This window comes from Juglans regia, chromosome 6 (genome assembly GCF_001411555.2).
Source record: "Juglans regia cultivar Chandler chromosome 6, Walnut 2.0, whole genome shotgun sequence".
NCBI lineage: Eukaryota > Viridiplantae > Streptophyta > Magnoliopsida > Fagales > Juglandaceae > Juglans > Juglans regia.
This window is the reverse complement of record NC_049906.1, coordinates 17,779,830-17,924,008: the sequence shown is the minus strand read 5'-3', so window position 1 is coordinate 17,924,008 and position 144,179 is coordinate 17,779,830. Positions and strand designations below refer to the sequence as shown.

At 36.2% G+C, this 144,179-nt stretch overlaps 2 protein-coding genes, 1 long non-coding RNA gene, 1 other non-coding gene and 1 pseudogene across 4 annotated transcripts; 3 read left to right on the top strand and 2 right to left on the bottom strand.

Moving 5' to 3' along the window:
* The first annotated feature begins 16,994 nt into the window (after positions 1-16,994).
* On the top strand, positions 16,995-17,101 carry LOC118348817. Its single transcript, XR_004801824.1, has one exon. It is a non-coding gene; the product is annotated as a small nucleolar RNA R71 (small nucleolar RNA).
* A 37,678-nt stretch (positions 17,102-54,779) lies between these two features.
* Positions 54,780-92,140, top strand: LOC109010545 (myosin-15). The gene is made up of 39 exons (XM_018991414.2): positions 54,780-54,849; positions 55,034-55,162; positions 55,257-55,403; positions 57,607-57,752; positions 57,875-58,031; positions 58,345-58,403; positions 62,261-62,417; positions 62,612-62,761; positions 63,575-63,711; positions 64,235-64,381; positions 64,482-64,583; positions 67,452-67,509; positions 67,626-67,727; positions 67,988-68,025; positions 68,118-68,244; positions 68,336-68,509; positions 68,909-69,040; positions 76,604-76,713; positions 76,908-76,968; positions 77,069-77,246; positions 78,167-78,372; positions 78,855-78,974; positions 79,060-79,158; positions 83,590-83,811; positions 84,822-84,961; positions 85,222-85,333; positions 85,458-85,508; positions 85,608-85,697; positions 85,836-86,006; positions 86,227-86,379; positions 87,439-87,618; positions 88,372-88,506; positions 90,534-90,604; positions 90,703-90,802; positions 90,889-90,945; positions 91,024-91,080; positions 91,190-91,270; positions 91,351-91,433; positions 91,650-92,140. The coding sequence occupies exons 1-39, from the start codon at positions 54,844-54,846 to the stop codon at positions 91,771-91,773; spliced, it is 4,569 nt and encodes a 1,522-aa protein (XP_018846959.1). The 5' UTR covers positions 54,780-54,843; the 3' UTR covers positions 91,774-92,140.
* Positions 92,141-120,765: 28,625 nt separating this feature from the next.
* LOC109009275 (endoglucanase 16) lies at positions 120,766-124,334 on the bottom strand. The gene is made up of 8 exons (XM_035690562.1): positions 123,953-124,334; positions 123,631-123,843; positions 123,242-123,442; positions 122,888-122,965; positions 121,956-122,105; positions 121,748-121,856; positions 121,491-121,657; positions 120,766-121,364 (listed from the first exon to the last, which is right to left on the bottom strand). The coding sequence occupies exons 1-8, from the start codon at positions 124,166-124,168 to the stop codon at positions 121,032-121,034; spliced, it is 1,467 nt and encodes a 488-aa protein (XP_035546455.1). The 5' UTR covers positions 124,169-124,334; the 3' UTR covers positions 120,766-121,031.
* A 4,588-nt stretch (positions 124,335-128,922) lies between these two features.
* On the bottom strand, positions 128,923-131,773 carry LOC109009276. Its single transcript, XR_001999021.2, has 3 exons — positions 131,310-131,773; positions 130,270-130,307; positions 128,923-129,212 (listed from the first exon to the last, which is right to left on the bottom strand). It is a non-coding gene; the product is annotated as an uncharacterized LOC109009276 (long non-coding RNA).
* Positions 131,774-138,300: 6,527 nt separating this feature from the next.
* Positions 138,301-144,179, top strand: part of LOC118348623 — a 6,180-nt pseudogene continuing 301 nt past the window's right edge.

Below are 144,179 nucleotides of genomic sequence, written 5' to 3'. Positions count from 1 at the left end.
CAGTGTCGCCATCTATGGGATACGTCTTATGGAAGCATGTCCTTCGCATGCCAACAATGATACTTTCCCAGACTTCGTGAAGAGAAGAAGGCCAGTTCAAAACAATGGAGGCAAGGCTCACCGAGATGGGAGACACGATAAAGAGGCTGATGGAGGAAGTAAGAGGCCTTTGATAAGAAAACACCGCGTTACAAAGAACCAACGAAGAACTAGTAGAAGGAGCAAAACCTAGCCACTATGAGCATGCAGAATTGTGACGTGCACCAGAGGTCATTATGGCTTAAGAAGAGAGACTCGGGATGCACCTTGTGCTCCTGGAGTTCGGAGAAAAGTATGCGTAAATGGCCAAGCAATTGGGCGCATCGTCCTCCGTGAACCAGTTGCTCACTAGCACGGGCCTCATGGACCTACCGTACAATGCGGAAGTAAAGGCAATCCCTCTCCCAACCAAGTACAAGATCCCACAGATGGAAGGGTACGACAGGTCTAGGGACCCACTAGAACACTTGGAGAGGTCGCATGACCCTTCACGAGTCTAGGAGAGGTCGCGTCCCAAGCCTTTCCACTAATGTTGTGGGGTGCGGCAAGAGCCAGGTTCGAATCCCTATCACCAGGGTCTGTTGATAGCTTCGGCGAGCTGACCCGTCTCTTCCTAATGCAGTTCATGGCCAGCAGGAAGAGGAGACGCTCGGCCGCCTACCTCTTAACTTTAAAGCTATGTGATAATGAGAGCTTGAAGTCGTACCTCTCCTAATTCAATCGAGAGCGTATGACCACGAACGACCAGGATGAGAAGATCACCCTGGCAACCCTGTTAGGGGGGGATCTAGCTACGAAACCCGTTCATGACAGAGATAGCATGAAAAACCCCCCCACGACTCTGAAAGAGTTCATGGACCGAGCTGACGATTTTATAAACGTCGAAGACACCCTCCGAGCTTTAATGGCCCCTCGGAGAACAGAACTGGAACAGGTGGACAAGAAAGCCGCGGGGCAGAACAGTGGGGCGAACCATGAAGGAAACAAGAAAGGTGCACAGGAAGTCAAACGACGGAACGAGGCACTGGCCCGGGCACCTGGCAGACCATGCATGCACATGAGTATGGTTGTGGAAGGCAACCGTCGCCTGAGTTCACGGGAGGAACCTCAACGAGGTCAAGAGAGTGGTAGATACTGCACCTACTACCGGTCGAACCGGCATCGAACCGAGAAATGCTATATGTTGAAACGAAGAATGGAAGAATTGGGGAATTTGTTGGAACAATGACATGAAGGGGAAGAAATACCGACAAGTCAAGCAAATGGCGGAGTGAGAGCCCAAGGAGACAGAGGGTCCGAAGGGGGGCCTAGAGGAGCCAGGGGCATCGAAGCTCAGTATGAGGAAGCATTCACGATCGCAGGGGGATATGTTGGAGGAGAACTCACCTCATCGGCAAAAAAGGCCCTCGCCCACAGGGCCCTGTATGAGGAAGTATTCACAATAGGAAGGGTTGCCGCCAATCCCAAGAGGCAAGCAGGGGGAGCCGCCATAACGTTCAACGAGAAGGACGAAGAAGGTATCCTCCACCCCCATGACAATGCCCTGGTGGTCACCGTGCAGGCCGCGGACTTCATCACGTGGAGAGTCTTGGTTGACAATGGTAGCTCGGCATATATCCTATTCTGGGAGGCCTTCTTCAGAATGGGAATCAGTCCGGACTGATTACGCCTTGTGCCGATGCCACTCAAAGGTTTCATAGGAGACATCATCAAGCCAATGGGAGCCATAACCCTATCTATCCTAGCCGGGAAGGCCGCCAGGACTTTAGCTAAGATGGCCGATTTCCTAGTGGTGAAGGCTCCATCCTCACACAATGCGATATTAGGTCGCCCGACCTTGAACAATCTAAAGGCGATAACATCCACGTACCATCTCAAGATGAAGTTCCCTATTAATGTAGGAGTGGGAGAGATTCGAGGCGAACAGGTCTTGGCCTAAGAATGTTACGTTTTGGAGTTGAGGCACGAGGGGAAGGAAGTCAAAACTCTTGAAGAAGCACAAGAGGTTGCCAAACCGCTCTCACCTCCCACCTTGGCCAATGGGAAGATGAAGTCCGAGACGAGTAGGCACTACGGTAGGCGGAGCCTAATGAGCCCTTGGAACTAATTTTCGTGGACCAACTGAGGCCCAAACGCACTGTACGAGTGGGGACCAAAATGGCTCTCGAGTTGAGACAGGACATGAATCACCTCCTCATAGAGCATCACCTCGGCATAGACCCTGTGAGGAGGAAGATCAAGCAAAAACGATGAAGCTTCAGCATGGAAAAGTATGCAGCCATGGCCGAAGAAGTAGACCACCTCCTCATGGCTGGTTTTATCAGGGAAGTCCACTATCCCGATTGGCAATCAAATGTTGTGCTGGTTAAAAAGGCGAGTGGGAAGTGGAGAATGTGTGTAGGCTTCATTGACCTGAACAAGGTTTGCTAGAATGACAACTTCCCCTTGACCCGCATCGACTTGATAGTCGAGTCAATGGCGGGCCACTAACTGCTCAGCTTCATGGATGCATACTCAGGCTACAACCAAATCTGAATGAGCCTAGATGACAAGGAGAAGACAACCTTTATCATTGACCGGGGACTGTACTGCTACAAGGCCATGTCATTCGGCTTGAAAAATGTTGGTGCAACATACCTGCAGCTAGTCAACCGAATGTTAAGAAAACAAATTGGCCGGAATATGGAGTTGTATGTAAATGACCTGTTGGTCAAGAGCAAAAAGCCTGAACAACATTTATCAGACCTCCAGGTAGCTTTCGCGATACTGCGGCGCTACTGAATGAAGCTCAACTCGCTGAAGCATGCCTTCGGTGTACAGTTGGGAAAGTTCTTGGGCTTCATGGTCTCCGAACATGGAATCAAGGCCAACCCAGAGAAGGTTCAGGCTAATGGGAATTGCCCCCTCTCCCAGCAACCTTCACGAAGTGCAGAAGTTCGAAGGACGAGTTGTAGCCTTGAATTGCTTCATCGCCCGCTCGATCGACCGATGCCTTCCCTTCTTCAAGGTCCCTAAGGAAGGCACGAGAATGGGACGCCGAATGCAACCAAGTGTTCGGGGACCTAAAGGAGTACCTGACTCACCCGCCGCTTTTCAGTCAGACCAAGTTGGGCGAGAACTTGACCGAGTACCTGGCTTTATTGATGCAAGCCATGTCTACCGTGATAATCCACAACACAGAAGAGGGGCAGGGCCCGTCTATTACACAAGTCGAGCGTTTCGTGGAGCCTAGGCCAGATACCCTCGGGCGAAGATGCTGGCATTTGCATTGGTGATCGTCGCAAGAAGACTAAGGCCGTATTTTCAAGCCCATCTAGTGAATGTGCTCACCGACATCCCCCTCAGAAACATTTTGCAGAAGCCTGACACATTTGGTCTGCTGACAAACTGGGCAATTGAACTAAGCGAGTTCGATATAGAATACCTTCCACGCACAACGATCAAAGGCTAGGTATTGGCAGATATTTTGTAGCCGAGTTCACCGATTTCTCGAAAGAAATACAAGTTGCACCTTAGGGAATGCCCTGGCAGGTCTTTGTCGACGGCTAGTCCTGCTGACTGGAGGGGGTGTAGGGGTGCACATTGTCACAAAGCTAGGCAAGGAGCACAACTATGCGATAAAACCCTTCAAAACAACCAACAATGAGGCCGAGGACGACACACTGCTAGCAGGAATATTGATGGCAAGGTTGTTGGGAGCCACCGAAGTCGAAGTGAGGGCTAATTCCCAAGTAGTAGTCAGCCAGGTACTGGGAGAATTTGCCACAAAAGGTGAAAAGTTGAAGAAGTACCTTCAGTAGGTGTGTGAGGAGCGTGATCTCTTTCGCTACTTCTGCATCCAGCAAATCCCAAGGGGAGAAAAGCATAAGGCAAATCGGCTGGCAAGGGCTGTCTCGAGACAAGAAGAACTTCCCCTTCCTGAACATACTGTGATTTGGACGGTCGAGGTCTCGACCATCGGGATGGAGGTCCAGTTGGCTCCCTAGCCCCACCCGAGTAGGCCGCAGACATCATAAAGTTCCTTAATGAAGGCGAAGTCCTTGACGACGAAGATGAGGTGCAAAAGGTCAGGAATCAAGCTACACGATTCACTCTATTGGGAGGAATTCTATACAAAAGGGGTTTCTCTGAACCTCTCCTAAGGTGCATCTCACCAAAAGAAGCCCAGTACATATTGACCAAAATCCATGAGGGAATCTATGGGAGCCATTTGGTTAGAAGGGCATTGGCCGCAAGAGTAACATAGGCAGGGTACTACTGGCCCCACTCTCTTCGAGATGCAGAAAGTTTTACAAAGAAATGCCCAAAGTGCCAGGAACATGCGCCCGTGTCCTGCTGCCCACCAAAGAAGCTAACATCGATCACATCCCCATGGCCTTTTGCGCATTGGGGGTTGGATTTGATCAGCCCATTTTCCCCGGCCAAAGGTTAGGTAAAGTTCGTGATCATAGCGGTCGATTACTTCACAAAATGGGCTAAAGCAGAAGCATTGGCGACCATCACGGCTCAAGTCATTACCAAGTTCCTTTGGAAGTCAGTAGTTTGTTAGTTCGGCATCCCCCAAAAGTTCATATCAGACAATGGCTGACAGTTCGACTGCTCGCACTACAGAACATGGTGTGTGAAACTAGGGATCAAGGTCAAGTACTCTTCTCCGAGGCACCCGTAGGCCAACAGGCAGGTTGAGCCGGCCAACAAAACCTTGTTGGGCATATTGAAGAAGAGATTGGGGGATTAGAAAGGAAAATGGACCGAACAAATCCCAAGGGTGAAATGGGCCTATCGAACAAGTGTCAAGACCCCCACGGGAGAGACACCTTTCGCCCTCACCTACAGAAGCGAAGCGGTGATCTCAATAGAAATCGGGATGCCCACTCACCGGGTCCAAAACTTTGACCCATGCCACGGCGAGGAGGGATTAAAGGAAAACCTAGACCTCTTGGAAGAAAAATGGCAAGAAGCTACGATGCGAATGACAAACTACAAAAGGAAGTCAAGGCAATACTTAAACAAACGAGTCCATCCACGCTCCTTCAAAGTAGGGGACCTAGTGCTGAAACAGACCAAGGTTACCACCCAGAAGGAGGGAAAGTTAGGATCACGATGGGAAGGATCTTATGTGGTAACGGCCAGCGGGAGGCCTAATTCTTACCACCTCAAGGACGATAGAGGCCGCAAACCTTCCCACCCATGGAACGTTGAACACCGGAAGAAGTCATTGGCCTAGAAATCATAAGCTTACTTACGGATGTATCAAACGAGTTTTATGAATGGAAAGTATGAACGTCCACTCCAACTAACCTTTGTCAAAATAGGAAGCTGAGTCCCAAGACTCGTCAAGAAGAACTGGTTGGGCTAGAGCATCCCGAGCTCTGCCCACATGACCACTCGGACACAAGTCCTTTGACTTTTTGAAATTCATGACCCATAAGCCGAGTTACAGACTCCTTGCGAAGGAATGGCTAGGCCAGAGCATCCTGAGCTCTACCCACAAGTCCCTTGACTTGCCGAACTTCGTGACCATAAGTCGAGTCACTCGACTCGCCGCAAAGGAATGACTGGGCGATAGCATCCCGAGCTCTGCCCACATAGCCACTTGGACACAAGTTCCTTGACTTGCCGAACTTCATGACTCATAAGCCGAGTCACAGGACTCGCCGTGAAGAACTGGTCTGGCCAGATCATCCTGAGCTCTGCCCATATGGCCACTCGGACACAAGTCCTTTGACTTGCCAAACTTTGTGACCCATAAGTCAAGTCACTTGACTCGCTGCGAAGAAATGACCGGGCCAGAGCATCCTAAGCTCTGCCCACATGGCCACTCGGACATAAGTCCCTTGACTTGCCGAACTTCGTGACCCATAAGTCGAGTCCTATGACTCGCCACGAAGGAATAGTCAGGCCAGAGCATCCCAAGCTCTACCCACATGGCCACTGGGACACAAGTCCCTTGACTTGCTGAACTTTGTGACCCATAAGCCGAGTCCTAGGAATTGCCGCGAAGCAATGGTCAGACCAGAGCATCCTGAGCTCTGCCTACATGGCGCCATTAGGACACAAGTCCCTTGACTTGCTGAACTTCTTGACCCATAAGCTGAGTCCCAGGACTCGCCACGAATGTTTGGGTAAGAGCATCTTGAGCTTTGCCCACATGGCCACTCGGAAACAAGTCCCTTGACTTGCCGAACTTCGTGACCCACAAGTCGAGTCTCATGACTCATCGTGAAGAACTGGTCTGGCCATAGCATCCCGATCTCTGCCCACATGGCCACTCAGATGCAAGTCCCTTGACTTGCCAAAATTCGTAACACACAAGACGAGTCCTAGGACTCGTTGTGAAGAACTGGCCGACCAGAGCATCCTGAGCTCTGCCTGCATGGCCACTTGGACACAAGTCCCTTGACTTCCCGAGCTTTGTGACCTATAAGCCGAGTCCCAATACTGGCCGTAAAGAACTGGTCTAGCCTAAGCATCCCAAACTCTGCCCACATGGCCACTCGGACACAAAAAGAGAAAAGATGGAAAAGAAAAGATAGGAGAAAAACATCCACACCCATGCGATGACACAAAGGAAAGTACATAGTCCAAGAGGCACAAAGTTCATATAATATATATGCATCAAGGGGAGGGGCCTTGCCGGGCTAAAAAGAAAAAGGGAGGGGTGAACAACAAACAAAAGGGGAGGAGGAAGGGCCTGGAAATGTGCGGCAATCAGGGAGGCGGTAGAGTGTCTGGGAACACGAGTGGCATTACATTTCTCCCAAGGGTCATGACAAAGGGAAAGGCTCAAGGATCAGGTTTCAGGGAAGCCAAGTTCAAAGTATTGGGATCGGCCGATGAGTTATCCCGCATGTAGTCCCTTAGCCGCTCGAGACCCTCTTTGTAGCCATACCCCCAAGCATCGTCTCGAACGGCCCTGGCGCCTTTAAGTTTGGACATTGCTGCTCCCTAATAGGCGCGAATGGTGGCTCGCCTAGACTCCATGGCCGAGATGCTGACATCTTAGGCCTGGATGGTATTGGTTGCAGCAACGAGTTTCGTCTTAAAATGGTGGACCTGGGCTTCGCATTGCTGCACAAGGGCCTTCTGACAGCGAACTGACCGAGTCAACTTGAAATGCAGGGACATCAACTATGGCGCCCCCAACCCCTACTTGGGATTGGATGGTGACTGAGACCCTGGGATATGTTACACAGGATTACACACCCCTCGTACATGACAAATAAAACCTATGCACCTAAGTACACTAGTAGTATGCAATAGGGTAGCAACAAAAAGTTGATAAAAGTAAGATTCTAAGCAATGTGATAAGCAATTGCAAAGCACATGGCACCATAGAGGCGTAATATCCCAAAAACATAAAGCATAGTTTAAAATTTCCAAAACACGGGATTTCCTAAAAAACAACATAAATCCACAAAAGTTGGCTATAAGTACTATTGCCTTCTTTTTTTTCTTTTTTTCTTTTTCCTTTCTTTTCAAAACACTTAAATTCTCGTACTTTTCATAACCATTGTCCCATCGGGAGATAGACTCCAAAAGACCACATGGGATTGCTGAGGCTCAGGCAGTATCAGACCTAATTCCTTTGCTACTGCCTTTGCGTCAGCCGAGGCCTTAGAAGCTCGCTCTAGGTACGTAGACAATTGGTCCATATTCCACCAAAATTTCAAATTCTTAGAGGGTTGATAGATCGTAGCATCGATCTCGGTCTCACTAATACTATGTAAGATTTCCCTGAGAAGCTTAGCCGTATTGATTAATGCATCAGTAGCGTAGTCTTGACGAGCCTGAACAATGTACTCTTCCTCTAACAGGGAACCATCCGGGTTCATGTTTCCTGGGTATCTAAGGTACCTATTACAAGTTCTATCATTCCGGTTGGGAAATGGTAGTGGAAACTACCACAACGAGATTTGAAGAAATCTCAGCAAGTAATCACACAACATACCACAGTTAACATAAACATATAAAAGGTATATTATGAAATGCGTGCATGGACATGTACTTGACTTATGCCTTTGACCAGAATTTGACTTATGCACTTGACTATTATCAAAAGACTTATAACAGAGATTTGAACTTTTCATAACCACTTCATAACTTTTTATTGTTCACTTGAGCTTATTCAGAACTTGACTTATTAGAACATATCAAAAGATTTGCATCGAGTGATCCTTAGCACTTATGCTCATATTTTTATTCAAAGCGCGGATACAACACGGTTCCCCTTAGCACTGCGTGTTCCTACTAGTTACCATACCATAAGCAGTCTTGCATCATGATGAATACGTCATAAACAGAGATTTATATTAACTCAACCTTACTTCGTCGAATTACATCCTTATGCACCCACTAGCGTTAGGCATTTCCTCTCCATTCGAGAATCCATTCGAGGCTCATCGACGGTACTTTGTCGACCCAGGGGTTACCACTCCATTCTTAAACACTCCAGAGTGGACATAGGAGTTCCACTAGGATATTACCTCATCCTAACACTTAGGGTCGTAATAAAATTTTTTTCTTTGAAAACATTTTTTTTCCTTGAAAACACTTTTTGAAAATGCTTCTATAAAAATACTTCTTCCCCAAATGCATGTGACATAAAACATAAACATGCTTACTCATACTTGATATATGACTTATGAAATGCCGTGCATGAATAACCAAGCATAACATATTCATTTCATAACATGGTAACATAAACTAGAAAAGATATCAAAACATATACATGGAACCATGAAAACTTGTTTAAGCCGAAACTCATGGATACAAAAACATGAAGATTCATCTCAAAAACATGTTCCAATCCTCAAGCATATATCACAAAAATCAAAACATAGTAAACTAAGACATGAAATCATAGATTTTTTACTAAAGTCCGAAACTTCCAAAGCATGTTCAAACATAAACATCATGTTGCATAAACCATCAACCTTAATCAAGTGAAAACCAAAACTCATAGACATATTTCATGGCAATTTCATCACAAATCTGAAACATATGTTTCCTTCCTTAGAGTTACTCAAGATCATATTAATATATTCAAACAAACAACCAAGAGATAACAAACAAAGCAATCAAAACCATTGAAGGATATATACAATCATATACGAATATTAACCAAGAGTAAGTTGAGTGTATACTTACAAAATCCACATAAGGAATACTAGCAAGTTTTAAATCCGAACATACTATATTAGAAAGAGCATCTAAAACCTTACCTCATGTTCTTGAGTGTGTGTGTGGATCTCTAGGTCATCACTTAGTCTTAAATCATTCGGCTTCTAGGCTTTTTAGGTTAAAATCTCTTCATTTCACTCATAAAATAAAACAAAACTTAAAGTAAGTAAGATACATGTGGTGGTTGAAACATGAAGAATGAACTGTCCCTTCACTAATCGGCCTCAAGGGTTTTTCCTTGAAAACTCAAAGTTATTTCCAAGAAAATGGTAGAAAGTGTGTGTGTTCTATCTTTCTCAAAAGTCTAATAAGATTTGAATCTCATTTTCAGATTGTGAATGACTTGTGTGTGTGCAAGACTTAAAGGAAGCCGATTCTTACCTTGCTACAAGGATCCTCCTTGTTTGGTTGGAAAGAAAATACAAGAAAATGAGGAAACTTTCAAATGAACAAGGGAGAATTGTGTGGAGAGAGTGAGAGCTCATGCAAATTCAAAAAAATGGCAAGGGAAAAGCCCCCTTGGCGTGAACCCTTCTCTTTTTATATGAAACCCTTCACTTCCCTCCTTGGTTGTATCCAAAGTTTTTGCATAGATGACAAGTGGCAAGGTTTATTCTTTCCCTTTTCCCTAATGCCGAAATGCCTCTTGGAGTTCCCCACTTGGATTACATTGGGAAGAGACACTTTGGGCGGTGGCGTGTAGGACTCCTCCTCCTTGGCCGAAATTTCTTCTCTCCCCCTTATGCCCTTCCTTTCCTTAAACAAGTAAATATCTCTTCAAGGGTAGCTTGGTAAAACCGTACATACCTTTTCCTATTCCCAACAAGTAACTCTTGGCATGGAAGACAAGTGGCATTGGGTGTGTACCATAGCCCTAGCCGTCCTCTCCATTTTCCTTTCCCAAGATGTTGCATCATCTTCCAAATACTCCTTCCGTAGGTAACCTTTCATATACCATTGGTCTAAAATTCACTAAGTGACAAGTGGCAAGTGAATGGAATGCTTGGGAGTGTGTTAGCCGAAACCCTACGCGCAAACTTTTCCTTGATACAAAAGTCTCTTCACAAAATCTTCTAGAAAATTGGTGCATGCTGGACACAAGGCAAAAAGTTAGCTAAATTCGAAATCCCATATGTCTCCATTCAGTTTCCTATGCAAAACTTCTAGAAAACTCCATTTCACTTCCCTAGGCTTTTCTTTTCCAAGAAACCTACATTGGAACTCGAATTGTGGACAAAAACAATGGGCTAGGCATGTAAGCTCATCTTGGTGCCTTCCTACACCTCTCTTTCCCCCTTAACCCACTATCAAGACTAGGTTCAAGGTGTAACATTCTTATGACACATGGCACTAGTAACTTAGAATTGGATCATGGACCTAAACCATTAGATCTAAGTTTCTAAATAGGGCCGAAGTTCCAAAGTAAAATAGGGTCACTCTCATCTTGGGCTCAAGTTACTACATCAAAGGATTTAAGGCCTTCCAAAATAACTAAGGCTCCTAAAATGCCATGACAACCTAGAACGAATTCTAAAGGCCAAGCCTAGACAAAACTTGGCTCATCACAGTAGCCACGAATGCTGCCCAGCATCCTTTGCGTGCTGCCCAAGCAGCCGGTCTTTCTCTCCCTAGAGCTTCAGGATGGCCCCTTGCGCTGACTCCAGCTTCTCATTCTGGCCTCACAACTTCTAATAGACCTTGGCGTGCTTATCCCTAAGGCGCCTGCACTCCGAATGGGCCTGAGAGAGCTGCTATGTGGTCCTGCCCAATTCCTCCTCCACAAGCTTCTTCTCAATGCGGAGCTTCCTACCCTTCTCACTCTCGAGGGACAACTCTTCCTCCTCCAGGTTCCCCTTGCGAACCTCCATACAGGCAAGGACAACTAGGGACCGAAGCGCCCTGTTTTCCTCCTCGAGCTCCCTGCGCTCCTCCACGATCATGCACACTAACTAGTACGCAGCCTACCACAAGCAACGCTAAAAAAGTAGAAAGAGTCTCAAAAGATTGAAAGAAGTGCAGAAGAAGGGTACCTGGGCGAAGAGGGGCCTTAACTATTGGCCTCCCACTCGATCGCGATAGCCCGGGCCCGTTGCCTGGGTCCTTCCAGCACCGGTGTAAGAGGACGAACCAACTACCCCCAATTGTCACGAAGTGTTGGGCGCATCCAAGATAGGTTCGAAGGAGAGGCCTACACTGGCACCATCTCCTGCCTCATTGGTGGCATTAAACTCCGTCTGCTAGGGCGCCAACTCCACCAACATCGTCTCCTCTAACACGAAAGGTCCCGAGGAGGGACCCTCGGTTGTCACAGGCACCTCTTTCAATCATGGGACCAACCTCCACTTCAAGGGAACCCTACTCGCCTATGGGAGGAGATTGTAGTCCGGTGCCAGATAGGAGTCGACATTTGGTTTCGAGGAGTAGCCTAGAGAAGGGGACGAGATCGACACCCGGTAGTCGCTCAGCTCCACGACGGAGGGAGGGAGAGCTTGGTTTGGCCTCCTCCTTGTCGACCGACCTAGGGCCAACAAGGGAAGAGAGGGCTGCATCGCGGTCACCAGGAGAATAGGAGGAACGACCTCCTCTGGAGAGGGCGATGCTTTGAAAGGGAGGGGGCGACTCAACCTCCAGCGTGGGCCCGAGGGGTGCGGGCCTGATGAAGGTATTGAAGAAGTCAGCCCGAAGGTCGTCGTCACCTTCCTCCTCGGCAGCAGCATAGCCTGAGGTCGATGGGAGCACGGGTGGCATGATGACAAGAACCCTAGAAGCGAAGGTGCTGGGAGAGAAAATATGAGCGATTGGGCAGCCGCATTTGAAGACTTGGTGGGTATGTGCCAGGTCTTAGAAGGACTTTATGGCTCAGCCAAGACTGAGATTTGCCTCAACCATGACCGAGCCATGGGCAGGCCATGGCACCTTGAACCCATGACAGGTCGTGGCCCAGCCTTGCCTGCACCATGACCAATGCCACAAGTAGGCCATGGCCCAGCCTTGGTTGCACCATGGTCCATGCCACACGCAGGCCATTACCCAACCTTGGTCGTGCCATGGCCCTTGCCCCACGACCCGCAGGACATGCCCATGGCCATGCCACAACAGGCCATGGGCGAGCCACAAATAGGCCATGGCTCACCTCCAGCCGTGCCATGGCCCATACCTCAGCAGGACAAAGGACCAGTCAAGGATATGCCACGGCCACACATGGCCTGCCCATCTACAGCCCAAGAGGGCTAACTAGAGGCTAGCCACAGGCCAACCCATTACATGCCATGGCAAGCCACGCCAAGGCCATGGCCAGCCCATGGCCAAGCAAGCCCAACCCATGGCCACCAAGGAGACATGAAGGAGGGGGGACTCAAGGCTTCTATAAGATAAGGTTGTTAGGGAGGATAGAGACAAGATCAAGCAGGACTCTCAAGTGATTACCCAAGATAAGGTAGCGTCCAAGATTGACTCTAAGAGAGAGGAAGAGAGAGGAAGAGCCCAAGATGAAGCCAAGAAGAACCAAGACACCATGAGGGCACTATGTGGCCAGCCACCAAGAGGGGATAAGCCTATCCCTACATTTTAGGCTTTATCCCCTAGCTTTTAGACTTTATCTCCTATGTTTTAGACTCTATTTTCCTAGTTTTTAGCACTTCAATTATGTTGGGACTTTGCTAGAAAGCCCTATAAGTAAAGGCCTTATAGCCTAGTTTTCATTCATTCTTTGGCTTTTAGAAGTTTCGGCTAGGCTTGTTTAGTTCTTTAGATTTTTGGTGCTAGGATGATTTGCTCTACACTTGGGCTAGTCGGGTGCAAATTATAAATCCCTTGTAGAGAGTGGCCTTTTGCAATCTGTAAATAAAAGTGACTCAATTATATGTTATTTTATTGCGTGCATTCCAAACACATACCCAAACGTTCATTCAACTCAAACACAACTTTTAACCTCATATTGTCGGATCTAGGCTTGTGGGAGGATATCTTGTGTCTCCAACGAGTGGGCAGCGGGGCCCCACACCCCACTGCCTCACCCCCGTCCGCCCCGCCTCTGCATGGCTAGGTGGGCAAGTCAGCTCCACCCTTGCTGGGGCGGGGCCCCAGCCCCGCATCCAGCTTCCCTAGCGGGGCCGTGGGGCTGGGAGGGCCCAACCCCAACCTGCATTTCCCCCGCCCTACCCCTGCTTCATGTTTATATATATATTATATATATTATATATATACACATAAATATATATTTGTATTTTACAAATTGTGTATATATAAAAATATATATTACAATTTGTTAGATTTGTTCAGAAAATATGCACTAGCAAATTTAAAAACTACATAGTTTTTAAATTATAGTCATATTTACAAAATTTAAATTTACAATTTTGGTATAAAATGTATTTTTAATTACTTTTGGACCTAGGAATAATTTTTAAACCTAGTGGAATGTAATCCATTTTTTAAGTAGATATGAGGCGGGGCGGATTGGGAATCTGCCCTGCCCCCCACCCCATGCGAGGTGGGGGCTACCCCGCATCGTATGGTGCAGGTAACACCCCTAGTGTCTCCCCTAATCGGTGTAGGAGGCTTCATTGTTCGAATCTATGGAGAGGAAGGCTTATGTTTAAGGGCTAGACTGAGACTCTTAACATAATTGGTGCTTTCATTGAGAGGTGATTCACAAGCTGTCTGACATCATGTATACACCAGGGAATAGTGGATCCAATCGGGATAGACTCCAATCCCTTAAGGAGAACACCAACAAGAAGACGTCCATACTTGATGGTATGACAACCACCATGGCCGAGCTTCAAATGGCCTTGAACCATCATTCAAGAGCTACGGTGGAGAATAGGAAGGCTATGGGGGACATGCGAAGGGAGACCAACCATAACATGGAGTAGCTAGAGAGGCGATGAAAGAAGGCCAACATGCCATATAATGGGATCCATGGAGCTCAACCACCCCAAGGAAATCGAGATGTGCCACCAACCGTAGCACCACATGAAGACAAACCTCAAAATCAACAACAATACGAGGAAGGGCTTGAGACTTGTGTGATCGAATCCATACAAGGATCAAGACCTCAAGACAATTTGTGGCTGGGAGGCCGAGTGGAGACTCAAAGTGCGGTTGTGGAGAGATGGATCCGAGATGGTGGGAGATCTAGGAGTTCGAGTCCTAGAAGGGAGCCTCAAGATACGAGGGTTAATTATGGTGGTGACATGGGAACCAAAGTTGAGCAACCTAGAGGTCAAGAGAGACCTTATGGCCGAGCCGAGTACAACGAGAGAAGAAGGAGGTTCCACGACCATCGTAAAGGTCATGAGAGGTACGATGATTATGATTACGATTGAAGAGGGAATCGGCCTTATGACTGAGGACCTAGGAAGCCAAATGTGGAGTTTCCGAGGTATGATGGAGGAGATCCGCACAAGTGGCTTGACTAGGTAGCCCATTACTTTCATGTTTATGATGTGAAAAGAGACGAGAGAGTCTTTATTGCTTGTTTCTTTCTAGATGGCAAGGCGAGCAAATGGTGAGGATGGATCAAGGCTCAATATGATAAGGAAATAAGACAACTAGGATGGACGGCTTTCGAGAGGGAGTTCTTGATGCAATTCGGCCCTTCACTCGTGATCAACCACCACGGTCAATTGGCCAAATTGAAACAAGAAGGCAAGGTGCACAACTGCATTGAAGAATGCCACCAATTGCAAACCCTTGTGAGAGGATGGTCCGAAGAAGCACTTGTTGGTACATTCATTGACGGCTTGAGGCCTTGGTTGGCCAAGGAGCTAAAGTTGAAGCAACCTACATGCTTACAAGAGGCCATGAGTATGGCGGAGATTTTGAAGAGAGCTACTACATGGAGAAACTCCAAACTAAGGAGATCATGAGGAGCAAGGCCAAGCCTTTGCAAACCAAGACTCCTTGGAAAGGCAAGAAGGTAGTGAAGAGTCCAACCATTGACAAGAACAAAGAGGTAAGAAAGCTTTCTCATGAGGAGGTCCAAGACCAAATCAAGAAAGGGCTTTTTTTCAAGTGTGGGGAAAAGTGGAGCCATGAGCACAAAAGTTCAAGAAGGGGCAAATTTTCGTGCTTGGAGAAGAGTGATGATGAAGAGGACTCACATGACGAGTCCAAATTTTTGTTCTTAGCCATAGTTCTTTCTGTTGGTCATTGATAGTTATTTGAGGTCATTTCTTTTAAAAGAGAGGTAGCACATTCAGCTGTCTTTGCATGAAAGTTCCACCAATAGAAGCATCAACTATGGTCCGAGTTTATTGATAGCTTGCATAATTTCTTATATTTTATCACCCCTTAACTTTAAATTTTAGTCTAATTTTATTTATTTTTGTTGATTTTAGGCTTCATTGTCATCATTTGAAATTATTTCAAATTTGAAGAAAAAGGAAGATCCAAATTCTACAAGTCCATCGTCTAGTGACTCATTCTCATTTAAATGAAGAGTTTGATATTTTGATAAATAAAACCCAAAGAGAGTTTTATGTAGAGGAACGGCACGCACCAGCAAGTTGAGAAAAATAAAGCTACGTAAAATAGAATGAGCATTAGACGTTGGAGCAATACGGGGACTTTTCTTTTAATTTTAGGAGCTGGCATGTGTGGGATTTTTGAAAGGATATACAACAAGTGTTTGACTTGGCTTTTGGCATTTGCATACGTGGGAGACGGGCTTCTCTTGGACAAACTGCACGCACGAAACGACATTTTGTTGCTGACGAAACGGAGCACTTTTGGAGTCTTTGGTTTCCAGCTTCTGCACGCACGAAAAAAAAAAGATTTGATTTTTGAATTCTCGTTTCCGAAGAGAGAGGAAGGTAACACAGAATGCACAAAAGAAAAAAAGAAAAAAAAAAAAAAGAAAAGAAAAACTACGTAACGGAGCGGAAGAAAGAAAGAAAGGAGAGAAGGACGCTGCGGCTTGCGAAGGCTTGGACGACAACAGTATATTTTAATGTTTCTTTTCCTTCATTCTTTTTTTAAAAAAATTATGGTAAATTTATTTATGTTGAATTTAATTTTTAATATCAATTAATTTTTTTTTTATTTTAGAAAAATAATGTAATCTAGTTTCGAACTATGCTTGTTTTTCTATATTAATTTGAAGTAATTATCTTCTATATTTGTCTGATTTATTTTGAACTTATTGCTTCTAATTAACTGACAATTAATTAGATGATTTTGATCCTGTGATTTGCTGACGAAAGAGGGAATTATAGGATAGATCTTGGATATTTCGACATAGGTAAATATAGAGATCGAAAGACTTGTATGAACCTGTGTAGTATTAAAATTATTGGTCTTATTGCTTTCTTGCTTTATTAATTTGCATAAAATGATAAACAATAATATTTTCAATTGACTATCGAAAGAGGCTTTTGGATGATTTGGAGATTTGCTAATAAACAGAGAGAATTAAATTCATTTAGTTAGATGAGTAAAGCATAGTGAGGGATTAGGCGAAATCAATTTCCTAGAAGTTTTCTTTTCCATTAATTTGATCTTTGAACAATATCTTTCTTTTTCTTTAAGTATTTTTTTTGAATTAATTTTATTTTAATTTGCAATTACAAAAATCTTAGTGACTTTTTTAAATTAAGTCAAGATTAATATAATTTATGTATTTGTCAAAAGTAAGTTATCAATTCCTGAGTACGATACTCTTCTCATCACTTTACTATAAAACTACGATATTGTGCACTTGCAGTTTTGCACCTATCATTTATCCATTCAATCCATTGTAGAATATCTGAACCTGCAACCAGTTCGACAATCCATGTTGAGGGCAATGGTGAATGAAATCTTTATACTTTTCGTATGCCTCATAGAGTGACTTGAAATCATTTTGCTTGAATTGACCAATATCACTCCTGAGTTTGGCTGTTTTTGCTGGTGGAAAGAATTTAGTAAGAAACTTTTCAGTCATGTCCTTCCAACTAGTGATACTTCCCGACTGTACAGATTGTAGCCAACCTCTTGCCTTGTCCCTCAAAGAAAAAGGAAATAATCTCATGCTAATAGTATCTTTAGCAATACCATTAATCTTTACAGTGTCTCAAATCTCTAAAAATATCGTTAAATGAATATTGGGATCATCTAGGGGCAATCCGTTGAATTAGACTTGTTGCACCATGTTGATTAAGGCTAGTTTGAGCTCAAATTTGTTGGCATTAATGGTTTAGCGTCTTATACTCGAGTAGTTGTCATTCACAACTAGCCGTACATAATCTTTCAAGATGCGTGGTTGTGCATCTTATTGTTCGTCAGTCATGGCTAGTACTTTCTTTTTTCTTCTTGATCCAAGAGTTCTTTCAATTTCTGGATCGAAAGGAAAAATGTCAAGATGTCTAGCACGGTGCATCCAACGTAAAAAACACACCTATAAAATAAAAAATATAAAAAATAAAATAAAATTCTAAATTAAAATAAAGATTATTTTGTATCGATATTGGCAAAAACAAGAAAAAATCAATCTCTGGCAAAGATGCCAAAAACTTGATCAGTACAAAACTGGAAGTGCAAGTATTATAGTTTTATAGTAAAGTGATAAGAAGAGTGTCGTCCTTAGGGATTGGTACTTCACTTTGACAAGTATCGAAATTATACTAACTTCAACTTTATTTAGAAAAGTCACTAAGATTTTTGTAATTGCAATTTGAAATACTATCAATTCAAAGAAAATATTCAAAGGAAAGCAAAAATGTTGTTTAATGATTGAATCAATGAGAAAAAAATTTCTAGATAATCGATTTCACATAATCTCTCACTATGCTTTTCTCATTTAACTAATTAAAATTAATTTTCTCTGTTTGTTAGCAAATTCTCTAAAGTCATCCAAAAGCCTCTTTCGATAGTCAATTTGATTTATTTTTGATCATCATTTTACACAAAAGTATGTAAATTAATGGATATGAATGCATTAAGATCAATGATTTTAATACTACATAGATTCATATAGGTCTTTCGATTTCTATATTTACCAATACTAAAATATCCAAGGTTTATCCTATAATTTCCTCTTTTGAAAGAGAATCACAATATCAAAATTATCTAATTAATTAATGACCAATCAATTAGAAGCAATAAACTTAGAATAAATCAGACAAATATAAAAGAGAATTAATTCAAATTAGTATAGAAAATCAAGTATAGTTTGAAATTAGATTATATCATTTTCTTAGAATAAGGAAAATTTAGTTCATGTTAAAAATTAAATTCAACATCAATGAAATTACTATAATTTTTCTGAGAGAAATAGAAGAAAATCAAAAGTGAAAAAAATACTCGTTTCAGTCTGCAGCTTCCTCCACTTTTCTTCAGTTTTTCTTCTTCCGACGTTCACGGACACACCCCGGGGACGTGGTCGATAGATCACATAGCCTTTTCTTTTTCTTCAAACTTTTGAACTACTGCATGGTGGTAGGTAGAATAGATAGACCTCATCCAAAAGCACTTCAAGTTATTTATTCTTTGAATTTCGAATTTACCAAGTAACGTCTCTTTCTTTTCTTTTCTTTTTGAACTTCACCTTTAGTCCGTCACTTCATTTGCTTTTTCTTACGCGTCTCTTGATATTCTTCTTCTGTTTAGTCTTTCATCTACTTCCAACGGAAATATGGTCTCTCTCAAATTCAAAATTGTACCATTATCCAATTCAAAAATATGCCATTTGATTGGTTCCAGTTTCTTCTGCTATTCAAAAATTCAACTTGATCTTTATCCCCTAAATAACACCAATGACCAGCTCTTATATTCGGATAAATCTCCATTTAAATGAAATAAAGTCGCTAGACGATAGGTTGCTAAAATTTGGATCTTCATTTTCTTCAAATCTAAAATAAAATTTAATGATAACAATGCCCACATGCTTGGGAATGTGACGAAGCCTGGAGCTCCCAACTCCACTCTCGAATGCCCACCAACGTTGTCGCGGCTCGCCCAACGCCGCTTTGTTAAGGAGATATACTCGACTACGTATGATGCGAGCACGGAGCTTGAATGTGATGGTAGATGTACTCGACCGTGTATGATGTGAACGCAGAGCTCGAATATGTTGGGAGAGGTACTCGATCATGTGGAGTGCGAGCAAGGTGCTTGCGAGAGTCTAGGGACTCGGTTTTGTTATGGAGATTCTGCTGATGGATGTTTCACTGATGGAGATTTTGTTGATAGAGAGTCCATTGGTGGAGATTTCGCTAATAGATATTTTGTTGATGGAGATTTCGTTGGTGGAGATTCCACTGAAGGAGATTCCGTTGATGAAGATTTTGCTGATGGAGATTTTGCTGATGGAGATTTCGTTGATAGATATTTCGCTGGTAGAGATTCCATTGATGGAGATTCCACTGATGGAGATTCCATTGATGGAGATTCTGCTGATAGAGATTCCATTGATGGAGATTCTGCTGATAGAGATTTCATTGATGGAGATTTTGTTTGATGGAGATTCCGTTTGATGGAGATTCTGCTGATGGAGATTCTGCTGATGGAGATTTTGTTGATTTCCACACCACATAAAATAATTACATTAGTGAAACAAAATTCACATAAATTTTGGGAAAGATAAACCACTGGGAGTGCCCTCTAAGGAGAGCCCTCTGGGAGAGCCCGCTGGTGGAGCAAAGCAAAGTAGAACAGCGGAGTAGCACAAAGTAGAGCAGCAGAGCAGGGCAGCACAGCAAAGCAGTGCAATAGTAGAGTAGCGCAATGCTGAACAGAGCATTGTCCGAGCACAACTAACTGCGTCTGAGTCTCATGCAATTGGAGAGCTCGATGCGACTGTGTCAAGTGTGTCCGACTCTCGTGCGACTGGTCTGGTTTGAGCCCATGCATGATCGCTCGTCGAATCACGTGTGCCGACCATGGTGAGTGGTCTAGTCCGTGAGAGCCTTGTTGGGTTGGTGATCCAAGGGAAGTTCTCGTATGAGTGATGTCTGGGTTGAGGAACTCCATTCAGATACTTACTGAGCAGAGGGACTTCGTGCATGTAGTTACAGAGTATGCACTTCCTGTACATGGCGGACATCGTGCATGTGACTTCATGTGTAGGTGAGGTGTGTTCGAGTACATGGTGGACGTAGTCGTGCAATGGTTTTCGAGTAGGTGCTTCACTTGCAAATTCTTCCGAGCTGGTGCTTCATCTGCAAGTGCTTCCCGTACAATGGTTTCCGAGCAGGTGTTTCCCATGCAGTGGTTTCCAAGTAGGTGCTTCACTTGCAAGGGCTTCCCGTACAATGATTTTCGAGCAGGTGCTTCCCGTGCAATGGTTTTCAAGCTGATGGATTCCTTGTATGCATGTGGTTACCGAGCTAAGTAGTTCGTGCATGTGTTCTGAGCAAATGGGTCTTCATGCTAGTGAGTGACTGCCAAGGAGGTGACTGCCATGTTGTGGCAGATTATGCCGGTGGTCATTGTGGCGATTGGCCATCCACCGTCCACCGTGGGTCCAAGATCATCTTGGGTGCACAAAACCGTGCACCCGCAGGCAGGCAGCCACCGCAGGAGGTGGCCACTCAGGCCGTCACAGAGGTGGTCAACGGACCACCTGGTTGCTGCCATGGTTCCCATCGTGCCATGACAATTTTGGGCTGCGAGACCTTTGTGCCGCGCAAGCTGACCACAGTTTTGTAATCTTTTCGTCAAAGTTGCCTCCCTCTGGGGGAGGAGGATGGTTGCCATCAGAAATTGTTGGTGAGCCACTTAGTGGCAGCCAGAGGCGTGTCGGGCTTGCGATTGGCTGCGGCCTATCGGATGGAAAAGATTCAGTATGGAGCCCCCCGCTCGGCCCCTGGCCAAGGGGGCAAGCCGGTCGGAGACAGAAACCTCCGGCAGGCATGTCGTGCCCGCCGTGCACGATGTGCATGGCCTTTTCTTCTGGTGACCGCCATAGTCACTGCAGAAAATGCCGGCGGCCGGTGCTATGGCCCGGGGTTCTCACCTGCGGCTCTTGGCCGCTCACGACAGAGTAGAATGCCTCTCTGGTGCACAGGAAGTGCACCCGCCATGTGTGATATGCACACCACAGGGCTCTAGTGGGCACTGCTCGTCTAGGCATTTAGTTATTGTCCGCATGTGCATGTGCCTATGCACAAACCATATCCTCAAGCATGGAAATAAAGTGGCCCGGTCACTTGGGCTACAATTGCTATGTTATCTTGGCGACGTAGAGTTTACTCGCCCGATCTTTAAACTAGTGTCGTCAATAAAAAAATAAAGGCAATGAAGCATGGAGTGCTTATCTGGAGGATGCTTCCTTCACCGATCGGATTTTATTCAGTGCCTCAAAAAATCGTCATTCTTCCCGCTTTCGTTGTATTCTTCTTCTGTATTGTCGTAACCTGTTCGTCATCTCCTCCTTTCATCGCTTCATGTTGTTCTTCTTCATATCACGAGCTCTGAGAGCGTGTTCTTGCCGACATACAAAGGACACACTAATTATGGGACAGCAGAGATCCCACAAACGACGCTACTGTGGATGCCTTGTTTCACGGCCTGGGCAACTCTACGCTGACAATGCTACGATAGGCGTTATTTGGAGCCCCGACAGTGTTCCGGTGCGGCTGTACGATGACGATTCATACGTCTTTGGCAGTGAATGGAAAATAAGTGCAAGGAAAGTAAAGAGACTCCCATTCCCAAACCTATCATTTCTTCTATATATAAAGCATATAGAAGGTTGAAGCTCTTCCTATTGAAGGTGATGTCTTCCTTGAGAGGCTGCTTGAAGAAGAAGATTTGATCGAGGGAGATTTCAGTCGGTGTGAGAAGTAAAATCCTCTTTCATCTGGTTGTATGCTCTATAAATATATATATATATATATATATATCCCTTTGTTGCGTGTGTTAGTTTCCCTCCTCGGCCTACTTTCTCTCTAGCATGCTCTGAAGCTTCCTACCATGATATGACTTATCCCTTGGCGTGTTTGACTTACTCTCTTTGGTCTCTTATTGTCTCCCTCTTGTCTGTAGTGGTGGCTTGGTGGGCTGGGTCCAATTATGGGCTATGTACATTTTATCCCTCCACAGAACCCCGCGGCCGCCCAATCTATAAAATCCTCTTTCATCTGGCTGTATACTTTATATATATATATATATATATATATCCCTTTGTAGCGTGTGTATGCTTCCCTCCTCGGCCTACTTTCTCTCTAACATGCTCTGAAGCTTCCTAGCATGATATGACTTGTCCCTTGGCATGTTTGACTTGCTCTCCTTGATCTCTTATTGTCTCTCTCTTGTCTCTAGTGACGACTTGGTGGGCTGGGCCCAATTATGGGTTATGTACATTTTATCTCTCCACAAATATAAAATTAACGTAATTTTCAATCAAATATTGAAGGGACGAAGTCAAGACCTTGAGGGTAGGCTCGTATATTGAGAAACTGAGCAAAGAACTTCTTTTTGCATCCAAGTTTTTTAAGGATCAAAAGAATTTTCTCATTTCCTAAAAAAGTATTTCATTTCTTTATTAGGCTCGCTTTTTGTCAAAAATTAAAACTATTTTATATAATACAAAATCTCTTAAACAAGTTTCTTTGAGCCCATTTAAAAAATGGATTCTATTCCCGTGACTAGGTTCGTTTATTCAAAATTACATTTATATCTTCTATAAAACCAAAATACTCTAACCCTAACAATCTCTCAAACCTCACTCTCTCTGACGACAACTTGGCCTCGTTTGCTTTAAGAGATGAAACACAAAATTTTGAAAACTTTTCTAAGTTTTATACAGCCAGACACTCTCTAAAAACAAATACCCATTTTTTATCTCATCTTATCTTATCTCATTTCATCTCTCATTATTTTATCACTATTCATCAACTGTACTATACACAGAAAATGCTGCCAGTGGGGCCTATCCTTTCTTTCTCTTGTGTTCATCTTTCGGCAGCAAATAGCTTTTATGAGTGGGTCCTAGTTGTAAACATTAGTGGGTCACAGTGGCAAGAAAACACCCAAAAAACAAAAAAAACAAAACGCAACACATCCTAGGAAAAAGCAAAAAAAAAAAAAAAAGCAAAACGGTTGTGGGTCCCACAACCATAAATACTTCTTAAAAAAGTCAAACTAATCTCATCTCATCTCTATAAACAAACACATATTTTATTTTATCTAATCTTATCTCATCTATATTCAACATATCTCAATATTATTCACACATATCTCAAAAAATCTCATCTCTGAAAACAAACGAGGTCTTAGTGCCTCACCTCACACTCCCACAACTCCAAGTTATTGGCCTACCCTACTCTCTCATGCCACCACCTCTCAGAGCCTCACGCCGCTCCAACCACTTGGGCCACTCCCACCTCTCAGTGCCTCACGATGCCCCCTCTCTCACCTCTTAGAGCCTTATGTCGCCCCCTTTCCCATCTCTCAAAGCCTCACATCACCCCTACTCCCACCTCTCAAAGCCTCACACTGCCCCCACTCCCATCTCTCTCGATCTCCTTCTCTCTCAAATGGCACCCTCAGTGCCTCACCTCACGCTGCCCCCACTTGGGCTACTCCCACCACTCTCGGTCTCCTTCTCTCTCAAGTGCCAAAGGTAACTCTCTATCTTTTTATGGGTTCTAATCCTAGATTAGAGTCGTTGCTTGAAATTTTTTGGTTTATTGGTTTCATTATAATTGTAGTTTGGCTAATTTTGCTAGAATTAGTAATTTCTACAAGATGTGCAGCCACAATCTCGTGTATTTTTTTATTTGTGCCTATAGTCCGACTTTTTTTAACTTTTATAACTATATCTTCTTGCTTGGATTATATTAGTATTGCACAAATTGTAGTTTCATTTTTCACTAATATATCGATCATGTAGTTTCATTTTTTACTGTCATCCATAGGTTTGATGGAATGGAAGAGCTTTTCTTATCTGTAAAAATCATTAGCATTATTTGTTCCACTTACAATTTTCCTTATATAATTATGAGCTTAATGAACTAAGGACATGATCTGAGGATATGATGTGATGCCCTTAGATTTCGTTTGGAATTTAGCAGATTCTAAAACATCGAGATATGTAACACAAGGTTACTTGTCCCCTTTCATAACAGATAAACATACAATGCACCTAGCATGCCTCTAACAATGTGCAATATTCGCAATGAATATTTTTTTTTTCTTTGAGCAATACTATGTACCAGATAAGATATACCCCAAACATCTAAAGATATTTCATAATCTTAAGTTAACATACATTCAAAGTTATATTGTATGTCCAAAAGATCTGTAACATCATAAGTATTGGGGACAACGCTTCTTAAGTACAGGCAAAAACTAATATAACTATTAGGCTAGTCCATCGAGTAGCTCGCGCAACTCAGCCGAGGAAGCCATGAGCTCCGCATCGTTGCGTTGCCACTTAATCAACCTCCTCCAGTCGACCCTCTATCACATCTCCTGATCCTCCTAGCACATGATCTACCGTTCCGGAGAGAATTGTAGTTAAAACTACTAAGTCAGATTTGATAACAAATTTCAGCAAGTTAACAAATAACTTTATCTAATAGTATACAGATTCATGCATGACAATAAAAACATGAATGCAAACATGAACATGTGTGAATGTGACATGACTTGTCAGTTAACAAGACATGAGCTGACATGACCTAAACTAACATGAACTAAACATGACATGAATTAAACTAGACATGAAATAAACATGACGCGAACTGAAAGTGAACTGAACTTGAAACTAAAAGTGAACTTGGAATAAACATGATGTGAACTAAAACAGAATATGAACTTGGAATAAACATGATGTGAATTGAAACTAAGCATAAATTTGGAATCTTGTTCCCATAATAAATGCTTGATTAAACATGAACTGTATATGCTTCACAATTCCCTTTAAGTCATGTGCCCCTGCAAGTATTGAATCACATCATTGGTATTTACACCAGTTATGAGTACATTAACATACACATCACACCACAGATATGTACACCCATTGCGAGTACATAATGTACACATCCCATGAGCACAAATGCGTATAACATGAAATGGAGATGTAGTTTGGCACCATCGGCGTTGGTGCCTGACTTCGCTCCAATGACTAGTTATTTAGTCCACATTCGAAGCATGTTGACTGTACTTTGTCAATCTAGAGAATTTCATACCAGTTTAATCACTCTAGCATGAACAATGGAGTTCCATTAGAATATTACCCTCATCCTAGCACTTGAGATCTTGATAAACATAAAAGACTCGACTGACTTGAAAATATTATTTTTTCATGGCGAACTCCATACTCGTGACATGACGTGGATAAAATAAAAAAGAAAATAGATGACTTAGCTTGACTTAATATGATGTGTACATGAGACTAGTGATATGACATAACATGATGTGGAACAGGTAAACATGGCATAATCGGAATGTGCAGCAGTTAAGCATGGCATAACGTGGTATAATGTGGAATAGATAAATATGTATTGGAAGGAAATCATTGCATAGCATAACGTAACATATTTATATGTATAATTAATATAAATGATGGTTTCTCTTACCACCTTACACACAATACCCTAAAAGTAAATTAAATGCTAACTTCCAGTGATCGAAGCGTAACGAAATAAAGTGCGAAATAACAAGAAATGTAAGGAGGTATTTCTAAAGGTTAAAAACTCCTCAATAATATACTTAGAAATATAAAATAACAGACTCATGAAAAATTTACCATTTTGCCCACTCTATATGTGGGAAATGATCATTTTGTCCCTAATTTAAGGATTTTGCATCCCAACTCTAAATCTCACCAAAATTTATATTTCTCATGTAAATTTTATCCTAAATCTGAATATCTAATTAGAAAAATTTAAACACAAAATAGCTATAAGAACCAAGCATAGGCCAAAACACAAATGCTAAAAGCCTTGATTTTTGTTGCAATTCTTTTAAACTCTAACTTTCATGCTAAAACAGAATCATACAGCATACAAAAATCATTTCCTATGCTTTAATATTATGCTAGGATATTGAAAAAACACATATCATAAAAATCATAATTTCTTTCATGCCAGAACATCTAGTCTTTTGACCACACCAAAAAAAAACCCTTTTCTTGGTCTATCATTCTTCAAATCAAATCCAAGACTTTAAAATTTCAAAAACATACTATTAGCATGTTCATAAATCAATCGTAAGGATCATCATACTTGAACAAATAATTCAAAAACCACAAAAGTCACAAAGTACCATCCAACACAACCGGGTTGCACAATTACTCCAAAATCGAGTACTACATGTTTTGATTTTTTATTAAGCCACTATATCCGAATTTTACATGAAGTAAACCATCAAGAAAAAACATCATATGATTCATATTGAAGTCCTAAAATTGTTTAAAGTATTAAACTCAAGATCACATGACCAATATTGCATAGAAACACGACACAATCTGTGAGCCTCAAGTTTGTGTTCCAACCAGACCTTAGCATGCATAAAAATTCATTCCCTTAAGATCACAACCATAAATCTTCAAAATAAGTTTCTAACACATAGATCAAAAGAATAACATATGTGAATATCAAGACTATACGAGCATGCTTTCGTAACAAAAGATCCAAACTTACTTAAAACAGAAACTGTTTTTACACCTCCAATTTCCAATTTTCTTGTATCATGCAAAACTGTTAGTAAAAACTCTAAGGCCTCGTTTGTTTTCACAATCATTCTTATCTCATCTCATCTCATCTAATCATTACAACTTTCTCAAATTCCTACACAAAATAAAATAAACAATTCAAATTTTTCAAATTTCAAAACAAAAGTAATATTAAAAAATATATTATAACAATATTTTTTCAACTTTCAATTTTTATTTCAATTCATCTCATATTATCTGCCAAAACAGAAGAGGCCTTGCCACAAATCTAAATCCACCTTCATGTTAATATGTTAACTCTAAACTATAAAAAGAACGTACCAAGATTTTGCCAAGAACTACTTAAAAAAAATAAAAAATCACACACTGCCTAGATTATCACCTTGAATGATATTTGCTTGCTTAAATAGACTTTTCACTAATCAAAATCTCATGCAAAATCATACAAAATATACCAATGGAAACTAGCCTTAAACAATTCAAGTAAGAAAAGCCAACAAAGTTGTTTGAAATCTCTCCTTGAGTTCTCTCCTAGCAAGTGTTTCAAAAGTGACAAAAGCCTAAAGGACAAGTCATGGACGACTCATATTGTTGGAGGGGTTGAGAGAGGATGTGAGGTTGACTATTTGGTGATGTGTTGTCAGCCAAAACCATGCCCAAAATCATGGACTACAACACATGGTTTTCTGCCTTGAAACTGCCATGTGATGGGGTGGTGGTGAGGTGGCTGATTGTCCTCCCTTAGGGATTGACATGGGCAATGAAAGTATACTCATGGTAGTGTGGAAACTTCCTCAAGAAGCCTTACACAGGTGGAGCTTTTTGGTGGGCCTAAACCAATTGAGTCTCATTTGGGGTTTCAATAGGGTTTGGTTTCTATCGAGTCCAAATCTAATTTTTCTTAACCCAATGAAAATAATCTGGTATAAATGAATGGATAAAGGTGTAATGACATGAATTTGAATAGTTAACAACATGTAGAAATGATTTAATTAAGTAATTAAACACTAAGTTAAAACCAGCTTCATTTACGGTTTGAGAAACCATTTAGGGTTTTAGTTTCTACAAAATATTTGGGGTTTCAATTGGATCTCAAATATGTGGGATTTAACTAGGATTGAAACGCTCTTTGATTTGGCACAAAAATGACTAGTTGGATAGAATAGTGTTCAGCTTAGGTAGCTTGATCATAATGCTTAATTTTCCTTCATTTCCTTCACATTTCTATCTCATGGTTCCTCTTGGTGCCAAATATCCTAAACTATTCACCAGATGTCGCTAATATCTTATGAAGTGTCCAAATAATACTTCTCTAAACTGATTTGAACATTCCAAACTATGATCTGAAAACAATTAGACTACATGCCACATGGCGTTAACACAAGAGTTATCATTCACTTCCAAAATGGTGAAAATAATTTTGCACCATAAAATCCTAAATAATCCTACAAAAGTAGGAATGCACTTTGTTTCACAGATTTTGACTCCTAAGTGCCTCGAATAAATCAAAACGCATTTTTGAATAACTGTTGTTTGAAAAATGAAGATCGTTTTATTGCACCGTGAAATCATAAATATTCATCTAAGACTAATGACACAAGCAGTTTCTCGTTCTCACGCTCCTAAGTATCTCAAATAAATAAAATCAATTTTCTGACACCTAAGTGGGTAAAAAACTAACTATGCTAACATATTAAAACCTACGCAATTGCTCGACTCGTGAAATCTTTTCGGAATTTTCACGTCATTCCTAAAGGCTAAAGAAATTCATCTATTAAATTTCTTGTGGATCGTTACACATGCTAGCACTATTGTTTATTATGTTGCAATTTGAAGGAGTTAGACGGCCAACAAGAGCTTATTTATGGAATAGTGTGTGTATATGTGTGTATGTGCGCGCGCGCACACACACACGCTCAGCTAATTATATATATATGTATATGTATGTATGTATGTTTATATACACGTGTGTGTGTATAGTCATTAACTAGACAAAGATGTGATCAGTCAAGATGACATCAATCAATTGTTTTTTTCATGCTTTGCTTTCTTAGAGTCATTACGGTTTAAATTAGCTAGGGATCTATACATTTATTATGTATACAAGACAAAGAAATCCATGGCTTATATACGTAGCAATTAAATTTCAGGCCTCAAAATGAGTTAAATAGACATGACATACTCCAGCTGTTGTGTTTTGGTTGTTTATCTACTATAATTGCACAATAGTTGTTGTGCATATGCCATAGTTGATGTGTTTTGGCTATTTATCTACTATAGTTGTTGTGTGGACATTATATTATTGTGTTATAGTTGTTGGTTTTCATGTTGGATTTTTTTAAAATATCAAATGAGTGATGCAATAGGTAATGACCGTGCATTGAAGGTGAAAATAATGATTTGATTGACTTGGATGCACTGGAAAATGTCTCAGCAAGTTTTCAAAATTAAGAAACTAAAGCAAAATAAAGGAAACAGTCAAACGTGTGGAGTTTTTTTTAGATGGTTCCTAATTCTAACAAACGTGATGGTAAGTCATGAGCCCAATGTAAGATGTGTGGAGCTATATACTTGACAGTGAGCAAATATGGAGCCAAAAATTTGAAGTGTTATATTGGCACATGCCCTAAAAGAAGTTCACGAGATATTAGTCAGTTAATGTTAGCACAAAATAGTGAATCTATGCTGATAAGCACTTCTAAATTTGACATTGAAAATTTAGAAACATCTTGGTGGGTATAATTGTGAAACATGGGCTGCCTTTTCTATTTGTCTAATATTCTTGTGTGAGATATTCATTACAATATTTGCGTCCAAATGTTCCAATTATATCTAGAAATACTGCTAAGGTTGATTTGGTTAAAATGTATCATTGAAAAATACAAATGGTTAAATGCATGTTGAATAATGCTCCCGGTAGAATTAGTTTGACATCCGACTTGTGAACTTCTATAACTACTAATGGTTATGTGTACATTACAACACATTTTCTTGATAAGAGTTGGGTTTTATAGAAAATGGTGTTGAACTTTTCTTTTATGCTACCACTACATAATAGCGTATCTTTATCTGAAAAAATTTATAATTTGTTATATGAGTAGGGTTTTTAGAACAAGATTTTTACTTTGACTTTTGAGAATGCTTCTTCTAATGATGTTTCAGTGGAGAATGTTAAGATTTTTACTTTGACTTTAGAGAATGTTTCTTCTAACGATTTTATGATTTACTTGACACTAAAGGAATAGTGTGAGAGTGAAGATGGCTACATGAGAAAAATAGTTTATCAAATGCTTGCTAAGTTTGAGATATATTGGTTAAAGCTCAATGTGATGTTGGTTACGGCAATTATATTGAATCATCGATAGAAGCTTCCATTTATTGAATTTTCTTAAAGAAGTTTTATGGAAATGGTTCCCTAGAGTATTTGAATATTCGTAAAAAATTGGTATCTCTTTTTAATGAAATATAGTTCTGATTCTCTCACAAGTCTACCACAACTTCTAAAAGAAATGTCATTAAAGTGAAAAATCAATTCAAATCTTTTAGTAGAGAAACTAGACAAGTAATGAAGGTAAATTCAAATAATATTTTTTGTTTAACGATATATATTATATTGTTATTTTATATAACATTAGCTTGAAACATTTTTTATAGGAATTCGATTCATTTCAAATTGATGATCTTACTACCCACATACAAAAAAAAAGATCAATTAGAGCTTTATTTGGATTACCTAGGGCAAATAGAAATGCAGACCTTGATTTTTTTTTTTTTTTTTTCTTTTAGAAATGAAAAGAATTTTGTTATCCTGATCTTGTTTATATAGCTCCTGACATTTTGAGTGTTCCTATTACTAGAGTTGCATCTGAGTATACTTTTAATGTGGGTGGGCATATTATTGATCAGTTTAGGAGTATACTAAAAGCAAATATGGTTGAAACATTAGTTTGCATAAGAGATTGGTTATATGGTGACGAGCAATGTAACGTTATTTTTATTTTATTAAATAATTGATTGTAATGCTTTCAATACAATAATCTTATTTAACATCAAATTTTACTGATGCCGTTTTTTATTAGAAATACAAGAAATGACGAGCTAACTAAAGATGGTGGAACAGGATATCAATAAGGGCAAAGAGGACGCTTCACTTCTTTCTTCAAGTTCTAAAAATGTTTAGATTTGTATTTATTATTATTAGAATTGTGACATTAATATTATTACAATATGTTTATGTTTTTATTATTTAGATTGTAATTTTGAATTTATGAAGTTATACTCATATTTGGTATTGTTGAGATTTTCATTTTGGCATTTTTATTGTTTGGACTGTAATATTGAATTTTAATTTTAATATGTGTTTCTTTTTATATGAATTGTAATATTGGTTTTATTATATTTTAAAATCTGAAAAATATTGATATTGTTCATTAGTAGTTAGTTTTATATTTTTAGAAGATATTATGATTTTAAATTTTATGTGAAATTATGTTAATCAGATCAAATGAATTATTCGGGTCAGTTCAACCCATTTACATACAATGAGTTTATATAGGTCGTGTCGTTTCGACCCAGTTTTAATTAATTAATAATGAGTCATGTTGTGTCAACTCGTTATTTTAATGGGTAGTGTTATGATTTAAATTTGACCTGTTAGGCTTAACGAGTCGTGATCGGGTTTATCCAGATAATATAATATACATAACTTGATACCAATGTTTTGAATACCGTACCGAAAGCCGTACCGGTCAAGGCACTGGAATAAAATATTTCAGTATCGGTATCGTTTTGTGTACCATTTCAAGATAGTCGATATATGAATAAATTATATATATAAGTTATATTCTAAAATAATAGTCTATATATGAATAAATTATATAGAAATATATATAAAAATTATAAATAATCTAGTCTGAATTGAGGGTCAAAAATAAGCTTGTTGTTTGAAAAAATGGAAGGCCGAAATATCGGCCAGTACCGACCGAAATATAGGCCGGTACAAGCTGAAATTGAGGTCGGTATCGGCCGGTATTTGAGCCGGTACGAAACGTATGGGATACCTGTACCGGCCCAACGGTCGGTATGGAAAATTTCGACCGTACCGATAGGTACGGTATGAAATTTAAAACAATACTTGATACGATATCAACACGACCAACTAACATGATTTGCTATCCTTATTTTAGCAATAATGAAAAAATTAATATATGATTAATTCTATAATTGTTCTTACAAGTAATAAAAATAACTTAGTTATTAAATACAAGTTAAAAAATAAATACATTTTTTAATCGGTTTGAATCAGTTCAAATCCACTAGAATAGGTTTAAATCATTTGATTGAAACAGTTCATAAACGATTAAAAAAAATGATAAAATCGATTCAGGTTGAATGGAATAATTTTTTGGTATCTTGCTAATGACATATTTTAAAAAAAGACAAGTTAAAATGATTTTCTCTTTTGAAACATTTTACTGTGCATCATTTAAAAAAATAAATAAATAAACCCACTGTCAGAAAAAGTTACGGAATACGGACAAGATGAACCCAAATTTGAAATTGTCAAGTCCCAATGAATCTCACGCCACTGGCGGTACAGCGACATCATTACCCAGCCAAGACAAGATTGGAATCTCTTGTGGGCCCGATAATTCCGTAACCACACTTCTTCACTGGACGAGAATGTCCTTCTCCTTTTTTTCATAAAAAAATTTCTGGGAAGCAAAATCAGTCCAAATCCCGGGTTTCACGCCGCCTCTTTTTATATTTTATTTTTTGTACTTTTAGTTCTTGTTTATATTCAACATGGGAAATGCTATATCTCCCGTTAGAGGTTAGTGTATTTTTTATGTATTTTTTTTAAAATTATTTTTTATATAGATTTTCTTAATAATTTTAAATATTTTTAAAAAATAAAAAAATTTAAAATATTATTAAAAAATACTTTCTTAATCGCGAAGTAAAATAAAAAATCATAAAAAAATATTTTTTTATTTTACTTTGTGATTAAGAAAGTATATTTTAATGAATTGTTTTTACTTTCTAATTAAGGAAGTATTTTTAATGATGTTCTAAATTTATTTTATTTTTTTAAAAATATTTTTTATAATTTTTTATTTTACTTCATGATTAAGAAAGTATTTTTTAATATATATTTTTTTACTTTCTAATTAAAAAAATATTTTTTAAATGATGTTTTAAATTTATTTTATTTTTTTAAAATATTTTAAAATAATAAAAGATTTATATAAAAAATTACTTAAATAAAACACATATAAAATAACACTACACCCCCAGCGGGAGCCCCCAGCGGAGCTGTAGCATCACCCATTCAACATTCATTTTAATTTATCTAATTTTATTATTATTATTTTTTTAAATTTCTATATAAAATATAATAAATAATTTAACTTTTTTAAATTTTAAAATAACTTTCTCAAATTTCACACAAAATTTATAATAAATAATTTAATTTTTATTCTACAATTCACAAACTATTTCAACTCATTTCTGAATGCAAACCAGTCCTTAATTTTTAATTTATGAGTAATTCTACATATAGTGCATAAATTTTGTATAATCATTTTAAAAAAGAGTGGAGTCCACTATTAACAAATTAATTTTTTACATATGAATCCCATTTTTTATTCATTTTTTTCAAAGTAATTAAGCAGCGGTTGTACAATTCATAGTTGTAAATATATTTTCTCTTAATTTATTAATCATATTCATATATTATCTTATTTTCTTAAAATATGAAACATGAATTAATATAATTTTAAATTTTAAATATGAATTGTTAATGGTACGTTTGGGTAGTGAGAATACTTGAGAAGTGTTGAGAATGTTTGTGAATAGTTATGAGTAAAGATTGGAGTGAGTTTGTGGGTCCCATTGAAAGTATTTTGAGTTGTTTGGATGTGTGAAGTATGTTGAGTTGTTGACTTTTAGGTAAGTAGTTGAAAAATATGTGGGTCTCATAAATATTATAGTGATTTTATTTTTAATAATAAATATTATAATGATTTTATTATAATGATTTTTTAATATTAATAAATATTGTAGTGATTTTATTTTATTTTTATATATAATAATGGTAAATATTATAATGATTTTATTTATATATATATAATAGTGATAAATATTATAGTAATATTATTTTCTATTTATATATGATAGTATTTTATTTTTTATTTATATATTATAGTGATTTTATTTTTTATTTATATATAGTGTGATTTTATTTTTTATTTATATATAATAGTGATTTTATTTTTTATTTATATATTATAATGATTTTATTTTTTTATTTATATATTATAGTGATAAATATTATAATGATTTTATTTTTTATTTATATATTATAGCGATTTTATTTTTTATTTATATATTATAGTGATTTTATTTTTTATTTATATATTATAGCGATTTTATTTGTTATTTATATATTATAGTGATTTTATTTTTTATTTATATATTATAGCGATTTTATTTTTTATTTATATATTATAGTGATTTTATTTTTTATTTATATATTATAGCGATTTTATTTTTTATTTATATATAATAGTGATAAATATTTTTTATTTATATATAATAGTGATAAATATATTTTATTTATATATTATAGTGCTTTATTTATTTATTTATTATAATGATTTTTTTATATTTAATAGTGATAAATATTATAGTGATTTTATTTTTTTATTTATATTTAATAGTGATAAATATTATAGTGATTTTATTTTTTATTTATATATTATAGTGATTTTATTTTTTATTTATATATAATAGCGATTTTATTTTTTATTTATATATTATAATGATTTTATTTTTTATTTATATTTAATATTGATAAATATTATAAGGATTTTATTTTTTATTTATATATTATAGTGATTTTATTTTTTATTTATATATTATAGCGATTTTATTATTTATTTATATATAATAGTGATAAATATTTTTTATTTATATATAATAGTGATAAATATATTTTATTTATATATTATAGTGCTTTATTTATTTATTTATTTATTATAATGATTTTTTTATATTTAATATTGATAAATATTATAGTGATTTTATTTTTTATTTATATATAATAGTGATAAGTATTATAGAATGTTTGTGAACATTTATGAGTAGAGATTGAAGTAGGTTTGTGGGTCCCATTGAAAATATTTTAAGTTGTTTGGTATGTAAAGTATTTTCAAAAGTACGAGAATACTTGGAAAGTGTTGAGGATACTCTTGTACCCAAACATAGCCTAATTCATAAATTTGCAGAATAGACCGAAAATGAGAAAAGAATCAGCACCGGCCCACGAGATGATTCGGATTTCGATACAGTTTTCTTCGCGTTCATCCATATGACAAGTAATAAATAAACATAAATAAAAGTAAAGAAAGATAGATACAAGAATTTACGTGGTTCGGTAGAAAGCTTATATCCACGAGTTGTTTAGGGGACGAAATTCATCATGATGGGTGATTTTTCAATCTTTCATGGCCTCACATATCTCACAATAGAATAAAAAAAATTTAGGAAAGATCCTCTAGAGTCGTTGTGTGTGGTGGAGTTTGGGCATAGAGAGCTTCTATGTAAAGGGCTTCTGTGTAGAGAGTTTGTGGAGAGTCCGTGGAGATTTTCTCTCATATATATAGAGGTTTAACTTGCCTTGTGAAGCCTTTTCCTGTTAGAAATTTGAATCATTTTCCTTTTAGATGTCTAAATTCCTTTCCTCTTAGGAGTCTGAATCTATTTCCTTTTTAGGAATCTTAGTCAACTTGTCCAATCTCTTCATGGATTTATCTCTTAATTTGATCTTCGACCTTATCTCGAGACTAAATTAGAGGCAGCTAATTTGACCCCTATAAATGCCCGCGATTCTTAAAAACAATTTGTTGTACAAGAAGACCTTGAGAATATTCAAATCAATAATCTAAAGAATAAATTTAGAAAATTTGTTCACTAGTTTTCTGTTTGGTCCTTGGTTTGTTGTTCAATTTTTGGTTTTCTGTTTGTTTTGTGCTAAGCGGTGAGGAGCTCAACTTGGAGAAATAGGCTTGAGGTGTACCCGACCGCATTAGGTGTGAGCATGGAGCTCTACTTTGACGGGAGATGTACTCAATTGCATTAGGTATGAGTGTAAAGCTCGATTTTGAGTTTGTTTATTTGTGTAGATGTTTGCAGTGAGAGATTGTTTATTGTCGACGAAGTACACATTTCCATGATTGGTTTTTTTGTGTATTTTTGTGATCATTTTTGCTTTTATTAGTAGTAATGGATTTTTTGCCCCCTTGGTATAAATTTCTATTGGTATTCTCATTTTGTTGTTAGTGTGTGTTGGTAATAACACGCTTAAGTGGTTGATGAGCCCACCGACTCGTTCCTGAAGGACACCCACGCAAGGCGGTTGTAGAGCTTGGTAGCTCATTCCCGAAGGTAACCCTCTCGAGGCGGTTGTGGCGTGAGCATAAACACTCGGTGTTTGCTAGAGAAGAAGTTATGCTTGTACTATTGTCCATGTGAGAGATGTTAGACGGTTCTGAGAGTTGCTTGCCTGTTAGGCGCTTGGGAGGTTAGGCAGTCCTTGACCTTTCCCGACTATTGGATGTACCCTGAGTATTTACTCGACACTAGTGGCTAACTGTTGGGATCGTGGGCTCTTGTGACCTCCACGCACTTTGATTTGCGCCACAAGTTAGACTTGACACTGGTGGCTAACTATTGGGATTGTGGGGTATTGTGACCTCCACTCCTGTTGATTTGCACCTCGAGTTAGACTCGATACTGGTGGTTAACTATTGAGGTCGTGGGGTCTTGTGACCCCCACATCGTTGATTTGCACCGCGAGTTAAACTCGACACTGGTGGCTAACTGTTGGGGTCGTGGGGTCTTGTGACCTCCATGCCCATTGATTTGCACTGCGAGTTAGACTCAATACTGGTGGCTAACTAATGGGGGTCGTGGAGTCTTTTGACCTTCACTCGTTTGCTTGTACCGCGAATTAGACTCGACATTGGTGGCTAGCTATTGGTGGGTCATGGTGATGGGAAGCAAAGTGGGTCTAGTCTTAAAGATCTTTTGTAAGTTTCAGATGGGTCAATCACAAGATCAAAAGCCAAGAATATCAATAAGGCGATGCAATCCACTTGGGACGAGTCTAGCAAGAGCCCAACATTCAAGATAGGCTTGAAGGATGAAGATCCAGATTTGATTCATTTGATACAAATCATGGAAGATGGCAACAACATGACTTAAAGGCTTTCGACACTTGAAGGCTCTCAACTTGTTTAACTCATTTAAATGACTTATTTTATTAGTTTAGAATAATTAGATTTATTATGAGAATGACTTAATGGGGGCACCTATTCAAGGGCATGTTGGAAAATTTATTATTTTATTGAATTAGGGTTTCAACAAGTACTGTAGTGAACTAGGGTTTCAAAAGTACTGTAGTCGAGTTACTATAACGTCGTACTATAGCCGCGGCACTATTCACTCAGGGGTATTTTTGGAAATTGTAAGAAATTTATGAAATTTGATGAATTTATTCATTGTGAGTTGAGTTTTACTCCTCTTGTTCTTGATTGAACTTTGAACTTATCAAAGGTAAATCACAACTTTTGTGGCGTTCCTCCTTGTAATCTGGGTTCTTGACACAGGTTCTTCAATGTGTCTAAATTTTAATATAATCTAGGTTCTTGAAACTAGTTCTCATCAGGTCTAAATTCTTCATCCTTTGACTTGATTTTGGCTTTCTTGGGGAGTTTTCAAATTGATTGTGAGTTCAAGGGATTCTATTCCCGCGGGTTCATATCATTTGGTATTCAGAGCAAGGTTTCCAATCAGGTCTGATTATATCTTTTAATTCTTGCATCTTTAGATTTAATTATAGGGCTTCATTGTTCTTGGATTACAAAAAAAAAAAAAGGAAGAGGTGGCTGTCGAATTTCTTCACTATTCTTAGGGCTGCCAAATTTCATTATTCTAGGGTTTGTGTTGGTTGAAATCTCTTGTTCTAGGGGCTGCCGTATATCACATTTATCCTAGGGTTTTCTCAATTGTTTATTATAGATTGTGATCAAATCAGTTGGTGAAAAAACAAGAAAAAAATAAAATAAAAGAAAAAAAATCGTTCAAAAGAAATCCGAAATTTTTTCTTGAGCCTTATCATCAAAGAGACTGCATACATTATTATTCTAGTTGGTATCTGTTCTTATAGTTACTATTTCATTCGTATAATTTCCATGATTTACATGTCGTTTTTATTTCTTCCGTGTTTCTCTTGTTCTTGTTTTTTGGACCTAATTACTAGTTGGGATAAAACAAGGTTGCATTGTCTTGATTGAGTTCAATTAGTTCTTAAAGAACTTGAGTGGGAGAACTCTTGAGGTAAAAGGCAAGAGAGTGTGAGACTATTTTCGGATAAAAAATCAACTAAGAGTGAAACACGAATGGAGTGCCATTATTTGAGTGTAAACACATAAGGTAGTGTGTGAGGTTTTTCACTAACATTCTTTTTGTGCAGCACATTATAATGTCTCATAGGAGTGACTCATCACCAAATGGGATGGTAGGTAACTCATCTTTTGGGTTACAAGCCATGCAACAATAGTTTGAGCGGTTGAACTTGGTGTTGGGTGAAGTGAATGATAGAATGGATCATCAAGAAGAGGTAATTAGAAATCTGCAAGGTGAGAGAAGTAATAGGCGACGTGAGCCTAGTTTTGAGAATATGTTTGAGAATGAAGAGTATGGTGAGTCTCTTGTTGCCAGGCGTGCACTCAATACAAAAATTAAGATTGATGATACGGAGTAGCAGAGTGAGAACATTTTTTATACTATATGCCACATCAATAACAAGGTATATTGTATGATCATTGATTTGAGGAGTTGTATTAATTTGGCTAGCACTACTTTAGTTGAGAAATTGAATTTACCTACCTTGAAGCACCGTAGACCATACAAGTTGCAGTGGTTGAATGATTGTTAGGAGGTTTGGGTAAATAAGCAAGTGTTAGTTTCTTTTTTAATTGGAAAATATCAAGATATGGTGCTTTGTGATGTAGTGTCTATGCATGCTAGCCATATTTTATTGAGGAACCTGTGGAAGTATGATAGGAATGTGATCCATGATCGGTTAAAGAACATGTACAGTTTTGAAAATGATAGAAAAACAATCAAACTTGTTCCTTTAACTCCAACACAAGTCCATGGGGAACAACTGAAACTGAAAAGTGAGGTTGCTCAAAAAAAGTGTGAAAATGGGAGTGATCAAAAAAGAAAGAGTGAGAGTGAGAGTGATCAAAAAATAAAAAGTGAAAAAGTGATTGAACTAAAAAGTAAGAGTAAGAGTGAGATTGAGCTAAAAAGTAAGAGTGAATGTGAGATTAAGAAGAAAAAAAAATAGTTAGGTTGAGACCTCAAGAAAAAGAGAGAATGAGTTGGAAAATAATTGTGATGCCGAGAGTTCAAAAAAAGATGAAGAAAAAGAAAGTGACAGAAAAATAGAGAGTGAAAAGAAAAAAGAGAGTGAAAGAAAAAAAGAGACGAAAAAAGAAAAAGAGAGTGGAAAGAAATGAGAGAGTGAAGAAAGTGGGAGAAAAAAAAAAAGAGAAAATTGAGTTTTTGTGCTAAGGTGAGTCTTAATACTAACGAACATGATGTATCTTTGCCTAGTATTGTTATCTCTTTGTTGTAAGGATATGAGGTCGTGTTTCCTAGCGGTGTGTATAGTGGATTGCCACCTATTAGGGAGATAGAGCACTACATTGATTTTGTGTTAGGTGCGACAATTCCTAACCGATCTTTTTTTGAAGAATATGAGTCATTGACGCACTTAAAGGGATAAGGTAAGTTGAATAGAATGCATGCCAAGTGGCTGCAATTCATTGAGACATTTCCTAATGTAATCAAGTACACACAAGGTAAGGAAATTTTGTAGTTGATGCCCTAGCAAGAAAGTATGTCATTGTCATAATTTTAGATTCAAAGTTATTGAGAATTGAATATGATAAGAAATTGTATGTTAATGATGATAGCTTGGCTAGTATGTATGGAGTACGTGAAAAAGCATCGTTTGGTCAGTTCTATAGACTAGATTGGTATTTGTTTAAAAAGAATAGACTTTATGAGCCTACTAGTCTTATGCGTGAGTTGCTTGTGCATAGATTTGGTTTGAGGGATCATTTTGGTGTAAATAAGATTTTAGTCGTGTTGCATGAACTTTTGTGGGAGTATCATTTGCCATTCATTGACTTGTTGTATGAACGTTTGCGGGAGTATCATTTTCTTTTCATTCAGTTTGCATATAATTAGAGTGGTCATTTTGGGGTGAGGAAGACTTTAGATGTGTTTCATGAATACTTGTGGGAGTATTATTTGTCATTCATTGAATTTACATATAATTGGAGTGTTCATGCTATTACTAAATTTTCACCTTATGAAATTATTTATAGACTTGATTCATTTACTCCTTTAGATTTAATGTCTTTACCTGTTGACGACGGGAGTAGCTTGGATGAATTTTTTCAAATTCTTGAACAAATTAATGATAATGTATATAAAATAGATCTTCCAGGTATGTATCATGTTTCTATTATTTTCAATGTTACTAATATTTTTCCTTTTGATCCAGGTGGAGATTCGAGGTCGAATCTTTTTTAGGAGAGGGGGAATGATGGGAACTAAAGTGTGCCTAGTCTTAAAGATCTTTTACAAGTTCCAGATGGGTCAATCACAAGATCAAGAGCTAAGAAGATCAATGAGGCGATGCAATCCATTTGGGACGAGTCTAGCAAAAGCCTAACATTCAAGATAGGCTTGAAGGATGAAGATTCAAATTTAATTCATTTGATACAAGCTATGGAAGAGGGCAATAACATAACTTAAAGGCTTTCAACTTGTTTAAATTATTTAAATGATTTATTTTATTAGTTTAGAATAATTAGATTTATTATGAGAATGACTTAATGGGTGCACTTATTCAAGGGCATGTTGGGAAATTTATTATTTTGTTGAATTAGGGTTTCTAGAAGTACTATAGCGAACTAGGGTTTCAAAAGTACTATAGCCGAGTACTATAGCTGTGACACTATTCACTCAAGGGTGTTTTTGAAAGATGGAGCTTTATTTAGGCTAGGGTTTTAATTAGATTTTAAATACTCTTTGTTGCCTCATTTTAAGAAGTTTATGAAATTTAATAAATTTATTCATTGTGAATTGAGTTTTACTCCTATTGTTCTTAATTGAACTTTTGAACTTATCAAAGGTAAATCACAACCTTTGTAGCGTTCCTCCTTGTAATATGGGATCTTAAGACAAATTCTTAAACGGGTCTAGATTTAATATAATCTAGGTTCTTGAAACTAGTTCTCATCGGGTCTAGATTCTCCATCATTTGACTTGATTTAGTTTTCTTGGGGAGTTTTCAAATTGATTGTGGGTTCAAGGGATTCCATTCCCGCGGGTTGATATCACATGGGTTCTTTTGACCTTCATGCCCATTTGCTTGCAAATCGAGTTTGAGATCTGACACTGGTGGCTAACTATAATTTTGAGATTTGTAAACCTGAGTCATTCCCCTAGAGTGTGGTGAAGGCTGGTGACACTTTGTTGATGCTCGCAGGTGGCCATGCTTTAGTATTGATGGAGGTCCGAGATGCCCGCAATACTAAACTGTCTATTCTTATGACGACAACATAAGATGACTGAGTAAGGCTTTATAAGCGATGTTCCGCGTTGTGTGGGTGATTTCTAGCAAAGTATATTCTTAGGTCGTGTAGCCATAGAGCAATTAAGCCTCTGCTTTACATTTTTCCCAACTGGATCGTTGCTTGCTCGCCCATGGCAAAATGGTTGCCTGCCACAGAATATGTTGCCTGCCCAGCTTTATCTCTTCGTTGCCCCCGGTGAGTTGTGCCTTGCTTGCATGTCGACCGCCAAGGGTCGTGTGAGCTACTCGAGTGAGGCTGGCGAGAGGTGACCCACCACAGAAGGTGGTGAGGTCCACTACAGTTGCGTTGGCTACGGTGTTGCAATAGCCATCCAACCATTGGGATTCCCGTGGAATGTCCTCAAGGAGTTTTGGTGGGAGAGGCCTTCACAAATCAAAACTATTAGCAAAATAAATTTAGACAGTAAGTGATGAAGCTACCTCGAGCAATTTGGTGCTTCATTATGTATCTAGTAAGGAGCAGTTGCCGATGAGAGCGTTGGGCGACAGTTGTTTCCATATGGCAATGCGATTGCCGACGAAACTCTCAAACACAATTGAGAGAATCGCAAATCTTCAAAATGTCGATGCAGTTTGCTTCATTTATCTTCTTGACGAGAAAGGATCTATAGTAGTGGAGAATGCCACGCCAAGGGACGTCCCCTGCCATGCAACGTTACTCGCCTTGTGCCATTTTCGGCCATATGCAGTGAGTTCATTGGCAAGATCACAGCTCGCCACAGGGGTGGCAAGGAACGATGGTTGTGGGCAGTGAACTCACCCACACTGCTCATCGTCTCTGCAGTTGGCCGCACCCTGGTCCACGAAAGACGATGGTGGCAAAGAACTTCCATGGGCTACCACTGCCGAGTATAGCGATGAGCTGGAACTTTGGTGGCGAGCATTGGTGGTGAGAAACTATCTGCGGCATTTGGGATTGGAGAGGACTCCTACAACAGTGAGGACCCAGCGGGAGGGCTCTTACCGGTGAGATAGGTGGTGGTCAAACTGGTTTTCGCGGTGAGCAACAGCTGGTGTCAGGCAACTCCAGTAGTGTGCATTGGTGAGGATGGCAGGGAACAGTGGTGAGGAACAGCATTGTGGTTGGGAACCACCACTCCTGGCAACAGAAGATCACGATGAGTCAGGCAGTGGTCGGCGATGGGCTCGCCGGCACATGGACGCCTGGTTTTATTGGTCCTTCGGCAGCGTGCATCCTCTATCCTTGCCATGCACAACGTGAACAGCTTCTGTGATGGAGGAACTACCTCACCAACGATAGAAAGCGTCGATGGTTCTGGCGGTGTTGCACCATGCAACTCATAGGTTCCTATGTTAGGCCTCCGGCAACTGGTTTCTTCTCTGCCCACACTGTGAACAGTGCTCCGATTCAGCGAGTTACCAATGAAAATCTCCGTCATCACTGTATCACCAGTGGGTCACCAGTGGCTACAGCTTCCTCAGCATTGTGAAGGAAGTGGGTGCACGTCTTGCACCCCTTCCTACGTACGTTGTGCATGGCACATGCGCAATGCATGGTGCACATACGTAGTGCATTCGTTTCTTGTGTTCTTCCTCCACGTATATAATATATATATATTTTATTCACTACATCTTTAATTTGTAAATAAAAAGAAAAATAACAAAGTTAAGGAGATCTTATCTGGTTTTTTGAAGACGTTCTCGTGAGTGGTAGAATATCATTCTCTCAATTTCAATTTAGAAGATATCGTCGATCCCACAGATGGTGCCAACTGTTAATGCCAAAAATTACACAACAAACCAGAAATGAAGAAAGAGTCATCCCCGACCCACATTGGATTTAATGCCAAAAACTTCACAACAAACCGAGAAGGAAGAAAAAGTCATCCCAGACCCACGTTGGTGATTCGGATTTCGATACAGTGCTCTTCGCGTTCATCCATGAAATAAATAATAAATAAGCAAATAAAAATAAATAAAAAGAGGACACAAGAATTTACGTGATTCGATATAAAAGTCTACGTCAATGGGTTGTTGGAGGAAAAATCCACTATAACAGGTGATGATTTTACAATGTCTCATGGTCTTACATATCACTTAATAAAATGAAATAATTTATTCTCAGGAGAGTCACTCTAGAGAATTTGTGGAGAGTGTATGGAGAGAGTCCCAGATTTGTGGGGGAGCTGCTCCTTATATAGAGGTTATTTCCTTTGAGTGATAGAGTCCAACTTGACTTGTGATTCATTTTCCTTTTAGGAGTCTGAGTCAACTTCTTTGCTTTATCTCTTTTATGCCTTATCTGTTTGCTTTATCTCTTCCCTTAGTGATAGGTTTCCAGAGAGTTTGACCCAGTCAATTTAGTCCCTAACATATGCCCTCGATTCTTAAGGTCAACTTGTTTATTAAGAAGACTTTGAGAATCTTCAAGTCAATCGTGGTGGAGGTAACCTGTAGAAAAAGAAATGCTGGTAGCTGGTTCGCGATTTTTTACTATTATGCAATGAAGATCACCATGAGTGATCCTCAAGAAGAAATTGTAAAATCTGTAGTAAGAGCCTTCGAGGATAGGCCTTTGTGAAGTTTATTTGTAAGAACATTTGCGTAGTGATTGTATGTAAATGCTTATCGTTAATAAAGTGTGTATATTTCTGTGCTCAGTGATCATTTTTGGATTTTCAGTTTGTCCCGTGCTGTGATTTTTTTTAGTGTTTTTCCGTTTTGATGTGGATGTAAGAGTTTGTTTGTAATAACCTGCGCTAAAGTGGCCAGGGTGCCCGTCAACCCCTAGATCCATCTTAGGCGGTTGCTGAGCCCATCGACTTTTTTCCGATTGTAACCCACTGGCAACGATTGTAGCGAGTGGAGACACTCAGATGTGAGTGTAGCAGGAGTGTGCCTCGACCACGTAACTCTTGCAATTGGCATAATGGGAGGGTTACTTGACCGTATAACCTTAGCGAGAAGGTGTGGCAGGAGAGTTGTTCGACCGCGTAACCTTAGAGAGTGGAGTGTAGCGGGAGATGCCCACGACCATGTAACTCTTGGCAATGGGCATAACGAGGGATACTCCACCCGTATAGTCTTGGCGAATAGGTATAGCGGGAGGCTAGACCGTGTAACCTTGGAAAGTGGAGTGTAGCGGGAGATACTCTCGACTATGTAACTCTTGGCAATGGGCGTAACAAGAGAGATGCTCGACCGTGTAGCCTTAGTGAGTAGGTGTAGCGGGAGATGCACTTGACCGTGTAACCTTGGAGAATGGAGTGTAACAAAGATGCCCTCGACCGTGTAACTCTTGTCGATGGGCATAATAGGGGATACTCTCCCCATGTAGCCTTGGCGAATAGGTGTAGCGGGAGATGCCCTCGACCGCATAACTCTTGGCGATGGGCGTAACGAAAGAGATGCTCGATCGTGTAGCCTTGGCAAATAGGTGTAGCGGAAGATGCCCTCGACCGCATAAACTTGGAGAGTGGAGTGTAGTGAGAGATGTCATCGACCGCGTAACTCTTGGCAATGGGCGTAACGGGAGAGATGCTTGACCGTGTAGCCTTGGCGAGGAAAGCGTGGTGGGAGAATGACTCTACCGCGTTGATGTTAAAGTTGAGCTCAACTGCTTCGTTGTAGTAGGAGACAAAATGCGACTGCACACTGTGGTGGGAGCTAGAGCTCTCCTTGTACGAAAAATATAAACCAAACACGTTAGATTAAATAATCCAAATCACAAATTTAAGGTTTGCAAACCTTGGTTATCTTGCTTGAGCGTAGCGAAGACTGGGGACACACGAGCGATGCCCACGGGCAGCCATGCTCTAGCATTGCATTGATGAAGGCATGGCATGCCAAAAATTGCACAACAGACCGGAAAGTAAGAAAGAGTCATCCCCGACCCACGTTGGTGATTCGGGCTTTGATACGATACTCTTCGCGTTCATCCATGAAATAAATAATAAATAAGCAAATAAAAATAAATAAATATATAAAAGAGAGACACATAAATTTACATGATTCAACATAAAAGCCTACATCCACAGATTGTTGAGGCAAAATCTACTATAACATGTGATATTTTACAATGTCGCATGGTCTCACATATTGCTCAATACAATGGAAGAATTTAGTCTCAAGAGAGTCCCTCTAGAGAATTGGTGGAGGATTTAGAGAGAGTCCCAGATTTGTGGGGGAGCTGCTCCTTATATAGAGGTTATTTATTTGGAGTGATAGAGTCCAACTTGACTTGTGATACATTTTCCTTTTACAAGTCTGAATCAACTTCTTTAACTTATCTCTTTTATGTTTTAGTCCCTAACTTGAATGATAATTTTATGTTTGATTATTGTGAAGAGAGAAGAAACCTATGCAGAATTTGTTACCAAAATGAATGCTAATAAATATTTATCAATTTTGTTACTTTAGTGTAAAAGTATTTTGAATTAAAAAATTAAATTTTGCCTTTCATGAAAAAAGTCCTCTCATTATTAATGATCTTGTCACTTTCAAAAACTCAAAATATCACTTATCACTTTCACAAAAATAAGAAAAAACATTATTACAAAATTTTTATACTTTGGTCATACATGTCTCAAAACCTTGACAAAATCATCGAAAATTTTCTTATACAAACGTAACTATGACTTGGCTAGAACTAGTCTATTTACATGCCGATGTTGTAACACCCAATCCAAAACTTAAGTCCAAGATTGTTTAAACTCAACCCACAATTAAAAAAGGGAGACAAGTGCTAAATACACAGTTTAGTCTTGTGAGGGATTTCTATTGCCACATTTTCCTATCCCCTTCTCCTACTGTTTCACTTTTCCTTCTATTTTTCTCTTTTTCCCGTCATTTTCTCTCCCCGTTCACCTCACTCTCCATTACTTCTCTCTCTCTACATCTCACTCCCCCACTAATTCTCTCTTTTTCTGTCTTTCGCTCTCTCTTCCTCTTCAGTGTGAGCTTTACTGCCTCTTTTCTTTTGTTGTGCCGTTGCCATCAAGCACTGTCACCGCCAACCTCCACATCATTCGACCCTAAGGCCAGACTGACAAGCCCCCCTCCCACTCAAGTTTCAGCTCTTGTGTTTTTTTTTGTCTCACCTCTCTCTCTCTCTCTCTCTCTCTCTCTCCATTGTGAGTTTTCTGTTGACCTTCCTTGTCATCGCAACCCCTTGTTGTCACCAATTGCAATTTCATCATGCTGGTAAGTTCCCATTCTCCTTCTCGATATCCATATCTCCCTCATCTCCGTCCAATTCCAGCCACTGCACACTACTGCACTTTGCCACACCGATAAGCATCTTTCCCCCCTCCCCCTGCTTTGTGTGTGTGTGTTACCCCTTTGTCCTGAGATTTATTTTCTTGTTGATTACCTAGTGCGCTGATGCCTCTACTTCTAAGGTTATTGTCGCCGACGAGTTCCCTCACTTGAGTTCGACACCGATGAGACCTTTGCCATCCCTCTCATAGTTTCGGTTCACTATCTCTTTATTAGTGCCTCTCTCACTGTTACTTTCCCTATGTTGAGGGCAAAATTGCAACCGTCAGCCCCATCTTGTTTGCCAAGCCACACCGCCTGTGCCATCATATTCTTCTCATTGAAACCTATAAGTGTTATTTGTTGCCTTTGTTCATGCCTCTGGTTTTTCCTTTTGGTTTTCCTCTACCATGTAATACCTCACCATGCGAACTCGATTTTTGAGGTCACTACTTTCTGTCACAGGGCATCTCTAACATCCTTAGACAGTGTCACTTCACTCTCTAATTTGACAGACCACAAAATTAGGTATAATATTTTGGGTATTATTCTTGCATTTTGCACTGTTACTTTTGTATATGATTGGTGGTTGCTAAAAATTTAAGGGCTTCTATTTGTATGGTAGAATTTAAGTGCCAATGTTTGTACTTTAGAATTTAAGGGCCTCTGTTTGTATGTTGGGTTGGTGTGTGGTAGTTCTCTTGATGGTATTGTTGTAGATTGAAGAAAGAATGGACTTGAAAATGTGCACTCTGGTTGATATGTCAGTTTGCGGGCTGTATAATTATTTAATAAGTCAGAGTAAGTCATTTTTGAATATGTGGACTGTTTGAATAACATATCGGGAATAAGTTTGTGAGCAGTAGTGAGCTTGTGATAAGTGGTTAAGCAAATCCGAGGAGGATGGACTACGTTTTTGGAAGTATGAATTCTTTGGATGTTGTGATGGATTTGTGTATACTGAATCTGTAGTTCGAGTAATGAATTTTCGTTAGTAAAGTTAATTTTGTGCTTGTTTGGGTTATTAATATTTTAGTAATGTTTTCTAGTTTAGGTTGTGAAATTGTTAGAGGTCAAATCCAAAACTTAGATAATACACTGTAAGAATCAGGTAAACGGTGTTCTTATACTAGACTTTGCACAAAAATTTATTAAGGTTGATTTTATGTTTCAAAATCTGTTACTATTACAAAATCTGTTTTGCTAAAAAAAATCTACTACAAGCTTATAAATATAACTACTACAAAAACTGGAAAAAAAAAAAGATCTGCAATAAAAAGACAAATCTACTATGGAATAAAATAAGTCCAAAAGTCTAAATTAGAAGTTTAAAAGTTCAACAAATTACAAATACAAATTCCAAAAGTCAAAATTAGAAGTCCAAAAGTCTAAAAAATTAGAAGTCCAAATACCAAAAGTCTAAATTACAAGTCTAAAAGTCCATCAAATTACAAGTCCAAAAGTTCAATAAATTAAAAGTCTAAGTTACAAATCTAAATTAGAAGTCCAAATTACAAGAACATCCAATAAAAAACTTTACAACTAGAACAAGTAGCTATACACCAAGCAACCAAATCCAATAGTCCATTCAACAAACTTTGCATTTGTACAAAAATAAATCAAGCAGTTAATTCGAATAAAAAGTTAATAATTACATTAAATAAAAAAAACTTAGGAAAATATGTTATACAAGTTGACCAACCTTAAAATCAAGTAGTTAATTCGAATAAGAATTTAGTAATCACATTCCTGTTGGTTGGGGAAATATTTTTTTTTAAATGATAATTAATTTTTTTTTTCTAATGGTTTGGGAAATTGATCATTATAATTAGGGGTGTAACTGATTCGGTCCGGTCTGATTATGGACAAAATTTAGGACTAAATCGGTATGTACCAATTTTGTATTTTCCAAAATCGATTACGCACTGGTTACCCTCCTAAACCAGTATCTCTCTGGTTTTATTAGTTTTAGGTCAAGTCCAGTACGGTTTTTCAATTTTTTTAAAATGTAAGTTTGTTATTAAAAATCTGTTTATAAAAAAACTGCTTTACAAATATCTGTTTTATACTTTTATTCCAAAATCTGTTTTACTATAAAAAAAATATGATTTACTAAAATCTGCTTTACTAAATACTGATTTTCAAAAATCTGTTGTACTAAAAAAAATATGCTACAAACTTATAAATATAACTACTGCAAAAATTGGAAAAAAAAATCTGCAATAAAAAGAAAAATCTGCTATAGAATAAAATAAGTTCAAAAGTCTAAATTAGAAGTCTAAAAGTCCAACAAATTACATGTCTAAATTCCAAAAGTCTAAATTACAAGTCCAAAAGTTCAAAAAATTACAAGTCCAAACACCAAAAGTCTAAATTAGAAGTCCAAAAGTCCAACAAATTACTAGTCCAAATTCCAAAAGTCTAAATTAGAAATCCAACAAATTATGAGTCCAAAAAATTACAAGTCTAAACACAAAAAGTCTAAATTACAAATCCAAAAGTCTAACAAATTAAAAGTCTAAATTACAAATCCAAATTAGAAGTTCAGATTACAAGAACATCCAATAAAAAACTTTACAACTATAATAAATAGCTATGCCCCAAGCCATCAACTCAAATAGTCCATTCAACAAATCTTGCAATTGTATAAAAATAAATAAAGCAGTTAATTCTAATAAAAAGTTAATAATTACATTAAATGGAAAAAAAAAACGCAAGGAAATATATTATACAAGTTGACCTACCTTAAATTTAATCATCTCCAACCAAAGAAGTAGGTATTGAAGAACTCCCTAGGTCTTCTATAAGCCCTACACAAAAGAGAAAAAAATAATTAAGCATAATAATTAAAATAGATTACTAATATGATATACACTTTAGAGACAGTTAAAGAAAACGTAAATGATGTTACATATCTGTATCAAATTTCTCAAACTTCTTAACATCATCCATTAAAGTGTGAATGTTAATCACGGCAGAATAATAGAGCCCATTTTTTGTACACATAAGGGCTTTTACCATAAGTGGAGATAAGATACTGCGGAAAATATCAAGTACTTGACCTACTGTGCTAAAAGTTAACTCAGAGGCCATTGTAGATATCGGAACTGCAACAACATCCTGCGCAACTCTTGAAATCACGTGGTATTTAATGGAGTTAACCTTCTACCAAGTTAACAAGCCGAATTTCGCATCATCTTCTTCACATTTTTTAGATAAATACCTCTCCAGTTCAAATTTACTCTCCAAAGAGTTTTCCGACTTCAAATGCTGCTTAATTTGTGCACAGATAAATGATCTGAAATCACATTGACCTACGCCAACAGTTGAACTTGTAGTACTAGCCCATCTCTCGCTTGATTGACTCATAGTGTGATTTTGTGCTCCAACATTACTTCCGTCATTTTAACAATAACTATCGTATAAATGAATATAGGCATCTTTAATCCGATCCACCAACATAAGAACTTTCGAACTATTATTCTCATATATTCTTTAAAAAATAAATATTAGATAACGTATTTTATATTGAAGATCAAGAACCAACCCAACATACAATAAAAGATTAATTTTTTCAAAAATTCTCCAGTACTTCTCACATTTAGATTTCATACTAAATGCCATTGTCCTAAAATTACGAGCCCCTTCCACACACTCCAAATTAATTACAGCTTGAATCGTCGCTGACTCAAATACAAATCAGTTGCAAGTGACATAATTGGCACCCGAGAAATACAATGTTGCATCGTAAAAAAATTTTAAAATTTTTACAAACAACCTACTCTTATTGCAATCATCCATGGTTGGAGGCATTAACTTGGATGCTCATCCTTTATCCAACTCACTAATGCTATCATCATCCTCACTATCATCCTACCCAGCGCTCTTAACATATCCCGAATCTTCATTCTTTAGCCGTTGAAAAGCTTTTTGAAACTTTTCAACCCTATCCAATAATATATTAGACTATATAATAGTATTAATATTAGACTATTAGTATAACTATAGCTATAGTGAGTTTGTTAATTGTTATATTAGTATTTGTTAATTGTTGTAGTGAGTTTAATTTATTATAACTATATTATTGATTGTATTATAGTGATAATATTAGTATAATAATTTATTATAGTGATGGTATTAGTATAATAATTTAGTATTAGTATTATTATATCATTATTTTATATGTGATTATTTAGTATAGTGATTTATATACTAATTATATATAGACTTAAAGTATATCACCTTTACGTGTTGATACTGTTCATGTATGATTAGAATTATTGTTCTTAATATAGTATTAGACTATAGTATTATTATAAATATTAATATTAATTATAGTGATTAGAATAACTATATATTAGTATTTGTTAATTGTTATAGTGAGTTTAATTTATTATAACTAAATTATTGATAGACTATAGTGATAGTATTAGTATAGTAATTTAGTATTAGTATTATTATATCATTATTTTATATGAGATTATTTGGTATATTGATTTCTATGCTAATTTATACATAAACTTAAAGTATATTATTAATTGTGATATAGTATTAGACTATTAGTATTAGGTCATAAAATGTAAATTGTAATTAATATAAATTATATACTAATATATATTAGTATTACTAATCTACTAATGTCTTATGTACATATAAAAAAAAAAAAGAAATATATTGAGGATTTATTAGGCCATCAAAATTTAGTAATAATATTCGAGTGATAATTAATATAAATTATATACTAATATATATTAGTATTACTAATCTACTAATGTCTTATGTACATATATAAAAAAAAAATATATATATTGAAGATTTATTAGGCCATCAAAATTTAGTCATAATATTCGAGTGATTTTCTTTTTTTTTTGGTTCTTATTTTTTTTGATAAAATGTTGTTAATAATTTAATATATATATTTTATGTTTAAAGCATATGATTAATTAAATTTTCATGTTTAAGATTAAATTTTTATTTTATAAATTATATTAATATTATCTTAAATATAAATATAATTATAATTTTTATATTATTATATACACAAATTATATATAATATAAAACATATTATACAATATTAAAAAAATAATTTAAAATATATATTGAATAGAACCGGTCTAGTCCAAGCCAAAAATGTCCGAAACCGAAACTGGACCCATTCTGGCCGCTTTTTCAATTCTGAAAACCGGTTCGGGATCGGACCGATCCAAAAACCTGTTTGACCAGTTCGAGCTGATCTGGACTGGTTTTTCGAATTTTATTTACACCCATAATATTCATGTATGTTTTAATTGTTTTTTTGAAGTATCATGTTATGCTTAATAGGATAAGAAAGGTATTGAGTTTTCTTCTTTCTTATATGATTAATTATCACAGTTTAACAAGTTATAAAAAGAATAATCTAAATTTGACAGCTCCACTAATAATATTGGACAATGATACAATATTACAACTCAATTACAAGTATATATATTAAAATATTAGTATTTTCTATTTTAATTTAAAATTTTTGTATTTGTAGTAGTTCAAAGTAAATAAAAAATAAGTATTTTCTACTCAATTGTAAACATATTGTAATATAGTTGTTCTTGTATCATTTTCTTATAATATTACTTGGATGTTTCAAGAGAATAATGATATTCTTACACTTCTTTTACTATTGTTTTACTATCAAATTATTTATTTATTTTGTATTTGAATTTAGATTAAAAATTTCACAACATGACATTCTTATATAATCTAGAAGAAAATAAATTTAATCAACTAACTAATCATATAATTTAATTAAAATAAATTTAATTTTATAAAAATTGACTCAAAGAGTAAAAGAAGGTCAATTTTTATAAAATTGAATTTATGTTCTGATAATTTTAATCTAAATTTAAAAAGTAGAAAAGGAAAAAAATCGAATAGTAAAATAATAATAAAAGAAGTGTAAGGTTAACCGGAATGTCAAAACACTTTACTTTTTTTTTTTTATTAAAAAACACCTTGCTTGACTAGCCTTTGTATAATTTATTTATTTAATTATTGGATAATCAATACGAAGTACAGTTTTCTCTTACATATTTTTAAGTAGAATCTCGGTCCTTTTCAGTTTTCCCTATAAACCGAATCTCACGTTATCGTTTAAAATAAGAGATATTCATTTCTCTTTGTCAGATAATTTTATTTAATAATAAAAGCAGTGAAAAACAAGTCACAGAACGAAAGCGAAATATTGTTTTTATTGTGAATTTTTATTATATTTATTAAAAAAAAAATCTATTTATCATTTATTTTCTTATCCTCTTCTTATCATTTTATGATATGATATTATATAATAGATTCATAATTAAAATATAATAAATATTTTTTAATCATCTAATATTATATTAAAGAATAATAAAAATTAAAATAATAAAAAGCATTAATAAATATATTCTATATTTTAAGTATTTGCCGTTTAAATGGTTGAGAGATAACTCATTTAAGATATAATTATTCTATTTTTAAAATAATGTGCAAGATATATAAGTAATATTAAATATAATTCTAAATATGCAAGGCTTATGCATTATCTTTGAATGGAAGTGATGTCCACGATTAAAAAAAAAAATTTCACTTAATTATCAGATTTATCTATTTTTTTTAAAGAAAATGTAATATTTGTACATTTTATAATTGTAAATATTTTATTAAATATTTTATCTACATTAGCTTATAAATAGATTTTTCATTTAAATATATCATATCGAGAAGTAAATTGAGAATAAAAGAATTTAAAAACAAAAAACAACCCTACTAATCATTCTAATTTTAAAAAAAATGATATTTGCAGTTTTAGTTATACAAAATTTGTGCACTTTCTTAAAAAAAAGTTTAAAATTTAAGTAAAAAAATTAATTTTTTTATAATAGACATAACTTTTTTTATTTTAAAAAAGAACGAGACTTTGTTTTTTATAAGTTTAAAATAGAACTATATTATAAAACTATATTTAACATTACTTTTTAATTTATACTCTTAAATAATTCAAATAATAATATTAAAAAAAATAATTGGAAAATAAATAGACTTTGTACTCCACAATTGCCACAATTTTTTTTTTAATTTACACTTCAATTATTAAAATTGTAAATTTATATATTAAATCAATACTTTTAAAAAACTTGAATCTTCAATCTAGAAATAATCGTTGAAATGAAAAAATGCACGAGAACTAAAGGTAGGCCTTGTATGGATTTAAAATTTACTTCAACTTATCTCATTTTATCATTATAATTTTTTTATTTTTTTATACAAAATATAATAAATAATTCAATTTTTTAAAATTTTAAAATAATAATAATATTAAAAATAATATTCTAACAATATTTTATTTAACTCATCTAAAATCATTTCAACTCATTTTTGAATCCAAACGGAACCAGAATGCTGCTAGGGTGCCGCAAAGTAGTAACCGCTCGGCGTGTCCTAGGTAAAATTTATTTTTTTAATTTTTTTTTGAAAATTGTTACATATACAAAAATATTACGTAAAATAAACCTACAAAATGATCTGGTTTCATGGAATTTATTAAATCTACTTTATAATAAAAGTAATTTTACGATTTGACGTTCCACATTAAGTTACATCAGTTTGTAGGTTTATTTTATATAATCAATTTGTGGCTAAAATATTTTTATTTTTTAATATTTATAAAAAATATAAAAAAATATCAATATATTAATAGTTACTTTCTTAATTAATAAATAAAAAAATATAAAAAAATTAAATATATTAACGATGAGGGAGTAAAATAGCAAAATATGACGGTATAATAGATTATTGAAGGTGTAAACTGCCATTTCCATTTGTTTCTAATTTTTTAAACTTTCTCGATAACCAAACAGTGAGCAAATAAGGAAACAACGAATCGTGTGGCTGTACTGGGGAGAAATACACATGAGAATATAAATTCCGTACCGGAGGGGCGACGTGTCCTAATAGCATATAAATACTCTGAAGTTTCGCCATTTTGACGCCTAGTATTACACACCTGTTAGGGCGGGAACCCAAAATTTCACCTAAAAGACATGCCCGTAAGTCTCTCTCTCTCTCTCTCTCTCGTTTCCTAGGGTTTCAACTTTCAATTTCAAACTCTACTATCTCCTTTTCTATTTGCTCTCTCTCGGAGGTTTCCTCCAGAACCGACAAAATTCTGGTGGGTGTCGGGAAGGGGGGGTATTTTTGGCTCTTCTTCAAGCTGCCTGCTTTCTTTCTCAGGAACCAAAGATGAGCCTCCGTAAGGGCTCCAAGGTTTGGGTCGAGGACAGAGATTTGGCCTGGGTGGCCGCTGAAGCTATAGAATTTGTTGGCAAACAAGTTCGAGTCCTAACCGCTTCGGGAAAGAAGGTGGAAACTTTGTTTTTCTCGGAGGATGTATTTTCTAACGGTATTGTGAAATTCGTGTGGTTTTTGGACTTACTTTCTTGAAGGGTCTCTGTAGGTCTTGGCTTCTCCGGAGAAGTTATTTCCGAGGGATGCGGATGAGGAGGACCATGGTGGAGTGGACGACATGACCAAGTTGACCTATTTGAATGAGCCTGGGGTGCTTTACAATCTCCAGAGGAGATATTCACTTAATGACATATATGTGAGTCGTAACAGTCTCAATAATGGGGTGTTAATGCTAGTTGAAAGATGGGGGGCTTGGTTACTTTAATGGCCAAGTCTAGTTAATTGTGGATTTGTTGGTCATTGCGCCTTTAATGCAATTTGTACGTAGTGGTTAAATAGATGCTGATAAATGCTCGAATTCAAGTTCTTCGAGTTAAAGTGACAGAAAAGGGCGAAATTTTCAAGTAGATTGGATTAATATATAGTCAAAATCAGGGTCTGAAGTCTGAGTTGGTTTCTGACATGGCAGATCGGCATTTTGCCATTTCTATTTTGAGTTATGGATGTGATTAATGCTGTAACGTCTTCTACTCTTGCCTATTAATCTCTATTGTTGGTTATAACGACGTTTACCAGTCCTTCATTTCTTTGAGTACTTTTTAAATAGCAAAATTCTTTAGTCGTGAGATCTAGTAAATTCTGATTTGGCATGCCAAGTTGGTGTTCTTGTATTTTAATTTTTGGCTTACAGACAGCCATGTGTAGAAGGAAGCCCTTTTCCTTGTCAAAATTCTGTTGTGCATAGATATGCATGTATTAGCTAATAATGTCTTGCTCTCTCAATTTAGTCATCTTAAGTAGTTAGATTATTAGCATCCGGTCTCCAAAAATTGTTTTTTAGCTAAATGTTGACAAAAATGTCTTAAACAACTTCACATCACATTCTATTTTTTAGGGAAAAGTTTTAGGATTGCTACAGTGACTCTGAAGAGCCATTGTAGCAATCCCAAATATGAATTTTTATGTATTTTATTTAAACATTCGATAAAAAGAATAAATATAAAAATAATTAGATGGAGTGCGGAAAGATTTAGGGAATGGGATGTATGATGTATTTGAATAGTGGTTTGCTAAAATAGAAAAACTGGATTTGATAGTTACAGGTTTGGTGAAATTTTAGGAATGAGATGTGAATGCTGATATGATTGCCAGGGCTGACACTTCTTATTAATGGCTAACATAATGGAAGTGCCTATTCTGGTTGTCAGGCATGGCATTTTGTCCTTCCTGATTGGTAAATGACTAGAGAAATAAAATAATATTGAAGACTGAATATCTTTCAAGTTTAATTATAATACTTCAGAGCACTCATAAAAAAATTTATAATACTTCAGAGCAGGGGTGGACCTAAAAAAAAAAGATAATTCCCCCCCCCCCCCAAAAAAAAAAAAAAGAAAATCAAAAATTTCACATAGTACTTTTTTTTTAATCAGACTTAGTACTTAGTTGTCTAGGTTTTTTTTAGTTTTTCAACAATTTTTTCATACTTACACCTAATTTTTGACATTAATAAAATCTCACATTCTCATTGTTTTCACATCTCATAAGAGGCGTTTCTTTTTATAAGCTATTTGGTAAATTTACATTCTCATTTTTACTATTTATTTACACTTTTATTTTCATGTCTTCTACTAGCTAACTTGTTAATTTGGATTAGTTTTGTTAGTAAGTACATATATACTACCATGGAATTAACAATTAGGAGCGAAGGCAAAGATATAACCACATAGCTAATTTTTATCATTTGTTTCAACAAATCCATGGCTATTTCTATCTTAATTATTTTATCGTTCACTTGAATTCAATGGAGCTTAAGTGAGAGGTTCAGATTGGCGGCTTTAATAATTTAGTTTGTCCCTAGATAGCTACCTTATATGGTTAATGTTAAATGTCGGTGACATACTTTGCTACCTAAAATGTTGGTTATTGTTCACCCCTATGTACAACACACTTCCCCCCCACGCACCAAATCCTAGTTCCGCCCATGCTTCATAGTACTCAAAAAAAAAATATAATACTTCAGAGTCCAGATTTAGTAGATCATCTTTTTAAACCACAATTTAATTCTTACAGCTGTTTTACTGGATTTTGTTTTGGGTAAAGTGAGAAATATCATTTCATCAATTATGTGATGGTACAATCATCAAGAAAATACCATTTTTATAAAACATAAACACAAGGGGATTCTGCACATCATCCCCTCTAAAAAAAGGTTAACAGCACTCATCTGATGCCTCTAGTCTGCAGCCTGATATATCTCAATATAATTTTTAGTTTTTCAAATTGATTGATTTATGAGAGACTATCTTCTTGCAGTTACACATGCTGTTACTTCATATGAATAAGTGGAAGTTTAGTTTTTTGAACTGAGATGTGAATTATTTTTGGTTTTTTGATAGACGTACACAGGGAGCATTCTGATTGCTGTGAACCCGTTCACAAAGTTGCCCCACTTGTACAATGTTCATATGATGGAGCAGTATAAAGGGGCTCCATTTGGAGAGCTAAGCCCTCATGTTTTTGCTGTGGCTGATGCATCATATAGGTTTGTTACTTTTTTTTTTGATCAGTATAGGTTTGTTACTTCTAATGTTGTATAAACTGAGTGGTGATCTCTGATAGATTTTGCTGTTTTTTTTTTTATGCTTTGTTGGTTATATGTTGTAGAGCAATGATGTATGACAATAAAAGTCAATCTATACTGGTTAGTGGAGAGAGTGGGGCTGGAAAGACTGAGACTACGAAATTGATTATGCAATATCTTACTTATGTCGGTGGCCGTGCTGCTGGAGATGACCGAACAGTCGAGCAGCAAGTTCTTGAAGTAAGATTTATTCTTGTGTCAAATGAATTAGCAAGCATAGCCGCTTGTTTACAATTTGTGTTAGCATAAATTCATTTATTTGTTGGTTGGTAGAGTACTTTTGGTCACTGCATATAAAAATTGATAGCTAAGAAGTTATGGCTAGGTTGCTAGGAACTCTTTATAGAATGGCCCAATTTTTCTTGAACCTGGAGTGGGTCCTGTTTGCTTGTGACAAGCGACTGGCCACTTTTTTCTCTAACAATTTTGAAATTTTGGTATTCTGCACTTTTTGATTTCAACATGTCTTGATTCCACTTTCTGCATGATTCAGTCAAATCCACTCTTGGAGGCATTTGGGAATGCGAGGACTGTGAGAAATGACAATTCAAGGTGGTTTTTATTCCTTTTCCCCTCCATTGTTACTCATTTTTCACTAAGTTGCAGCTCTAAATTGCTTTTTTTTTTGAGTTGGAGCAGCTCTAAATTGCTTGCCATCATATGGTGTTTCCCCATTCCATCTCGAACAAACTAAGAAATGAGCTTGATATTCACTATTTAATCATATTCCGTTTGAAGATGAGAAAAGAATCTTATTAATTAGTGATTTCTTTATTGATTTGCATGCATCCAAAATGTTGCATTGTGATAAAATGCTTTATATGTTAGTATTTCATTTCAATTTTCCTACTTATCAAAAAAAAAAAAAATGTCATTTCTATTTTCCTTTATGTCAAGTCGTAAATTTTTATAACTATTCTTGTTGAGGAATGTTAATTGGCTGGATGATGTATTTTTCTAAGGGGGTAGAATAACTTTGATAAAGAGCACCCTCTCAAACCTACCCACCTACTTCATGTCTCTATTTCCCTTCCCCTGGAGGTATTGCAAATTGCATTAAGAAGTTTCAAAGAGATTTTTCATGGGTTGGTGAGGAGGAGCTGGAATTTTATCTAGTGAATTGGCCCCAATTGTGTTCCCCAATCTCCGAGGATGGGTTGAGTTTCAGGAAATTAATGAAAAAGTGTCTGACGGGGTGCTAATGAAAGAGTCAATGGAGAGCAATGATCTATATGAAATATAATAGTGCATGGGGGTGGATAGAGCTCTAATGAGGTGAATGGGCCCTATGGGGTTGGGCCATGAAAATATCCGAAGGAGCTTGGGGGGAGTTTTCATAGCATACTAGATATGAGGTAGGTGATGGATCAAGATAATCTTTTATTTGATATCGGGTGCAGAGGTTAGCCTTTAAAAGGGCTTTTCCGGATATATTACACATTAGTAAATCCTTTTGAGAATCACTTATAAAAAAAGTAAATCCTTTTGAGAACCTTGGTAAAGGCCTTGGGCTTGGGGGTATGCTCCCCCGAGGTCTAAGGTTTAAATTCCCTTGGGTGCAAACAATCTCTAGGGGCCATTGGATTGGAGAATTTTCTCCTTGAATTACTTGAGGTGCAGTTACGAGAAACTCATTGCCGAGAGCTTGTGCACCCTCGGGATTAATCGGGATGCTGTTCCGGACACCCGATGCCAATAAAAAAAAGTAATTCCTTTTGAAAACCTATGTAAGAGATGTGTTGTGGTAATTAAATGGTTTTGCATGTGGTGGGGGAAACTTCGGATCAACTCTTACTTCATTTTAAGGTAGGTAGCACTTTATGGCAAACCTGGGTGATGCTTAGATAAGTGCACCTCAGGTAATTCAAAAAAACAAAGGTCAATTTGGGAGTGATCACAACAGGCGATTATGGAGAATGATTTTGATATGCCTAATAGGTGCCTTTGGCAAGAAAGGAATGATTAGATGTGTGAAGATAGCACAAGAACATTAGAGGATCTCAATGATTTATTCTTTAAGACGCTAGAGTTTTTGATGGTTACCCATTGATGTTTCTCTAGCTTTAGCTTTTAGCATTTTCTTTTGATTTCTCCAATTAGTTGTATACAATGTATACTTGCTTTTCTACTTGGATAATGCTTTTTTCATAATTTCAGAATCTAAGTATAGCGAGAGTACTTACTAAAAAAGTCTTAGATTAGGTAGACTAAGGGCTCGTTTGGATACTATAAATATCTCAAAATATTTGTGAATATTAGTGAAATAGTTTATCCAGGCCCGTGTGGCGTGTCAAAGGCACTATCAACCCTCCTAGGGCCGATATAGGCCTCCGGGTATTAGAAGGGCCCAGCTCTTCGACGGGTGGCCCACTGCCTCTGGGTCTGACCCAAAATTCTCTGACGGTTACATCCGATCATTCGTCGGTAGTCCCCATGCCGGTTTTGCTATCGGGGATATAGTTTCTTGACAAGGAGTTACGGGTTGCCCTCATTTAAGCGAGATCTGTTTTGTTTATAGATCCTTGGATGCCATCGATGAGTGAGGGTGGTTCGATGTTGCAAAGAGGAGTTGCTCCTTTAAATTTGGGGATCATGGATGCGAGGTCAGAGGAAACAGCTATTGTGCCTTTGGGGTCTCTTGGATCTAAGTGTGTCAGTGATGCTTATCCCCCTGTTGGCCCATTGTTCTCTATGCATTCTTCAGTTAGTGCTCTTCCCATGTTTATCACTAGGCCCCTTTTTGTGGGTATCCCTTTGGAAGATGTGATGGTGGCTGATTGTTCTGTCCAAGGCCATGTAGTTTGGGCAAAGAGTGGTATGGGGTTTTGTGAGGAGAGTTCTGATCCTTTTTGCTCTTTGTCTGATCCTTTTTGCTCTTTTTTAAGTCTGCGTTTGAATGTTGAGCTGAGCTTTGTTCTTTATGAATAGTAGTGAGTTGAGTAGTGGAGGGAGTTATGTGGGGCCTATCTAAACTGAGTTTAAAGTATGTTTGGATGTTAAGATGAGTTTAATGCTTTTTATGGAAAGTTGAAAAAGGTTGTGGGTTCCACGTATAAAGATGTGTTAAGTTGAAAAAAATTGTGTGTTCCACGCATAAAGAGTTTTTGAGTTAAGATGAGTTTATTAATTTGAGAGTTGGTTGTTTGGATGTTAGACTCAGCTTAAAATTAGACTGAGCTTAGTTGATTTTTGCAACCAAATGTTGCCTAAGTTTTTTGGATTTGCAATTGGAAGAGGTCATGATGTTTATTTTTGGCATGATGTTTGGTGTAGTGAAAGGGCTCTCAAGGAGGTTTTTCCTATGCTTTACCAGATTTCTAGTGATAGAGGTGGTTGTGGCTGATCTATTTGTGCTTTCCAATGGTTCTATCCATTGGAATGTTAGTTTTTTGAGAGCTGCTCATGATTGGGAGTTAGATTTGTTTGTTTTTTTTTTTACATGTTGCTATGTAGTTTGGTAATGTGTCGGAGGATAGGATGGTTTGGATTCCAGGTGGAAATTTAAAATTCTAGGTGCGTTCCTTCTACAAGGCCCTCTTTGGATCTTCTAATGACCATGGTTATCCTTGGAAGGCAATTTGGTATTGCAAGGTACCTCTGAATATTGATTTCTTTATATGGACTGCATCTCTTGGGAAAATTCTCACTTTGGATAATTTGAGGAAATGTGGTCTTATTGTGTTAGATTGGTGCTTTTTGTGCAAGAAAGATGGAATCAGTAGATCATTGTTACATTGTGAAGTGGCCTGGTGTTTATGGAATGAGGTATTTAATCGGACTGGAGTGGCATGGCTTATGCCTGGAAGAGTTATGGACATTTTTAAGCGCTGGACAGGTATTGAGGGGAAATGTCCACATTGCTGTTGTGTGGTGAATGATTTACTCATTGTATTATGTGGTGTTTGTGGAGGGAGAGAGACAAGAGGTGCTTTGAAGATATGGAGCGTTCATTCTATGAGCTGAAGAGATTCTTTTTCAATACTTTACTCTCTTGGGCTTTGGCCATTGATTGTAATGGGGATAATTTTCATGATGCTTGTATCTCTCATTATTTTTTAGTTGTAATTAGGCATATTCGATGTATACTCTCTGTGTACTTGGGCTATGCCTTTTACTATCAATAAAATTTTACTTGTAAAAAAAAAATAGTTTGTGAATATTAGTGAAAAAGTAGTGAATAATAGTGAAATAACTTGAGAATATCTGAGAACAATTGTGTTTCCAAACAGGCCCTTCAAATGATTGAGCAAAAATTGTGAAATATATTGAATCAATCATGTTATCCATGGATAATATTTCATTCGATATGGTATTATTATATCCTTCTATCCATTTATGTTGTCTACCATTATTTATCCTTCACCTATAATAATTATTTTTTACTTCATTTTGATTCTTTTCCATGGCAGTCGCTTTGGCAAGTTTGTTGAAATCCAGTTTGATGCAAGTGGTAGAATATCGGGTGCTGCGATCAGAACTTACCTTTTGGAACGGTCCCGTGTTGTTCAGATCACAGATCCTGAAAGGAATTATCACTGCTTCTATCAGCTGTGTGCATCTGGAAGGGTGATCCCTCTCTCTCTCTCTCTCTCCCCTTCTCTACATGCCCATACTGTACTTTTGTATATGTTAATATTATCTTAAAGTGTGCATGGTTTTGCTTATGCCTTTTTTGAGTTGTGTTTTTGATGGTCTAATCTTATTCTACTTGGATTTTTCCAAGTCATGGACATTGTCTTGAGATGTATCTTTAATTCTAGGATGCAGAGAAGTATAAGTTAGATCATCCAAGCCACTTTCACTACTTAAATCAAAGCAAGACCTTTGAGCTAGATGGCGTGAACAGCTTAGAGGAATACATGAAGACCAGGCGGGCTATGGACATTGTTGGTATAAGTTATGAAGATCAGGTTTGAAAAACTATATGTAGCATGGTTCTTATAATTGCATAATCATTTTTCCCTTTGAGGTTTTTTTTTATAGTCAATAAGAGAATTTTATTCCAAGTAAATAGGCATAGCCCTAGTACACAGGATGTATACAAGTGAGTACACCTAAATACAAGCTAAAACAAAACACAACTAAAGCAAAACATTACAGATGTTCCCATCCCTTACAAAAACTTCAAGTGCTAAAGATAAACTCCCTGAGTTCCCCCATAGAACATTCACAATCTTCTAAACACCTCCCATTCCTCTCCAACCATAGGCACCAAAATAAACACAAGGGGATCATCCTCCACCCTGCTGCACTGCCTCTACTTCCCCACTAGTTCTTGCCAGCAAACCAAGAAATCCACCACATGCATAGGCATCACCCAAGCAATAACTACCCTTGCAAAAATCTCATTCCACATTGTCATAATGAAGAAAAATATGGTTAACAGATTCACTATCCTTCTTACACATAACCCCAATGAACCGCCAATAAACCTCTCATCCTCAAATTATCTGTGGTTAATATTTTCCCAAGAGACACCAGCCAACAAAAGAAAGCAACCTTGCTAGGCACCTTTGCCCTCCAAATACATTTCCATTGATAGTCTTTAGCTCCCTGATTAGTTAACACCTTGTAAAAAGATTTCACTGAAAATCTAGAGTTATTAGCTTGCACCCACAGCAGATTATCCTCCCTATTCTGATCAATCTTCATATCATATATTTCACTGAAAATATATTGTTTGTTTATTTTCTTAATTCTTATCCTTTACTCTCCATTATTAGGAAGCTATATTTCGCACCTTGGCTGCAATTCTCCACTTAGGGAACATTGAGTTTTCTCCTGGAAAGGAGCACGATTCTTCCGTCATAAAGGATCAGAAATCTAGCTTTCATATGCAGATGGCAGCTAACCTTTTCAGGTTGGTGATTTTCAAGAGAATGGGAAATGTTTTTTGCTTGAATCAGTGTTCAGACTGAGTTGTTAAATACAGTTCCAGGATATGACTTTTAGTATTAATTGGAATTTTTAAATCCTTTGGAGCTTTTACAGATCTCTTTTTCTTATTTGTTGAGGGACGGTTTCAGAGGCAGAAGATAGGAATGATATCCAAGTGAAAAGATGGAGAGGTTTAGAGAGAATGAGTTGGTTTTATTGATAAGTGACTGGCCTCAATTATTGGGATCGCGGTTTTATGAGCTAGAAATATGGATATTGTTCTGTAATTGTATGTTAAAACCCTTTGAGTGACACAGGATTTTGGAGTAACAAATGGATAATTTGGTCATTATGTGGAACACACATAAGTGTTGGTCACCATTTTAGGTTGTGAACCATAGGAGCACGCTAAGTTGGGGACTAGAGTGATTCTTTCTTGCAATGTAATAACCCTGGAGTTCGATAGATGCTTTTGGTCTCGTTGATAAGTGAACCTCTTGAATCAGGTGTGATGTGAACCTCTTGCTAGCTACACTTTGTACTCGTTCAATTCAAACTCGTGAAGGAAGTATTGTTAAAGCTCTCGACTGTAATTCTGCTGTTGCTAGTCGGGATGCATTGGCAAAAACTGTTTATTCTCGGCTGTTTGATTGGTATGCTTCTATTCACCGCACAATCAAGAACCATTTCTGTAATTTATGCAAATGGTTTTTTGGACATGGAATCTATTACTAATTTTGATATTCCTTTCAGGCTTGTGGATAAGATCAACAGGTCTGTTGGGCAAGACCTGAATTCCCGAGTGCAAATTGGAGTATTGGACATCTATGGGTTTGAATGCTTTAAGGATAACAGGTAATTATTAACATATTTGAGCTTTGTTTGACTTGTTTTCCTATAACAACAAAGGCTTTGTTGGGGTGCATCTTAATTTATTATTGAATGCCGGTATGTGATTTGATTGACTTGGTCTCTTGATTATTCTCGACCATGTAGGAGGAGGTCTGGTAACAGCTTCTAGTATTAGCTTTCAGTGATATTGTCTCTAGGATGTTCTATGTAAACTGTATAGTTGCGTGCATTGGCAGCCATTTTTCTGCCCCTTTATATTTTTTACTAGTCCTATTTTTGGGCCATAGTCTTATTTGCACACTCATTAGACTATATTTTTATTTCCCTTATAATTTTTTAAATGAAAAATTAGCAAAGTAGAGTGATCAACAATGCAAGCCAGATAAGTATTCATACTTCTTGGACCTGGGCAAATACCACCATAGCAAGGACTATGTTGACCCACTGCCGGTACCACTTCGAATTTTACTGAACTCGGTGTTGTTCTGGTGCCGAGCCCTCATTGCCTATTCATTTCCACATGTTCTTCGTCTACATCACGGTCACTGCTGTCATTGGCTTCAAGGGATGTAGACCTTGTGGCAGTGTTGGGCTTCTGATGTCTTGGGTGAAGTCCCATCAATGCTTTCTAGTTCCTCATCTCATTTTCATCTCTTCCAGCCACCCTCCTGCGCTTGGAATTGAAGCTAAGAGAAGTGCTACCAACCCTTGGTTTGAGACTTTTTCTTGTGGTGCTTGTGATAGTGGTGAGAACAATTTAAAATATGTTCAAATAGATAATTTTTTAGAGTAGGGTATTTGTTAAAGTGGCGGGTTTGTAGAGAATGGCTGGGAAGAATTTTTTTTTGATAAGTACGGCTGGGAAGAAGATTTTTGCGAGATGTGTTTTTGTTGACAAACAAGGGCTATAGAAGAGATGAATTCTTTTGTGAGATCATTTTTTTCATGTCTAAACATGTTTGGATGGAAAATGTTTTTTTCCTTCTAAATTTAGAAAACAGGATTTTATTTAATAATCCAAACATGCCCTCTAACTTCTATCATTGGCCATGATTTTCTTCCAATTTTTAGTCCCCATAATCCCCTACCCCATTTCTTATAGGTTAGAAGAGGTGGAAGAAAATATTGTGCTATATTTTTTTAAGACTGATAGTGAGGTGGCCCAGTCAGTTAATAAATCACAGGGAATGAAATAGATATAGATTTTGTGTTGGTTCAAAGTTCATGAAGGTTTACTGTGGCTTGACAAAGATATACAAGAAACACAGTTATGAAAGATCTATATAAAAAAACTGCCTGGCAAAAGGGGATTGGAGGACATCTCTATAACTGTTGTATGGATGATTATTTGGAGTTCTTTAATATGCAACTATACTACCCCTTTATGGCTCGTGGAAACTACATTTATGGAGGCTCTAAAAAGTTAACTGCAAAATGTTTCTAAGACCTTTCTTGACTAGTGCTGCATTGAAAGATAAATGTTGACTTGGTGGGTTTTCTGTTGTAATCGGAAGCTTGAGAGCTTTGGCCTTTTGTCTTTCCAGTGATGATGCTTGGGATTTTTGGTTGGTCTAAAAGAGAGATTGAAAGGTAATATAAATGCGTTTTGGCTGCTGCCCTGTTGTCTTGCTTGAGCAGGAGCAGCAGTTGTAATTTTTTGGGGCATGAAACTTCCCACAGCATAGTCTCAAGCTTCTGATTTTGATATCATTTTCCAGCTCATAGTTTTGTCGAATATCTGGAGAAAACTTCACAAAGGATTTGAATATTTTCCTAGAATTACCATTGCATTACCTAAATGAAATAAAAGAAAGATTTGCTACAGAGATGCCTTTTAGAGGTTATAGGCATGCGGCTTGAATTTGATGCTAAAGTGTAATGACCCAAGGATTCTATCAGATCTTGGCTTATACTCTATAAGCTTTAGTCAAATGTTACAATTAGTGCCTTTTGGAATTATTTTAAAGGATAAGAATTTCTCCCTCCCAGGTCGTGAGATCCTTTTCATATCCTATATTCTATTCCGGATATTACAGTGTCGCTTCCATAAATTGTAGACATACTTGTCAAGCCATTTTCTTGTAGGTGGCATGGCTGAACTCCCACACTTTTGGTGCGGGAACTTGGCACTGATACCATTTGTAATGATTCGAGGAAAGTCCAAGCTTCATCTAGGCAATGTGGGATCTCATTCACCTACTCCTCCATTCAGTCTGGAGAATTATAGGAAGAGAGAGATTTGGATCCCCTAGAGTTCAAACAATAGGGCTAGAGTAGGAGAGAGAGAGAGAGACACATAAAGTGGGTTCCACAACACTTATGGCTGCTTGAGTGAATTTCTCGGGTAACATTAAATTCTCAATAAACATTGTAGGACCCACCTTATGTGTCTGTCACTCTCCTACTCTGTGCCCATAGTTTGGGTAAGAACTCCAGGGGATCCAAATCCAAAAGAGATATCCAGCCTCTGTATTTGTTTTCTAGAGGTGGATGATATTATTCAATCCAATTCTTCTGTGTTGTTTGCTAGTACTGTTGAATATAGTTTGTTTGCTAGTGTATTCAATATAGTTGCAGGGTTTTATGACATTTTTTCCAAAGCATGAATATCTGTTGTTTGTTTAGTTTAAACAGAATGGCCAATTTTACATACTTTTGCTATACTTATTTTATGTGTGCTTGATTTGGTTGGTATTTGCACTTGGGTTGCCGATTATTCAATTTCTGGTTGGACTTGTTCAGTTCACTTTATCATTTTTAATCTTCTTTTGCATTGGATTAAATCTTGTTGTTGTATCCTCCCTTTTGCTGATTAATTTCTTTTTTTTTGATAAGTCCCTTTTGCTGATTAATTAACACTTCTTCCCTCAGTTTTGAGCAATTTTGCATTAATTTTGCCAACGAAAAGCTTCAGCAACATTTCAATGAGGTGTAGTGATGTTCTGTGAAGTGCTTAATAGATGTACCTACACATACAACTGGTCCGTTGGGAGCCAGTATTTCCAAGATGATGCTTTGTTAACTTATTTTTTTCCCATTGTCTAGCATGTATTCAAAATGGAGCAGGAGGAATATAGCAAAGAAGAAATTAATTGGAGCTACATTGAATTTATAGACAACCAAGATGTTTTAGATTTGATCGAGAAGGTTCTTGCTCATTCCCCCCGAAATATTGATATATTCTTTTGTTGTTTCTTGTTCGGTTTTCCTGTTTACTTTTAGTATCTTGCAGGTATTTATATAAGGTCTATGTATAGGGGACAGAGGCAAGCTTGCATTTGATGCTGATTTAAAATGTTTGGTGTTGCATATTAATATATTTTTTTGATTGTTCTCTCTTTTTTCCTTTGATATGGCTTCAATTTCAGTTACTCATAGGCCTTATGCTATTTTATACACATTTGCAGAAACCTATTGGGATGATTGCTCTCTTGGATGAAGCTTGGTACAGTTTGATTTCTATATAAATTGGTGCGTGTTGCTTTATAAATAGTATATTTGCACTTAAAGCTTATCCTGATTTTTTCATTTTTGCAGCATGTTCCCAAAATCAACTCATGGAACATTTTCGACCAAGTTATTTCAGAATTTTCGGGCCCATCTAAGGTTGGAAAAGGCAAAATTTTCCGAAACAGATTTTACCATTTCACATTATGCTGGAAAGGCATGTCATATGTCACGGTACTTCTACAATTAGTCTTGTGATATAGAGAATCTTAACAAAGATTCACTCACTCAGTTTTTTTCCCCTATAGGTTACCTATCACACCGATACCTTTTTAGATAAAAACCGTGATTATGTTGTGGCGGAACATTGCAATCTATTGTCTTCTTCCAAATGCCCCTTTGTTGCTGGTCTTTTCCCTTCACTGCCAGAGGAATCATCAAGATCCTCATATAAATTTTCCTCTGTGGCCTCCAGATTTAAGGTATTCTACATTGTATCTATGTTTAACCTTTATACTAAAAAAGTGTTTAACCTTTACTGTCTGCATATGATTTTGATTAGATAACAGTACGAGAATGCAGTAGACAGTGGAGATTTTTTGGCTTTATGTTTACTTCGTAGTTTTAGCCTTTTAGGTTGCAAGGGTGCCTAGATCCATTATACTAACAAAAAAAAAAAAAAAAAAAAGAAAAAAGAAAAACCTTGTTGGATTTTGTTTCTGTGATGACTACAAGGCCGAGGTATGATGCTTATTTCTGTCTATATTTTTTGTTCCAAAAGAAGGAAATAATACTGCATTTCGACCGCGTCTATCTTCAATCTACATGGCCAATCTTTTGTTGATTGAATGGATTTATTTTCCATCCTTTTGTCTTTCTAGCAACAACTCCAGGCACTCATGGAAACCCTCAACCAAACAGAGCCTCACTACATTCGTTGTGTGAAGCCAAACTCCTTGAATCGGCCTCAAAAATTTGAGAATCTGAGTATCTTACACCAATTACGTTGTGGGGTTAGTAACACCAAACTTCTATCTGCTTTTACTGAAATTGTATGCATTGATTAACTGCATATAAGCATCCATGTAGTCATTTGTTTGTGCATTTTGCATGGCAGTCATATTGTGTGGTTCCACATTTTGTATCGTTCAGTTACATTTCTTACTTTTTTCTCCTGTATACGTTCTGTGTACATGAGCTATGCATGTAGTGGTCATTACTTATTTTTTTACGCTTACCTCTGCTTATCCTCCATTGTAGTGGCCATTATTGTTACAGTTATTTTCCATTTAAATTTTAATAGTAAATAGAAAATTGGTGTTTTCCTGGTAAATGAAGAGTTATCGTTGTACTTGAGTTAGTTACATGACTGGTAAAGAGTGCCAACTTAAAATCCATGTACTGGGGTTGTCCCCTTTTTTCAATTAATACACCTTTATCTTACCTTTAAAAATTTAGACTCATCACCGAAAAACTAGCATGCTTAAACTTTGTCAAGAAAGCGAATATGCTTGAGTTGAAATATGAATTTGGCAAGATTCTCATCTTTGTTTTAGTAACGTTTGTTATCTATCAATAGTTTAGCATTTTCTCCCAATATGAAGAGAGTAGTATGATTACCTAGTGCCGGTCTGACCTTGTCCTTGTCTTCAATGTACATCAGTGTTGTGGCTTACTTGTATTGGACAACAATTTTTTATGCTTTGTGTTTAGTTTTGTAAGATTTATTTAGTAAATGTTTGTGTTTAATTACTACTCATCTAAAAGCTTAAATTACTAGGAAAGAATTTTAATCAATTAATCATTATTCTTACAATCCTCTATCCCCTCAATAGATGGGGAGATCACATGACTTTTTTTTAACTTTAATTAAAAAGCAGATTGGGTTAGGGAACTCATAATCATTCGTTTTGATACCATGTTATATTATTATTTGTTTCAAAAGTTTAGATTGATAGAAAAAAGTGGTTTTAATAATTTATTCAATATTGTAGCAATTTGTTCTTTGTGAAATACCTCATTAGCTTGAATAAGTTTGAAATTATATTTTCCAATTACATTGTCATTGATGCCAGGGCTGTAAATGAACTAAGTTGTTCATGAACAGGTCAGGTTCGACTCGTATAAATTCAACCTGAGTTTGGTTCGTTTAAGTTGAAGGAAAATTTAATCTTGTTTAGGAAATTTGTTGAACTGATAAATTTGGCTCGACTCATATAAGCTCGTATAACTTTATATTCGTCATTTTATAATGTTGTTTTTAACTTTACAATGAGAACATTATTAGTGCCTATAACATATATAATTTTCAAAGTAGGAGCTTTGCTCTTGATCACAGTTCTCTCATAAATTTAATAATTAAACTTCAAACAAATTTGAAAGTCTAAAGTTTTGTAACCATTTATTGTTGGTTAAGTTTATTTGATTTACTGGAGAAAGATCCTTCAATTCTATGCACAATTAAAAAGAGGATTATATGGTTCTGCTCAAGAGAGTTTTCTTCCTCTTTAACCAATTCATTTACTCCCATTATATGCTATTAACTCTATTTTTTGTTCCGTTCTCTAGTCCCTAAACTTGTGTCGTTTCTGTAGTATACCAATTCGTCAACATACCACTGAGCCATCTTTTATTAACATAATGACAACGAGCCCTTATTGCAGCCTGTGCCACTGATCAGCTCCTTTATTTTTGGTACCAACAATTAAGAATTGTTTTCCCCTACTTGTTGCATCAAAAACTAAATTACAAGCTTCTGATAAAAAATGAGCGGTTCTAATAAGATTTATAATATGAATACCTTTATGCTTTGAAGAGATATAAGGTGCCATTCTAGGATTCCATTTATTAGTACCATGACCAAAATAAACTCCTGCTTCCATCATCTCTTCCAAATTGATGTTCCAATATCTTCTTGTCATTTATCTCCCGAAATCCAATATGTAATTAGAGCTTGTGATATTCAATGATTAATATTATATCTAATTGCATTAGTAAGTTTCATTTGTCTTTTGGTTTTCATTGTCAAAATATTGTGAGTGGCCGAATAGTTGGCCTTGATTCTATACATGGAAAGAACTATGTATATGCTAATTCTATTCCTATACAATTTGTCAAATATTAAGCTAATTATTTTGAAGAGTAAATCAAGGAAACAAATATGGAAACAAGTATGGAAACAAATATGAACAGCAAAGCTGTCCATTGACAGCCCCCCTCAAATTGATACGGGTTGATCAACCAGCATTAATTTGCTACTTAGGAAGCAATGTCGATGACGAGTGAGAGGCTTGGTGAAGACATCAGCAATTTGTAGTTCAGTGGAAATGTGTGGAAGAGTGATAACATGAGTTTCAAAGGCTTCACGGATAGAGTGACAGCTTACTGCAATATGCTTTGTGCACTCATGATAGACAGGATTGGCCGTGATCTGAATACCACTTGTATTATCGGCGTGTAAAGGTGTAGGATCGGTCTTAGAGAAGTCTAACTTAGCAAGCAAACTTCGAAGCCAAATAATTTCGGAACTAGCCAGGGACATTGCTCGTTATTCAGATTTTGTAGATGACTTTGAAACTCTGTCTTGCTTCTTACTCTTCCAGGAGATCAATGCATCACCTAAGAACACACACCAACCAGTGATGGAGCGACGTGTATCATCACAACCAGCTCAATCAGCATCGCTATATGCAGCAAGATGAGGAGAATTGCCTGCAAGAAAGAATAAGCCACGGGCAGAAGTGCCTTGAACATAGTGTATGATACTACGGACAGCAGCCAAAAGAAGATGATGAGGAGTCTGAAGAAACTGGCTGACTTGCTGTACAGCAAAAGAAATATCTGGTCTAGTGATAGTAAGATGGACAAGGCTATCCACCAACTTCCGACATAAACTGGGATTAGCAAGTAAGTCACCCTCCTCTTTGCGTAGCTTGACATTTAATTCCATGGGAGTATCGACAGAGGCAGCTTCCTGTAGTCCAGCTGTAGCCACCAAATCACTAGCATATTTATGTTGATTGAGTGAAATACCAGAGGTACTATGATGCATCTCAAGACCAAGAAAATACGTGAGAGACCCAAGATCTTTCATATGAAAGGATTCTGAGAGACGAGTCTTGAGCTAGACAAGGAAAGCAGAATCGGAACCAGTGATCACAATATCATCAACATAAACCAAAAGGACAACAATACCCATGGCTGATTTCCGAAGAAACAATGAAGTGTCATACTTGCTCTGCTTGAAGAAAAATTGTAATAAAGTGGTTCGAAATCTATCAAACCAGGCCCTTGGAGCTTGTTTGAGACAATAAAGATAGCGACGAAGTTTACACACATTGGAGGTTGGAGAGGAAACCAATCCCGGGGGTGGCTTCATGTAAATACACTCTTTAAGGTCTCCATGAAGAAAAACATTCTTGACATCCATCTGATGAAGTGGCCAATCATTGGAAGCAGCAAGAGCTAGGATTGTACGAACAGTGGTCATCTTAGCCATAGGAGCAAAGGTCTCTTCATAATTGACACCATATTTTTGATTTTTCTTAAGGGCAACAAGCCGAGCTTTATAACGATCCAAACTTCTATCAGAGCGAATTTTGACTGAGTTAACCCATTTGCAACCTAGGGGAACTATAGTGGAAGGACAAGGCTTAGGCCTCGTTTGTTTTCAGAAAACATCTCATTTAATCTCATATAATTATTATAACTTTCCCAACTTTCAATATAAAATAAAATAAACAATTTAATTTTTTCAAATCTCAAAATAAAAATAACATTAAAAAATATATTTTAGCAATAATTTATTCAACTTTTTAATTTTAATCTTATCTCATCTCATCTCTGAAAACAAACGAGCCCTTAATGTCCAAGGTGTGATTGGCCTCTAGAGCGGCAATCTCTTGCTGCATAGCTTGTCGCCAACAGTCATGCTTGACAATATGTGAGTAGCATGTGGGAATATCAAAATTGGACAATGCAACAGTAAGAGTTGAAATAGAATTTCCAGAAGAGAACCCATACCTATCCGGGGGTAAAGACACTAGAGAAGAGCGACGTACCAAAGGCTCTGGAGGTGCTGCAATTGATTGATTCTGGTGCATGTTAGGATCAGATATCGGGTGAGCTACCGGAAGAGACTGTGGGCGGGAGCATCTCGTGTACACCATACTTGGTTTAAAGCAAGAATTGACTTGATGAAGATCTGAGAACTACTGCTCAAAGGAGGGGAGGACCACAATAGAAGAGGAGGGCACAGAGGACACATGAAAGAAATGTTGATTTTCAAAGAAAATAATATTTCTAGAAATGCGTGTGCGATGTAATGTAGGATCATAGCAAATAAATCATTTTTGACACATTATATCCCAAGAATGCACATCTAACAGATTGAGCAGATAATTTATGTTGAACAAAACATACACAACTAAAGATACATAGATTATCGTAACTAGGTTGCTTAGCAAACAAGTGAAAATAGGGAGACTCCATGTGAAAGACTTGGGAAGGTAAACGATTAATCAAGTGAGTACCAGTTTTCAGAGCCTCGACCTAGAATATTGATGGAACAGATGATTCTAGCAAGAGAGTACGTACCACATCAAGAAGATGACGATTTTTGCGTTCGGCTACTCCATTTTGTTGAGGAGTCGTTGGACATGAACGTTGATGGATAATACCTCTAGAAGCCAAGAATGCCTGAAACTCAGTAGACAGAGATTCACCACCAGAATCTGTGCGTAATGTTTTAATAGTCGCAGAAAATTGATTGTCGACATACGCTAAAAACTCAATAAAAGTACGAAAAACCTCAAATTTAGAGCGAAGAAAATAAACTCAAGTGAATCTGCTATGATTATCAATGAAAGTCACATAGTATTTAAATTTCTCATGTGAACTAACCGGAGAAGGTTCCCAAACATCACTATGGATAAGATCAAAGCAGTGAGAAACTTTACTAGCATGCAAAGGAAATGGAAAAGTTTTACTTTTACCAAGTTTACAAGAATCACACTCGAGATAAAGAAGAAGAACGTTCTTTATTATCAAGAAAACCAGAGTGCAATATATGAGATAAGATCTGAGTATTGGGATGGCCTAAACAACGATGCCACACCATACTCAGATCAGGAACATTATTACAAGCAAAAGACTTAATAGAAGAAACTGGAAAAAGTGTTGGAACAGATAAAAATAGTGGAAACAAGCGCCCCACTTTAGGTCCCTTTGTGATCAGCTCCTCCGTGACCTGGTCTTGCACAACACAACCATCACCAGAAAAATTAACAGCACAATTGTTATCAACTAATTGACCAATAGAAATAAGATTCGTGGAAAGCTGAGGAGCAAGAAACACATCAATAAATGTAGAAAAGGCATCTCCGATAGCAGCTATTGGCAAAGAACTGCCATTGGCAGATTGACCAGCATAGGGTTGAACATGACAAAGCTGTGGGAGTATTCGTCATGTGATTAGAAGCACCCGAATCTACATATAAGAGTTTAGGAGAATTTTTACCTTGAAATCCCATTGTAGATAATGCCAAAATTAGCATTTGTTGCACTATTTTTGGTGTGCAGTAATTTGCTGCAGGAGGTGCAAAATCAGAAGAAGCACCTGAGGAAGTTTCATAAGAATCTGATCATGCTGGCTAGTCTCGTGAAGAGTCTGAATAGTCGAAAGAACGGCAACAAGAACATCCGTTGTAACCAAATTAGTATATTTATGCCAAAGAGTCAGAAATGCCGAGTAGTAGTCTTGGATGGAAAGACTACCATGTTGAAACATGGCAATCAGATGTTCTAACTGCAAGCGACGAGCATCATTAGCATGATGATAAACCTTCTTCAAGTAATTCCACATGGATTGTGCAGAGCGATGAGCCCGTAAGTTGGTAACAATATGTGGTTCCACCGAACCAAGAAGCCAAGACATAATCCGAGCATCAAGTACAGCCCATGAAGGAGAAGCCTTGAGATCTTTGGATTTTTCAGTATCAGATGTTTGGGCGACATCTGTGCCATTAATATGACCCCAAAGATTTTTTCCCGTGAAGAAAAATTCAAACTGAAATGCCCAAATAAAGTAGTTTGTGCCCATAAACTTGACACATACAAGTGCAGAGTCTATCACAAATAAATGAATCCAAAACAAAGCAAAACAAAAACAACAACGGAAATCAACCGAGATAAAAAAATAAACTAGAAGTTTCGAAAGTCACCAAAAACAAATCAACAATGAAGCCGAAAGCCACAAAAGATAATGACCAATCCGAGAAAAAAAATCCCACGTGAGGGTTGCTACACCCAGACCAAGCCGAAAAACCCACTAGAGGCTGTTGCGACAACAGAAAAAACCAAAAAAATCCCACAAATCTCTGCTGCGACAACAGAGAAACTAGACCCGAGCAAACCAGACGTGCTGAAAGTCAGAGAAGGTTCCAAAAAACTGAGATTTTCACGTTGGGTTCACCAAGAAACAGCACAGACCTCACCGAAACACAGGAGAGACTTGTGTTTAAGAATGCTCAATCCAGAAGGTGCCGAAACTGCTCAAACTAGAAACAGAGGGAGCTGACAACACCAACCCAAAAGGAGAAGACCGAAAAACAAGGAAGCTTTCACGTCGGCACCGAGAAAACAAAAAAATATTTAAGCGAGAGAAGAACCCTAGCAACCAGCTCTTGATATCATGTCAAAATATTGTGTGAATGGCCGAATAGTTGGCCTTGTGGTTTCTCTTTATTATATAAACTGTACAAATGATTCTATACATGGAAAGAACTATATATATGCTAATTCTATTCCTATACAATCTGTCAAATATTAAGCTTATTATTCTGAAGAGTATATCAAGGAAACAAATATGGAAACAAGTATGGACAGCAAAGCTGTCCATTGACATTCATAATGTGTTTTTCTGAACTTATGCCCACCAAAAGGTCTATAAAAGTTATTGAAGAGGTCATTCTCCCCAACTAAAGAAAGTTTAAGTGATTTCTCATCATTGGTATAGAAACAAATACCATCAAATAAAGTTAATGGAAGAGTTCATACATAATTATGTGTGCATGTATGTATTGAATGTATAAAAATGTTTGTATACAAATATTATTTTTGTTGTTGAAGTTCAGTCATAGGATTTGTATACAAATAACTAATTATCATTACAAATTTATAAAAATGCATAAGATTTTCATAATGAAATTGATTTCACTCAAGAAAATAATAAATAAGTAACTTTATAACTATGTTGAACATGTTCGAAGAATAAATAAATTGATTTTGAACGTAAAATTTAGTTCGTTAGTAAGCTTGAGCTTGGCTTGTGTTCAAGACAAAATTGAATTAACATAGCTAAAATATTCAATTCTCAGCTCAACTCGGATCAAATTGGAATAAAAAGAGAGATTTGATTACACAACACAATTAAATTTAGGGTCCTCTCTAGAATACATCCGGTGGGGAAGGGGTAGGGCTTGTAGCTTAGAGGATAAGATGACAGCTATTATTAATGTAGTTCTTATCAACTGGGCAATTACAACTCTAATTGTTGATGATGGCTTGCGCTGGTGCAGGGTGTTTTAGAGGCTGTCCGGATAAGTTTGGCTGGTTATCCTACTCGAAGGACCTATTCGGAGTTTATAGATCGTTTTGGTTTATTAGCTCCTGAGCTGATGGATGGAAGGTGGGTTTAATAATGTCTCTTTTGTAGTACTCCACCTTAGTTCTCATTTGTATTCCAAAGATTCTCTGTACATTTCTATTTGCTTATATATTCCCCTTTTGTAGAGATCATGTGGTTATCTTTATGTCCATTCTCGCATCTCTCTCTCTCTCTTCCTGAACTTCCTTTCAGAAACATTCCCTATGTGTTTACAGTTATGAAGAAAAAGCTGTGACGGAGAATGTTCTAAGAAAGTTGAAGCTTGAGAATTTTCAGGTATGATTAAAATTTAATAGTGAACCCGTTCTCAAAATATTCTTGCAATACACGTGCGCACTAGTTTAAATGTATCCAAATCTCTTTTTTTCTTTTGCAGTTGGGCAGGACAAAAGTGTTTCTTAGAGCTGGTCAAATTGGCATTCTAGACTCCCGGCGGGCTGAGATTTTGGAAAATGCTGCAAAACGGATTCAGCGTCGATTCCAAACGTATATATCTCGCAGAGATTTTATTTCAACTCGAGCTGCTGCATCTGCTCTCCAAGCATACTGTAGAGGTTCTGTATACTTGCTTTAGTTGGACCTTCTTTATCTGATTTAACATCTTTCTTTCGTTGAATTTTAGGTTCGTTATTGGTTGCTTTTCTACCTGGAAAATCCCTACCCATCCTTTTCCCATCCATAGATAGAAGGAAAGGAAAACCTTGTTAACATGGACTTCGTCATTATGTGGATTGAGGTTGAAAGTGGAGCCGATGATGAGCATGTCAAATATGGTGTTTTGATTGCCCATTATCGATATCACCAAGGCTTGTGTCACATCTTCATGATTTGGTCACACGCAACATACTTGTTATTGGCAGTGTTTTGGTTACTGTTTGCATCACATCTATCTCCACACCTCCAATGCCACCTTTACTACCAAATGACCATTACTTGTGTCACTAATTTGCACTCTGCCAGCATCATCTGTTCCTTAAAATGCATAGTTCTGTTGCTTTACAGCACAAGCAACTTCACCATGGCCATCTTATAGTCATCACTACCTAAATATTGGTTTTTGTTTTGTTCTATTTTATGTTCTTGCAGTAATGATGGTCTTACTTTCACGTCCATTTTGCGCTTTGCTGCCTGCTGTGGGTTTCACATGGCTGTTGGGCCCCATGAAACTGGTTGTAGTTTTGGTGACGAAATGGTAGTCATCATATAATAGTGATTTATTTTATCGTCAGATTAAGGCATAAAAGAGTTGAGTTGATTTTATCACACTTATAAAAGGCTCTTTCGCTGCACATAATTTGTGGGTTCTTGATTTTATGTGTGGTGTCTAAATTGAATTTATCATGAATCATTGTGTTGTGATTTTTTGTTTGTTTTGCTGAGTGGAACGATAATTAGCTTCATAGTCTCACACAAACATACTTCATTGCATAAAATTCGTGTTTGTTTCAGTTCCAAATGGCTAATATTTGTGCAGGATGCCTTGCTCGAAAGATGTATGTTGCAAAACGGGAGACAGCAGCTGCTATTTCAATACAGAAATATGTGCGCAGTTCATTGTTAAGACGTTCTTATCTGAAACTAGGTTCAGCTGCAATTATCATACAGTCCAACATTCGTGGTTTCTCAACTCGCAAAAAATTTTTGCACGAAAAGAAACATAGGGCTGCCACTCTAATTCAGGTAAACCTAACTGAAGATATATATGTTGTGTTGTAGAATTTGCAGTTGTTGAAAGCCATAAATAATTCTTAATATCCATTTGTGTGTGAGTGATCTTATGGTTACTTTGCTGCTTTTTCCAGTTCTTGGATTATATTGGTGTTCTTTTCTTCTGTCCTACTGCAGATTTTAGTTTTTTCGGTAAATTGCATAGATTATTCCTTACTTTGGAAAAAAAATATGGGAGTACATGCAATGCTCTTGTTCTGATCTCATTGTTTTTAATAAATATGAGACTTGCTTGGCAGTCATGATTTTAACTGGTGTTTAAGTGAACAAAAGTTCAATATACAGAGCAACTCAGGCTGTTGTGTTGTTGATAAAATCTGGTGAAGTTGTCTTTATAATCTTTGAGTTGCCTTGATATTGTATACAATTGTCCGGTTGCCTGCTTACTTTGAGTTCACTCTCATATGTATTGACATGTAATATGCATTTCTAAGGCTCGGTGGAGGATGTGCAAGGTTCGTTTGGCTTACCAACATCGCCAAACTTCTATTATTGCCCTACAATGTCTTTGGAGGCAGAAAGTGGCAAAAAGAGAGTTCCGGAGACGTAAACAAGTGAGAGTTTATTGTTTACTGAAAGTAATTCCATACATCATCAGTTCTATATGTTCTCAGCCTTTTTTTCATTCACTTTCTGCAGGAGGCTAATGAAACTGGCGCCTTGCGTTTGGCTAAAAGTAAACTCGAGAAGCAATTAGAAGACTTCACATGGAGGTTGCAGCTTGAGAAAAGATTGCGGGTATTGATTTTGATTTCAATATTTTTGTTTTGGATGAGACCTTGACTTTTGTCAGTATCTGACAAGTTTGTATCAGAAAGTCCTATTGCTGTTCTGCTTGTGCAAATCTATCTTGGTACTTTGTTAGCAATGGATTCACTTCAAAAGTTAGATGGAAATGCTGTCTTGGTTCCAATTTCTGTAACATGTTGTGTATGAATTTAAATGTCTGACAATCTTTAAAGATATAGCTAATATATGTAGTGGCTTAGGGACTAAAAAAAGATACATTTTGTTGGATGTGTGTTGGCTTCTTGTTGGATGCATTTTGTTTTCTGGATTAGTAATTTAGTTGTTGTCATAGCCAATAAATTTTTTTCACAATATTGGCAGTCAGCATTTAATAATGGGTCTTGATGATCTATTACTGGTTAAAGTTTGTGAAGTGGAACAGGTGAAATGGCAGTATGTTGGAAGTATATAAGAACCCTAACTACCGATAAAAAAAAATAATAGCCCTATCTTGAAAAGGATGAAAAAAACTTAATTCTTAAGGCTGATATAAATCAAGGCCTAGGTTTTCAACTTTCATAACATTGATAAAAACTCTTATTTATTTATTTATTTATTTATTATTTTTTTTATAAGTAAACATTTTGTATATCATTTTTATTGCTTCAACATAGATAGCCTGAGTACACAAAATGATATACAAAGGTATGCCTATCTATGTTGAAGCAATAGAGACAAGAAAGTCATGAAAGTCAATGCCATTAAAGTCTACAGTTATGGCCCATGTACGAGTTCTAGTAAACAAAGCTCTTAATTCTTCTATTGTGCGGTCCTTGTCTTCGAACGTCCATTCATTGCACTCCTGTCATAGACACCACATAATACATATTGGGACTATCTTCCACACAGCTTTGATTTGTTGAATGCCTCTCAAATTTGTCCATCTTGCCAATAGTGCAGCCACTGTAGCGGGCATAACCCAAGCTTCCTATAATCTGCTGGACACTACATTCCATAACACTCTAGTAGTATCACAGTGTAGTAATAGATGATTCACTGTCTCTCCGGTTTTCTTACACATGCAGCACCAATCCACTATAATCACCCCATGTTTCTTCAAGTTATCTGTTGTCAGGATCTTTCCCAGGGAAGCTGGCCATGTGAAAAATGCCACTTTAAGAGGCGCCTTATGTCGCCAAATCCTTCTCCATGGAAACTGATTATTTGGCGAGTGTGTGAGAGACTTATAAAGAGCAAATCGAGAATTTACCTTTACTTGCCGGTATCCACCACAACACATCAGCTCGCTAGTTGCTCGGTTTTATGGAATATAGTAGGCTGAAAAAATCATCAAAGCTGCCCACTTCCCAATCTTGGGCTGTCCTACTGAAATTGATGTTCCATTGGACTTGTTCCCCTGATATCATCATGAGATCAACCACTGAAGCTTCTTTTTCACATGCCACCCAGAACACAAAAGGAAATATTTCATTTGGAGCACTGTTTCCACACCATATGTAGCTCCATAATTTAATCCTAGTGCCCTCACCCAGAATGAATTTTGTATGTTGAGTAAAGACCCCCCATCCTCATCTAATGTGCTTCCAAACTCCCACTCTATGAGCCCCACACGTCTCTCTAGTACACCAAACCAACCCCCCTCCCCCTCCCCCCAACCTCTGTATTTGCACTCAATAACCGACTTCCATAGTGCTTCTGGTTCCATATTATATCTCCACAACTATTTTGCAAGTAATGCTCGATTAAAAACTTTCATATTTCTAATACCCAACCCACTGGAGGAGATTGGGGAGCATGCCTTGTCCCAATTGACTAGATGGAATTTTAATTCATCTCCCACTCCACTCCACTTTACAAGAAATCACGTGGGATGCCATACTTGCAGGAATAGGGAATAGAGATAGAAAGTAAGTAGGTAAATTAAACAGCGTACTCTTATCTTCGCTCTATCTTCTTGATCATTGTGTCCCATATTGGAATAGCTCTTAAGGCAGCCCCCAAAGGGAGGCCAAGGTATTCCATGGGGAGAGAGGCAACCTTACATCCCAACGTGCTAGCCAACTATCTTATGTTGTTAACACTTCCAACTGGCACCATTTCTGATTTGTCAAAATTCACTTTCAAACCGGACCTTGCTTTAAAATAGAGTAGGAGGGCTTTCAGTGTCCGAACTTTGTTTTGGTCTGCCTCACAAAACATTAATGTATCATCTGCGAACAACAATGAGAAATGTTAATAGTACCCTTATTGGGGCCACCAATTGGGAAACCCACCATAAAACCATTAATAACCAGTACTGAAATCATTTTGCTAAGCGCCTCCATGACAAGGACAAAGAGAAGAGACAACGTGTCCCCTTGTTTTAAGCCTCGGGTGCTGCTAAAAATTTTGCTGTTGATATACACCATCTGATCCACGAACGTCATCTCTCCCCAAATCCGCACCTCCCAAGTAGGTACAATAAAAAGTCCCAGTTAACGTCATAGGTTTTTTCCATATCCAACTTGCAAAGGATCCTTGTAGTGCCTGCTTTTAATCTACTTTCTAGACATTCATTAGTGATAAGAATTGCATCTAGGATTTGTCTACCCCTTACAAATGCATTTTGAGGTTTTGTAATAATTTTCTCCAATACCTACTTTAGGCGAAGGTTGTAACAATCTTCTGCAAAGGATCCTTGTAGGTGATTTGCAAGCATCTTGGAGATTATTTTGTATACACCATTCTCCAGGCTAATGGGTTGAAACTCCTTTACTTCCGATGCCCCAACCTTTTTAGGTATCAATGCAATAAAAGTAGCGATAAGGCTTTTCTCAAATTTTCCAGCCGAGAACAATTCTTGGAACACCTTCATTAGATCCTCCTTCACTACTTCTCAGCATGTTTGAAAGAAGCCCATAGAAAACAGTTCAGACCTGGTGCCTTGTCTTTTACCATTTTTCTCGCCACTTTATGCACCTCCGCCTCTTCAAAAGGCCTCTCCAACTAAGAAACATCATGTTGCTCAATATACTCAAAATCGAGGCCATCAAGTGTTGACCGCCACCCCTCTTGTTCTGTAAGCAAATGTTCAAAAAATCAACATGTTCATGAATCACCTGGCCCTACTTACATTCCACGCCATCTATTTTCAGCATCTCATTGGTATTGGTTCTCCTATGCGAGTTAGCAATTCTGTGGAAGAACTTCATACTTTGATCCCCTTCTTTCAACCACAATGCCTTTGATTTTTGGCGCAAAGAAATCTCCTCTAATAAGATATTCCCCTCTAAACAGTTTAAGATCACTCCTGTTTATAAATTAAAAATAGAATCTGATAAAGGTAGTAATCATAGATTTATTACCAATCCAACTTTGTCTTTTGAGATAGCTCTTCTTGGGAGAACCCTTTCCTCTTGTATCCTCTCTGACTCCTAAATCTCCTCCAACTTGACTATGTTGCGTTCCCCTATGTCACCAAAAGATTGAATATTCCAAAGCTTGAAATCTTTTTTTAGAGCTTTCATTTTACTTGCAAATATGAAGCTTGGGGTACCATGAATCTGATATGAGGACCACCATTGCTTGACCCTGTCCACAATGCCTTCAATTTTCAGCCGCATATTTTCGAACTTAAAAGTACCGACGCCCTCCTATGATCCGAACAGAGATGGGGCAGCCTCTTTTGACATACATCCGGATAATGACTTTCCCATTCCGGTGAGACAAAAAATCTATCCAATCGAGACCACGTGAAAGTAACCCCCCCCCCCCAAATGAGCGGAAGGTCCACCAATTTTAAGTAAAAGATACATTCAGAGAATTTTGTCATTGCTGGTCGTAGCCTGTTATTTCCCGAATGTTCACTTGGGAATCTAATCAAAAGCTAACGGGAGATTGCCATTTGATTGGCTGGCATGGCATATTGATGCCATGCTTTAGCCAATCGAAAATTGGCATGTGGCAATTCTCTATTAATTTTCAACTTTCATAACATTGATAAAAACTAACAGGAGATTGCTGTTTGATTGGCTGACATGGCATATTGATGCCATATGTTAGCCAATCGAAAATTGACATGTGGCATTAGTATGCCATGTGGCATTAGTATGCCATGTGGCAATTCTCTATTAGTTTTGTAATGGGAGATAGACAGAGATACTTAATTGCGAGTTTTTGGAAGTTCAAGTATCAAGTTTGCAAAAGCTGAAAACTTAGGACTCGATTTGTAAAACTTGAAAACCTACTGATTTTGAATTTATCCCTTTCAAAAAAGAGAATCCATTTGGAAGAGGCCGGTAATACATGATAGTGTTTTTTAGCTTTGCCATAACCAAATTATTTCCCTGTTTTTTTTGTATTAAACCATATGATTTTGTGTTGGCGGATCATGTGGCTGATTAGAAGTACAATCCTTACTGGGAGTACTTTGGAATGCAGGTTTCTCATGAAGAGTCCAAGTTGGTAGAAATTTCAAAACTTCAGAAAATAGTGGAATCATTGAACCTTGAACTAGATGCGGCTAAATTGGCGACAATCAATGAGTGCAACAAGAATGCAGTACTGCACAATCAATTGGAGTTTTCGATGAAAGAGAAATCTGCTTTGGAAAGAGAACTCATTGGAACGGCTGAACTGCGAAAGGAAAATTCATTTTTAAAAGTAAGTCCTGTTTTTGATTGATTTCTTCCTCATTGGTTACACTAATGGTTCATTTTTTAAGATGAGCATTCCTGCAAAAGTTGGTTCTTCCAAATACTTTGTATTGCCATTGAGGATGATCTTGGTCGAGCCATTTAAGCCTTATTAAATTACTTAACAATTTGTTAACTCAAATGAATGCAGCGCATGATGGTGCTTGCTTATGATTTTGACTATATTTTTCTGGATCAGTTGATACCATATTTCTGCCCATAGCATGTGATCCAGGCATATGATGAAATAGGGCTGTAATCGGTTTGGTTTGGTTTTAAGCTTACTGGTGAACTGCACCGAACTGAACTGGTCGGTTTTGTAATAATCAAAACCAAAACCGACCAGTTTATCAAGAAAATTGAATTGATTGGTTTTTTGGTTTATTTTTGGTTAGGTTCGGTTTTATAGGGGTATTCGATTTGGCCCTTTTATGTTGGGATGGTTGGTTTTGTGACACAAATGTATATTGTTTTAGCACAAATATCAATTTTTAGAGCCAAAAGTATTACTTTTAGGTCAAAATAACAGCATATGTACTAGCGCGCACATATCATTATGTAAAGTACAAAAGTTTTATGGGACACCCTTTGAGTTTTGGATTATTTTGATCTAGCACCTTTGCCTTTTTTTAGCAATAACCCCTCGTGGTACACTTTTATTAGAAATAGGACACTCCTTTTTTCCTTCCATCACCGTTAACAGAAACCATGTGAACCAATCGTAGAGTGCCACATGGCAAGTTATTTTTTGAAAAAATAATATTCTTTATGAAATAATAAATTTATTTTATAGTTAAAAAACAGTTTTAATTATAAAACTAAAAAGGTGGACGTGTTCGCCACCATGGGGAGATCGGGTTGCCCTGCAACCACGGATCCTCAATAAATCTATCTCATTTCCTGTTTTCCAGTTATGCCATATCTTTCTTTCATTTGGAGAAATATTTCCATGAAAATTGCTTCTTTCTTTTCTGACAGAGCGCTTTGGATGCCTTGGAAAAGAAGAACTCAGCACTGGAACTTGAGCTTGTAAAGGCTAAAAAAGATGGTATTGAAAGCATAGAAAAGCTGCAGGAAGTTGAACATAAGTGTTCTGAGCTCCAACAGAATGTTAAAAGGTTTTGTTTCATTTGATGGAAGCCTTTCTGGTTATGTTGTTTCAAACTTTAATTCACAGTTTATTGTGCTTGATAAAACTATAATTTTGGATTGGAACTTTGTTATCTTGTTGTGCTTTTTGTTCATTATCTCATCTCGCTTATAAAAACTCTTGAGATCAATGTTAACTATTTTTTTTCCTCTATGTTTATTCAGTTTGAATGGTTTTTGTGCTCTTTTATCCTGATTATATCGATCACATTGTTTATTTGAATTATAGTCTTGAGGAGAAGCTCTCACTTTTAGAGGATGAGAATCATGTCCTAAGACAAAAAGCTTTGAGTGTGTCTCCGAAGCACAGCCGTCCTGGTTTTGCAAAGTCATTTTCAGAGGTAAGTGGGTTTTTCATCTAATTAACTGTTTCACAACAAATGTATTTTCAGCTTTATTTCAGTGTGTTTATTTGAATGGCTATGTACCGTTGTTCTAAAGCTGTGATTTTTCTAAATGGGGCAGAAATACTCTGGTGCACTTGGTTTTCCCCAAATTGACCGGAAGCCTGTGTTTGTAAGATAACATCTCTATCAGTTTTTGTTGAAGATGATCCACATTGCATCATGTTGATTATTATTTCTTTTCTTTTAATGTACATTGTATTTGATGCAGGAATCGCCCACACCTACAAAGCTAATTGCACCGTTTTCACATGGTTTGTCTGAGTCACGACGATCAAAATTAACAGTGGAGAGGCACCAGGTTTCCTCTCTTTTTCCTGTAGCCTTCCAATTTAGATTTTGCAGCTTACTGTTTATAGTATAGATAACATTCCCAAATAATGAAAATTTTAATTTTACGCTTCACTCATGTGGCTTGAAATATACATTTGAGGTGCAGGAGAATTATGAATTCCTTTCAAGGTGTATTAAAGAAGACTTGGGGTTTAAAGATGGTAAACCGCTGGCAGCATGCATCATATATAAATGCCTTCTTCACTGGCATGCTTTTGAGTCTGAGCGGACACAAATTTTTGACTTCATAATCGAGGGAATTAATGAAGTCCTGAAGGTGGTTCACTTGCTTCAATTCTCATTTTTTAATCTTATTTATAAACTGGGATGATATTAGTCTGATTGATATTACAATGTGGTTTACCTATTTTGTTTTCTTTACTTTATTAGATAGCTACAATTATTTTAGAATCTTATCAATCCTGAATGATGAGTGGGGCTCATCTTATGTATTTGCTTCCAAAGAATTGCGAACTGAGGTATCAACATTGTTTCAGGTTGGGGATGAGACTGTTACGTTGCCATATTGGCTGTCCAATGCCTCAGCACTTTTATGCCTCCTTCAGAGAAATTTAAGATCCAATGGTTTTCTGACCACAACTACTCAGCGTTCTGCCGGGTCTTCTGGGTTAATTAGCAGGGTTGGGCATGTGAGTTTATGCTGACAAACATGGCCTTATAGCAAATTTTATGTGTTTAAGTTATGTGATTATATATACGTATATTTACATTGAACATTGGTGAATATTCATGAGTACGATATCTTCTGGAAGAGATTATGTATATATGTGTGTACATATATATATTTTTTGACAAACATGGCCTTATAGCAAATTTTGTATGCGTTTAAGTTATGTGTGTGTATAGCCAATTTAGCAATTTTGCAACAAAATTGGTTTCGAATTGTTAGCTTGTCGATATGATTAATGTATTTTGTTTTTATTTATTGTTTTTTGGGTGTTGGATAACAAATTCTTTGTTGACTTATTATTTTCCGGATAGTTATTTATTAAGTAGGACCTCCCAAATTTAAAATGACTAATTGAAAACAAAGTTATAAAAGACATGGGAGAAAGATGTTATTTCTTCATTTACAAGAAAAAAACATGGGAGAAAGATGTACGAGAAGAGGAGGGATGGGGGAGGGTGTTGGAAGGACTGCAGTAAAGAGAAGAAAGACCGCAATTGGCTAAAGAGTTACAAGAACAGTTGAACTGGGTAGGTTTCAACCAATACACATTTTAATGGCTTAGACTGAGGTATTGTAATTCTTTCCATTTATATATGCTGTCTTTTATTTTAAAGAAGAAGAGAGTGATTGCCTGGGGCAAAACTTTAGCATTTTTTGCTACTCTATTATGTGCATATCATGATACTTTTTTATAAGTCACTTAGTAGCTTGTCTTTCTACTAATGATTAAGGCTATCTATTATTATTCTTGATATTGACATGCTGGTTCTCGAATGTTTGGCATGCGTTTTTAGGATAACAGATGTATTATGGAGTTAATTTTGTATTTGTAAATGTAAGTTTTCTATGTTTAGCTTAGAACTGCATGTACCTTTAATGGTGAATCAAGACAAGTTTTGTCTCTCATTGCCTTAATTAGTTCTTGCATAGAGATATGTGTGTTTCTGGTTTTCAATATTGCTGTACTATTTGTACATGGTGAATAATTTTTATATGAGATAAATCTGATTGTTTTCAGGGTCTGAAATCTCCTTTCAAATTTATTGGTGGATTTGAGGATGGCATTTCACATGTAGAAGCAAGATATCCTGCTATTCTATTCAAACAACAGTTGACTGCTTGTGTGGAGAAGATTTTTGGTCTGATCCGTGACAATTTGAAAAAAGAATTATCTCCACTATTGGGCTCATGCATTCAGGTGATTGTTCTCATTATGTTGGATTTGATGTAGAATGATACGTGCCAAAGTGTGTCAAATGTTAGCTATCTTTTTAATTATTATTTTATTTTCTCATTTTTATATTTTGGTGCTTAATACATAATCTAAGTGACAGTTTCAGTGCGCACATGGAAAACTGTGTTTAAAATGATGGCTGCAAATGGCTATTACCTGTTAGTATTTTCATGTAGTGATTATTTTATATAGGTAATGGATTTACAAAGCACCCAAAGCTAAGGTGTACAGCTCCTGGTGGTATCGATATGCTGTACTCCAATTCAAATATTTTGACATGCATTAGTTGTTTACATTAACATTAGTCTACATGTGCTATCTATTTTTAATTCACCATACATGAGCTTATCTTTCTGAGTTGGTTAATTGAGTTGTGTTCAGAAGTTTAGATTATTAGAAGGCTATAAAATAAACTTTTAGCAATCCCTTAGTGTATTGCTAGGTTGGCTTGTTTTGCAGTTTTGATTTCTTTAGTTAATGACAAAGGGGGTGGACATCTGCAGGAATTTATCATTTATGTTTTGTGGAAATCTGGTGGAAAAATATTATTATCATCATATGAGTTCAGTTTCTTCAAGGCTTAGTCTTGATGTTATACGATTGATCTTACCTGGCCCCTTTTTTTTTTTTTTTCTTTTTTTTGTTATTATGATAACCTGCAAAATCTTGCAAGTCACCTATTACATTCTGTCTTTTTTTCTTTTGTCAATTATTAAGGCACCCAAAGCAAGAGTACATGCTGGAAAATCATCTAGATCACCTGGAGGTGTTCCTCAGCAACTACCTAGTAGCCAGTGGGACAATATCATCAAATTTTTGGATTCTCTTATGAGTCGATTACGTTGTAATCATGTATGTTCAAAGCAACATTCCCTTTGTCAGTATTGTTTTTTATATATGCTTATTGTTTGTATCTGTCTATTTGATAAACACATCTGGGAGTATAATTTCCACTTTCTGTCTGTTCTTCACTATATCTACTTGTGTTAGATAACATGCTTTAGCACAACAGTAGTTCAAAGAACTAAACACAATTATTTACAAAGACAATTTGATCGATTATGATCTTCATATCTTTCACATGAGATGTTTTATGCACGGGCATCAACCTTAGACATAGGTATGTACATGATCATGATGGTGTCAGGTCATCAATATACAAACAGAAATCTACCTCGTGTCTTCTTGCAAACACTGTTGATTGTGCAGCCCCCTTGGTTCACACACAAATGTTTGTCAGCTGGCAATGATGCCTAGGCACTGTGTTGTTGCCAGAATCCATGTTGGTGAGGGAGGATGCAGATGTGTGATGCAGCAAAAGATTGCAAATTTAACCAAGTGCTTGTCGGTGTATTTTCGGCGGGAGTTTCTGGCCCTCATACTCCCCAATCTCAGGAACTTTGTGCATGGTTTGTTGAATTGGAAGAAATGGCTAAGCTAAGGTCTGTCCAACGTGTGGGATGAGGCACAGTAGAAAATAAAATTGGAGCAAGGGTGTTGGTGCTTTCCAATTGTATACTGAGATGGGATGATTGGGGAGAGTACCTGCTGGTGGCGTTGTGGTTGGGGACGATCCTGCCCCCTTAATTTCTCTGCCCCCAAACCAATTTGGCATTTTATCATCAGATTGGGAATTGTTTGCTCATAATTCTTCAACTTACTGTACTCCATAGGAATAAGATACGAAGAGGTAGATAAAATTTTGACTCCTAGGAAAGGAAAATTCTCCATTGTTGAGGTCATCACAAATCGGGATGATAATCATTTTCCTTTGAGAAGCGTTTGGATGAATGAGATGCCTCTTAAGGTTGCCTTCTTTTTATGGACAACTTCTTTAGTGAAGATCTTGACAATGAACAAACTTAAGGAAAGGCTGGATCGTCGTAATTGACTGGTGCTGCATGTGTAGAAAAAATAGAGATAGTGATTACTTTTTACTTTATTATGAGGTTGCTAGGGCCACGTGGGATGATTTCTTCAGCAAAGTGTGGCTAGCATGGGTTATGCTTGGGCGGGTGCTGGATCTTGCCATCTGGAGGGTTCTCTGTGGCATCTTGCAGTTGGTTTCCATATACTAGTTCTAACTTGAAGTTTTCTCTTGTATACGTCTTTGTGCACTTGAGCTATGCCTATTCTTCTATTAGTATTAATAAAATCTCTTTTACCTGTAAAAAAAGACAAGCAGGTGCAGAACACTGAAAAAATATTTTAGCAAAATATTTGGTTTCGAACAACACAAATAAGTAGGAACACGACAATTAATGTTCTATTTTAACATATGTAAAGCCATGCTCCGTGTGGACATCAATTCTAAGTCAATGTGTACTTGGCTGAAAAGCTTTTGTGAAGACTGCTGCATTAATTAAAGGTTGTTTCATTTTTGGAAAAAAAGGTTGAAGTCAATGCGTGTATAGATCTAATGCCTCATCCCTCATGAAACCTTTGTTTCATTGCACTTCATCTGATTTAGAATCTGCTGGACAGTATTGGTTTTTCTGTGTCATCCCTCATTAAACCTTTGTTGCTTTGCACTTTTTCTGTTTTAGAATCTGCTGGACAGTAGTTTTTCTCTGCCTCATCCCTCATTATACCTTTGTTGCGTTGCACTTTTTCTGATTTGGAATCTGCTGGATTGTGCTAGTTTTTCTCTTTTTCAAATGTCAGTGTTAGAATCGTAGTAATAAATATTTGGCAGCTTCTGTTGATGTCGGAGTTGTGATGGGGAAGTGTCTAAAATAAGTGAAGGATATTAAAACTTGTCAGACAAGTTTAGATGTTGAAGATGTTGAAGAGTTCCTACAATTTGGTTGCATCATAAAGACATTTGTACAGCATTTAAGAATTTGGTTTCTTTTGCCTTCTGACATATGCTCATTCAGGTACCCTCATTTTTCATCCGTAAACTAATTACCCAGGTTTTTTCTTTCATCAATATCTCACTTTTCAACAGGTAATCATCATTTATTGTGTTGTTTGTTATGTCCTCGGATGAATAATTAGTTTGTGTATTGAGTTGGTTTTCTTTCTGTTTGGTCGGGGTTGATGTAGTCTTCTCCTCCGACGTGAATGTTGCACATTTTCAAATGGAGAATATGTGAAATCTGGTCTAGCAGAACTGGAGAAGTGGATAGTATGTGCAAAAGAAGAGGTAAATAAAATCTTGATTTGACATGAGAGCTGTTACAGTAGTTGAATTTATATGTTTAAGGGCCTGATTGTTTTTCTAAACTGTAGTTTGCAGGAACGTCTTGGCATGAGCTAAATTATATTAGACAAGCTGTTGGGTTTCTGGTATAAGTGATGGGTTTTTTAATTTTAAAAGCTTGCAGATATGCTATTTACACTTAATGCATCACTGAATTTTTTTAGGTAATACATCAGAAGAGGAAAAAATCCTTGGAAGAGATAAGGCAGGATCTTTGTCCGGTAATATGTCACATATCGTTCATCTATTTCTTCATTTCATCCTCTCTTTTGACTTAGAAAAACCATTTTGGGTTATAAACAAATTATTGAAATTGTGATCATTGGGCAGGCATTAACTGTTAGGCAAATCTATCGTATAAGTACCATGTATTGGGATGACAAATATGGTACTCAGAGTGTGTCAAACGAGGCAAGTTTCATTTTCCATTATAGTTCAGTAAATTTGGTTAATATGCGTTGTATACGTTTTTAAATCCTTTGGGTTAGCAGGTGGTTGCACAAATGAGGGAAATCTTGAACAGAGACAATCAAAATTTGACCTCCAATTCCTTCTTACTGGATGATGATCTGAGGTAATATGCTTGCCTGTCCCAATCATATGGGTAGTGTATGTATAACATAATTGTTGTTAAAAAGAAATAATTCAGCAATGAATAATTCGCTCCTTTTGATAAAAATGTTATTTTACCAAAATTTAACGTTTGTCACCGTCTTTTTTTCAACTCGGTTATTAAATTATGTGCCCCATCTTTATATACTTCAGTCTAAATTTCTCTCTCACATTACAGCATTCCATTCTCTACTGAAGATATAGATATTGCGATTCCCGCTATCGATACTTCAGATGTTGAACTTCCAACATTCTTGTCCGAGTATCCTTGTGCACAATTTCTCGTCCAGCATCAAAAGTAAATAATCTCTGCAATCTTCAAAGGTATAGCATTTATTTTAGCCTGATATGCATTCATCTTAGGCTTTAGGGATTGTTTTACACGTAGGAAAAGAGGTTTTCTCCCTACTTAGCATTCAGAAGGAAATCTAAGCAATTAGTCATTAGATAGATAGTTCTTGCTGATTACCGAATCAGTAGTTTTCCTCCATACTGTTGGTTTAGCAAGTAGCCATCCAGGCTTGTGATGGAATAGATGACTCTTCTCTTCACTTAGAAGGCTTCTTCTTTTTATTCATTATTTTTTCTATGAAGTTTGTATATATTAACGCAGGAATTATACCGTTGTATTCTAAGTGCAGTTATATATTTCTGTTCTACGTACGTTAATTCTAGAACAGAATTGGTTTATTGCTGTAAATATTCAATATATTACATATTATTTTTAAGGTGGGCAGTCTTTCATTGGTTATTTCAGTATCATTGCCATTAAATACATTTAACCCCAATTGCCACGGGAGATGTTGTAGTTACTACTATTGTTTTGAGGAAAGAATGGAACTGCTCAGGTATTTTGTGCGGATTCGTTAAATTTGTTTCATGTTTATCATATTGTATTTCTCGGTAACAGTGCGTGATATGCTGCTTTCCATACACCTTAAGGGAGATTATAAAAATGAGTCATGAAGTGTCTAATTGCCGTACAATCGCATTTAAAAAGAGTGCGGTCTATTATTAAAAATTAATTTTTATATTATGTGGGTCTTATATTTATTTATTTTTTTCAAAGTGATTGCGTGCTTGTACACGCATGATTGCAACTATTATTTCTTTATAAAATTATATGGAAATTTTGTACTTGGGAAAAATATATACTGTCTACGTGAAACTAATGTCTATGAAATAAATATCAAGAGGTCAAATTCAAAATTCATCTGTGATGAAGGTGAAAAAACTCAAATCTTTTGTTGTGTTTGTTTTGGTTGAAAATATATTTTAAGAAATTATTGTTATACTTTCGTGTTTGGTAGGGTAGAAAATTGAGAAAAAAAAATGTATAGTTGGTTATGGGGAAATTAAGCTTTTGATACCTAACCTATACTTCTCAAAAGACTTGTCTTTTCAAATTATTGTCACCAAATTCTGTGACAATTAGTTGACCACACTAGTCATTTTTTTCAAGAGTGCAATAGGCAGCAATACCTTGTTTAGAGCACGGGCATCAGTCTCTTCAAACGCTGCTTTTCATTAAAATTTGAAAGATGTCTTTCAAATTACTGCATTGGATTTGGTGTACACATAAATTTCCAATTTTGAGTTCAGTATATCTAAGTTAGGAAACAATAATTTAAACATCAAATTAAATTCTTAATTAACATATAATTAGTATAATTGTAAAATATGATAAAAATAAATTAAAAAATAATAATATTATATTATTATTTTGATTAATCCAATGTGGGGTTATGTCAATGGAGTTTTGGATTTATAGAAAATATATATTTTATTAAATTTTGAAGATAATTTGAAGAAACTAATGTCAATGCTCTAAACTGCTTAGCTCAACCAACTCTTTTAGGAGATCATTTTTCTATAGTCACAACTAACATTTAAGAATTTTTAAAGTAATAAATGGATAAAACTCAACTAAATGCTAACTATTATAGGAAATGAGAAGTAAAAACTATAATTATTCGGTACTTAGTAGAGTTCTATAATTTTCATATTTTTGAATTTATCTTAAGATGAAAATCTAGAAAAAAAGATGTTGCAATTCCTTTTTTTTCTTTTTAATAGAAAAAGAAAAAGAGAGAAAATATGTCTGTACAAGGAAAAACAACTCAAAAGTACAGCAAAACAATGCCAAGGACCATTGTAGAGACTACTTTTTTTTGGGTCGAGTAAATGCTTCATTAATCAATGTCTTGTAAAGTGTATACAACTCAAAGTCTCGACAAAACAAGGCATTACAACTACCAGCAATGAAGAAACTCAGCTCATAGATACATGGATGGCAAACAGCAAGTGATTAAAACAAAAACCACTTCTGCTAAGCAAGCAGCACGATTAGCATTCTGAATGGATAGATGGCATTTGGTTCGATCGGCTTGACCGTACGGTAATGGCATCAACAAGCTCATCTAAACAGCAGCACACAATCTTATATGGGGTACTGATAGGCTTACTACCCTATTACTACTCATCTACTAGAAAGGTATTTTAAGTTTTTTTATTTTTTTATCATTTTCTTTTAAGTATTTTTTTAACATTCTTAATCACTAAGAAAAAATTAAAAATATATATATATTTACTAATACACACTTCCTTAATCATTAAGTAAAATAAAAAAATTAAAAAAAAAAAATCAAATATAAAAAGAGTAGTAAATGGGTAGTAGTAAGGTAGTAATCCTATCATTATTCATCCTATATTTCCCTACTTTTTATTAAAACACATAATGATGATAAATGTGCTGGTCTTCAAAGTTGAAAAAAATTCTTTTTCATCAGTCATTATTCGTTATTTCACACCCCACACTTAAAAAAAAAACACCTCCACAGTCTATAAAAAAAAAAATTATAGGTGTGGGATATGAAAATGAATAGTGGCTGATGTATAGAATTTCTTTCAAATTTGTGCCAAATGTGTTATTGTAAATTATTAAATCTATATATAGAGGTTACACAATTGTGTATACAAATGGATAAGCATGACAGACTTCATCATTATCAGTGCTTCTATCTGCAATCGCATTTTCCATAGGTCTTTGTGGGACATATTGACACATGATGCTGTGAGTAATACTACTCATCATCCCAACTTCCATCATCCTATGATGTGTCATTAAATGATTGAAAATTATTTATTATATTTTACTTGTGAACCTATCATGTAATGCCACATCATAGGATCATGGGAGGATGATGGAAGTTGGAATGATGAATAGATTTTTTCTTCGGATTTTATTGATAGGAATGCTTTGCATGTGTGTAGTGGACCCACGAATGATAAAGACAGATCTGAGATCGTCACTCTCCCAAAAATAAGAAAGAAATTAGAACAAATAGAAATTTGAGTTTGAATATTTTTTTTAAGTTATTATATTTTCAAACTGATATGTCAAACATATCATTTATGTTGCTTAAATAGTAAAATTTAATTTATAATGTTCAAATTTTAAATTTTATCTTTCAAATCAAAAAATTTCACGTAGATATTTTATTAGAGATATTCTACAGATTCAAGAATAAACATTTTCATTATTGTTATTGGTCTTTCCTATTGTATTTATAGGGATACATGTTGCCAATTTTCTAACCCTTACAAAACGCCTCAAGGCCCACGTTACTTGTCAATTACAACAATTTACTTTCATCTTCTGTTATCAATAAGTTGCCATTTCTTCTAATGCTCAATACACTGTCGTTCCAATCTTGCCTGAAACACTCCCTCAACACATGTCATACCCTCCCCAATTAAAGCATCTTGCCCACAAGGTGGGGGTAACACCCCTGTAAAGACCAATACAACTCCCAAGTTGCATCCTCCTCTATAGAACCATGCCACTTCACCTAAACTTCCACGACATCATGATTTTTGGACTTCTAGTAGCAATGTTGCAGAAGTTACTCAAGTACAAGTTGCAATTCGCCAGTAGAATCGATTGGAGGCAAGGAAATATTGTAGTGGCCTAATTTGTTCTTTAAAAGAGAAAGATGGAAGATAGGGTGGATATGGGATTCTGAGGGAAGGTCGAGCTTATACGCCACCTGACTAATGCGTTGGAGAATATGGAACGACCCATAGAAGCAAAGGGAAAGCTTCAAGTTCTGTCGTAGTGCCAAAGATTGTTGCTTGTAAGGCTGGAGATGCAGGTAAATCAAATCTCCCACTTTAGATGATCATTCAGTTCAACACTTGTCATAATGAAATCTCATATGCTCTTGTGTAGTTGAAAGGTTGAGGCAAAGTGCTGAAAGGATGCAGCCCCAAGCTAACAATAAGTCTTCAACACCTTGGTTATGGGTGGTGCCAGGAATGCAAGATTGTAGATTAGGGGATGGAATACCATATATTGCTTCATAGGGTTTGTCTTAGTAAAATAATAGATAGAGGTGTTATACCACCGTTCATCCAAAGGAAGCCATTTCAACCAATTGCTTATGCTTTTCATTAGAGTAGCACAAATAGTGTTCTAGAGACTTGTTAATGTTAAAGATCCAACCATTGATCCAAAAGTTATAGGATTGTTGGATATTAATTTGGTTAATCATTTAACTCTCAAGATTATAACATTCCACCACGTTTCTGAATCCGACGTCCACGTCGGCCCACTATATCGACACTGACTTGATGGTTTCCCTTTTCCTTTTGATGGCTTTACTCATATATTAGTATTCAATGACTTAACACAATGTCCATACATAGTACTAAAACATTTTAATCAACCTATAGGTCGCCCCCTCCGTGATATGAACCTGCAGGAATGGAATTCCTTGAACCCACAATCAATTTGAAAACTCATCTAAGAAAGTTAAAATCAAGTCAATGAAAGGAGAATTTAGACCCGTTGAGAACTCGTTTCAAGAACCTAGATTATATTAAAATCTAGACCTGTTGAAGAATCGCCTCAAGAACCCATATTACAAGGAGGAACGCCACAAATGTGTGATTTACTTTTGATAAGTTCAAAAGTTCAATCAAGAATAAGAGGAGTAAACTCAACTCACAATGAAAAAATTGATCAAATTTCATAAACTTCTTAACATGAGACTACAAAGAGTATTTAAAACAAAATCTAATTAAAACCTTAGCCAAAATAAATCCCCATCTTCCAAACATGCCCCTGAGTGAATAGTGCCACGTCTACAGTATGACTACAATACTTGACTACAGTAATTTCTTGAAACCCTAGTTCAACAAAATAATAACTTTCCCAACATGCCCTTAAATAGGTGCCCCCCTTAAGTCATTTTTATAATAAATCTAATTATTCTAAACTAATAAAATAAGTCCTTTAAATGAATTAAACAAGTTGAAAGCCTTCAAGTGCTCAAAGCCTTTAAGTCATGTTGTTGCCTTCTTCCATAGCTTGTATCAAATCAAAACTAGATCTTCATCCTGTAAGCCTATCTTGAATGTTGGGCTCTTGCTAGACTCGTCTCAAGTGGATTGCATTGCCTCCTTGATATTCATTGCTCTTGATCTTGTAATTGGCTCATCTGGAACTTGCAAAATGATATTTAAGATTAGGTCCATTTTGGTGCTTATTATTCCCCCTCTCCTAAAAAGGATTCGATTTTGAATCTCCACCTGCATCAAAGGAAAAAAAGTTAGTAAGATTGAAAATAGCATAAATATGATATTTACCTTGAAGATCCACTTGATATGCATTATCATTAATTTGTTCAAGAATTTTAAAAAATCTATCTAAGCTCTCCTGCCATCAATAGGTAAATGCATTAAATCTAAATGAGTAAATGGATTAAGTCTATAAACAATTTCAAAAGGTAAAAATATAGTAGTAGCATGACCACTCCAATTATATGTAAACTCAATGAATAGCAAACCATACTTCCACAAATGTTCATGAAATACATCTAAAGTATTCCTTACACCAAAATGACCACTCCAATTATATGCAAACTCAATGAAAGGCAAATGATACTCCTGCAAACGTTCATGCAACAAGTCAAAAAATGACGAATGATACTCTCATAAACGTTCATGCAACACGTCTAAAATCTTCTTTACTTCAAAATGACCACTCCAATTATATGCAAATTCAATGAAAGGTAAATGATGCTCCCGCAAACGTTCATGCAACAAGTCAATGAATGGCAAATGATACTCGTACAAACATTCATACAACACGTCTAAAATCCTTGTAGTAGGGGTGTGCATTCGGATCTGGATGCTAAAATCCGGGCGGTTATCCGCCCGGATAACTGGATTCAATCTGGATATCCGGATTGTAACCGGATATCCGGATTATAACCGGATTTAATTCGGCTTTAATTTTTTTTTTAAAAGACTTTAGAACTTCAAAAAATGTTTTTATAGCACTTAGTTTTTTTTTTTAAATTTTGATAATAAATTAACAAACAAAATAAATAAAAAAGTAAAATAAATAAAAATGTAAAATAAATAATATTGTTGTTACATCACAATGGAAGACGTAAATTTACAAAAAAAAAAAAATAATAATAATACATCACAACTAATTAAACTAAAACATAAATTTACAAAGATCAAAATTTATTAGTCTTCACATCTTGTATTAATCCAGTGCTATTTTGGAAGTAAAACTGATATTGCTTGGCATTCACATAAACAGGTTCCTCTGCCATTTCAAGGGGCAAGGCCATTCTAGTGGGCTGCCCTCCAAGACAATGAGAATGTACCTAATTCAATATCCAATACTTGTTAACAGATCTCAGGCCAAATACATCCATTTTATGAACATAATCTGTGAACATAAAATCTGTTTATTGGGTATCCAACAACTACAACACCTTAAGAGCCTAAATAAATTAGTCCTACATCAGGTAATGTATTCAAGTACCTCAGATAACATGCAACATGATTATGACACTAATGTTTGTCTGTGGCAAACATAAGCCTCTATTTAGCTTATGTTGAAAGAATCATGCTTACCAGACACATACTGCCATGACCTTGCCTTCTGGCTTCTTAATGCAGTTATCAGAAGGCCAAATGATAGAACCAAAGCAAACATGCCATTTGCAAATCTCCATGAACTCAGTTAAGTTTGAATTTTCTCTCTTTGGGATAGAAACTCTTCTACCAGTCCCTGGAAAATCAAATCAACAAAAGAAAATAAATCAAGTTCTCAGAATAAATCCATTCTTTTCAGGATTATGGTCTGTCAGAAGCCAATACTGCTCATGTCTAACTGTAAACTAGTTGAACTAGTATGAACCAACATTTTATGAATTCCCTAAACAACCAAACAAGAAGTGAAAAGACAAAAATAGAATTACAAAATTCTTACTTTTATAGCTTGCTGCTTGAAAAGCATTGCTATTAGCAGACCAAATAATTCTCCAGCCACATGGGTGAACCTATTGATAATGGAGCAAGCTCCTAAAATAGACAATAAGAACAGCAAGAATGCTGTCCAGACATATATTTGTTAGGCCTAGGTTGTCATTAGAGCATACGTGAAACATGTAATAGTCTACTTAGCCACCAAACTAAAAACAAAAAACAGAACAATTGTAAGAGAGTCTGATTACTGTTGTTTGCCACTACCTCTCTCTTTTGTAGTCTTGTATTTTTACATTTGCTTTCAGCACCCTCCTTAAGCAGTGGTAGTAGCAGTTGTTTTGACTTTACATAAAACTGAGTTGAGTTACATGACATGAGATAAAAAGCACACTGATCACTTACAGCTCACCAAAATTTTAGTTAGTTGCGTGAATGTTGTATATATGTTTAAACTGAAAAGGGAAGAGCTGAAGACGTGTACGAATATGTGTACATAATCACTTACAACACACTGATCATTTCAACCCAAGTCCGGTCTCTCTTTAGCAAAATTAAACAAGAATGTGTACATAATCACAGTGGGTTCTGCAACACCTAAAATCAACAAAGGTTGACCTATTTAAATACAAAGAACTAAGAAACTCATGATCTATTTAAATTAAAAATGGCATGGTTCCGATAACTTACTGCATAAGGAGAGTTTTCAATGCATAGGGTGGGAGTCCATATGCTTAAGTTGCTGAAGTTGAAGGAAGATGGTTACCTTAAGCAGAAAAAAATGTAAAGGTTAAGTTAAATGGATAAATTAATAATAAAAAATCAAACTTAACAAATAAAAGTGTTTACATTCGATGTCAACGCGTTCTACATGCTCCTCGACCTCCCAAGAACTAAGTGGTTCACAACTCAACCAATTTTGCGTGCAAATTAGTGCTTGGACAGTCTCCAGAGCTAATGAGCTTCGGTATGGATCTATTACACGTCCACCGGTGCTGAATGCGGACTCGGATGCGACGGTGGAAATAGGGATGCTCAATACATCACGTGCGATCTCTGCAAGGATGAGATATCTAAATGAGTTATTCTTCCACCAATCCAAAATATCAAACTCAGGTATTTTTGGTTCAATCACATCCGACAAATACCTATCCATGTCCGAGCTAAGTACTGAACTGTTTTGCTTCTTAAGATATTGCTCTAGAGCTGTATCAAAATCTTCAGAGTCCAGGTCATCACCAATAATACTTGAGGAACTTGTATGGCCATATTTAATCTTCCACTACCTAGCCCATAGAACTTGTGGTATTGCTCAATCAAACGATTCATGAGCAATTTTACTTTGGCCTCAATTCTATCTCCGCATTCATCCCCTTTGCATATTTTTAACCAATATGACAAGGCTGTAATCTTATATCGAGGGTCAAGGACAAAAGCTACATAAACAATCATGTTCATCCTATCTGTTTTCCCCCAATATTTATCAAATTTAAGTTTCATAGTAGAAGCCATCTTCATCAACATATCATCCTCACTCTGACCCATATTGTTCAAAGTGTTCTCAATTGAACAAATTTGTTGAAATAACATATTAGATGTGACATACAATGAGCCAGAGATTTTCAAAGTGGCATCATAAAAAACTTTTAGAAACTTAATAAAAATACGAGCCATTTGCCAATCTTCAAACGGAGGTGCCAAAAGTTGTGACTCCTTCACTCCCATTAGTACGAAAGCTCTTTTGTATTTTTCAGCAATACTAAGCATTAGGTATGTTGAGTTCCATCTAGTAGGAACATTTAGACACACCATTTTTCCACACATAATATTCAGCTCGTTTGCACACGTTTTAAACATATCAAGCCTTGCTGGTGAGGACCTCACAAATCTAATTGCTTCTCTAATCTTATTTACAGTATCATGAATAATTTTTAAACCATCACATACAATGAGGTTTAAAATATGTGTAGCACATCGCACATGTATGAACTCACCTCCCAAAATTGTGAACTCATTATCTCTTATGTTCCTCCTCACATGATCAATAGCAACATCATTGGAGGAGGCATTATCCATGGTGATCGTACAAAGGCGGTTAATCTCCCAATCCACCAAACAAGACTCTAACATCCAAGCAATGGTCTCATCCCTATGATTAGGAATCTTGAAAAACATTATAATTTTCTTGTGTAATACCCAACTTTGATCAATATAATGACATGTAACACAAATGTAACTCTTGTTTTGCACCGATGTCCATATATCGGTGGTCAAACTCACTCTTTGACTACTCAACAATGCCTTCAACTTTTGCTTCTCCTCCTTGTATAAACTAATACACTCTTTTTGGAAGGTGGTTCGGGATGGCAAAGTGTGTCTAGGCTCTAAATAACCCAAAAGTTTAACAAATGCTGGATGCTCTATAACCTTGAATGGCAATTCACACTGGATAAACAAATTGGAAATCATCGCCTTTAATTTTTCACGATCATATTGTCCTAACACTTGAGGACTAGATCCTTTACCATTCATCCTAACTCCAGTGTGTGATGTTGATTTATCCTTCCCAAGATTTTTATTCTCTCTAATGGGAGAGTTCAGACAAGAATATCTTAGATGGTGTGACATTGATGAAGTACCATTTTTATAATGGCATCCATAAATCTTAAAGAAATAATTGCATTGAGATTTGGGTGCAATGGGATCAATAGGTTCAACCCTTGTAAAATGATCCCATATAAGAGATTGGTTCGTAGCCTTCTTGGCTCTTTTTGACTTTGGGGGGAGAGATGGTGTGAGGTTTTGGGTATTCATAGAGGAAGGCACTAAAGGACTAGTGTTTTCCTCCATGTCCAATGAAATAGGCGCTGATCCACCAACACTACCAGTAAAACTACATTCCATCTGTTTGAAACATAAGAAAAAAAAAGAAGAAATATAATAAAAATCAAACTAACAGTTAACGTAAAACTTATCAAGGGCATAGTTAGTACAAAATTCAGAATAAATGACAACATTTTCCTACGCTAGTTTTGTTACATGAATGTATAACACTTTTTTACAATTTATATTTTCAGAGCCTGCTAGCTAGGATCAGATCAGATCATGAGAACGATTAATTCTGCTAAAATCCCCTATAATTATAAGCTGCTAGCTAGGATCAGATCATGAGATTGGCATTTAAAAAAACTAATATTATAGTATTCATGCACTAAGTCAATTATCTACAAAGACAAATTAGCTATATATATATATATATAGCTACCAATATATAGGCATTAGTTATCAGCCAACGACCATCGGCATTACTAGTCGTAGTACTCTTACTAATTGAGAAAATAGTAATTAGTAAAAACATTGGGCCATACATATAATATATATATACAATTAAGGATGATATTATTCAATATTGTCTCCTTAAACATCAAATTAATTACCTATGTAATGCACAATTCAAACATATAAACCTGCCAATTGTATTGGGCTGTCTGGAATTCAATATTATTCAATATGTACATGTATATATATTATTATATACACACATACAAACATATAAACCTGCCAATTGTATTCATCACCACGTATATAATTAACATAGACTCCATAAAGTCTCCAATGGTATTGTTATCAGGATGCAATTTTTACACTCAACCATACAATCAAATTCAGCACTCAACCCATACAAAAACCCAGTACTGGTACTCAATACAAAACTCAGGGTACTATAATAACACTCACGAAACACAAGGTGCTCATGATATAACCCAATGTACACAACCAAATATTGCCTTAAGAAACTCACAAGGTGCTCATGATAATAACACTTACGAAACACAAGGTGCTCATGATTAACACCAATGTACCCAATATCAAAAGGGTAGGTTTAGCACCAATGAAATTAATAAGCTTCAAAGAAAAAAATAATGAACTTTGAGAAGTGTTTTCCAATTCAAACCAGCTATCCCAAAATAATGAACACGGGAATCTGTTGGTGAATTAAATTGAATTTTATTTGTGATGAAAGTTTTGAAAATTCATTACTGCTACAAAGTATTTACTTGGGTTTTGCTTTTACAAGGCTTGTAGCACCATAATGACCCAACAAACTACATCCATGCACTAGCATCTCACTCATAAGACTAGTAGACACAGTTTATTCTCTCTAAACAAATACCAATCTAGTCTATAGCATTTACCAAACGATGCCTTCTCACACGCTCCATACACACTAGCAAAGTCATCATCATCAGCATGCAATTTCTTATCATATTCAAATCCCAGTAACTTTGCATCTAAAATGAAGACAAGGATATACCTTCTTGCTAAAACATCAACCACAAAATTTTCCTTACCTTGTGTGCATTTGATTATATGAGAAAAAATCTCAATATTGTCCTCCCACTTAGCATGTATTCTAGTCAACAACTTACCTTATCCCTTCAAGTGTGTCAATGACTCATGTTTTTCAAAGAAAGGTCGGGTAGGGATTGTTGCACCTGACACAAAATCAATGTAATGCTCTATCTCTCTAATATGTGGCAATCCACTAAACACACCGCTAGGAATTATGACCTCATATCCCTGCAATAAAGAAACAACAACGCTAGACAATTAGTCGTTAAATTCGTTAGTATAAAAGATTACCTTTGCATAAAAACTCACTTTTGTCTTTATGTTTCTCTGCAATCTGTCTTTCATTTTCCTCTCATGGCTCAACTTTTTTTTCTTGACTCTCAGTCACCTCTCCATTTTCATTTTCACTCTCTCTTTCTCTTGATGTTTTGGCCTCATTCACTTTTTTCCTCTCACTCTTTTTTTCCTTTTCACTCTTTTGTCTTTATGTTTCTCTGCAATCTCTCTTTCTCTTGAACTCTTGGTCTCACAATTATTTTTCAACATATTCTCTCTTTTTCTTGAGGTTTTAGCCCCACTCTCATATTTTCTCTCTCTCTCTCTCTCTCTCTCCTCTCTCCCCTTTTCGGCCTCACTATTTTTTTTTCTCAATCTCACATTTACTCTTACTTTTTAGCTCAATTTCACTTTCACTCTTGCTTTTTAGCTCAATCTCTTTTTCACTTTTTCTTCTTTTATCACTCTCACTCTTGCTCTTTCTTTTTTTATCATTCTCATTTTCACTCTTTCTTTTTTGAGCAACCTCACTTTTCAATTTCAGTTGGTCTCCATGGACCTATGTTGGAGTTAAAGGAGCAAATTTGATTGTTTTTCCATCATTTTCAAAACTGTATATGTTCCTTAACCCATCATGGATCACCTTCCTATCATACTGCCATGGCTTCTCCAACAAAATATGATAGCATGCATAGATACTACATCACAAAGCACCATATCCTGATATTTTCCTATTGAAAAAGAAACTAGCACTTGCTTATTTACCCTAACCTCCACACAATCACTCAACCACTGCAACTTGTATGGTCTAGGGTGTTTTAAGGTAGGTAAATTCAATTTCTCAACTAAAGTAGTGCTAGCCAAATTAATACAACTCCTCACATCAATGATCATACTACATACCTTGTTGTTGATGTGGCATCTAGTATGAAAAATTTTCTCGCTATGTTGCTCTGTATCATCCATCTTAATTTGTGGATTGAGAGTATGCCTGGCAACAAGAGACTCACCATACTCTTCATTCTCATACCTATTCTCACTACTAGGCTCACGTTGCTTCCTACCTCTCATACCTTGTAGATTTCTGATCACTGCTTCTCGATGATCCATCCTATCCCTCACTTCCTCCAACACCGAGTTCAACCTCTCAAACTATTGTTGCATGACTTGCAACACAAATGATGAGTTATCTGTCATCTCCTTTGGTGATGAGTCGCTCCTATGAGATATTGTAATGTGCTACACAAAATGTATGTTAGTGGAGAACCTCACACACTCCCTTACATGTTTACACTTGAATAATGACACTCCACTCGTGTTTACTCTTAATTGGTTTTTTACCGATAATAGTCTCACATGCTCTTGCCTTTTATCTCAATAGTTTTCCCGCTCAAGTTCTTTAAGAACTAGTTGAACTAAATCAAGAAAATACAATCTTGTATTATTCCAACCAGCAACAAGTTCAAGAAACAAGAACAAGAAACAAGGAAGGAATAAAATGACATGAGGCGTAAGGAATTTGTACGAGGGAAAGAGTAATTATAAACCAAGATACCAACTAGAAAGATGTATTCATCCCCTTTGATGATAAAGCTTAATCAACAATGTATTTCTTTTTCTTTGTTGTAACTATGTAATAACTTTTGAATATGCTACCTTTTAATGATGGGCACCAACATGGACATAGTCTTAAAGACCATTTGCAAGTTCCAGATGGGCTAATTACAAGGTCAAGAGCCAAGAAGATCAAAGCAGCGATTTAATCCACTTGGGACGAGTCTAGCAAGAGCCCAACATTCAAGATGGGCTTGAAGGATGAATATCCAATTTTTACTCATTTGATACAATATATGGAAGATGGCAACAACATAACTTAAATGCTTTGGGCACTTGAAGGCTTTCAACTTGTATAATTCATTTAAAGGAATTATTTTATTAGTTTAGAATAATTAGATTTATTATGAGAATGACTTAAGGGGGCACCTATTCAAGGGCATGTTGGGAAAGTTATTATTTTGTTGAATTAGGGTTTCAAGAAGTTATTGTAACAGAGTACTGTAGCCATACTATAGAAGTGACACTATTCACTTAGGGGCATTTTTGATAGATGGGGATTTATTTTGACTAGGGTTTTAAGTAGGTTTTGTTTTAAATACTATTTGTAGTCTCATGTTAAGAAGTTTATGAAATTTGATAAATTTTTTCATTGTGAGTTGAGTTTACTCCTCTTGTTCTTGATTGAACTCTTGAACTTATCAAAGGTAAATCACAACCTTTGTAGCGTTCCTCCTTGTAATTTGGGTTCTTGAGACGATTATTCAACGGGTCTAGATTTTAATATAGTCTAGGTTCTTGAAACGAGTTCTCAACGGGTCTAGATTCTCCTTTCATTGACTTGATTTTGACTTTCTTGGGTGAGTTTTCAAATTGATTGTGGGTTCAAGAAATTCCATTCCTGTAGGTTCGTATCACTCCGTGACTTGAACTCTTGATGTGGTCCTTGATCTGATAACAATTGTTAATGACTTAACAATTGTTGGATACTAATTTAGTTAAACCTTTAATGCTCAAGATCATAATAGTTAACCACCTCAATCTGGCTATCGCTTTGAGAATGGTAGGTTGAGCTATGAGCCTATGTAGTACATTGCAACTGAAAGAGCTTGAGCCCAAAGAAACTAGCGAAAATGGGGTCTCTGTCGAAAACTATAGTTTTTTAGAAAGACCATGTAACTTGAAGATATTAGACATAAACAAAGAAGCAACAATTGTGGCAATATAAGGGTGCTTCAATGGTACAAAATGTGCTTATTTTGACATGCGATCCCCAACAACCATGATCAAAGAAAAACCTTTAGTGTGGTATGCCTTCCACAAAAGCTATAGAAAATATGTCCATACCTGGGTAGATATGGATAAGTGTTGTAGCAAACCCAAAGAATGTACATTTTCTCCCTTTTCCTTCGACAAACTTCACCATACCGAATGCAGTACTTGATGTCAACTTTCCTATTAGGCTAGAAAAAATCAGCTTTAGCCCTCTGTAAAGTTTTGTGGAAACCCGAGTGTCCAATAGAAGGTGCATCATGCACCAAATGAAGGATTTTCTACTAGAAGGTAGCCTGGTCTAGTACATATATTCTTCTCTTTCGAAACAAGACTCCATTTCTAAGAGTATAAGGACTCTCTAAAGATTGGCCATCTCAGAGAGGCCATGCTCAATTGCTAAACTAGAAGATGATTGCAATTGTTTCTACCATGATGAAAAAGAAATATTTGTATACACCTACCCTTGCCTCATGAATCATGCCCAAGAGCTTGGGGAGACTTGCCAACTTAAGCAAATTCAAGCGAAACTTGCTAAGGTGAAGTATGAACTGGTTTCAAAAAGGGTTAGCTCATTCACTAACAGGCTAAGTTCAATCGATTCCAATAATCGCTTATCCAATTCGATGTTGGCTTTCTCTAACTAAATTAGAGGAATCCAATGCATTTGTTACCGTTATACGATATTATTCTTCGACTAATCTAGGATTAAGTTAAACTAAATAAAAACCAAAGCACAAAGTTAATAAAATGTATCTACATATTACCTTTTTATTGAGGAATCTACAAGTCAACTTCTTTTTTGGGACAAGAACCTATTTTGTGAGATATTATCCAAATACGAGTAAGCAATTCATCTTTCTCATTATTTGGTGATTTAAATGACCATGGTGCCTTAGTATCCATGTAACTCTTGTTGTTAAACATCATATAGTGATTGTAACAAGGTGTTCTCTCACCATCCTTGATCTTCAAAGAAAATCTTTTCATGCTTTTGAAGTTTGTCAAAGGAGGTGCACTTAGCTGGTCCATGCCCACGTTTCAATGTAGGTAAGGTTACATGAATCACCATATTATAACAAAAATGGAGAATCAAATACCTCCCTAAATGAATTCATATAATTTATTCATGTAAACATAGTCTAAACATTATATTTACCAATACCATTTGCGCTTGTAGGCGAATCTTCCACGACATCCATGAACTCTAACATCATAATGACATTAAGTGGCTAAGTGAATCATTCAGACTTGATGAAGCATCGTCTCTAAAACTCATTGCAGCAATTGGAGGCATATTTTTTGGTTCTCTAATGCACGAAGAACTAGATCGTGTAGTGGATCCACCATGTGGTCAATCTTTATCTCTTCAGTTTGCACCATGTTTGCAAGTTGTCCCAAATATTTACTATAATATTTATACCCAAAACAATAATATTTACTTCAATCAACTACAACCAGAATGAGAAGTAGAAACTACATGAGCTGTTCCTTCACATGGGTAATTCATTCATGCACAACTAACCTAATTTAAAGTAGTGTACTTTCCAGTAAACCATCCAATGCCTTGAATATGGAAACCAATGTCATCCCAAAGTGGTGGCAAATACATCGTAATTCATGGTTACCAAGAACTCCAAACATTTTATTTCACGTTTAACATTGATATCCTTATCAAATACAAGAAGTTTGGAATTCATGCCATATGCCTTTCAAACAATACGATTTGCAACAACTTAAATGGAGCATCATATGAACACAATTCTTTGAAAAAATTTCGAAGCTTAGTCAGTGCCAACCGTATATCTTGTTGTAAGTATACTAAAATTGCAACAAGAAGTAATATTTGTATGAAAAATATGAAAATTATGACTTCATTCCCGAGATTTAACAATTGCTAACACTAACGCAACAAGAAATATTAGAAGCAAAGCCATAATGAAACTTCACAGCATTCAACCAATTACAAAAACTTGACTCCTCTGCTCCATACAGGGTAAAACATGCATGTGGTATATAGTAATACATTCTCTTGTTTCAATTGTAGTAGCTTCTGCCTTATCTTGAGATTGGAAAGGTCATGATGCATGTTGACGTGATGTTTAGTTTTCCCTTGAATATTTATCATTTTTTCCAAGATGTTGTCACATAGGTTCTTCTCGATGTGCATCAGATCTAGATTATGTTTGGACCAAAACAAAGGTTGAAAGAAGATACTTCTCTTGGTCCAATTCAACTCCTCAGTGGTGGTTTTGTTTTCTTTATATTTTTACCAAAATGAGTATTTGTTATATTTTGGAGTTGATTGATTATATCTTTTCTCAACAACTGTGTAGGTGGGCCTTGATAATCTTCAATACCATTGAAAATACTCTTTTTTCTTTCTCCAAATGTGGCCCACTAGTGAGAACCAACAATGCCCTTTATAACAATGTTTCGGCTATATGTCAACCACATCGAATTTGTTTATTAGTTGCATGAAAGACATACCATTTTCTCTTTAGTGCTCCATTTGGATAGGTTACAGTATGAGAGAAAGTTATTGATTGTTCATAATAAAGTTGCATGCAATTGCATATTATGTATCTACACCATTTTTTCATAGATCAATGAGTTCATCTATCAGAAGCTGCAAATAAACATCGATTTCATTTCCCATCTTGGACCATAAATAAGAAGTGAACTTATGAAATATGGATCTTTCATGCCTGACCACGATGGCAAGTTATAATGGAAAAGAATTATTTGCCATACGTTGTAAGGTTTACTCAGGTTATTAAATGGTTTGAGATCATTACTAGTAGCTAGACCAACCCTCACATTTTGAGCATCTTCCACAAACCAAGTATGCTCTATATCAAAAGTTGTCCACACCTTAGAGTCGACATGATGTCTTAGAATACCTTGATTATTGACATATTGATCTCTATGCCATCTCATATTAGCTGCTATTTTTTTGTAAACAATTTTTGTAACCTTGGCTTCAACAAGAAATACTACAAAACCATTTGAGGAATTTGCCATTGCTTACTTCTGCATAATATTCATATTGATGCCTCATATTTAGGGCACTATTGTTTATTCGCAATTTTCTTTTAGAAAAAGTATGCAATCATTTGGGCAAGCATGCATTGTGGTGTAATTAAAGCCAAGCCTAGCTCCAAATTATGTGAACTCATGATATGAGTTAGACAGAGCATCGAGAAAATCTGACTTCAACAATTGAAGAAATATGTCAAATGACTTTACATATCGACCCCCGAACATTTTCATGAGTAGCAACTTGACAATGAATTAAAGTTTTGAATACTTTGTACAATCTTGATAAAGAGGACGTTGAACATCAACCAAAAGTTAGTCAAAAACTCAGTTGATTCAGTTTCAACCGACGTGGAACTCCCAGCATGGAAACAGTTGGTTAAAGCAACATATATGAATTTCCCATCCAGAATATCTTCTAACATCTTATAAATCTCATCAATGTGTTCATCATCGTGTCCATCCTTGCTATAGAATATCCATGTTGTGTAATTTGGATCAATCCCTATAATGAACAAATGACTCTCAACCTCGCTGATAGTTCGGAAAAAATTATTTGAACATAGACTACACAAACAAAAAATTTGGTCACTGTCCATAACTTGAGCATGCGCCAATGTAATGAAATTTGTAATGACTTTGGCATATTTTCTATATCTAAATCTATCAGTGATATGCATCCAACTCTTGTCCATCTAGAAAACAACACAAAGGGAAAAGTAGTAAGATTGCCTCCGTATTTCTAACCATATCTTGAATAGACCTTGGGTCTTCATCATAAGTCTGAAAATATAAAAGTTTGGCATATTGGTGGATAATGAAAAACATCGATTATGAAAGTGGTGAAATACTCATAGGGGTTTCTTGCCAATGTATGCAAATAAAGTAGTCTACAATTTTAATCGTTAGTAGTTTGGATCATGCCAACTATAATGGTGTCTGTTATCTAGTTCATAGATTAATAAATTGATAAAAATGACTATTTAAAAAGGGAAAAGTGAGTACGATGTGTGCAACATCAGAGAGCAAAAAATAGATGGTGTTAATTATAGCGTTGAAAAAGTTATATTGTAGCTAATCCAGTACCTTAGTTGGTTCCTGTTCAATTCAGGAAGAACTTTTATGTAATGAAATAGGCAAACACTTGCGGAGGAGTAAGTAGGCTCAAATGCCAATTAAATAGAAGCTGGACATGGACCCAGACAAAGACTCTACATGTCATCGTCCCCCATACTCTACTAAGGGGGACCTTCCTATGTCATCACCCCCCATAATTAGTTTTTTTAGCTCACTAGCTTAAATATTCTTGAGAAAGCATACCAATCTTACCGAGTCTAATATCTATCCTAAACAACCAAGAATTGAAATTGAAATGATGAAGCAGCCTGATGTTAGTATCTAACATGCACCTTCTTCTTGTGGTGACGTTAGGAAACACTCAATTATCAAAATTAATAAAAAAAAAGGCCTTACATATTATCTAAGCAAAATTCCCCTAAAACGTAAGACTTGGATGAAAAATTATAACTCCAAAACATTGAGTAAAATACATTTAAATCATGTATCCAATTGGAACAAATTGTTCCCTTAAAATGAACCTCCATCAATAACAACAATTTGAAATGACGTGATAATCATAAAACATTTCATAAAACCACCTTCTCATCTTGTGGGGCTTCTCAAGAATAACTATTCAATGAATTAGTGAAGGTATGGTATGCAAGAAAAGCAAATATTGATTACATAGAAGACAAAGAAGAAAAAATACTAAGATTAAGGGATGAGATCATAAAGTGGTGAAAACTTACAGCAACAATTGGAAAATACGTGGGAGGAGTTCACAAATTACCGTTGTTACACTTGGACCAGTGCAATTGATTACGAAAAACTTTATTCTTGAAGCCAATTGCAATATCTGTGGATATCACATAATAATTGAGACCCAAACCCCCAGTGAGAAAGAAGCATGGAAACCTATTCATGCTAAATACGTTGAAGTTATTCCACAAAGAACCACTATATAAAACACACAACAACGTAAAAAATTTATAATCTACAAAGAAACTATTATTATGATGAATTCTTGAGTAGAAAAACTAAGAAAAATCACATACTTGAAACATACACACATACTTAGAGGAAATAACTCAGAAAAGCACAAGGGAATGGAAGGTTTATTGGTTGATGGTAGTTACTTCCGACCAAAAGTAAAATCGTTCAAGATCGGTCCGAACAAGACTAAATTTGCAACTAGGTTTATAATTTAAATATAACTCTTCCACGAATTTCACTTGGTGAGCATATGGCTGGGGAGATAGATGTAGATGGAGTATCTTAAGAGTTTGATTTTGTTTACTCAAAGATTGACAATAGGGTTAGGCAAAAATTTCGCCATTTCGACTCTGTCCAAGACCCAATCCGATTCTGACTCTGACTCCTTGTAGAAATAAGAGTTCAGAGTCAGAATCGAAGTCCCAACATCTAAAATAGTCAGAGTAGGAGTTAGAGCTTGAAGTTTAACAAGACTTCGGGCTGCCAACTGCGACTCCAATAGCTATGCTTAATATATTTTATATTACAATATAAATGCCAGAAGGCTGAGTAGCCTAATGGTTGGGACTTGGTGTGATGCCCCCAAACTCTGCTTGAGATTTGATGGGTTGAAGTGTCGGAACATGCAACACAAGGTTATGTACCCCTGTTCATGATAGTTACGATACAATACACCTAGCATGCTTCTAGCAATATGCAATAAACGTATCAATTTTTTTTTTCAACAAACCTTGTACCAAAATAACTAAATCCCAAAACATATTCCATTTCATTAATACTTAAGCACTTTTTTCGATCATCCAAACATGTCTATTACACAAAAGCGACATCATACTGAGTTGTAACTTCTTAATTACAAACTCCATGAAAAGACATAAATACACGCTAAGCCGCTCACGTAGCTCGACGATCAAAGTCAAAATGACATTCACAAATTGGAGAATAATCTCCAGTACTTCTTCCACGGTTTGTCCAGTCCTACTCAACCTCATCTAATCAGGGGTGTCTGGTTCTACCATTCTGGGTGGAAATGGTAGTTGAGACTACCACGGTGAGAGTTTTCAATCTCAGCAAGTTATAAGTCTAAGTTACCATCAGTTTATAAAACATTTGTGATAATAAACGTGGCATGTATGCATGACCGAGGTGGCGCCCCCAAACTCTGCTTGGGATTTGACGGAGCTTGAAATGTTGGGACATGCAACACAAGATTACATACCCCTGTTCATGGTAGTAAAGAATGCAATGCACCTAGCATGCTTCTAACAATATGCAATAAACGTAATGGATAATGTTTTTTTGAACAATACGTATTGTACTAGAATGCTAATCCTAGAGCATAAATACTTTTTCATTAAGATTCACATAACAAAAGTCATATCATCTGTTCAACTAGTCTGTAAACAAAATAACTTAGTACTAGAGATAGAACTCCAAAGTTATAAACAAAATAGAAATCTAATCTAAATAACATGCTGCTCATGCAGGTCATCTATAAGCTCTAAAATAATATCTAAGAACTGGAGGATCGACTCCAAGAGATCCCCAAGGCTCCTCCTCAGCCTACTCAATCTCGTCCAGTTGGTCATGCGCTAGTTGAGGCTACCCCATTGAGATTTATAAAATCTCAGTAGGTAAAGTTCCTAAGCTATTAACAGTATAAATGAACATGCATGATAGTAACATGACTTAGAAACATCATAACTTGACATGTACATGGCATACTTGCTTGCGTGAACATGAAACATTCATTCTTATACAAGTTTGATTACATGATAATGGATCTCCATGGTTCTCCATGGACTGTGTGCTCCTGCCAGTACCGCATCACATTATAGGCCCTTGCACTAGCTGTAAGTATGTCTTGATAGCTTATACTTGTAGCATGTGTTTTGGCACCATTGGCGTTGGGTGCTTGACTTCGCTCCGGAATCCAGTTTAATCGAACCCATTTGAAGCTTGATTGACGGTATTTTGTCAATCCTTGGAGATTCCACTCCATTTTAAATAATCCAGAGTAGACAGAGGAGTTCCACTAGAATATATCCCCATCTTGGCATTTGGGTTGTGATAAAAAAAAGTGCCTCATGCATGACTTAGAAATATTCTCGTGACATACTTGTATGCTTATGACATGACATTCATGACATGTAACAGATATTCAAGTAACAAATATTTAAAATGACATGGCAAGGCATAATATAAAGCAATTAAATAAGCTTAAATGAAACATGAATATAATTAATGAAACTAACCACCTAACATACATAAAAATACCGCAAGTAAGTTAGAAGTTAACTTACAAAAATCCATGTGTAAAGTAAGTGTAGCATAGGCTGAAATGAAAGACGTTCTAGGGTTAAAAATTCTCACTTAATCCTCATAAAAATAAAAGTTACTAACTTTGGGCTTAATTTGCCAAATTACCCATTCACTCTTGGAAAATTGCAAATTAGCTCCTAAACTTAAGAAAATTGCAAACGGGTCCCTAAACTTATCAAAATTTACATACCTCATGTAAATTTCATTCTAAGTCCATTTCAGAATGAGAGGCAGCTCATGATGGATAGAAAGTGTTGAGTTTAGACTAATGCCTGAACAAGTATCGAGGTACCACTTAGAAGGGGGAAATATTCGTTTTTGTTAAGAAGAAGTAAGCTTGTCCTAGGCAGATATAATTCCTTGAAGAAATAGAGAAAGTGGATTCAGTTGTGTATGGATTAAAATATTCCCAAGCTGAGTAACAAGGACACCAAAAGTTTTGGATTCAGGGAGTATACAAGTACGACCCAATCTACCTTATAGAAGAATCCCAGTGCTACGTTTGTTGAATTGAGAGAGAGATAGAGAATTAAGGAATGATATGATCTAAGTGGTGAAAATAGTTGTGGTGAATAACTCTTTGAGCAGCAAGGAAAGTGGTGACTTCACTTAAGCAAAGATTTAGTGTCCTAGACAGTTAGCCTAGAACTTGTTTCAGTTTAGGTAGCAATTTTTGTGAGTGTTATATTTTCCTTTTTATGGTAGTAGTTATTTTATGAACCCATGTGATGGAAATAGATAGGGACGGTGTAGGCTATGAGAGGAATGGTCAAGCCAAGGGGTTGAGGCATTTGGTTGGTGAAATTCCCTTAGCACCCAATTCCAACAATTTAGGGTTTGGTTAGGGTTTCAAGCTTCAATTCAATTTTTTTTTTTTTGGGGGGGGGGGGGGGGGTTGGTCATGGATGGTACTAAAGTGTAAGAGAGTGGCATGAGTGTGTAAGAGAAGTACTTAGGCCGGGGTGTGAGGGTTGCTTTTAAAATCTGCTTAAGTCAAGAGGGAAAAAGTGGACAAAAACCGAGTGGGCTTAGGAGCCATTTTGGGGTTTCAGTTTTCACTTGGGATTTGAGGTTTCAATTTGGGGTTTGGGGTCTCAATCCTCCTTTTGAGGGCTGACCAAGAAAGTACATGTGAGGGTGGAATAGTGTGGAAGGTGTAAGAGAGGCATGGGACATGTTAAATGTTAAAATGTTAAAATTAATAATGGTAAACACTTTCTATCATAAATAAGATTAAATTGCTAGAAAACAATAGTAGGTCCTGTTCATACTGCATGCCAGACTTCTATCAATAAAATAATATTGCGACAAACTTATTTTTTGACAATTTATATGCAGTCAGCACTAAATCAAATTTGACTTTTAGGGACGACATGGTTTAGGGACGAACAAAATGTCGTCCCTAAAAGTAATTTTTGAGACGAAATTTAAATTTCGTCCAAAAAAGTTGATGACTTTACAAAACCGTTTAAACTGATAAATATTCATTCGAACAATATTTTCTGTGATGAATTAAATCGTCTCAAAAAGTTTTTTTCGTTCTAAAAGACAAAAATCCTTTCGAACAGTAAAATCTTGGCGGGGAAGTAATTTATTATGACGGAGAAATTCAAACCCGTTCGAACGATAGATTTGGTGGCAAAACCTGGCAAGAAGGTTTCTAAGCTGTTCGAACGGGACATATTTAGTTCGAACATATTCAATCACATTTATACATTCGAACGTATAATAATAATCTCGGTATGTAACTCAAAATATAATATATATATATATCATATATATGAATTCATAAATTAATTTTATGTAATTAATTTAAAAATATTCTAATGATTTCTTTTACATTAAATAAGATTTTTAGTTAAATAAATATTATCAGTCATACACCACATAATAGAAATCAATAATTACTCCAGAAAAGATAAAATATTTAATTTATAATTAAAGTAAATTATCAAAACACCATATATACTGTCCATAACTATATAAAAAAAAAAAACTAAAAAATATATTTATGGATTTGAGCAGTATGATATGATCCCTTTACATAAGAAAGATATTGAGGCTGAAATAGTTGAGGCGACAATTGATCAAAGTGTTGAGTCATCTGAAGTATCTATAGATGATGAGAGCGAATCTAAAGATGAAACTGATACAGATGATTGATCGGTTTTGTGTTCACATTATACAATATCTCGCAATTATGCCACCAAAGAGGAAGGAATTTCGCATCCCATCTCCATCTGTTCCTAACTCTCCGTCTAACTCACCATTAGAGACTGACTCTACGAAACAAGGTAAATAACTAATACTCATTTTTTCAATTAAGATAATTGATAATTGATACGAGGTAAATAACTAAAATTATTTTATAGAGATAACAGTACAATCTCGTCAAGGACGAGGCACTACTAGTGGCGTGACGTTGGAGAAATATCATAAAGTAGGTAAGATTAAAGTTAACATTCCTGACGAACATGTCGGAGGCGAGGGACAACAAGCAACTTGGCTTGCATTGCATGTGGGTGCTCTTACACGAAGTTATGCACCTTTGGCTACGAGTTCATGACATAAAGTCCCGCAAGATATGAAAGAGTTTATAAAGAAACATTGTTTGGTACGTAATATTTAAATAAAAAATATATATTGATATATTTTAATATTCCAAATCATAATATCTTTGTATATATACTTTTTCAAGGATGACTTTGAACTAAATTTTGGTTGGAGAGAGGAGCGTAAGACTGTCAAAGAGCTGATGTGTAATGCATTTTGTAAATATAAAGCGAGATGTCACGAGCATTGCACAAAGTACGAGTACAAGGAAGATGCACGCTAACATCCTTTTCAGGATCTCCGACCTGAAGATTGGGAAAAACTTTATGATATGTTTGAGGATCCATCATATAAGGTAAATTAAATGAATTCTTTGTGTCATATTTGTAATTTTCACATACTAATTTTTACAACTTCCATGCAGGAGCGAAGTTCTATAAACAAAAAAAATAGATCGAAGTTAAAGATTCATCATCATGCAGGCTCAAGATCTTTTCATCGCCTCTCTCAGAATTTGGTAATGTACTTTTTTTTTAATTATATATAGTTTGTTTTTAATATTGACTTTATATCTTAACAATGTCTCTTGTAGAAAGAGTCAGACATCAATTATGATTTGACAAAATTATATGTTGCATCACATACTAATAGTAATGGAGAGTGGACTTATTCCGATGCTCGTGAGAATTATGTAAATATTATAATTTGCTTTAATTAAACATATTTAAATTATAGTGTCAATATTAATTTTATATGTTGTGTGTAGGGTAAAATGGTTGCCCTCCGTGCTGAAGCTGCATCAGATTAGAATTCATCAACAAGTGATGTTGAAATTTTTATACAAGTTCTGGGTCAACGTTAAGAATATTTGAGAGGTTTGGGTCGCTGTGTAAAGCTTTCAGGCTCTTCATCAACGTCAAGTACTACTGCCATTGCGTTAGAGAATGCAAATTCTAGGATCGAAGAATTGATTGCAAAACAGCATGAGTTAGAGGCTCAATTGTTGAAACAAGCAGACATGAAGATGCGAATAAAACAACAAGAAGATCAACAAAGAGAGATGCAACTTCAAATGCAAGATCAATAAAGAAAGATGCTTATGCAACAAGTTAAGCCTCAAAGGCAATTGATTTTCGTTAGAAGTGTTTTGCATATTGAATAATTATATATATATATATATGTACTGATAACATTATTAGTATTATTACTATTTTATTTATGTAGTTCTAACCTATTAAATTAGTTTTATTTATATTAAACAATTTGTAATGTATTTTTGAAATATAAATATCTATTTAGTTTAAATTAGTATTGTCCATGAAAATACTAACCGTTTGAACTCTCATCAAATGTTCAAACATATATACATTGGACACAACCGTTCGAACCTCTCAAGTTAGAGTTCAAACGATAAAAAAAGTTGCTCCCCGTTCGAACAAGCAATTCACTCTTTCCATCTCAAACACGTTCGAATAGCTTAATTTACGTTCAATCATCAATTTGTTTATTCAAACGTTTCTTCATGTGTATTTGGTCGAAATGACTGGTATCGATTAATAGGCCAGGAAGTACCCATTTAAACAGACATATTGTTTGAATGTTATTTCCGTCGTTCAAATGACTTTCCAAGATGAATTTCAATCGTCTCAGAAAAAAAATTTCGTTCGAACGTGATTGAACGGTCCAGCTAAATTTAGTCTCAAAAAATATTTTTTGAGATGAATTTGTACCTTTTGGGACGACCTTGGGACGTTTTTTTTTTGTCCCAAAATATATTTTGAGACAAAATTCCAGTCTTTTTTTATGAAACTTTTCATGCTGATGCTGAGTCGAAGACTCAGTAGGAACTCACCACAACGTAAACATAATAATTAAAATGCCTTAATAGAATTTTGATACTGAATAATATTCTTGTCATATCATGCTGAATAAAATTCATGTCATATCATGCTGATGCTGATGATGATGCTCATGCTATGAATGGCTGTCTTGACTTGTCTGAATTAACGGGCTAATCTGACTGGCCCACACACTTAACCCTGTGTGCAAGGTTGTGCACCGGCCCCACATCCCGTTGCAGCTATGGGAGTCGCTGGGTAGTATTTTGACATACTACAGTGAACCACGCTTGAGTCCGTGGCTTGCACATCCATCCTGAATACTAAACTGAAAGACGATCTGATTAATTAATCTTATTTTATCTTATCTTACACTTGAAATTAAGATAACTTACATGTCTTATATAAAGTGATATGCATGACATTCATACTAATATAAACAACCATAAAATGCTGAACCTGAACATGATGCAGAACATTAACATGATCATATGCTATGATGACTGATATGCTTATATAGATCGTAACATGCTTGGTACATAAAAAGAATGGCTATCAAAGAACTAACTTTAATAGTAATAATCTAACTATTAGCTAATCCTAATTTTGATCAAATTACTTACCTCTTAGCGCTGCTTTCACAACCTCACTTTGTAGTTCATTACTATACGAAGCACTAGTGGTCATTAATTTTCTAGAAAAACATGTCATCGTATTCCACTAAATTAACCACTATCTAGAGAAAACAGTTTAAAACATTCGGTAATGTCCTACTAATTTCATTTAATATCTAAACACTAACATCATATCAAATCTTTCAATTATACCTAGTAGCACAATTTATACTTACAGCAAATTTATTAAACAAGTCAAGAAATTCAATTAAAAATAGATTGAATTGTATTCAAAATAATTAAGAACTAAAATCTGAATTCTCATATAATATTACAGTAATCTGGTTTATTAAAAAAAATATAATACTAAAAGACATAATTTAACTCCTACATATTTGTAAAAAAAATAAGATTTTTGACTATTTATTTAAATAGAAATCTTTAAATAGACTTCACCTCAAAATCCAAAAACATAAAAAGGATTCTACACGTTTTGTTAGCCCATGAGGCTTCTAGAGACCTCTAACGTAAATTAAAATGTATTGTTTAAAGGGCAAATTTGTAAAATCAGTTTAAAACCATCTAGCTCTCTGTATATATGATATCTTATGGACACCTTTCCGTATACCTCTTATCTAATGACAGAAAATAAAAAGCAACTGGCCGGCAAAGAATAAGTTATACATAAATTGACTTTCTCTAATATAAAAACTGTGCATAACTTTGACTTTAATTAAGAGGTAAGTCCAAAAGAAAGGCAAGGATGGAATATTCAGGAATATAAAGGAAATAGGGTATTTGCTGCATGCTCTGCTGAAATTAATGAGGATATGGAATATAAATTGAAGGAATTAATTCTTACATTGTAACTTCTGAAAATCGAAGAGATCGCCGAGGAATATTTGAAACAGAAACAATGGCTAAAAATCTGAAGGTTTTTAATAAATTAAGAATTAAAATTAATAATAATAATATGAAAAAATAAAAATAATTTAAAATCGTGGCCGTTACAATTTTATGTCGTTGTACGTAATTTTTTTTCTAATTTTGCAATATGTTGGCAATGTTTAATTAGCATTTTTTAAAAATATACTTTCAAGAATATTTTCAACTTCAATCCAAACATCTTCTAATCTCAAAATAATTTTTATTTTTCATCCAATCACTCGCCTAAATTTCAGTAAACATTTTAAAAAAGCAAAGACAAAAAAACCAAAACAACTTACACAAGTTCCATAATAAAATGTACCCTAAAAGATTATATATATTCAAGCTATTTTTCAACTTGTAAAATATTTTAACTTCAAAAGAATTACACAAAAGTAAATTTGTTCATTAACGTGACTTGATGTGATACATCAAATTATAAAGTTATATTTATTATAAAATAAATCTAACAGATCCCATTAATTTAAATTAATTTATAAATTTACTTTTGTCATGTAATATTTTTGTGTCTGTATATAGCACGCAGTTCTCTTTCAACTTTATCTATGTGATTGGCACCGGCTGTGAACTACCACACTCGTTCACTCTCTATCGACTTAGCACTTCGGCCTATCATTGGGTATCATATTCTGTATATATATATATATATATATGTATGTATATATGTGTGTGTATGCATGTATTCTTTTTAATTTGGGACGTGCTACGTCCACCGCTCCTAACTCTAGCGGGGAGCTACCGTTAGGCAAATTGTGTGTTTTTTTTTTTTTTTGCTTTATATATATAATTTAACACTTTTAAAATATTTTTTAAAAATATAAAAAAATTATAATATCATTAAAAAAATACTTTCTTAATTACTAAGTAAAAAAAATTAAAAATAAAAATAAAAAATCACAGCGGTAGAATAGAGCGGTGGAAAAGAGCGATAAGAGTAGCATTTTCCTTTTGATTTTTCGATGTCACATATAGAACGGCCATCGATTTTCCTTGTCTTGAAACTATGATTTCTTTATTTTCTTTTGTCTTGAAATATACTTCATATTTAGGCACTAGTTACGACGTTGTTCTCAAATAATACTAAATTTACTAGGTAATTTTTCCATGTAGCTTACAAAGTTAGGTGCGACAAGGTTAATTATTTTGAAAAGCTAGCATAGCTGTATATATAATTAATGGATCAGAGTTTCTAATATATAATTGATTTTTCAGAAGTAATATTATATAAGAAATATTATTAATGTTCAATATATATATATAGTTTTGTATTAAGGCTATGATCGATTCCGTACAGAAATAGACGTAGGATGCAAGACTAATAAGCCAGTTAATAATCAAGTGCAAACAGAAGCCTGCAAAAATTTTTGAAATATATTGTGTATCTAGATAAGTCTTCATGGCCCCGGCCATGGCGTGAAACGATCGACAGATCAGATCATCAGACTAGTTACGTTAGACATGATGTCCCGACGACGCAAGCTTTGCTAGGACACCAACGGCGAGAGAATTAATGTATGTGCATGGCTCGGTCTTGGGAGAATCCCAACGCTTATCATGGAAGTTATCGTAGCGGTCAGGTCCACCCACAATGGCCCCTGTGAGCTCATTAGGGTTTGGTAAATCATTATTAAACCATGTGATGAAGCTCGAGGCACAGCTCAGAATTGAGTCTGCGGACAGCTTGGGGACGGAAGCGCCTCTGTGGTGTGCTTGTTTTGGTGGATTGGTCCCAAATCCTACCATGTATGACCTTTTTTGAGGGTTTTGTCCCAGTAAATAATCCATCTGCATGCCATTTTAGTCCAGATTAGTAATCAAAGTAAATAAAGTTTGTTGATTATTAATTAAAAAAAAAAAGAAAAAGAAAATAAGCCGCCATAGTTTAAACTCTTTGAAGGGTGTGCTATATACCTGTTGCTTAGCGAAAGCCATGAGGTATGCTGAGTCGAATTGCTTGTCAGCTCCACAATAGACTGTTCGGTTGTATTTGGCAAGTATATCACTGTAGACGCTCAACAAAAAGGCGGTTCCCGTAACGTATTGAGTGTTAGCGCCATCTCTCACGTAAATCATACCACCTGAAAAATCATTGTCGTTATCATTGGCATGCGTCCTCATCCGGGGGTGGGGGGAGAGAAGAGAGAGAGAGAGAGAGAGAGAGAGAGTACCGGGAGTACGGTAAATTTGGCGATAAGGGCTATCAGGAAGGACGGAACATACGAAACTGTCACCCTGAACCTTCAAGCTTTCAAGGCTCTTCTCTCCTTTAAAATACAACTGAAAAATTTGGTGAAGACCAATATGTTAGGTACCATATACTTACTAGAATCTTTCTAACTACTTATTTTGAGAAAGAGATTTAAGGGTTTAACAGACATCTGAGAGAAGGATTTGGGCTCCAGCATACTTAAGGTCCCAGCTGAACTCAGCTACATAAGCACTGATGGCTTCTTCTTGTATGTACTTCAAGTACATGGACCTCTTGGTGGCGGTGTATAGCCAAGTGGCTGCCCACAACAGCTCATCCTGCATTTTAATAAAGCATACGTTATATTTGAAACGGTTTAATTTAAATATAGTACTCAAGGCTCTGTCCTACCATGGTCATGCCAAGATATCTATCCAAAACAGTCTTGATCCATGGGTCATCATGTATCGCGCGTAGTAGTAAGCATGCATGCATGCATATCACAATGGATCGAGTTCTTATAAAGTGAAACCTTGCACTTAACCGATCTTTCTTATATTAAGATCCGGTTTGGATTCAAAAATCACTTCAACTCATCTCTTAACTCATTTCACTACTATTTACTAGTATTCATAAATTTTAACTCACAAATCTCACTACTATTTACAAACCATCTCAACTCATCTTTAAATTTAAATAAAATTTTGATGTTGGCCAAAAAAAAAAAAAGAACCAAACCGGAGAATGTGTTGGAATCTCACAGAGGTTATTGATCATTCTGGACAATCAATATATAGTGAATCACTTTGGGAATGGTTTTTGTATTGTTTTAGGTCAGTTAGGTTAGGGTCCTCAATTATCAGAACCAATTCCAGCTGGATCTCAGTGCTTGTGATCTGATGCACACACATATATTTATATATATATATATATATAGAAGATCTAGCATGCATGTCGCTTAAAATTTCTTAATGCTTATATTTTTTACTATATGGAAATTTGAACCTATTTCGAATTAAGTAAATTTAACTAGAAAAACACTGATGCACTGCAATCATGTGTGTGTGTGTGTGTGTGTGAGAGAGAGAGAGAGAGAGAGAGAGAGAGAGAGATTACGTACGTTATAGCCGGTGCAAGAGCAATAGAAGGGGCATTCTCCATCAAACGTTCCCTTGTGGGATTTGGCAAATTGGAAAAGCTAAAAAAAGAAACAAAAGAACAGTAATTAGAAAGAAATATAGTACAAGTGCGACAAAAACTCGAAGTTATATTCAAGCTGGCCGTTGTTAATCTAAAAGATATTGGAATAATATTTCAATGAAATTCTTTGCAACGGAACACATACAAATATTAGTTGACTACCATGACATGAATGGAGCTAACTAGTTTTAAAAACTGTTCCTATATATATATATATATATATATATATATATAATAAACTAATTAAGTTTGAGGTAAAACGAATCTGAAATACCAATTTGGCTTTGTTGAGGAGAAGACGAGAATATTTGTGATCTATGCCTCTAAACACAATTGAAGAAGCAGCCATTGCTGCAGAAGTTTCAGCTGCAATCTCAGATCCGGGCGTGCTCTCATCAATCTTCAGGACAGTTCTCGTTGTTTGCATGTTTTCCGGTCGGACCCAACATTGATGATCTACCACCGGGTCTCCCACCTTCCATCATAAATCACAAAAAGAAAACAGTATAACTACTACGTCTTCTATTTATAATTATTTTTTGCCTCTCCATTAGTTGTTAATGGGCTTACTCGATCGATGACATGCATGCATGCATAATATAAAGCCAATCAAACAAAACCTTGCTATGATGTGTAAGCTAGCAAATGGCAGATTGGCCTCACCTGCACATACAATCTCTTACGTCGAGAACTGGCTTTAAGAAAATAGTCTGTGCCCCAGCGAATGGCAGCGTGAACATTGTCCAACTCCCCTGCTGCCTGTAGCTCCGACCTGTAAAAGATAGCAGCCCATGATAGAGTTGTAACTGTGAAAGCCATGGGAAGGCCGTACTTCACATTGTCTCCTGCATCATAATATCCCCCAGTAAGATCCACCTGCATCATATATTAACCCAATTAGTAAAATCCTCATGAAATAGAAAAAAAAAAAAACATGTCCAATTCTCTGTTCTTTTTCTTTTTGAAGAAAGAGATTGAGTGGTACATTTGCAGTTTTCCCATCATCAAGTGCTGAGTCCCCTCTCCAAGGTAGCCTATTATTTGGGGGGAGTTTCCCTGATCTCTGTGCCTCTAGGAAAATCAGAGATTTGGTGAGGGCATCCTTATAATTGAACTGACCACTAACAACTACAAAAAATCCTGCAGGCAGGAGGAGCCAAGTCACAAAAATGGCAGCCGATGCTCCTGCGTAGCTACCCATGAACCCAGAATCTAAAGTTCAGACCCAGAAGCCAACACAAAAATTGTTTTCTCGGAGAATTCAAGCTCTGGGTCTGACGTTCCGAAGTTAAAACAAGGAGAATGGGAGATAGGCTATGTTATAAGTTGGCAGGCATGCTTTTTTTTGGAAATGAAACAGATCCATTGGTTTGGATTGGTTTTTGCTCTCAGGTTTGTATTGGCGGGAAAGCTGGAGTTCGTTATTTAGAGACAATAATAGCATTGGATGGACATAAAATGTGGATGCTGGGAAATGGAACGTAGGGCTGGAAACACTTCCAGAATTTGAAGCTGTTCACTAGCCGCTCATAAAAAAGAACAAACAAATTTGCGTCACTAACAATTTTTGGGTACAAAATTCATCCTTTTCTATACGTAAACCTACGGTTCTCGTTCGCCTTTAGAAATGAGACAGATATATTAACCGACTAATATTATTATATACTTTTTATCTTGATCTTCTTCCTTTTTATTTTTATTTTTATTTTTTTTTCTGGAAATATACTTTTTATCTTATTTTTAATAATATTGGTTTACGTGACATATTTTAAATAATTGCTAGAAAAAATTAAATTATATATATATATATATATATATATATAACACAGTCAAAATATACATATTAGTCGGTCATGTACATATTTTTATATTTTAATGGATATTTGGAAACAAATCTCATCTTATCTCATCTCATTTCATCCCATCTCATAATTTCATTTCCAAACATCATTAAAATACAAACACTTTCAAACTAATAATCACAACTTTTTCAAACTAATCTCACTACAAAAAAACTAAGAATTGTCGGCGTTTGTATTATTGGAAGTTGTTTATGTAACACCCCGACCCCGAGGGTCCGGAGAGTTAACTCATAAAACCTGATAATCAACTCTAACAAGGCTAGAGTACTTCCAAATTCAAGAATTTATCCATTTTCCCAAACCTCAAATCGAACGTATATACTTCAATTAAATAAATCAAATAAACTCATCTATCCAATATTCAATCCAACAACCCAAATAAAATCAACTCTTCTTCATGTCTCAAATAACAACTAGAAATAATATAACATTAACATAAGTATCCATAAACCGTCTAAATCCATTGAAGCAAACTTAAGAAAGATAATTAACCTCCAACACCAATACTAATATCATGAGATACCCAACAACAAAACAATGCTAATCTTCTCCATAGACTCTAATACTGATCTTCAGCTGAGCCATCGATGTCATCTGAAATATTATGAAGATTAACGGGGTGAGTTATCAACAACTCAGTAAGCAGAGAGCATATACTAGCATGTAAACATGAGCATTTATAACATTTGATAAGCCGAACAGAACATTTACTTTCAGAATGTAGAAACAAAACTTGTACAAAAACATTAGAGCGAAATTTTCAAAAAAATGAACTTATTCCAAAAATAGAATCCGTTGACATTTCTAAACTGAAACATTATAATCTTATCTTCATTTAATATCACATCGGGACAATACCATGTTTAACCCCCGTGGTAGGGTTATAAACCACCATTATACCCGTGGCTGGGCCATATTCCATGTTTCACCCCCGTGGTAGGGTTATAAACCACCATTATACCCGTGGCTGGGCCATTTTCCATGTTTCACCCCCGTGGTAGGGTTATAAACCACCATTATACCCGTGGCTGGGCCATTTTCCATGTTTCACCCCGTGGTAGGGTTATAAACCACCATTATACCCGTGGCTGGGCCTTAACAGAAACAGAACGGATTTCATCGAAAATCCGGTTACAATCATATACAGAATCAGAACATCATGCCAAGATTCTCAGATGATACCTCATATCAAAACAAAACATTGAAAGGCTTCAGATCATTTCACATGTTCGAGATAAACATAAACAAAATATTCTCATTTGTTCATAACAAAACTTCCAGATTTTCATATTCGCTCTTTTACATAGTTCAGAAATAAAGTACACAAAACTTGCTCATGTCTACACTAGTCATGACAGAAAAACATTTTCCCTTATATAGAATTTATGCATATGCAGAATAAACATTTGAGGTTGTTTTCAGATCATCTCTTTCAAAAATAAACACATTTATTCTCAAAGTCAACCTCCTTTCATTTATTTTATGCAAAACTAGTATATAAACCCCGCTTACCTGGACTTCTTAGCTTTTCAGAAATTTCTTCAAAAAATGTTGAGTCGACTAATAATCGTCACCTATAAAAAAAATAATCACACAATTTCCGTAAGTTTTCAACCAATTACGGATTTCCATATTTAAGCCTAAGCTTCTAAAATAATCTATCTTAATTTCTCAAAACTTAAAAAAATCCTCATAATCCCAAAGTATATCATTACTTCATAAAATCACCAATATCCACCACAACCCACGTCATACACAAAACACCAATATTTAAACCCGAACAGCCAACAAATCTCATAGTCTAAACCAATCATACTAACAACTCCATCACCCAATCCAATCAACCCCGTTACTCCTCGGACTCAGTCCGGCAAAACCAACCAGCAATTAAAATACAGTGTAATGTGCTAGTGCAAAAATACATTAAATTCACGAGAATTCTTTGAAAAAAATACTTACATTGCTATATAATGATTTCCGAAGGATCACGAAACTGAAAAAGGCGACGTCTGAGCAACACCACAGTGTAAAATACACTGTGGCCGTGGGTCACAAATACCCACTTTTCAACGGAGACAAACGAAGACCCCAAAATGATAGGGTAGGGCCTAGAGAGGTCGGTGAAGCCAATGGTGGTGGTGGTTTGCCGTGGATGACGGCGCAAATGGTGTTTTAAGGCCAAAAACGTACAAATCGTAAATGGACTTGGTGGGGCTTCACCGGTGACGGATCGGAGCTGGGGTTGGGTCCAAAGGGTTGCCAAGAGGTCAGGAATGAAGTGGTAGGAAGATGGTGGCCGGTGGTGGAACGACGGCGGCGCAGCGGCGCAAGGAATGCCGCGGCGCAAGGAATGCCGCGGCTTCGTGTGGTGCGTGGAGGCTAACGGCGGCGCGGCTAGGGCTGGAAATCGGAGAGGGAGGTCGCCGGCCGGTGGGGAGCACGATGGGGTGGGCGGTGTCGCGCACGGCGGCGCGACGGCGGTGGGCTAGGTGAGGAACGGTTGCACGGCGTGAGAGAGAGAGAGAAACGTCCGCGCGGCAGCAGGGGGAGAAAAAGAAAAAGAAAGAAAGAAAAAAAAGAAGAAAAAGAAAAGAGAAAAGAGAAAAAAATGTAGGGAAAGAAATAAGGTCCAAATCCTCAAATCTTGGGTCAAAAAAAAAAGATCCAACGGAAACGATTTTAAAACAGCAAGTAAAATAAAATAATTCAAACGTAATGATTAAAATGAAAATAAATAATTAAACCCCACAACAAGTTAATTTAATTTGAGAAGAAATTTAAACGCATAAAAATAATTAATTTAGAGAAAGCACTTCAAAAATAATTTTCACAGAATTAAAATCATAAAAATAACACAACTATAAACCCAACAATTTTAAAACAAGAGAATAAATTTTTGAATAAATAATAAAAATCCTTCAGTAAAAAATTACACTAAAATACGGGGTGTTACAGTTTATGCACCGGTAAAAATATATTATTGCCGATGCTTAATATATTGTTACGCCGGTAATAATATATAGTTTTGGCAGCGTTTAAAAAAAGACCGAAAATATATCAATTATATGCCAGTAAATTAGTCGTTTTCCAATGTTTATATTATTATGCCGGTAACAATATATAGCTTTGGTGGCGTTTAAAAACAACCGAAAATTGATCAAGTTTACATTGGTAAATTATTGAGTTTTTCGGCATTTATATTGTTACGCCGGAAATAATATATAGCTTTTTCGGCATTTAACAAAACACTGACAATTGATCAATTTTACGCTGGTAAATTATTGAGTTTTTTGGCGTTTATATTGTTTAAAAAAATGCCTACAATTAATCAATTTTACGCTAATAAATTAGTAGTTTTCTGGCGTTTATATTGTTACGCTAGTAATAATATATAATTTTGGCAGCATTTACAAAAGCTTCGACAATTGATCAATTTTATACCGGTAATTAAAAATAATAAAAAAAACATTTAAATGATACGAAGAAAAAAATACTTACCTTTAATGAGTTCTTTAAAGTGTTTCCCTTCGATACTAATCTTAGTGTTATGCAATTTATTTATTTTATGTTATTGTTTAATTATTAAATTAATTGCATGCTTGAATTCTAACTAATTTGTTAAGTGAATTGGTAGATATTTCCGCTGCATTACAAGAGTACTTGTGTAATTTCAATAATAAATTTGAAAATAAATATACCACTTTCTTCCTTGTCTCATCATTGTAGTGGGTGCCATCATTTCTCCGTGACAAACAACTGGACTCGACTTGGCAATGTCCCAGTTGATTTATGCTATGTCCAATATTCTAGATTAAACACATATATCGAAAACAAATAGCTAACAAATATTCAATAGTAAATAAATACTAATTAAATAAATACCGCATCATGAGTATATCTTGCATAACTTTTTATAACAATCATGCCCTGAAAAGGGCGGGATTGCTACGTACATACCTGTCCTTTTTTTTTTTTTTCTAATAATATGCGATCAGCATGAACATGACATACGTATACTCTAAATTTCTAATTTAATAAAGGGAATACCTGATAGACATTCTATTCAAACAGTCATCCATAAGAGACTCTCAGAGTCCATCATACTTTTATAAAAATATAACTGTTCTAGTTAGGAAGAGACTCCATCCCTACCATATGTACAAAAGGCACTAAGTCAATGTATAAGGAGTTGCCATCATCCCACCATACCAAAAGATACATTGTTTTAAAGTCAAACCCAACAAAATGTCTCAACAAGGGACCCATCCCAACATAAAAACAACATCCATAAACATCCATGCAAGGTCGAACCAATAGGGAAGACACTAAGCGTCTGCCTCTCCCTCTGTATTAGTGCTCTGCTCCCAACCACTTTGTCATTACCTGAACATTTAAAATATAAACACAAAATGAGTCGAATACTCAGTAAGTAGTACACCATGCAGTGAACATACTAGACATCTATTCTTTTTCTTTGAAAACATGTATACACAAACATTTTGAGAATTTCAAAATGCTTTCATGCATAAACATTTTAAGGAATAACCAATACTTTCATACATAAACATCTTTGAGAAATAATTATGCTTTCATGTTTCACTTTCTTTTTGGCCGGTACACACTATTACGTACCCCGTGTATTAGGATTAGCAGTCTTCATTTGGACTTGATTCCGCTCGTGGCCGCAAGTTGGGAATCCCTCGGTCAGGGGGTAGCATTGGGTGCACTACTAGTACTGCTTACCCAGCATTCAATCTACCCATTTCTTTGGTACCCTTTCATTCAGTCATGGTCGTTATGTATTTTCATACATTAAAACACTCATTCATCTAGTCATTTCTTTCTTTCATTCATTTAAGTCATTTCAGTCCTTTCTTTTCAGTCATTTTCATTTAACAGTTCATTTATGGAAAAACATCATTTAAAAGCATGAGTTTAAACATCATCTTTCATGACATCCATAAAGCATCAATTCATGGGGACATTTTAAAACACTTTCTTCACGTCATTAAAGTATCAGTTCATAGGGACATTTTAAAAAACTTTCTTTGCGTCATTAAAGCATTGCTTAAAGCATAAGGCATGAGACATTCATTTCTTTTCCTTTGCAATCAAAACATTTTCATCATCTTTCTTAGTCTGATGCACATGCATTTTTATGAATAAGATACATTTTCATGCTATACTAAATATAGGAATAATCAATAAGTTTCTTGAAAGAGCATGTATGAAAGTTTCATGATTTAGAACATATGTGCATGCATTACCTTATACACATACACACAATTATAGTCGATAGGGTGCTTAATAGGGGCTATCAAGAAAGGGTTTGTATATAATATATACATTTGCTCTTTCTTTAGAAGAACATTTGAAAAGAGAGAGAGACATTCTTTCATAAAGATAACTTGGTGTAAGAAGCATGATCATAGCTACTTACCTCTATGCTCTTCGATACTTCCAACGCCAATATAGGACCTATTCCAATAAATAGTATAAGCATGTTAATACTCATACAATATTCTTTAGCCCTCCCTTTAAAAGAGAAAGCCACGATATTACAATCTAACGTCTCTTCTATGTTTAGCATTAACCTGATGACTACTCCTCACCTCAACTTAGTAGGGCCATAAATTAAATATTAAAACATGCTAGCTGTCCATGGAAGGCTATTTAAAAAGCTTACATGAAAAGTAGTTAAGAATTCATAGACTTCAGGCAAGGTCTCTTTGGTTTAAGGTCACTTTGGGTTATGGACATTAAGAGATAAAATTTAGAAATTCTCAACAATGGGCTTTAAAAAAGATTTAGGCATCTCAAGTAGGCTAAACAAACTTAGGAAACATGCCCTTTAAATCAACTTGTGGTCCCTCATTATGAAATGTTAGCTTATCAATATTTTGGACTCTTGGGTTAGGTAGAATTTAACCAAACAAGGGACAACATACATGGGCTATCGTAATATATCATGCACAATTAATCTCCTATATCTAAACCAACTATGTTATGATTTAATCACACAAGCAATATTTTAAATAGTTTAGATAACATATCCCATTAAAATTAGAGTAGCATAAAATATAGCAAAGTTACCCATTAAGCAACTTTAAAACCTTTAAACACTCAAGCTTATACTTTACCCACTTAAATACCTTTAAAAGCAAGATATAAAATTTACAAGGAACCAAGTAAAACCTCTAAACCGAACCTCAACACAATACACATGGTACCAACATATATACACTAAAAATACACTAATCATTACCTATGATTAAACCAAGTTTAATAGCAACACACCATTTTCAAAATATAGGAAAATACATAGCAAAACAACTTCAGCACATTTGGTTAGGGCAAAAAACAGAGCATACATATTTATTTGCAACATAGAAAATTAACTACACCAAAACACAAGATAAAACAACTTTGTTGGCTTCCAAAATCACATTAACAACAAATGGGTCAAGTTAGGGTTTTTACCTTAAGCTCTTAGCTTCTTTCAAGAGGCAAGATAAATGACCAAATAGTGGTAAAGCCGTGTAGATGAAGAACAAAATGATGGCATTGTATTACTCCCAAAACCGAAACGTCATAGGTAAGAAAATGGTGAAACTCGAAACCCACATGTAAATCATACTAGGAAATGAACCAAAAGTCTATTAACTTCAAGATTTCACCCTTTGGAAGATGAAATCAAGCGTTGGTTCCAAGCTTTGAGTCAAAACCGAAAATGGGTATGGAGGAAGAATACTCGTACTGCTTGGAGAGGATGAGGGAAAATGCTTTTCTTCTTCCCTTGCCATGGAGTCACAAAGCTTGAAGGAGATGAGGGGAACTTGGTTTTTTGAATATAAGAAGAGAAGAGAAGAGAAGAGAAGAAGAGAGAAATGTGTGCATCGGCTATGGCTTGGAGGTTTGAGCTCACGAGATGAAGGAAAACTAAAAGGCACTTCGTATGAAATGGGACTTACACGATGGGGCTTCACATAAAAAGGCTTAGTTTAAATGGAAATGGATGGCTAGGATCAAAAAAATGGGAGATATTTTGCTTATCTACCAATTCAATGGTGGAGAATGATTGGGCTATTTCTTAAATAAGTAATATTAGAGAATTTAAGAAAAATATTGTAAAATCTTAAAATCATGCCCTTGGTTTATTTTTATAAATCACATTTTAAAATAAAGCATTCTCATCTTAAAATAAAATAATTAAAATATTTATCTCAAAATATTTAACTTAAAGAATTAAAAAAATGACGCAAAGACTTACGTAGTAGGACTCGGGTATTACACTTTTTGATCCTCCACTGTGAACAACCACCTGCTTCTTACGACACTCCTTATTTTTATTATATTTTGACTACATCATCACAAAAATTTTGAAAATTATTATTAAAATAACAGTAACACCCCATATTTTAGTGTATTTTTATTGAAGGATTATTTTTATTTTATTCAAAAATTATTCTCTTGTTTTTAAATTATTGGATTTTTAATTGGGTTATTTTTTAGGATTTTTAATTTGGTGAAAATTAATTTTTATGTGCTTTCTTAATATTTATTTATTGTTGTGCATTTAAATTACTTTTCATATTTAATTAATTACTGTGGGATTTAATTATTTCAATTTGACTTTACCATTACGTTTAAATTATTTTATTTAACTTGTGGTTTTGAAATCGTTTCCATTGGATTATTTTTGTGACCCAAGTTATGAGGATTGGACCTTATTTCTTTTCCCTCTATTTTTCTTTCATCTCCTTTTTCTTTTCTCTTTCTTTTCTTTTCTTCCTTATTTCTCCTTCGATTTCCTTTCTTCCGCGCGCGACCCAGCTCTCCCTCCCTCTCTCCATCCATTCGTTTCATCACCACCCAGCGCCGCTGTGAGCCGGCGGTGGCCGTCACCGCCCAACCCATTAGTTTCCCTAGCCGCCAGCGACCCTACCCCACCAACCTCATCTCCATTTGCGCCGCTGTTAGCCACCACGAGCCCATTGAAGCCGCGGCATTCTTTCCGCCGCTGCGCCGCCGTCGCACCACCATTGGCCACCATCTTCATACCACTTCATCCTCAACCTCTTGGCAACCCATTGGAGCCAACCCCACCTCCGATCCGTCATCGATGAAGCACAACCAACCCCATTTCCGTTTTGGATATTTTTGACCTTAAACCACCCCTTGTGCCGCCACCCACGGCCAACCTTCACCACCCCTAGCTTCACCGACCTCCCTAGGCCCTACCCTATCATTTTTGGGTCTTCGTTTGTCTCTGTTGAAAAGTAGGTATCTGTGACCCACGGCCACAGTGTATTTTACACTGTTCTGCAGCTGTTTTTCCACTTCTTGCAGCTTCGTGATCCTCCGGAAATTATTATATAGCACTGTAAGTATTTTTCAAAGAATTCTTGTGAATTTAATGTATTTTTACACTAACACATTTTACTGTATTTGAACTGTTGATTGGTTTTCCGGACTGAGTCCGAGGAGTACGGAGGTCGGATGGATTGGTGATTGGAGTTGTTTGGTTGGATTTGATTGGGTTGGTTATTGATGGTTGTTGATTAGTGTCGGTACATGTACATTTCATGATATCATGCATGATCATGTTTGTAAAGGAAACTGGGTTTTCGTGTATTGCATTCATGTTCATGTGTTTATGAAAACTGGATTTTCATGTGAGAATGGATTTTGGGTGCGTGTGTATCACGACCCCAAGTCGAGATGGGGCATTATCTTGGTGGAGCTCCTCTGGTTACTCGGGAGCGGAATATACTGAGTAACGTCCCCTGGATTGTCGCCGGGCGACAATGGGATCGGACGAGAGATTCGTGCCGACTCCGTGGTCCTTCTGCTGGCGGGGACTAGAGGATGTCTGGCCATGAACGCGCTGGGCGCGGAACTGGGCATCGCTTATTGCGTAGTGGGCGGTTGGCCATGAACGCGCTGGGCGCGGAACTGGGCATCGCTACGAAGCCAGGACGTGCGGATGGTCCCTAGGGGAGGCCATGGTGCATAGGGTAATAACGGATTAATTGGCTATTTTCTGGGAAAATAGTGTGTGTTGGATTTTGTGTAAATCATTTTCTGGAAAAATGTTTTACAGATATTTTGGGCCAAATGGGATTTTGGCGTGTGTTGGAAAATTATCATTTTCGGGAAAAATGATGTTTTGAGGAAAATGCATATTTTATCATATGCATGCATGTTAGTTGCATTAAATGCATTTTTATTCCTGAGGATTGTTTGAGTTATACTTACCTGCGGTACCATTTTGTGGTAACGCAGATTTTGATGCAGAGAAATATGAGGGTGAGCCTGAGGAGTCGGCTCCGCCCGAGGAGTGATTTGAGATCACTCATTTGTATTTTGGGACATGTGTTAAACTTTATTTTGGGATGACTGTATAACTTTTTAAACCCTTTTACTGATATTTAAATTGTATTTAAATTCTGGTACTTAGTAGACTTAATTATCCGCTGCGTTGTTATTGTACACTGTCGCATGTACACACACTTGGCACTTTCATTGGGATGCGTGACCGTGTTGTCATCATCCTGGTGTCTCGATTCCTGTGTTTCCTTACATGGGGGTCGGGGGCGCCACAATAATTAGTTGGTTGACTTTCTAAATCTATAAGAGAAAAGCTCGCGTTGGTACCATATATTCTGGATTGAACCAAAGATTGGTCAACTCCACTAGTTGCGATAAGTCCACCATATCGGGACTTGCCCTTGCCACAACTTGTGCTGCATATGTGTCTTTTTCAGGAAGTAACCTTTTCTTCAATTCGTGCTTGTAGTCTTTCCATTTCTTCCTTAGTTCCTAGAGTATCCATTTTTTTAATGCATCCAATTTGTCATTAGGAACTTTAAACTTGCCCTACAGTCAAAATAAATTTACATAAGTATATGTCTTGCTTTCTATCAAAATTTTCAAAATATACCTATTTAATTAATAATAATGGTTTAATACAAGTTCTATACCATTATAAGACCCCACGCCTCCTCCTTTATTGTTTTAGGCACTAACCTCTAATCCTTGTAAATTATTGGGACCAACTTATTAGTTCTCGCTATCAGGCCACCAAACCTTACCACCTTTGAATCTTGTTTTTTGATGGGTTGATCAAGATTATTGATCTCCATATCAATTCGCTCCCCTTTTGGAAGATGCCAAATGTCATAAATTGAGTGCAATGGTTTTTTTACTCTACCTCAATTACTATTTGCAAAAATGGATTTAGTGACATTGTTACTATTTTGTAAATGTGCATTCATAGTGAAATAAATAAGAAGTAAGAAAAACAAAAACATATCAACAATGACAACAAAACAATCTCCAATGCCGGAACTCAAGTCAACATTTTTTGCTTCCGAATGTGGTGCTATTGGTACAGATGTGCATGGCTGGGTCTCTTTGCTGATCTCTATATGTGTGGATAGGTGACCTCCCATTTGTATCGATGTAGAAGATTAGGTCCCTTTCTGTGAAGATAATGATGGATGGGAAAAACAATCTATAGAAGGTGATGACTCCACCATCCTATCAACAGAAGGGGGGTGGGCCATTGACAGAGGGTAATGAATGGGCCACCCTATCAAGGGATGGGTATGATTGCGTCTCACTATGGACAACTGGTACTAAAGTAGATTGTCTTCGCAAGTGTGGTCTAATAGTCTTTGCCTTCTTTTTTGGACCCATTGTACCTATACAAAAACAAGTTTACATATATGCAAATCAATAGAAATAATAATATTTGGAGCATGATATGAGATAGAAGTAAAGTATAAGAGATATCGTGTTAAAAAGTCTAAATATATATTTCTTACTCAACACTATTGAGGAGCTTCGATCATCATTCCATTTATGTCATTTCGTGTCCACACAACATCGTCAATAGTAGGTTCAATAGTTTCATCGTTGGAAGTGTTACAAAATTCATTGACTAAATATTCATCCTCATCGTCGTCAGTCACTTCCTCTTCACCAGTGTCATACACTTCTCTTGGTTTTGTCTTAAAGACAACAACTCAATTTGGGGATCATTCATCTGTCACATAATATACTTGAGATACTTGGGAAGATAAAACAAACGGATCATCAGTTATCTGATTACCACTGTGTACTAAATGAGAAACATTTACAAGACTAAAGCCAAACTTGTCCTTCTTAAAACCTTTACCCCTATTAACATCTGGCCAATCACATTTGAATAACACAAATCGAGACCCATCATAATACATAACCTCAATTATGCGTGTTAATTGGTCATACCAAGCAGGGCCATCTTCAGTACACACACTAACACCACAATTATGAGTTTTCTTCCCATTTTCCTGATTCCTAATGCGATATTTTGTGCCATTGATGACAATTCACCTAAATTCTTTGGCAACTTGCATGGGACCTTTAGAATGCATTACGACTTTTTGGCCCAATTTACTTCTTCCATTGTCATCCATTTTCATTGCGGGGTCAAAGGCAAACTCATCATGTTGTGAATCAAATGTCTTCCAAGCCAAACCATCTGCAGGATGCCTTAGTACCCCATAATTTGTGCGGGGCCTATAGCATGCCATTTCATTTGTGAAAGTCTTCGATGATATAAAAAAACCTTTACAACCTTGGTTTTAAGGGAAACCACCATAGTATTTTCGCTGGATTTCTTTTACCTTTTTTAGACCTTTCATCCATAGACTCTTTTTGCTTCCACTTTGATGCTCCGCATACCATGCATGTTTCCCGATTCTCATTGTCCTTCCAAAATAACATACAACAGTTGAGACATACTAAGATTGGACTTAAGTTTCTTCTCCCTTATCCTGTCATCGTTTTAAATCTCGGACATTTGTTTTAAATCTAGTGGACAATTTTAAAATTTTTAAAATTGGACTTATGTTTCTTCTCCCTTATCACAATATCGTTTTAAATCTCGGACATTTATTTTAAATCTTGCGGATGATTTTGAATTGAGCCAAGTGTTTTAAAATCCTCCAAATATTTTATATGTCCAAAATTATTTAAATGGGATATTTTTAGTGTTATTGGACCATGCTTAAATTTTTAAGTCATCCTCTTTAATGTTTAGAGCTGCGAAAATGTTATAGTTTTACAAAATCAGTTTATTTGAATGATTTTATTTCTCTTGGAGATATTTACTATGATTAATTATTTATTTTACGTAAAGAACTCCATTTATTTAGATGAATTTATTTCTCTTAAAAATATTTATAAAAAACTCATCAATTTATTTTATGATAAAAAATTATTATTTATTTGAATCAAGAATAAAGAGTTTGGTTTTAAAACTTAATGTATTTTCCTTTGTAATTATTTCTACTCTTTATTTTCTATTAGTCTTTTATTTCAGTTGGATTTATCTCCATCATTGGATTTAAGTTAGGAACCCTAAGATGTAAGGCTGTGTTGCCCAAAACCCTAGCTCCCTCCCCTCTCTCTTTCCTCTTTTCTTTCTCTTCCCCCCATCGTGCCGCCTCCCTCTCCTAATTTCCCTTCCCCTATATGGCCCTTGTTGCCTTCCGCAACCACTAGCCGAGCTGCCCTCACTTGTGAGCTTCTCTCCCTCCTATGGCCTCCCTCCGATGACCCCTTTCCCTTCCCCTCTCGGTATCTCTCTCTATTTCCCTCTTTCTCTCTTGGTAGTCTAGTGACACCGTGTCTTTCCTTTTCGTGTTATTGGTTGTAAATTGATCGTTCGTGTAATTGGGGTCTATTTGACTACCCAGAAAATGAAGGATTTAGAAGGAAACTTTTGTTATTTTCCTTTTTCTGTTGTTTTGGGTTTGAATCATTGATGGAAATAGGTACTCATAATACACCCACATCTTGTTATAACCTCTTGGTACCTGACCTGAAATTTGGGGGTTTTGTGTGGTGGAAATGTTAGGATTTTAGATGAATTTTCAATTTTTGTTTGAGGTCTTTAGGGGTGATAGAAGAAATGTTATGCTCAGTTCAGTGGAGAAGAGGCACGTCTTCTGTGGAATATGGAAGGAAGCTTATCAAGGCCGTTAGTTAAGTGTTAGTTGATCATGTGTTAGTCACGTGTCTACTTAAGGGTTAAATGTACTATTATCTCCTCATTTACTCATTTAGGATTACTATAATGCCCTTAGTGTCCAACAATCATTAATAGTTGTAATTGCCTTTAAATACTGAAGTCTTACCTTTGTATCACATTCATTGAAAAAGCTTAATAAGAAATTCATGGAGGTTTGATCCCTCAAAGATCAAAGGTTTATTTCCAATATTTTGTGATTGTTCTCTAGTGTATTGTTACAATTGACATCAGAGCAGTTCGCAATTTTGGGCAATTTGTTTTTTAGAGAATGGCAGAAGGCACACGGTTTAAAGACTTAGAGAAGATGGTTCTTGGTTGAAGTAACATGAAGAACTACAAGTGAAGAGAGTTGCAGATTATCATAGTGCCCTGGATGGTCTGAATTCAAAGATGGATCTTTTGTTGGAAGCTGTGAATGGAGGAAGAAATGTTCGAAATGGGAGTGGCAAGAATGGTGATGGGGCTCACTCAAAGAACTCGAATGTGACTCCTGGAATGCAATTTCGAAGTATTAAGTTGGATTTCCCAAGATTTGATGGCAAAAACCCAACTGGATGGCTCTATAAGGCAAATCATTATTTTTCCTCACATCCTATGCTGGATGGACATAAGATATTGATGGCCTCATTCTATTTGGATGGGAATGCATTTGTATGGTTTCAAGATGCTGAAGAAACTGGTTCTTTCACTACTTGGAATTATTTTGTTGAAGCTGTGTAGTTAAGATTCGGGAGCTATTCTTACGATGATCTTATGGAGGCAATTACAAGGTTGAGGCAGACTTCTACATTTGGGGCATACTAGACTCAATTTGAAGTCATTTAAAAAGATTGAAAGGTTTATCTGAAAATTATAAGTTTTCTTGTTTCTTGAGTAGCCTTAGAGACGAGATACATGCCTTTGAGAATGCCACACCCTCAAACTTTGAATACTACCTTTGGATTGGCTAAGATCTAAGAGGAGTATATTACTAGTACTCGGAGAAACAACAGATTCCAGTCCTCTTATGTTTCTATTCCAAGAGAAGGTAGCAATATAGTTTTTGGTAATTCTGTTAGAAAAGTGGGCTTCTTTGGACCAAGGAATAATGGCTCCAAACCCTCACTTCCATTTCAGAAATTGACACAAACTGAGATGAAAGAAAGAAGAGATAGAGGGGTGTGTTATTTCTGTGAGGAGAAATGGAATCCTGGTAACAAGTGTAAGAAGGCCAAGCTGTTTGAAATGGAAGGTATGAAATGGTGGCAAGAAGCTTAGAAGGAAGGGGGTGATCAGCAAGATTCTCATGGAAATGATGAAGCTATAGTGGCAGAATGTGAGATGCTTGAGATCTCATTTCATGCCATTGCAGGTTGTTTGAGCCCGAGAACTATGAGAGTTAGTGGCAAGGTGACTGCTCAATGGTGCTTCTTGTTGACATTGGCAGTACTCATAACTTTCTTGACCCTATGATAGCAAGGAAAGTGGGATTAGATGTTAAGAGAAGTGGAAAGATTGAAGTTGGGGTTGTGATGATTGCGCGAAAGCGCACTCTAAATACCCTATTATCAGATTAAAATTCTAAAATGTGAATAGAAATAATTAGATATAATTTATATTATTGAATTTAATATATATTCACACTGAGATATATTTGAGCATGATTTTATAATATTTTAAATCTAAAATATTGCATTATTGGTTGGTGAGAGATAATTTGCAATTGGGCTTTACACTTAACATTTTTGGAAGTTCTCAATTTATGCTCTAACTCATGTCATTTTCTGTTGGATTTTAGGGTTAAGAAATGAAAAGCATAAAAAAAAAGAGAGAAAAAAAAATCACATCTGCGGGACCCAGAGGGGGAATTCATTCTTATTCATTGGACTCACACACACATGGGACCCAATTTTTTGTTTGGAATTTTGGAGAAAGTCATAGTACACACGCTGGAAAAAAATAGAAGGGTCTTTTGGTTTGGAAAGTAATGGACACAACACGTGGGGGCCATTTTGAGTTGTCTTTTTTGGGTTTTAAGAAAGATGTGTGTTTTTTTTTTTTTTTATAGTTTTACATGTGGGGGGCACGACACAAGAGGTGGGCCCACACAATTGAAGCCATACCTTCATGCATCACATAGCACGTCATATATATTCTTAAGGGAAGAACCAGCAGCGCGATGGTTGGAGAAGACAAATTAAAGAATGAAGAGAATTTCCTCCATGGCCGTCGTTTGCTTTAGTTTTCTCTTGAGATTTTTGTTATCCATTATACCTATGGGTAACTAAATTCTCAAGTAGGGCTATGAATGAATTTGCACATTAAATAGTATTTTTAATTTATATATTTGGTTTTTAACTACTAAAACTCTTTTGTTTTATCATTCTCAATTTATTGTTGCTATTTTCTCTTTCGAGTAATCATAGGATTTATTCTATTTATGGATCCAATCATGCTTTTTATATTGAATGGATTAGCTCTTTGATTATATTAGGATCAATTATATATGTATATTGATTTAATTCTTTGTTGCAATATCGCTCCCTGAGTATATTTTCGTCGTTGGATTTTCTTAATAGTGATAACAATTTACTTATTTTAAAAGTGGTGAATGATTTTTCAAATTGTATATTTGGTTTAATTTTGGTTTACAAATCTATATTTGCCGATTGAGTATTTTGGGAATTGAGTTTCCAATTGAGTTATTCAATTAATTAAGAATAATTAAAATACCAAATTTGTGCAAATGGACTCCCGACGCTTTACTGCTCGTCAAGTTTGAGTACTTTTTCTGTTAGTCACTTTTCTTCATTTTAATTTGCATTTAAAATTAATCTTTGTTCTTCATTAATCCTTTAATATTTTTCTTTAGTTTCTTTGTTCCTTTTGCTATTCTTTTAATTTGTCTCTCTGTGGAATCGACACTCCAAAGCTGTGCTACAATTACCGCATTGTTCTTTGGGCATAATCAGCATTGGAAATCATGAGTTTGGGCAAGCTTTGCTAGATTTAGGAGCTAGCGTGAATCTAATGCCATATTCTATTTATTTGCAGTTGGGGTTGGGAGAAATCAAGCCAACCACTGTGGCATTGCAATTGGATGACCGTTCAGTCAAAGTACCCGGGGTGTGGTACAGGATGTTCTAATTCAAATTGACAAATTTTATTATCCTGTTGATTTCCTAATCCTTGACACTAGCTCTGTTGTTTATACTACTTCTAAAATTCCTTTGATTTTAGGTAGGCCTTTCCTTGCCACTGCTAATACTCTTATTAATTGCAAGAATGGGCTCATAAAGTTATCTTTTGGAAACGTGACTCTCGAGGTGAATATCTTCCATATTGTAAAACAGCCAGAAGATGATGACGAAAGCCACCAGACATACATGATTGACTCACTCATCATGGATATGGGAGTTTCAACATTTGATGTAGTTTATATTTGTGCTATTTTTTTTATAGAACTCAGGATTGTGGCACTTGGGCATGGCAACCGAAGTTTGAGGAGTTGCCTGAGAGAAGTGAAAAATAAATTCCTTCAAGTGTGGAAGCACCCAAAGTTGAGTTAAAGCCTCTGCCTAAGGGTTTAAAGCATGTTTTTCTTGGTCCAGGTGATACTTTTCATGTTATTATCTCATCTGAATTGTTTGAGTCTCAAGGTGAGAAATTAATTCAGACCCTAAGTGAGCATAAGTCAACCTTAGGTTGGAGTATTGCTGGTATAAAAGGTGTTAGTCCCCTGGTCTGTTCTCATAAAATAAATTTGGAGGAAGGAACTAACCCTCATAGAGACCCCTAGTGTAGGCTTAATCCCACTATGAAAGAAGTGGTGAAGAATGAAGTGTTGAAACTTTTAGATGCAGGAATCATATATCCTATTGCTGATAGTAAATGGGTAACTCCTATACAGATTGTTCCTAAAAGGTCAAGTTTTACTGTGGTGAAGAATGACCTGTGAGAGATAGTCCCTACAAAGGTTGTGACTGGGTGGCAGATGTGTATTGATTACAGAAAATTGAATGCGGCCACCTGGAATGACTGTTTTCCTCTCCCTTTTATTGATCAAATTCTTGAGCGTGTGGCTGGTCATCATTTCTATTGTTTCTTGAATGTTATTCTGGTTATTATCAAATTGAAATTGCATTAGAAGATCAAGATAAAACCACTTTCACCTGTCCTTTTGGTACTTATGCTTTTCGTAGAATGCCATTTTGATTGTCTAATGCACCTGCTACTTTTCAACGTTGCATGATGAGCATTTTTAGTGACATGGTTGAAAATTGCATGAAAGTTTTTATGTATGACTTGATTGTTTTTGGATCTTCTTTTGATGCATGCTTATTGAATTTAGAGAGAGTGTTGACTCGTTGTGAGGAGAAGAAATTGGTTTTGAATTAGAAAAAATGCTACTTTATGGTACATTCAGGTATTGTCTTAGGGCATATTATTTCTTCTAAGGAGATAGAGGTTGATCAATCTAAGATTGAATTAATCTCTAAGTTGCCTACACCTAGGACAATAAAGAATGTTAGATCCTTTCATGGTCATGCGGGCTTTTATAGGAGGTTCATACATAATCTTTCTACTATATATAGACCACTATGTGACCTCCTAGCTAAAGATGCCCCATTTGAGTGGACACAAGCTTGTCAAGAGGCCTTTAAAACGCTAATTGGCAAGCTTACCTCAGCACCCATAATGCGGCCACTTGATTAGATTTTACCTTTTGAGATCATGTGTGATGTTAGTGATTTTGCTGTAGGTGTTGTTCTTGGATAGCGAAAGGAGGGGAAGCCTTTTGTCATTTACTATGCTAGTAAAACTCTAAATAGTGCTCAGATGAATTACTCCACCATTGAAAAAGAGTTGCTAGCTGTAGTGTTTGTTTTGGATAAGTTTTTTGCTTACTTGATTGGTTCTCCTATTATTATTTTCACATATCATGCAGCCCTTAAGTACCTTCTTACAAAGAAGGATGCTAAGGCACGACTAATACGGTGGATTTTATTTTTGCAGGAATTTGACATCACCATCAAAGACAAGAAAGGAGTGGAGAACGTAGTGGCTGGCCATCTCTCGAGGCTCACATTTGAGGACACTTCTAACCACCTGCCAATTAGGGATAATTTTCCTGATGGGCATTTACTTTCTATTACTTCTCTACTATGGCTTGCTCATATTGTAAATTATTTGGCTGTAGGTGAGATACCTGTGGATTGGAGTGCTCAGGACAAGAGAAAGTTCATGATTGAGGTACGTAATTTCTATTGGAATGACCATTTTCTTTTCAAATACTGCTCTGACCAAATTTTAAGGCATTGCATCCCTGATGAAGAGATTGCTAGCGTCTTGGAATTTTGTCACTCCCAAGCTTGTGGGGGCCACTTTTCAATAAATAAAACCGCTGTAAAAATTCTGTAGTGTAGATTTTATTGGCCCACCTTGTTTAAGGATGCAAACATCTATTGTCGCTTATGTGAAAAGTGTGAAAAGTTAGGAATTATGTTCTGTCGTAATATGATGCCCTTAAACCCAATTTTAGTGATTGAAATTTTTGATTGTTGGGACATTGATTTTATGAGACCATTTTTTCCTTCTTTTGGATATCAATATATTATTGTGGCAGTAGATTATGTGTCAAAATGGGTAGAGGCAGCAACTTGCAGGAGCAATGACAATAGGATGGTAATTAAATTTCTCAAAGAGAATGTGTTATCTCAATTTGGTACACCACTTGCTATCATTAGTGACTGGGGTACACATTTTTACAACCGTTCTTTTGAGGCTTTGATGAAAAAATATAGGGTGGTACATAAGATATCTACTGCCTACCACCCCCAGACAAGTGGACAGGTAGAACTTGTAAACAGGGAAATTAAGCAAATTTTAGAAAAAGCGGTCAACCCGGATTGCAGAGATTGGTCTATGAGACTAGTTGATGCACTTTGGGCCTACCGTACAGCTTTCAAAACTCCCTTAGGCATGTCACCTTATAGGCTTGTTTTTAGAAAGCCTTGTCACTTACTAGTGGAGCTCGAGCATCGAGCATATTGGGCCATCAAGCATTTTAATTTTGACATGGGAGAAGTAGGTAAGCTTAGAAAATTTCAGTTGACCAAGTTAGAAGAGTTGAAAAATGATGCTTATGAGAACTCTAGAATTTGTAAGGCTAAAATGAAAGCGTTTCATGATAAAAATATTTTGAAAAAAAATTTAAGCCTAATGATCGAGTGTTCTTATATGATTCTAGACTCCATAAGCACCCAGGAAAACTTCGGTCTAGGTGGACC

Excerpts from the sequence above, each read along its gene's own strand:
- LOC109010545 (XM_018991414.2), top strand. Across the intron at positions 55,163-55,256 it reads TAACCGCTTCGGGAAAGAAG|GTCTTGGCTTCTCCGGAGAA; the intron begins GTGGAAACTTTG and ends GGGTCTCTGTAG. Across the intron at positions 87,619-88,371 it reads TATTGGGCTCATGCATTCAG|GCACCCAAAGCAAGAGTACA; the intron begins GTGATTGTTCTC and ends TCAATTATTAAG.
- LOC109009275 (XM_035690562.1), bottom strand. The coding sequence starts at position 124,168 with ATGGGTAGCTACGCAGGAGCATCGGCTGCCATTTTTGTGACTTGGCTC. Across the intron at positions 123,443-123,630 it reads GTAAGAGATTGTATGTGCAG|GTGGGAGACCCGGTGGTAGA; the intron begins GTGAGGCCAATC and ends TTATGATGGAAG. Across the intron at positions 122,106-122,887 it reads GCTCTTGCACCGGCTATAAC|GATGAGCTGTTGTGGGCAGC; the intron begins GTACGTAATCTC and ends ATTAAAATGCAG.